We start from the raw sequence: 108,407 nt of genomic DNA, 5'->3' as shown, positions 1-108,407 counted from the left end.
GCGTTTTCACGGGAGTCTCCTTCAGCTCCGCAACAGCTTGAAGCTCGAGCGACGGCTCTAGCGGCTCCATTGAATAAAGAAGCTGGTTCATTGCGTAATAATGAGACCCTGTTAGCGGCGTCTAATGCGCCTCTGATGTCTGACTTGTCATCAGCATCACCTCATCAAGCAATAACTTGTACCGCCCCCGCTTGCCATCGGTGCAGTCGTTAGCGATAATTACAAGTCGAGCAAAGTGATAAATGTTTACGAGAGCAGCCGCGCAAATAAATTCTTGTGAAAATCACCACGTGCTTGCTTGCTTAGGAAGTCTTCACTGGAAAGTATGTGCCCAGGTGTGCCGATGACGGATGCCTCTTATGATGGGAGCCACGGCTTGCTCGCAGGTATCGATTGGCTTTGGAGAGGTGGCTTCTGTCCAACGCGAGTGCTCTTTGTTTGCAATTCTGAGGCAGCGCGCCGTTGCCCTTGAGGGCTGACGAGGGCAGGCGCGGCTTCTCCCGTCACTAATGGAGGGATGTGCGGGGAATTCTAAAAGCTAAGCTAAATGCCTTGAGCAGAGCCCCGAGCGAGTGAGTGAGCGAGCGTGGCGCGGCGCGGCGCTGGAGGACCACACTGGTTGTGATGGGAGTAAAAGACTGAAGAATGGCGTGGTGGTGACGTGGCTCAAGGCCGCCAGACGGGAGACGGGTGGCTGATCCCAGTGCCTGCCTGCCTGCCTGCCTGGCGCATTAGAGCGCTGCCACATAAATCAGGAGAAAAAGCACTGGCGAGCAAAAGAGGACTGACCTTACAACCTTGAATAAGATGCGCCTTCCTTCCGGGATGAAACTTTACATGAAGAGTAAATCAAGGCTCTAATCAAGTCAGCATTCTTCTCTGTTACAAATGAGAACTGATAGGATGCAAAGCAATCCATTTGATGGACATTTGCTGCTCCATGAAAAACAAATGGCGTCAATTCACGTCACGACACGCATTCCGTGGTGACGGAACGGCTCGTTACTAGAGCCGCAATTCATCTGTCGGTCTTGTTCATAAGAGCTGCTTCACAACAGGACTTGTTGTCTGACTTTTTTGGACAACACTGATTTGGATTTCACCAAATAGTGCCCTTCATTCATTCCTGTGGTACTCCTTCATCACAGCACAACTGTGACAAACGGTGAGCGTTTGTGGGCAAGTGCTCGTCACTCCAAATGGTTTTGCGTGGAAGCACAAGTGAAGGTCCATGAAGCTGCACTAGTGAGAAAGAGCCACAGCGGCCGCGGCAGCTGCCGTTTGCGACTCCCTCTCCCACGCTAACCTGCTAAATTGACCGTGAGATGACTATGAGTCAGTGAAAATGAGAACAACATCCTCATGTTCGGATGCCAAAGCGACGAAGGCGAGCGGGATGCTGAGCGTGCAAAGCCAGCGGCAGCTTCCTCTGTGCAGGCAGACAGGCAGGCAGGCAGGCAGGCAGGCAGGCAGGCAGGCAGCCACGCAGGCAGGCAGGCAGGCAGGCAGGCAGGCAGGCAGGCAGCCACGCAGGCAGGCAGGCAGGCAGGCAGGCAGTCAGCCAGGCAGTCAGCCAGCCAGGCAGGCAGTTAGCCAGGCAGGCAGCTACGCAGCCAGGCAGACGGCCGTGATTTGTCTCTGCACCTTCCAATTTCCAAGGAAAAGTTGTCAGAGGGATATGGCTTTGCTCTGGCTTGATCAGCAAGCACGACCCGTGCTGCTCTGACTCCAGCTGTCATTTGTTAGGGCTCCGAAACAAACGTCCGATCCTTCAGCGTGCCTCCCCGCCTTGTGATAGAAGGAATGAGATGGCTGAAAAGAATGAAAGGGGTTATTTCCCCGTCAGCCAGCCCACAATGCCTTTCTCTGGCTTTGCTGCGCTCTCTGCGCATATCGCCATGGCAACTAGATCCAGCGCCAAGTGCTTATTTCCAGGATGTAAAAATACCATTAAGCTTCCTCAAAACGGGAGCGCAAAGCAAGACGGCGGAGGCTGCCACGTGCAGGCATGAAGGAAGCATTTATGGGATTCCGCACACAAATCCAACTCGCTCTGCAAACTAAGTCCACTCATCCCGTGAAAAGACTCCTCCACCTCTCCCTGGCGCCGCCTGCCTTATCTCTCCTTTGAGGATGTTCTCGTTGGCGTTCATCTGGCATGGCCGTCACGCTGCTGGCGCAAATCCCACCGGCCGTTCTGAGGCAGGTTTGGAGAAGGCGCGCGTGACACGCACGCGTGGCCTTCGGGTGTGTGGTCGTGATCTCCCTTCATCTATGTGACTATCAATCATGAGTGTCACACTCAGCTTCCATCTTTCTTTATTTCTATTTGACTATTTCTTCCCAAATGGGCTCATTTATTCGAATTGGCGATGAACTCCTCTTGAAGTCTGGAGATGCTTGTGACCCGCTGTAATGGACAGAGCCACAATTAAAGGCACTCCAAGATCTCGGATAGCGGCCTCTGATCGTCGGTGGGTGGGTGGGTCGCACCCGCCTTGCCTCGGTTTCTGAAATAGGACGCGGCGAATGGCGTCGGAGTGGCGGAGCTCAGCTGGGAACGACCAAAGCCACGTGTCACATTGTAACCACGTGCTTTGTTTGTCCAGCTTTCAAACTTGTTTCACTTGTGCCATAACCAAAGACCAGAGGTATTTCCAAAGTCATTTATGAATGGATTCATTTTTCTTTGACTTCAATCATTTCTCACCGGTTCAATGCTTTTATTGACTTTTTGTGCACTCTTTTGTCCTTTGATTTCTCGGTGTAAAAAATGTGCCGTAATGCGTTGGTTTTTTTTTTTCTTCAGGATTTCTCAAAGATGAATGGAGAAAATAGAAATTGTTTTCATTTTGCTGATGAAAAAAATCCAAAACCTAAGAAAAGAAGCACGACGGCCCGACCGACCGACCGTCCGTCCGTCCGTCCCTTTAGGTTTTGTAGTCGTTGTACTTGATGCAACGGCGTTTGCTGTCATTCGGAACAGAAGGCAAAATAACAGCACACTTGCTTTCCTACATTATGAGCGCAGCGATGCCTACGAAATGGCATTTTTGCCAAGTGAACTGTTCCCGACCGAATGAATCTGTTTCACACTATTAGCACAGGTACAAAGTGAGGGAGGGGCGCACAGCGGCTGTCACTGACCTTTTAGCGGTGCAAAGGCTTTCCTTTTCATTCGACAAGACAGCCCAGTGGCCTACATTCAAACCAAAGGCAGATTCCCAGCTCATTTTGAATGTAACAAATGTTGATGTCAAGGCCCCCAAGCTTGCCATTTGCTGTCTATTTATTTCCTTTGAGGGAAGCGGCAAAGCCAAGCAAGCCCACTGACATTCAATCACATTATTTTGCCACACTGATTTGCTGCCTGCACCTGTGACATGAACCTCACATAACAAGCACACATCAGTCTGCCAGCTATAAATCAAACGGCCCCGACACACTCAATCACCTCAGTGAAGCCTAACGTAGCAGCGTACCACAGAAGATTGCCACCTTGTAGCAGTCTTAGGCTAGGTTCACGGCGCAGGTCCATCCAGGCGTCATCTGTCCGTCAGTCGGTCCGTCCATCCGTATGTCCGTCCGTCCATCCATCCATCCATCCATCCATCCATCCATCCATCCATCCATCCATCCATCCATCCATCCATCCATCCATCCATCCTCCCTCCGCTCGTCGCTCTCTGAGATCGGACCGCTTCTTTCTCTTGATCTACACGACCGCTCAAAACTGAGGCAAAGTCCTTATTTTTAAAATAAGATTGCTATTTATTTATTTATGTATTTATTTATTTATTTTCAATGAGGATAACATAGCTGTGTTGTGGATTTGGCTTTGTTTTCTTTCCCGCTACGTCTGGTCTGGTCTCTGCTCTGCTCACTCCGGCCACTCGTGTCTTGTTCAGAGAGGTATTAGCCATTTCAAAGAGCAGTAAGAGAAATTCTGACTCTGTCACCTTGGCAACAGACTCTGTGAACATAACCTGCTCGCGAGCACTTCAAATCTTGACTTTCTACCTGAAGAAAACATGCCTTCTCTGTACACGTGAAATGAGACGATGGCATTCCCAGAGGAATTTTTCCAAACATTGCTGTCTTTAATCAAACTCGCTCATGTATCTTTAATAACCTGCAGCCAGACGGTATAGCTCCAATCTCACATTCGCATACCGCGTTGACATTGGTGCATTTTTCTCTCGCGCTCTCTCTCTCTCTCTCTCTCTCTTTTTTTTTTTCCTTTTGCAAATGTGACTTTTATGTCAATGCCAAGGAACATAAAAGCAACCGTGTGCGCACCGCTGAGAAGTCACCGTCGCAGTTAAAAGCCTGCTCCATCAGCGGTCTCCGGGCCAGTGCCGCTCCGTGGATCATTTGGAACAAATAACGTGCACGATTTCCGTTCAATCCCCCTTAGAAGTGCTGTGATTTGCATGATTAGCGTTATCAAGATTCAAGAGTCAAGGCCCATCCGAACCAGACAGAGAGATTGGATGGATGGATGGATGGATGGATGGATGGATGGATGGATGGATCTCTATTGTGTACATCAATGAACTTGAAGTGAGTGAATTTGATTTTCAAGAATGAACCAATCACAATTCATTCGATATTTCTCCCGCATTCCCCGGTGAGCGCATTTGTTCACACGCAGTTATGAACTTCTATTCACAGCCAAGGAAGGGGCACTTTGGTTGCTCATCAAGTAGCAAGTATCGGGCGCCGATACCACCCAAGCTCACTCTCCTGGGCCCGCCTCGCCATTACAGTGGTAAAGATGCTCTCTCGATCCATTGTCAGCAGCCAGCCCGCAGACATCCAAAGGATCCCGAGCGAGGCCGGGCCCCCCTGGGACCCCACCAGGCGGGGACCTCGGCCCTCGCGCTTCACACCGCAGAGACGCGCTCGTTTTCTTCTGCCGCATAAACCGTCGAGACAGAGGAAGAGACGTATCACTCGGCGAGGCAGCCCGAATATGTAAGGTGAACGTGATGAACATCGAGCTGTCCTCCTCGCAAACGTGGGCCCAAATCATAGGACATTACAGCCAGTTGGAAAATGAACCATAAATCAGTCAAAGGAAATAGCTCATAAACAAAGCCCGTAAAGCGCCGCTGCGCTTTATACCAATTGCTGGGATAAATCTCCAGCAATTCGATTGGACGTAATATTTAGCAATATTTTACCTGTCCAATTTGTCCGAATACCTGGGCATTTCGACTAAACCGACGAGGCCGCAAACCCCGATAGACTTCGGCACGGCACGGCACGTCACGTCTTGTCGTCAAGTTGAGTCGATGACCGACTGAATGTTCATCCTGCAAAATGACTCACCACGTGTACGGACAGACGCAAGCTCCGCCACAGCACACCGATGGCCCCGCCAGATATACTTTGGAAACATCATCAAAATGTACCTGTACCTATTTAGGAGGGAACATCTTCAACTAGAATGAAAACGCTCGCTCACTCAGTCAGTCAGTCAGTCAGTCAGTCAGTCAGTCAGTCAGTCAGTCAGTCAGTCAGTCGCACACTCACGCCTTTCATGACTTACAGGTGCCCTCATAAAGTGGCCCAACTGACTTCACACTAATAAATCTTGCTAATAGCGCGCCAGGAGATATTGATTTCTTTGGAGGTGCTTTCATGTGCCATTATTATTGGAGAAATATTCAAAGTGAAGCCATGCACGACATCATTGATTGAAAACTTGACTGATATTGAGTGCAGGTCTTCACGGTGCAGCTGCTGACCTCGCATATCCTCTCGGCGACAGACAGACAGACACGGACAGACAGACAGACAGACAATCTCTGTGTGCTCAAATGACTGCAAAGCATGTGCTCGTGTTATCTAATCAAGTCGTTGGCGACACACCAAAGAATGCCTCTTGAATAAAATGCTCCTCAACTCGATGGCAGAAGGAAGGTGCAATGGACCTGCAAATGAAGACAAGACTGCATCTTGGATTTGATGTCATTCTTTTAATAGAGGCCTAATGTGTGTGCTACTTCTTTGGCTCAAAAATGGTCAACACTCTGGAGGGGTTCTCATGCCGCTCGCTTCCGTTCCAACAATGGTCATAGGGACTCTAGATGGCAGAAGAGGCCCACTACAGCCCGCTCGCTCGCTCGTTCGCTCGGGTTTTGATGTCACCCTACCTTTGAAATGCAAATGTCCCAAACATAGCACCCCCACAATCACGACTCTACAGTGCAAAAGAAAAAAACAAATGGAAAAATCACCCCCCCCCCTTCCAACTACGTCTGTCTGTCTGTCTGTCTGTCTGTCTGTCTGTCTGTCTGCCTGCCTCTGCCCCCCCCCCCCCCCCCCTCCCCCGCCTCTCGCTTGCTTGAGGCAAGCACCACCAGTGCAAATCGATAAAAGCACCATTCAAATAGTCAACGCCGCACTGTGTTGTGTGCGTCCAGCACCTTCAACGTCACCCACGTGCAAAACTGCGGGCGGGCGGGCGGGCGCATCGCGAGCCCAGGGACGCGCTCACTGGATGCCCCACTCATCAGAAATGCTCGAGCCCTCGTCCAGGTTGCTTCGGTTCTCTCCTCCTAAATTGGCGGCGTCTCTCTCACTTCATCGTGCGTATCGCAGCGGCGGCGGCGGTGGTGGCGGCGGCAGCAGCGGCAGCAGCAGCACGGCGGCGGCGGCGGCGGCCTTTCCTTGTGAGAAGAGGCAATCTCCCGGGAAGAAGGAACATTTGGGCTAGGCATTCGAACGTTCGAGGTGTGACAATGACGCGGATTTGCACCGAGGGATTTATGGAATTGCACGACATGTCCAGCCGGAGATGCCTTCAATGTGGCCGAAGCACCGCGATGTGGATGGGAGTTGTTTTCTGGAATATCTTGTTTTGTCTTTTGTTCACCTGTGTCAAAGGTAAGGCACTCGCCCGCTGCGTTGCAAAAACGCTCACCTCACCTCACCGAGGTCCATGCATACATGCATGGATGCATGCATGCGTGCGCGTCCTCGCGCGCGCGTCTCCATCCAAACGGCACTCAATGGCGCATCAAATTGCCCATCTTTTTTTTTTGCTCTCGGATGCATTTTAGTGCTTTGGCGCTCAATGCAGTCTTTGAGCGTGCCTCTGAATAAATATTCTTCGAGCAGCGTCTCATAATGGCCTACGTGCACGAGCTACTTTAATTAGAGGGCGAAGCACTTATTTCAGGCGCAATGACCTGCATTTTCCCCTGCTTTTAACCTGTGCGCTCAAGTCGTGTACGCTTTTCTTTTGCCATTTTAAGCCTTTCATTTTTTGCAAGGGTTCTCGCCACTGGCTCCGTAAGCAGGTGTCCTTTTATTCACAAAAAAAAACAAAAAAAAAACCAGTTCTGTGGAACCAGTTTGAGTAGGACCTGTAACAGCAAGTAGGTGTTAGTATTCACTGATTATGTCTCTTGGTGTGCCCATTTGAAGAGTGATTGGCAGGCCAAGAGGTAACTAGTCCCTAAAATTGAGGACTATATATATATATATATATATATATATATATATATATATATATATATATATATATATATATATATATATATATATATATATATATATATATATATATATATATATATATATACATATATACATATATACATATATACAAGTAGGCCTATCAGCGAAGCTGTTTGGATGTGCACCACGATCATTTTCAATTGAAAGAAAGTATCTGTAAAAGGGTCAGCTCCTGCAAAGCCGTTTCAATGATTTTGCCTCTCCAAAAGATGTTTTAGCAGTGTGTGGTGACTATGAGTGCACAATGTTTATCTGTTGAGTGTGCGTGCGTGAGGATCGGTGCACAGATTTGAATTTCCATACAGATTGTTCGCCCTCTGAGTAATTCTCACGTCTGACTGTTGGGGGTGGATAGAATGCGCTGCATGCAGAGTAGAAGTGCCCAGCGAGTAGAAGGCAAGGCAACCACAGTGCCTTTTTTATTACCAGCCAACAATGTGGCAATGTCAAACCTCGGGGCCACTGCCAATCCTCCTTGTTCTCTTACTTATTAGGCAGGAGCGAGGGAGGGAGGGAGGGAGGGAGGCAGCTAGGTAAAGGATGATGAGGACGCCTGTGATGGAGCAAGGCAAGGCAAGAGAGAGGAAAGTTGTAGCTCGCTGGCGGCTAGCCATCAGACTGCTGACACAGTTGAAAGTACACAAGGTATGGCCAGATGTCCTTAGCAAGTGTTTTTCAATCAAATGGTTCCCCCCTTTTTTTTGGGGTCTATCCATTTACCGTGACGGATGGATGACTTCTCTCTTCCTTCTTTATCACGCCATCATTTTTGAATACTGAGTCAAAATGAATCACTTGGAATCAAAGATATTGACACTTGGTTGTTTTGCCACATTTCCCACCTGTCTCCAGTGGCTATTTGCTTTTTAACACGATATTGATTCAGCGGGACTAGTCTTGCGCAAAAACAACAACAAAAAAAACCCAAATGATTTGAAACGGACAGAGAGGTTTTGGATTTGATCATTTGTTTATGACAATTGAATTGACAGCACGGATCTAGACAATTTTGTACTCCACTGCACAGAGCAGCGCAGCGCAGCGGTTGTCATGGCGACAACGCACCAACCTGCAATTGCTGGAGTTCTCTTTCAGGACGGGATCGACCGGTCCGTCGTTAAGTCGCTCCGAAAAGAAAAGCTGACGAGAAGTTGACCTATCCGGCTACGAGAGCGCCGCTTTGAACTCGCCGTGTGTTTTGTGACGGATTTTGCATGTCGGTCCTCTTTGACAGCAAGACGCGGGGCGGGTTGCTGCATCTTCATTTGGGCTCCCTCTAGCCACAAAGAGCAAAGGGCCATTCGGAACTGCACCCAGCCATGAAATGAGCAAAAGTCCACGCCCGCCCGTCAATACAGGCAGGGATAGTTTCCCTTTTTCAGACAATCTGCTTATGTCGACAGATTGCAAAGGTCAGCCGATCAGGACGACGTTTTGCTCGTGGAATCCTCTGCAGAGGTTAGGCTTAGATGCGTACGAGAAGAAGTCAAGGATGACAAAGGTGTAGGCCCTGTCTCGAAGTATCTATCCTTTAAGTTCCTGTCGACACAGACGGCATCATTGTATGGTGTGATATCTAAGATGTTATCCAGTTATGGATTTGATTGGAGCATTTTTCATCTCTTGCACCCAAAATGAAGTGAATCTTACAAAGGCACTTTCTACATTTTCAGTCGCTAATTGTTTCAAGCGTATCCTTTCAGGTTCACTTGTTTGTAGTTTCATCAAACAGGCAGGCAGGCAGGCAGGCAGGCAGGCAGGCAGGCAGGCAGGCAGGCAGGCAGGCAGGCAGGCAGGCAGGCAGGCAGGCAGGCAGGCAGGCAGGCAGGCAGGCAGGCAGGCAGGCAGGCAGGCAGGCAGGCAGGCAGGCAGGCAGGCAGGCAGGCAGGCAGGCAGGCAGGCAGGCAGGCAGGCAGGCAGGCAGGCAGGCAGGCAGGCAGGCAGGCAGGCAGGCAGGCAGGCAGGCAGGCAGGCAGGCAGGCAGGCAGGCAGGCAGGCAGGCAGGCAGGCAGGCAGGCAGGCAGGCAGGCAGGCAGGCAGGCAGGCAGGCAGGCAGGCAGGCAGGCAGGCAGGCAGGCAGGCAGGCAGGCAGGCAGGCAGGCAGGCAGGCAGGCAGGCAGGCAGGCAGGCAGGCAGGCAGGCAGGCAGGCAGGCAGGCAGGCAGGCAGGCAGGCAGGCAGGCAGGCAGGCAGGCAGGCAGGCAGGCAGGCAGGCAGGCAGGCAGGCAGGCAGGCAGGCAGGCAGGCAGGCAGGCAGGCAGGCAGGCAGGCAGGCAGGCAGGCAGGCAGGCAGGCAGGCAGGCAGGCAGGCAGGCAGGCAGGCAGGCAGGCAGGCAGGCAGGCAGGCAGGCAGGCAGGCAGGCAGGCAGGCAGGCAGGCAGGCAGGCAGGCAGGCAGGCAGGCAGGCAGGCAGGCAGGCAGGCAGGCAGGCAGGCAGGCAGGCAGGCAGGCAGGCAGGCAGGCAGGCAGGCAGGCAGGCAGGCAGGCAGGCAGGCAGGCAGGCAGGCAGGCAGGCAGGCAGGCAGGCAGGCAGGCAGGCAGGCAGGCAGGCAGCCACGCGTAACGCTCGACTGCGGTTGTGCACATTTTATTTGTAGCAATAGTGAAGGTGCAGCCGAGCTCCACTCGGCAGATAAACTTCACTCTGGGGCATCAATTTAAGGTCTCTGTCTCAGTTGGCGGGCGCTCGCTCGCTCGCTCGCTCGCGTGCAAAGCTGGACGTGCAGATGAAAGAATGATTTCTCGTCACTCCACATTTGATCTGAGGCACAAAGCGCAGCTTGCCATTGATCTGGAAGATGTCTTTTGATCCAACAAAATCACGTCGAAATCAAATGACATGATTTCTATTTCGGGTCTTCAAAGGGAAACGTGAGCTTTGCGCTAGGAGTCTTTCACACCTGATCATCGCCACAAAGCATCGATGATACAAACAATAAACATTCAAACATAATTCATGCCAAGATGCTGTCTGTCCATCATGTCGACTTCAAGTCTCACGGCACGGGGGAGAAATGATCCCCTCAGATGGTGACGGTGCTGTGCTGCGCTGCACACTGGCTGCACGGGCTCGGTCTTGACGGACAGCAGCTTGGCCAACACAGACGTCAGATCGGGCAGCGTCACGACCTCCGGCACTTTACGATGTCCGCTGCTTTTGGCGTCTGGGAGGGCTCCGCCTTGGATGGATGGATGGAGGGACGGACGCGTCCCTCCCTCCATCCATCCATCCGGACGGAGGTATTTCAAAAGCAACTCAATGCATTCAGTCATCTTCTGTCCTCTGTAACTATTTGTCGGCAGGTTTGGTCCACACATGCGGAGGCACTTTCAAGGGGAAGAACGGGACAATCGAAAGCCCCGGCTTTCCGTACGGTTATCCCAACGGAGCCAACTGTACCTGGGTGATTGTCGCGGGAGACGGCAACAGGATTCATATCGTTTTTCAATCTTTTGCCGTGGAAGAAGAATATGACTTTTTGTCTTTGTATGACGGCCACCCGCACCCGGCAAACTTCAGAACAAGGTAAGACCTTGGCAACCTGCTTCGAGCTACCTTCACTTTGACCGCCTGCCGCTAGTGGGCCTTGTTGTGTAGTTATGTTCCTTTTCATGGAAAGCCCTGAATTGTCTGGGCCCAAACTTTTGCATCGGAGCAAAGTGCAATGAGAATCTTTTCAACATTGTCTTTGAATAGTGCTCTGGGATATAGTATGCTCTTCCATTTCAAACTTCTCAGGATTTGAAAAGGCCAAGGGCATGTCCAGCCCTTTTTACATGAAAACCTTTGAGAAGCAACTGTGTGGCAAAAAAGCAACCAATGACTTTCGTAGCACTTAAATCAAATGCTGAATTTGATTTGGCCTGGAAAAAAGAAAAAAGATTTGTTGTTTGCCTCACTCCATGTATTTACTACTTGTATCAACCCTAAGAACAGCGCTGTAATTGGAAACTATTGAAGCTGTAAATATTCTACAGTTTCCACACGCACACACACACGCACACGTACACGCACACACACCCACCACACATGCACGCACACATGCACGCACCCCCACCCCCCACACACACACACACACACACACACACACACACACACACACACACACACACACACACACACACTGCATTCATCCCTCAAATTGGCAACAAATTTGGATGGCAACGGCAAAGGAGACATTTTGTTTCATGTTCAACTTGTGTTCACGCGACACACAAGCTGACTTAGAGCAGCCGAGCGGAGGGTCGATAGAAGGAACACAAGCAAGCGGCGCTGACAAACGCTCGGCCGCATCAGGTTTACGACGTTGTGAAACTAAATGGATTTGTTTGGACCTGCCTGCACCTCATTTGAAATGCAGTAATGAAGCAGTCTATTACAATACCAAGGGCTTTTTCACAGCCAAGCACGGACGGATGCTTGAAATGCGAAACGGCCGTTATATTGCAGGTGGACAAATTGCGTGCATATTCAACCATTCTGTCTTTCATTAGACGCCTAATGGACACAAGGTATTCATGATTTAGACCAGGGGTGGGCAATTCCGGTCTTGGATCCACCGGGCACCGCGGTGTCCTGCATCTTTTCTATGTCACCCACCCACTCACCCTGTTGCAACACACCTGGTTGAAATGGTCAGATAGATCATTAGCAAGGTCTGCAGAAGCTGGATAACAATCCTGATCATTTGAATCAGGTGTGTTGCAGCAGCAGGGACACCTAGAAAACATGCAGGACACCGACGGCCCGGTGGCCCGGTGGCCCGGTGGCCCTTCCTCCCCCCGAGGACCGGAATTGCCTACCCCTGATTTCGACCGACTGCTAAGGTGTGCGGACGCTTGAGCCAAATTCGCACGGATGGGGGCGGCGTTTGCATGGATGGGGGGCCTCGTCCGTCCGTCCGTCCGTCCGTCCGTCCGTCCTTCCGTTTATGTCAACCGCAAATTGTTGTCCTTCCGAATGTTTTGCTCACGGTGTGTCTTTTTTCTATCCCTAGGTTAACAGGATTTAGCGTTCCTCCTCCTGTTACCAGTTCTGGCACCATTTTTTCTCTGAGGCTTACCAGTGACTTTGCAGTAAGTGCTCATGGATTTAAAGCATTCTACGAAGGTAAGAACACCAAAACAGCAGGCGTTCCGAGAGGCTGGATTGTTTGTTGAAATTGCCGAGGGTTCGTTTGACAGACGCTCGCTTTAAACCAGCACACTGACGGACGGGTCCGAAAGGTTGGCCTCCTCGCTGCTGCCGATCTTTTCAACAAGTTGTGACGAGAGACTCGCTCAACCCGATATTGCGCAAGTCGGGTCTCGAACTTTTTTCTGCCATTCCACAAGTGCATCTGGAAACGGAATGGGATGAGTTATGTGTTGGTTGACAGCTCGAAGTTGAATTCTACTTGCTTGCCCTTTCTCCTGCACACATTTTCAGCGAGTTTCCCATCTCTGAAGAGTGGTATCTTTGTTTTGGTGCTAATAGGGCCTTAGCTTGGTTTCGACTGCTCAATCTGACATATTGTTTTCAGCTTATCCTTTTCCATGTCTGACAAGCGGATCCACCACTTTCACCGCTCCTGATTGTGAAAAGAACCATTTTCCTTGCTCTTTTGCCCTCTGCTCATCCTCCATCATGCCCCGGCCCCGGCCCCGGCCCCGGCCGTTCTCTTCACTACTACTAACAGCATTGTAATGGTGACCTGATGATGTGCAAGGACAATATCGTGATGCTTAATAAGAAGAACGATGATCCTTCCATTTGATTGTGGTCTAGTTTCCTGATGATCAAATCCAATTTCCAGAAAGAAATAAGTGCACTATTTATCCAGCTCCATTGAAAGGCATTACAAACAGCTGGGATACCCGAACCCGCTTGTCCCTATTTGAATTTTGCGCTGAGCCTTTTTCACCCTTTTCTTTTCCTTCTTTCTTTGTTAGAGCTGTGGAGCAGCTCGTGTGGAAATCCGGGCATTCCGCCCAAAGGCCTACTGAACGGGACCCAGTTCGGTTTAGGCGCCAAGATCGGTTACAGGTGTATTTCTGGCTATGTCCTGGATGGCCATTCCTTGCTCACCTGTGTCACCAATGCAGCCGGCGTGTCAGTGTGGGACTTCCCCGTGCCGATCTGCAGAGGTAAGACACTTTAGCCCTTGTCAAAGTGTCATCTCATGTCATCATTGGAAAATGACATTCAGACAATGCGACGGAAAAAAAAAAAAAAGATTTTGATACAACAGTGTCAAAATCCCCCCCTCCCCCCCAATGTTAACAAACACAAGAGTCAGTGAATGGTTGGTGAGTGCTGAGGTCATGTATTTTTTTTTTTCTCCTTTCTTCCCATCCTTGGATGCTGTTGTTTCAATGTGGTGAAATGACTCATTGTTCTGGTGCTTCCAAAAGTGTCCATGAGTTGGTGTACACAAATGACATTTCCTCAAAACACCCCATTTCATTGATTTATAGGCTTTACGGTCAAGCATCATATCGTTTGATAGTTTTTTGTTTTATCTTGAGAAATCGATCATGACTCATTCCGCTGGAAGAAAAACAATGAAGCGATCCTAAATGAATGTTTGGAGTGATGGGGTGGGAGAGGGAATGTCCTCTCTTTGTTATTAATTGAAATAAACCTGTTTGGAAAGTTGCCCCTGTACACAAATGCTCTCAGTCTGCCTTTTAAAGAGTGAACAGAAGCACAACTCCATCTCATCTCATCTCAGCTCAGCTCAGCTCATCGTCTTTTGTGGCAGATGGTGAAAAGAAACCGTGCGCAATTTCTCTATTACACTTCCAGTGTTTCTTACATCCTTGAGATGAATGGAATCTTGAACTTATCTGCACAGTAGGAAAAGGGCCTTGTGAAGATTTGACACATTATTCATTTGGCTCTGGAAGATGTACAGCTGAAATATTAACCATCAGCTGCTTTTTCATCTCGCCGGAGCTGCCACTGCTATGCCACAACTCGACCCAACAGCTGTTGGGAACATTTCAAGCATTCTATTTTTGCTCTGCTGCAATAACGACCACATGCTCTGCTGTTTACCTAGACTCGACTTAGTTGATAAGCATCTTATTGTTGACATCTGGACATTTTAGGCCAATGCTGATACTATATGTATAGCATAGCAGAAAAACATATCACCAATGAATGGGCTAAAAATCAAATTGCATGTGGTCGTACTCACTTCCACATGCACTGACCCCCAGCCCAGCCCAGCCCAGCCCAGGCCAGCCCAACCCAACCCAACCCAACCCTATACATTCGTATGCTGAAATCTTTCCATCAAGTTTTCACTTGTCTTTGGCAGCGGAGGACACGTGCGGCGGAACGCTGAGGGGTTCCAGTGGCTTCATATCCAGCTTTGATTCCCCCAGCGGACTGGGCAGCAATGGAGAGTGTAAATGGACCATCCTAGCTGAGCCAGGGGATACAATCTCATTGGTGTTTACAGAATTCCAAATGGAAGAGAAGTCCGATTATCTTGAAGTGGAGGGATCCCAATCGCCAACAATCTGGTAAATTTGCTTTTGCTCGGGGCTCATCATTTGACACTTGTGCTCTGGAGACACCTAATCAGTGACGATATTGTAAACGACAATGTTGTTTGAGCACTAAATGTTTCTCGTAAATAGAAAACCTTTCCGTGCCCGTGTATACACGTAGTATGTGTACACAGGTACTATTAGATTTCTCGATACTAAAGTGACGTGACGAACGTGTTCCTGGGACGAAACGCTCTCGTCGTTGATGTTGCGCACTTGGTCTTTAGGCTGACTGGGATGAATATGCCCGCACCCATCATCAGCAACAAAAACTGGCTGCGGCTGCATTTTGTGACAGAGAGCAACCGTCGCCACAAAGGCTTCAGGGCTCAGTATCAAGGTAGGACACACTTATTAATCATCTTATTCATTTATTAATCATCACACAACTTTGTGTGTGTGTGTGTGTGTGTGTGTGTTACTTTCAACTAGTGAAAAATTCTGGAGAGCTTAAATCCAGAGGGGTCAAATTACTACCAGGGAAGGACACCGCTAAGAAACTGTCTTTAAGTAAGTTGTCTGTTTTTTGTACTGTTTTCATTGGCTTGTGTTGTGGCGGTTTCTTTCTTTCTTTCTTGTAATGGAAGTGGATCTCACAGTGATCCAAAGAACAGACTGGCGCTTATTCACAACTAGTATTCATTTCATGATATTGGAAGTAGGGTGGTTGTTTTCAAACTTTGGCCTTGACAAAAAAGTCAAGTTAGTCCTTTGTCTGTTGAAGTTTATGGAGAATTTTTCAGCCACATGCGTATTCTATGATTGGTATCTTTGAGGGTAGAAGAGTTGCGTTTACCCTCGGGGCTTTCATATCAAGCGCATGCATTCACAAGCTTGCTGCCAAACGAGCCACCTTTGCAAATGGGACTCTGAAAGACGGAGGCAATTTTTCGAACCTGCCGTGTTACCTTTGCAAAGTTTGTCCATTTGAATGTGTCCCTTTTCCCCCCCCCAGTGAATGAAGGAGTCAAGCAGCTGCCCAATTACTGTCCCGATCCAGGAGAGCCAGAAAATGGCAAACAGATTGGCTCAGACTTCAGGTACGGCAGCAGACCGACAGACTTGCTTTTCAAATGACAATTCAAGGTCAACACAGTCGCTTTTATTCCGTTGAGTCAACATTCTGAAATTGTGTGAAGAGGAAAAGGAAAGAATTTCCAGGCTGGAAAAAAAACAACCTGAAGGTTTTTCCGTGCGTCTGTGACATTCAACCCCCGTCGTGGCTATACTATCGCATCGATCTGAACTCGTATGTGCTCCATTTATTCCCAAAGATACATTGGGGATCAAGAGCCTGCTCTTTCTTGCCACTTTGAGCTGTGAAGTTAGCCGCCTCCCCTGACAACTTATTATATGGCCTCGATGATTTAAATATTACAGTTCTGTGAGACTTTTGAAAGATATCATCTTATGGCGCATCTATTTCAAACGAGAAGAAGCTATTGAGCTTGACCCTCTCCGGGGTCGAGGTCCCAGTCGATTATAAGAATTATAATGAATTATAAGAAATACGATCAAGGGAATTTTTTTTTCAAGGGAATGACGGGAAAAAAAACAACGCAGTGGCGTTAGATCAATTACCGACGCACAAAGCTATAATGGCTGATGTTGACTCCTAATCATCGGCATGAAATAAATGATTGATTTGACATTTCATCAGGAGTCACTTTTTGAGGGAATTGATTGCTTTTTTAGGTGTTAATGATGTTTTTCTTTTCCTCCCTCAGCATCGGAGCAACTGTTCAATATATCTGCGACGAAGACCACGTGCTGCAGGGTTCCAAAACGATTACCTGCCAGCGCATGGCGGAGGTCTTTGCCGCTTGGACCGACCACAGGCCTGTCTGCAAGGGTGAGCAGGGGGGAGGGCAGGGTAGGGGAGGGGGAGGAGAGGAGAGGAGAGGAGAGGAGAGGAGAGGAGAGGAGAGGAGAGAGTGGTAGGCGTCACTACACAGCACACACAGGAAAGTGAAATAGTGCACGTTATTTTTCACATTTCAAATGTCCTGACAATACCTGCAGCAACCAACCTCCAGAATGAGATGAATGCTGCTGAATGATGTTGCTAATAGGCCCACCGTGTGCCCAAACTAAATGACTGCACAAGAATGATGACCTTAGCGTATGCACATGACTTTTGTCTTTTTGAAGGGAAAGGTCATATTTCTAGGCTGCCGTCCTTTCATCTTACTTCTGCCTCTGTTGCAGTGAAAACGTGTGGCTCTAATCTCCTGGGCCCTTCGGGAACATTCACATCGCCCAACTTCCCTATCCAATACGAGAGTAACTCCCAATGCGTGTGGATCATCACTGCCAGTGATCCAAACAAGGTAGTGTACCAAGACAGGATCTCCATTCCCTTTTTTTTTTTACTTTCATCTCCTAATATGCATTGCATCGAATGAAAACACAGCCATGTGTTCTTCTCAACTCTGCAGCTCTCAATAAAGTGAGAGATTGCAAGCGTGCAATGCAATGACATTGAGTTTCTTACCTTTCAATACATATGCATCAAAACGTGAACAATAGCAGTTTGAGTGGAGCCATGCATTTTCACAGGCAATAGAGATCCTAACTTGAAAGTTCCTTCCATGATCACGTCGCAAATGGCTTGCCTTCTTTGACAATGAACGGTTGAAGAAAATTGTTGCCTTTGGGGTGGCCTGTAAAGTCATGGATGATTTCCGCTACAAACGTCTCTTCTTCATTTGTATGCATCTTGACAAATTTGCATTTGACCTTCATTTGTGACAGAATCTTTTCTCACCACGCTTCCTCTGCAAACACGGCTACACTGACCGGAGACCATTTGATGCATTCCAAGGGCGTTTCTATTTTGCCTTTCGTCACAAGCCTCAATCAATGTACGTCGAAGTCCAGCTATTGGCACTTGAGCAATTCTGCCCAGTCGTCAGAGATGGAGAGAAATAACGATGGAATGAGAGCCGCTCGTACCCAAAGTGGCGTTTTGCCGACGGCCGTTCCCGCGGCTCACAATTGCCACGTCCGGTCGGCCACGCGTACGACGACCACGATGACGGCGTGGCTGGGCTGGGCTGGGCTGGGCTGGGCTGGGCTGGGCTGGGCTGGGCTGGGCTGGGCTGGGCTGGGCTCGCTTTGTTATTGCTTATTAGCGGAAGAGGTGCGACCGGCTGGGACCGGCTGTGCGTTCCTTGAGGGACAAAAGCCAGAAGACAATTGAACCATTCAGTGTTGCTCATTATGCTGTTATAAATGAAAAGTTTTGGGCTTGGAGAATGGACCGATAAGAATGATGAAGTGCTCATCCTGGATGTGACCTTTATTGTATTACAGCATCCGTTCATCACAAATTCAATGCGTGGCCATCGAACTGAGCTAATGATGGTATTGTAGTGGGATGATGAAGCCTTTAACATTCCAAATCTTCTGCGGTGGAGCACATTTGGTTCATGACAATGATGTCACAGTGACAGACAGACAGCTGAGGAAAACAAAGTCAATTGGGAATTTTGATAAGCAGATCGCCTGCCTAGATGTATTTCATTTGCGCTTGAAAATAATGTGAAGGGATGTGCCTCTCATCTTCTGATGTACTCTGAAGGCTGTTTGTCATTATGTGAGTGCGTGAGTGCATGTGTGCGTGCAGCAGGAAGCCTGTCTGCCTGTCTGGCTGCCTGCGTGGCTGCCTGTCTGCCTGCCTGCCTGCCTGGCTGCCTGCCTGTCTGCCTGTCTGCCTGTCTGGCTGCCTGGCTGCCTGCGTGGCTGCCTGTCTGTCTGCCTGTCTGGCTGCCTGCGTGGCTGCCTGCCTGCAACATTGGCAGGCACTGTCTGTTAAAGGCTTATGCGATTAGCACTTCAAGATTTGATGTGATTTGACATATGCGGTATTGCTGTTGGTGATGCAAGATTAAAGAGGCGAGGCGAGGCGAGGCGAGGCTTAGCGCATGTGCTAGCCAGCTGAAGTTTTTGTTTCAGAGCATTGTGAGATTAAACACGGTATTACCGTCATTAGTTTTTCTCGTCAAGGCAGAGTAAAGCTCTGTCTGTTTCTCTCCCCCGCCGCCCCGTACCCTGATTCTCAAGGCGATATACGGAAAGGAATGGCTCGGGAATGAATCGGTATCACTGGTAGTCAATAAAAGATGTAAATCTTTTGGAGTGCGCCGCTTGTATGCCTTTAACGGGCTATTGTGTTGACCTAATTCCTGGGCTGGGCCCAATGTGTGTGTTTCACGCCCCATTGTCTTTCACGAGACTCGCGCTCGCTCGGCGGTTATGTTTGCTCACTTTAAATTGACCACTTTATTGCATCTTACTCTCCTTGGCCTTCTTGAATCCGGTCACAGATTAGAAAAGGGCTCGTTGGACAAATGCGAGTTTGATGATGCTTTTTCAAGTCGCACGAGCTCAGAGCGACGGGGTGTCGTCGTGGCTCGGAGCCACACCGTCACGCCGAGACCCGGCGTGCGGGCCACAAAATGCGGAGCTCACAAGTCATTGCTTTATCATGACTCGAAACAAATGTAAGGTCTGGAAGCGATCGGTGCGGCGTTTTTAGCCCCGTAGATTGTGCATCATGATCAGTCTCTTTCCTAATATTCCAGTCCTAATAATGAGTCAAGTTGTCTTTCCTCTAGGTTATTCAGATCAACTTTGAAGAATTTGACTTGGAGATTGGCTATGATTCGCTAACCATTGGCGACGGAGGGGAAGTCGGGGATTCCAAAGCAATCATCCAAGTGTAAGCGGTGAAGTCAATCCATTCGGTTCATTGCGATACCGTTTGTTTTGTATGGCAAGTGCCTCCGTTCTTAAGTCGGGGATTGGAAAGCAATCATCCGAGAGTAAGCGGTGAAGTCAATTCATTTGTCGTTTCTTTTGTATGGCAAACGCCTTGATTCTTAATGATATTTATTTGGATGGGTTGCGGATTTATGAAAGATTGACTGGTACAGGTTGGATGGATTCCACCACAGCCTTTGATGTGACACAATGCGTACAGTACAGTATGTACTCCCATTTGCTTGTTTTCTTTCTCTGTAGACTAACTGGGAGCTTTGTCCCAGACCTGATTGTGAGCATGTCTCATCAGATGTGGCTTCATCTGCAATCTGATGAAAGCGTGGGCTCGATTGGCTTCAAGATCAACTACAAAGGTAGTTCAGGGTTTCTTTCTGCCGCCCTCTGTACGCTTGGCCGTAAAGTCTGTCACTCTGTTTGGCTGCCAGTCTCCGACTTGGCCGTAACACGCCTCCAGCTTCTTCATTTGTCATCTCTCCCATTTGCTGCAGAAATTGACAAAGAGAGCTGCGGCGATCCGGGCACACCGCTCTACGGCTACCAAGAGGGAAGCGGCTTCTTAAATGGAGACGTTTTGCGATTTGAGTGTCGCTTTGGATTTGAGCTCATTGGGGAGAGGATGATCACCTGTCAAAACAACAATCAGTGGTCTGCAAATATTCCCATTTGCATATGTGAGTGCATTTCGCTCCACGCGGACGACAAATGAAGCAATTACTCGGGCGCTGGCAAAGTTCACGACCACACCGAGGCGATCCGTGGCATTGCGATACAGTCTAAATGCCAACGCGGTGCTTTGTAGGATGTCGACAGCAATAGATGGAGCGCCACGGTAAACGGCCGCCCCCTTCAAAAACACTACGCCTGCCGAAGGTCACGCACGTCGCGTGCGTTGTATTTCTGAAGGACGACCCGAATCTCCCCGATTGGCTGGCTCTTGTCCAAATTCTAGTTAGCCCTGCTTTTCGGGGACGCCGCGTAACTCCTTTGCCCACAATGCTTTCAGATGACACACGCGCATTTTCTCCCCCAACGTTCCGGAAGTGGCGTCGCTGTTAAAACACGTGTTCATCTTTTGCTGGCCTTTCTCATTCAGTTCCCTGTTTTTCCAACTTCACGGCTCCCGCGGGGACCGTGCTGTCCCCCGACTATCCGGAAGGCTACGGGAACAACCTGAACTGCGTATGGTTGATTATCTCCGAGCCCGGCTCCAGAATCCACCTGGCGTTTAACGACTTTGACCTGGAACCGCCCTATGACTTCCTGAGCGTCAAAGACGGCGACCAATCGGGAGCCACTATTTTGGGACGCTTCTCAGGGGCAGAAGTTCCCTCGCACCTGACGTCCAACAGTAACGTCCTGCAACTGGAGTTTCAAGCTGATCACTCCATGTCAGGGCGAGGCTTCAACATCACATATAGCAGTGAGTATATCACGCGCTGCTTTGCGCCTTTGAATCTCCGAGCGCCTTTATGGGGCGGAAAATACGCCACTGTAGCCTTAAGTCAAATGCTTTTTCGCTAGTATCAGAGGTTATGACATTCAATGGCGTGTGTATTTATTTTTTCAAGCTGTCTGTTTTTATGGCGTGCAAATCCAGAGTTGGCGTCAGTGGCAAAAAGCTGCGCTCAGCTTTTATGCCTCATTAATGGGTAGCGTCAAAGATTTTTGAGACTAGCAGCTATTGTCGAGAACAAGCACTTTTCGGTTCCTTGCTGTTTTACAGACAGAGCCATTGAGCTTATCTCGACACAAAGCAAGCCTTTTGTCACAAACGCCCGTCACCACAGCGTCCTGTCTTGCCCTGCCCTGCCCTGCCCTGTCCTGTCCTGTCCTGTCTTTGTCCCTATCACAAGCTTTCGGCCATAACGAGTGCCCTGACCCCGGCATACCCCTGAACGCCAGGCGCTTCGGAGACATTTTTCAACTGGGCAGCTCCGTTTCTGTTGCCTGCGAAGAGGGCTTCATCAAGACGCAAGGCACCGACACCATAACGTGCCACCTGGAGGAAGGCCGGGTGATGTGGAGCGGCCTCATTCCCAAATGCGAAGGTAGACGATTCAAAACGCTTCCGCCTTGTTCACCCCCAGAAAGCACAAGGTTGTCTTTTTCTGTTTGTTTTTCCTCCCTCCAACCAGCTCCCTGCGGAGGTCACTACTCGGGCACGTCTGGGGTCATCCTCTCTCCGGGATGGCCCAGCTACTACAAAGACTCCCTTAGCTGTGAATGGGTCATAGAAGCCGAGGCGGGACATTCCATCAAGATCATCTTTGACAGGTCGCTACGGCGCCGAGCGCACTCATGAGTTTACATCCATTCCATGATTTGACTCCAGTAAAATATATAAAATAATATATAAAATATATAAAGCTCCGTAGAAAAGTGGTCCCAGAAAAATGTGATTCCTTGCCATTCATGAGGGGAAAATGGGGGACAATGTGTGGTGATTTGTTTCTTTTTCAGGTTTCAAACAGAACTTAGCTATGACTTTCTGGAGGTGCACGATGGGCCAAACCTGCTTTCACCTCTGATTGGATCATTCAATGGAACCCAGGTTCCTCAGTTTCTCTTCAGTACCAGCAACTTCCTGTATTTGCTCTTCACTACGGACAACAGTAGATCCAACAGTGGCTTCAAAATCTTCTATGAAGGTAAGAGCATTTGCGTGCAAAATGAATGCAAGTGTGTGTGACATGTGCGTCCATCTTTGCTCTTCATCAGCTTGGCAGCGGAAACGAGCTAGAGTCAAGTTTGTCACAATTCTTTTGCGCCAAAGACTGTCTTGTCTGGCTGTTGAAAGTGAACATGAATGGAATGTAATCAAGTTTCTTCCATTGCAATTGAGGTGAATTTCTTTTGAGGGGGATCCTTGACTCATTCATGTGGAAAATGACATGTACAAACTTGCTCTGGAAACTAAGAACAGACACATTACAAGACCATTTCTCAATTGGAGCCGTAGCATAGTGTGATATTACACACCACTTATCTTGATTTGCAATGACGCGATTACAGAACTTATCGGTGATTTCAAAGCCCTCCGAGCTGTAATGACATTCCATTCCGTGTCCTTTTCATCTCAGCAGCTCGGAGATATTGGGGTCAGATAGGTGGGATGTAAGGCTATGATTTTCTTCTTAAATTTGATCTCGTGATGACCGAAACAAAGTTTCAGTTCACTTCAGTTGAGAGTAGCCACCCAAGAGACGCTCTGTCGGCACGGGCACGAGAGTGAACGTTCCGACGTGCCTGTTTTACGATCTGCGTGCATTTTCTTAGAAAGTGGAGATACTTTAAAGGTCACGTGCCATCAAAACCCCTTTTTTTATGCGTAACATATAGTAGGTCAAAAGGAGTCTGCGACATGCTTTAAGTTTGACATCTATGATGTCTATGGTTTGTCGCTCGCTTGCCCTAACCTTTAAAAAGCAAAGACTTACAAAATAAGTGGATCTGAATCGGCGGCTGTCCAGTGGCCCACCCGCTCAACTCTCGTTGGGCAGTGAGGACGTGCGAGCGGCAATAACGGCTTCCCAATAACCCGCCGGTCGCGGCCGACCCCCGCTACCGATACCGGGACGGTGTGAAAACAACAAGCACGGCCGGGGGAATAGCGAGCCAGACAGTCGGACTATCTGGCCTACTTCACAGTGAACCGAATTAGTAATAGCATTAGCCGCACACGATGGAGGACGTGTTGAGGGGAGCCACTGCGGTCCATTTGATTATTTGCCGTTTGAAATCTTTCGGTACAGTATTCAATACGAATGTGTCAACGGCTCGTCATTTTTCGACTTCAAGCAGAAAAAAGGGCGCCCGGTCATGTTTTTCGAAAGGATGGATTTAAAAAAACGGCAAGTCCGTTTGCCCAGCGTTCCGATGTTGAGAAGACCGAAACATTCCATCACGTGTCACGATGTGCCTGACCTTTCTCGCAGTTGTTACAGTGGACACGTCCTCGTGCATGGATCCTGGAATTCCAGTCAGCGGTGTGCGGCTTAGCAATGACCTGTCCATTGGCTCCACGATATCCTTCCAATGTGATCCAGGATACAGGCTAAGCCTGGAAGAACCACTTGTTTGTGAAAAGAACCACTTCTGGAACCACCCTCTGCCCACTTGTGATGGTATGTATGCCAAATCCAACTACAATAAGAGCACCTACCGCCATCTAAATTCTACCATATGTGACTTTTTTTGAACAGTCTCCGTGCCAGACCGATGATCTGCCCGTACTGACTCCAGTTAAATGGCGCGTTGAGCTAATCTCATTTGTATGGAAAGACTTGAAAATCCATTGAAAGTAATGAGCGCAATGAAAGCGATTGAATCCCCTAAGTATGCTTGTGTCAGTTAATTGCCAATGCAATATGCTGTTTTCTGACCACTTTTCTGTGACGTTTATGAAATATATAGATGTAGGATTGATTGTCTGGGTCGAGAGAGGTTGCTTTGAAACAAGCCGGAGAGAGACAAAAAAACAAAAAAAACCCAGAAACGGTGTGTTGGCAGAATTACAGGTAGTCATAAAATCCAAAGTAGGATGTGATGTGACTGAAATGCATTATTCATCCAAATTGCTCCTTTCACTTCAGGTGGGGGATTTATTGCTTCATTTACACTTTTCCTCTCCCCCAAGCAGCATTTATCATTCATTATCTTCTCTTCAGCATCTTGCGGCGGGGATATCAAAGGGCCGAGCGGCGTCATCCTCTCGCCCGGCTACCCTGAGCTCTATCCAAACTCCCTCAACTGTACGTGGAGCGTGGAGGTCGGCCACGGGAAAGGTCAGCCACGCGGCCAGAGATAGATTCTTCGGCTGCCGACGGCAGAATGCATTTGTCGATCGTTCTCTTCCTTATTTATTTTTCTTATTTATGCCTCAAAGGTGTCCAATTCGCCTTCCACTCCTTCCACCTGGAGGATCACCACGACTATCTTCTAATAACAGAAAACGGCAGCTTCGCTCAGCCGCTGGCTCGACTCACCGGGTCGGAGAGGCCGGCTCTGGTTAACGCGGGCCTGTACGGCAACTTCAAAGCACAGCTGCGCTTCATTTCAGACTTCTCCATATCTCTTCAGGGATTCAACATTTCCTTCTCAGGTACGACGAGAGCGAGCGCAAAGGGTGCTTCGTTGCTACGGGCGCGCCGGCCAAATGTTGTGAATATTCATGAAATGAGCGGGTGTTCTTTTGTCTGTGCGCGTGTACAATGATTTGTCCTTCCGTGCTCTGGAATTAGCGTCTCAAGATCGAACCTCTGGTGATCTTTGAAATGTGGTCCACGTGGTTCTGACCCGATATCAAATGACAGCGGAAGGCGACCAAATGGCAAAGCGACGACATTTGCCATCAAATTGACAGCAGCAAAGGATGACAATTGACGAGTTTGCAATGCGCTGATTCGTAGAGTACGACCTGGAGCCCTGTCATGACCCCGGGGCGCCTCGCTTCGGCCGCCACGAGGGCTCCTCCGCCTTCGGCATCGGCGACGCCCTTTTGTTCCATTGCGACGCCGGCTATCGGCTGCAGGGGGCAAAGGAGATTGCCTGCCTGGGAGGTGGCCGCCGGATGTGGAGTGCCCCTCTGCCAAGGTGTGTGGGTACGTTGCAGTCATTCTTTCCCTTCCTTGTTTGACTCTGATAGCTTTGCCTTTGGCCAAGCGCAATTCAGCAAAAGCCGTCGGGCCGCAAAGACGCGCTCGCGTCCGGCCCTTTGTAGGCAGCGTGTAATGGCTGACTCTTGAGCTAGTGTGCTGACATGTCATAGCAAAGGCATTTTTGTCATTTGCCGTCTCATCGCACCCTGAATTATTTTGCGTGAAATGCGATTGCAAAATCGGAATTCTTGGCTCACCGGTCGGTCAAGTGAACTTGTCAATAAATGTTGCACGGCCGTGTGCTTCTTCTGAACGCTCCTTGTTGAATCGGCTTCCTACTTTGAAATAGTCACGTTGGATTGAAGGACACAAATGCTGGAAAATCCCCATGCAAATATGGCTTCTCTTCCCACTCAAAGTCTTACATCAGAATATTGAAGTTAGCAAAGTCATCGTTCACAATCGAGCGATTCCAGCCTCGTGCGAGACGTTTTTAGAGCACAGAGCAAATCACAGTGATTCCTCCTATGCTACTGAAGCAAACAAGGATCTTCAAAAGGGGGTCTTTTTTTGCCAATTGGAAAAAGAGGACCCAAAGCTGTTTTGCTCCAAACCGAGGGAAGCACAGATCTGATCTTTCAATCGTTCATCAAACCAGAGTTCTAGTCTTATCTCTGTCGCTACAAAGATAATCGTCATCATTTCGATTGAGAGGTATTTATTCATTTATTCATTTATTGCATTGAGTTACGAGTGCAGCGCATCATACGGAGATGTTTTTTTTGCTTCGGCCATTTCTCAAGAGATATCGCAACCACTTTCACGCTGGAAAAGTTAGCGAGCCGAAGGACGCTTAGCACAAAGAATACTCTTGTTACCGTACTCTCCGTTTTTCTCTCTTTGTGTCTTAATTATGCTTTTGTTTGTTTTCAGCTGAATGTGGATCAAGCGTCCGGAAAAACGAGGGTGTTCTTCTGTCGCCAAACTATCCGTCGCCATACGACAACAACCACGAATGCGTGTACAGTATTCATGTTGAAAAAGGCAAAGGCATCAACGTCACAGCCGTCGCCTTTCAACTTGCACAAGGTGACGTCCTCAAGGTAAAGAAGGTGCTGCTCTCTTTTCCAAAAAAGCGCCAGATCAGCTTTTCAAAATGAATACGTACACTTTTTATTCCAAGGAATCGGCTCAAGACTATTTGTGCAAAGCGGAAGCCACTTTGCAGCCTCGGAAGCCTGAGCGTGACTAGATGAATCAAATGAGTGATGCAGATTTGCCTCTATCTCCGCAGGAGCTCTGTCTTTGTAGTGCAGATGTCGAATAGTGTATGTCTGTGTGTGTGTGTGTGTGTGTGTGTGATCAGCAGCGCCTGTCATCCACGTGTCAATGATATGTTTTCTGAGCTTATGTAACGCAACGCCGCTTGACAAAATGCATCCCGGCGGCCCGATATCAAGTCCGAGGCCTTCCGGTCTCCCGGGTTGAATTTGGGACATTGGATTTGCTGCGCCGTGGCCACCGACCAGAGTGAATGGCACAAACGCCGGTTGTGTTTCCTCTGCCCGCGGTGGCAGGTGTACGATGGTAAAGACGGCGCCGCCGCACTCCTCAGCACACACACGGGCACGTCCATGCAAGGTCTCTCGCTGAGCAGCACTTCCAATGACGTGTGGTTGGAATTCTACTCGGACCGGGAAGGAACAGCCGCGGGTTTTCGCCTCAAATACCATAGTAAGTTGCGCTTCATTTCCTTGCTTTAAGGCATGCCAAAAAGCAACAACCCTCTTCTTTTCACTCTCGCCCTTCCTTGCAGTCTTGAAGCATTTTGGCACAGCGTGGTTGGTGGATTCCAAAAGCCAATGCAATGCTCGCCGTTTCTATCCTTTTCTTTTAGCGCGTTAGGGTGGCGGCTCGCTGGCTAGTTAAAGGGGGAAAAGTCTCGTTGTTTCTCAACGCCATCATGCTGGAGCCTGAACCAACGGCGAGGGGCTGATATATGAAAAGGGGGAGGGAGGGAGGGAGGGAGGGAGGCAATAGTATGAGCACTTTGATTGTTCCTTTGAACATGAAATCTGCCTTCATGTTTTTTCATAAATGTGAGCCGCTTCTGATTTACTCGACTGGGCATGACACTTGTAATGCTACCATAACATCTGGCATGGGCAAAAAGCTCACGTTAAGGCCAGACTGTAAATCTGCTGCCGCTGCCGCTGCGGCCTTGCACCTCCCATTTGTGCGCTAAAGGCTTGAAAAGTCCACTCTAGCCATCATTCAATTTGAAGAAGCTATCCTTTACTACAGCATCATAAAATGGCTCATTACTTGGCAATCAATGGCCATTAACAACACAGAAGAGAAACTGTGCTCCAAATTAGCGACAAATTCAAATGTGTCACTGCCGTTGTTTTTTTCTTGTCCCCCCCCCCCTCACGCACCTGAATATGACTCCTTCAGGTATTGAGCTATCCCATTGCGACGAACCCGGCGTGCCCCAATTTGGCTTTAAAGTCAGTGACCCGGGTCACTTTGCCGGAAGCGCCGTCTCCTACGGCTGCGACCAAGGTTACACCCTTCACGGCAGTCAAACGCTCAAGTGCATGACCGGAGAGAGAAGGGCGTGGGACAACGCTCTACCATCATGTATAGGTAAGCCCGTCGACCGTCCCGTGCGGTCGTACAGCGGAGAGACACCCCGACGTGATGTATGAGTGAAGAAAAAAATCTCCAATCTATTTTTCTGTGTGTTCACATTCCAGCCGAGTGTGGTGGCAATTTTAAGGGCAAATCTTCAGGGCGCATCCTTTCACCCGGTTACCCCTTTCCCTACGACAACAACCTGAGGTGCACGTGGACCATTGAGGTCATCTCTGGAAATATTGTCAGGTAACTCCAGTTGATGAAGTGACGAGGAGCGAGCGGAAAGCGGCATTTAGGTTGACAGACGAGCGGGTAATGGGGAACGGGTGGCGGGCGATGACATTGGCGTGAGTGACACTTTGAGTGGCCACCAAGTTGAAGCAAAAGCTTCAGCCGTGCACATTTGCATATTCTGCCAATTTGTTCTATTTTGGTTTTGACTGGAGCCTGGCTCATTTGGCCACTGGCCACAACTAAAGTTGTTGCAACAAGGGTGAATCGAGCCAGCCCAACTGACCCAAACCTGGCGGTTCTTTCTCCTCTGGCAGCCTCCAGTTTCTGTCTTTCGACACGGAGGCGTCCCACGATATTCTGAAGGTGTGGGACGGGCCTCCGGAAAATGAAATGTCTCTAAAGGAAGTGAGCGGCTCGCTGCTGCCCGAGGGAATTCACTCCACTCTCAACGTGGTCACCATTCAGTTTGAAACGGATTTTTACATCACCAAGTCTGGCTTTGCCATCGACTTCTCCAGTGAGTCTCTTCTCGGATCCACGACGGTCGTTACGCACGACCGTGCTAACGAGGCCTTTCTTTCCTTAGGTTCTCTGGCCACCGCCTGCAGAGATCCGGGCGTTCCCATGAACGGCAGCCGTGTCGGGGAAGGGCGGGAGCCCGGCGACTCTGTGGCCTTCTCGTGTGATTCGGGCTATGAATTGCAGGGGGAGAGCAAAATCACCTGCATCCAAGTGGAAAATAGATACTACTGGCAACCCAGCCCGCCAAGCTGCATTGGTGAGAGAGAAATGCGCGATGACAGATGAGTCAAAGCGATAGAGGGCTGATGATGGCAGCATCTCCTTTTTGCTGTCATTAGGTGGACAAATCCACTCCACTCGACACGACACCGCTGTGCGCGTTTACGTACGTCTCGGGCTAATTTGCGCTAGATGTCGTCCCGGCTAGTCTCACTCGAGCAAGCGTGCGTGTGCTAAAGTGCAAAGGCTCAATCGATTGCCTCCGCTCTTTCTGATTTCTTTTTTTTCTGTCTGCAGCTCCATGTGGGGGGAATGTGACTGGCTCTTCTGGATTCCTCCTGTCACCCAACTACCCACACCCCTACCCACACAGTAAAGACTGTGATTGGCTGATCGCTGTCCACTCTGACTATGTCATCTCCTTGGCTTTTATCAGGTACTCTATTCATCTCAGCCACAAGAGAGAATTTTAACCAGCCATAGTTTGTCTTTTGGCAGAAGAAACACACACACACACGTGCGTGCATCCGAGGCGTGCGAGAGATGCGGCAAAAGCAGATCGTACCGTATACGCTGAAAATCACCTCATTTGAGTGTGTCTTGCAGGAAGAGATGGCAGTCATTTACTATGCTGCGTGATACTCAGAAGCTTTCCATTATTAATAAAAAATTAGGCGCGTCGCAGCAAGTCTGGCAGGCTCTCAGATGAGCTAGTCCTTCACTTCACTTCACTTCACTCTGGTGTATTTTTTTTCATGAGAATTGGTCCAATGTTTCATTTCTATTCCTTTTGCCTTTCAAAATAAACATGAACATTTTCCCGCTTTGTGACCCGGGATTGCCAAATGAAAGGATCGAGGCATCCATTTTAAATTGTACTCGCCTCCGTCGGACCCAAATGCAATGACTATAGCTCGAAGCCATTGCCATTCATTTCTTCCTTTTCTGCTGTGACGTGCAGTATATTAAGCCACGATAGGAAACGATCTTTTGGCACTGGGAAGATTTTGCGCCACCTTGTCGCAACAATTGGGACTTTTTCAACAAGTCGCATTGGATAGAGAGAGCCCGAATTTGATCCCATCGGGTCCGATTGTCTTGCAGCTTCAGTATCGAGCCCAACTACGATTTCTTGTACATCTACGACGGGCCGGAGAGCAGCGCTCGTCTGATTGGCACTTTTCAGGATAGCAAACTGCCCGAGAAGATCGAGAGCGCCTCCAACTTCATGTTCCTGGCATTTCGTAGCGACGGCTCTGTGAGCTACACCGGCTTTCATTTGGAGTACAAAGGTACTGTGGAGATGCTCTGCACGTGCGCTATTTAGTGACTATATACTGCATGTATGTTCTTTTCCCCCCCCCCCCCCCAAGACTGCACTTCTTGTTCACAACTCTTGATGTTTCTTGAGTTGACCCAAAGGGTCCCTGGCGATACGTAGCAGTAATGCGTGCGTGCGGGCGCGCGCTGGAAACGTCTCGTGTTGACTGGAAACGTCAGCCGTCCTCTTGTGATTGGCAGCCAAACTGCGGGAGGCCTGTTTTGATCCGGGAAACGTGATGAACGGCACCAAAATGGGCACCGATTACAAGCTGGGATCCATGGTTACCTTTCATTGTGAGCCCGGATACCTCTTGGAAGGCTATTCCACGTTGACCTGCGTCATGGGCGACAGCAAGAGACCGGAGTGGGACCGCAGCAAGCCCACTTGTCAAGGTGAGAGCCAGGCGAAGCTGACGAACCAGAGGCGTAAAGAGCGCGGAAGCCGTGGGAGAGGGTCAAACGCAAACGAAATCGTCTCTCGTCGAAAGGCAACCTGTGGGAGCGGGAAAGCCACGCAGAAATGTAGGAATGCATTGTTTGCGTTGACTCGGACAAAAGTGGGAGTATTTTATGAATTGCTCTTGATTTGCAATGAATTTTCATAACTTGCCAATCAATTGTCATGGAAAGTTTGCACGGGACTTGAAAGACATCTATCTCAGTGGCTCTTGCATGTGGAAGTGCACTTGAGATGGAGGGGAAATGCTCAAAAGGGACACGTCAATGTCAATGTGGCGCAAACACTGGCCTGGACTAATCAGCAGAGGAAATGCGGCCACTGCAAATGTCCCCCTCCCTCCCTCCCTCGCTCGACTGCCCTTCCTTGCAGACAATATACATATCATGCATGACTCGTCATGAGTCTGGATTTGACTTTGAAATTGCACTTGTGGCCCAATCAGAAATCTTTTTGGAAAAGTAATGACTGTTTGGTCTAAGCAGCCACGCTGAATGCATTTTGAAATACTACAGTATTTGCCACTTGCCGGCAGAGCTGCTCACCTGTCTATTCAGAGCTCACAGCGGCCCCAAAGAGTCTCTCAAATGAAAAGTGATTTGGGCATCTCACTACTATACTGTGTTGTCATTTTGTGATCAAAATGCTAATGTGCGTGCGTGCGTGCGTGCGTGCGTGGGTTTGCCGACTAGGTGTTGAAAATGGTCCATTTGTTAAGCCTGCGAGTCTCTGTTGCTTGTTTTGCTGTCACTTCAGCTCCCTGCGGCGGCCACTTCACCGGTTCAGAGGGCACGGTGCTGTCCCCAAATTATCCGCATAATTACACCAGAGGACAGAGCTGCGTCTATGACATCTTTGTCCCAGGCGACTTTGGTAAGCACTTGTATTTCTCTCAATGTTATTTGTCAGAAAAATCACTTGACTTCATGTGAGTCTCCTTGTTGAAGGGATGTAGAGTCAATAATCCCCCCAAATTTAGTTCATGTATGATCTAAGCTCACTTGGTATGGAATTCTTCTTTTGCTTGCAGTATTGTTTGGGCAGTTTGTGGTGTTTCATACACTAGCCAGTGATGTTGTGGAGATCTATGACGGATCCTCAACGGATTCATCGCTTCTCTCATCCATTTCTGGATCCCATTCAGGTAAAAAAAAAACCAATAGATTTTGTAAGTATTGTGCTCGTGTGTGTGTGTGTGTGTGTGTGTATCCGTGTGGGTTTTTTTTCTGAACGGCCGGGATCCAAAATCCCGTTATCCGGTTAAAAAGAATCATATCACCTTAGCGGCTTCACCTTTAATAAACCAGCTCCAGTTATAATATCTTTATGTAAACAAGTGGAATTGAGCAACGACATTGTGTGGAAATAAATGTTTGCCGTGTGACTCCGGCTTTTCCGTTTCAGGGGAGACGCTCCCTTTGAGCTCGGGGAACAAGATAACCCTGAAGTTTAGCTCCAGCGGAATTGACACGGCAAAAGGCTTTCATTTTGTTTACCAAGGTAAGCTTTTATATGAGCTGCCATGATTGAGCCTGAAGGTTCAATGAGGCTAATTGCTATGGCAGATGATTGCGTGCGAGTGTGTACAAGGCAGGCAGCCAGGCATGCAGGCAGCCAGGCATGCAGGCAGCCAGGCATGCAGGCAGCCAGGCATGCAGGCAGCCAGGCATGCAGGCAGCCATGCAGGCAGCCAGGCAGGCAGGCACGCAGGCAGCCACGCAGGCAGCCACGCAGGCAGCCACGCAGGCAGCCACGCAGGCAGCCAGGCAGTCATTCCACGATTGTATGCGGCACATAGCAGGCTGATTTGCAGTCGGGCTGCTTATCCAGGCAGAGCAGAAAACAATGGTGCATGCATGGCACGAGAAGCCATGTTCTAACCCCTTCCCCTCTGCCATTGTCCCTCTTTCGCTCATGCTCCCACCCACCCGCCACTATTTTGCTCTGCTCCCTCATTCCCTCCCTCTTTCTAGCCGTCCCCAGGACAAGTTCCTCCCAGTGTAGCTCAGTTCCCGAACCCCGTTTCGGGAAGCGCGTCGGCAACGATTTCGGCAGCGGTATGGCGGTGCTGTTTGAATGCAATCCGGGCTATACGCTGCACGGCGCCACCGCCATCAAGTGTGAGGCTGTGCCCAACGCGCTGGCCCAGTGGAACGGCTCCGTGCCCGCCTGTGTCGGTAAGCAGCGCTCGCCGCATCAAATAATGTCCGTCACGGTTGTTAGCGGGCGGATTATCGTTCGCCATTCTGGCTCCGGCGTTCTCCCCGTGCTTGCGCCGCGGCTTTTCTTGGGCTACACGATGGAGCCAATTTGGAGGAGGTGGGTGGCTGTGAATTATTTGCATCGCAGTGACCTTTCAACATTGCATATTGCTCACTTCCACGTGCACACATTTTCAAGTCCCTAGCCCACTGACACTTGTGTTTTCCAAAGTGGCAAATGTGGCCGTCACGTCAGGGTTCGTTCAATGCCGCAAATGTTTGCGGGCGGGGGTGCCCGAGTCAGGTGGTGGCCCGCATCGTTAAACTTGTCCCAGGGTCGTGTTCATTTGTTTCCGCAAATGTCCAAGTTTCAATTTGAACTTTCACGGCGTGTTCACGTTTCGGAAAGAGATGTTATTTGTAACTAAGAACCAGGTGTTCAATTCCTGTTTTTTTTTTTTTGTTCCTCTTTCAATTTGTGGCACTGGAGAAACACTGGAGGCGCACCGGGAAGACGAATAGCAGTCACAATAAAATATCCAGCAGGGGATAGATAACATTTAACTTTAAGGCTGAAGTGTTTATGCACAGTGCAACTGACAATTTTGAATCTGATGTGGGCTAGGGTGTGAACTTGTGCTCCAAAACAGTTTCGAGTACAAGAGCCAGCCTTCTTCCACAGCAACAGCTACTACTTTCTTTTTTCTGTTCAGGCATAAAGTGGAGTGATTTCTTATTTTTTTCTTTTATTTATTCATTTATCCCCCCCCCAGCGGCTCATGAATCGCACGATATCAGCTTCAATTGAGTTTTGAAAAGCAAAGCCACGCTTCCTTCCCACAATTGTCTCTTCTTCTGTCCAGTTCCCTGTGGAGGGGTTCTGACGGGCCGCAGAGGCACTATTCTCTCTCCTGGATACCCAGAGCCATATGCCAACTATCTTAACTGTGCTTGGAAAATAACGGTTCCAGAGGGAGCTGGCATCCAAGTGAGATATAGCCTTGCCCCGTTTGAGCTTCATTGCTGCCTGCCAATTTGTTTTGTCCAATTTGATGGCAATTTGCTTCTTCTGTTGACCATCTCTTCTAGATTCAAGTGGTGACCTTTGCAACGGAGCACAATTGGGATTCTCTGGATTTTTTCGACGGTATCGATGCCAATGCTCCGAGGCTGGGTAGCTACTCAGGTAAAACAAATTCAAGCGGATGTCATACTGGAAGCAGCACAAATGTGGCCATTGAGCACATGACATTTGACGTGCACTTTGAGGAACCATGGATAAATGCCAAAGAACCCGGTCCTCCCTTACCGACCAAATTCTCCTTCTAAAGAGTCTCTGCAGCAGGCAGCCTTGTTTCCTTTGCTCTGCCATTCCCCGTGTGTGTTGGCATGCTTGGCCAAAATGGGCTTTTGAAATCTGGACATTTTTGTGAGCGGCGTGCTCTTCTCTCTCTCCCTCTCTCTCTCTCTCGCTCGCTCGCTCTGTCTCTCTCTCTCTCTCTCTCTCCTCTGGCTTTCTCCTCCACCATACAGGCACGACCATTCCTCAACTACTGAACAGCACATCAAACAATCTCTACCTGACCTTTCAGTCTGACATCAGTGTCTCGGCCGCTGGCTTCCATTTGGAGTACACAGGTACGGCGAGACAGAGCGGGCGGGGCACCGATAGACAGTCTTTTCATATTTCGAGGCTAAAAACAAGTCTGGCGAAATTTGGCCAGAACCAGGGACGGAGATCCCTTCGGAGAGTAGCATCTCTCCTGGCGAGTTGTTGCGTCATCAATCTACCGGAGCTCGATACTCACGCCGAGCCTGTGGGGATTTTCGCTCCGCACGACACTTTGAAGATTAGAGCCGCCAAATGACAGGCTAACTTTTTTCCACAAGCATCGATTAAACCCCATTATGATGTGATGAAAAGAACATTTCGGCCAGGCAAGTGTGTCTTGAAACATTTGCTTTGGTTTCCATCCAATGTTCAACAGCTGTGGGACTATGAAATGTTGTGTAAAAAGCACCCGGTTGTTGGCTCCTCCGTTGTGCAGAAGAATAATTGCGTGCCGTGCCTCTTTCCTAAGCAATAGGTTTGGATTCGTGCCCCGAACCGCAGTTCCCCACGAACGGCCACAAAGTGGGAGATCGCTACAATGTAGGGGACATGGTTTCCTTCCAGTGTGATGAAGGCTTCTCGCTACAGGTAGGGCAAAGCATTCACCAAGCAACCGCTGTGATTCCATATTCTTAAATAGTAGCTGAAGCCAGTGAATATCTACACTGAGCGTTTGCACTGAAACTCTTCCTAGTGTGTTGCATTTCTGTGTGTTTTCCCAAACAGGGTCATGCATATATCACATGCATGCCTGGTCCTGTCAGAAGGTGGAATTACCCCGTTCCATTGTGTCTAGGTAAGGTATTTCATTCGGAAGCCATCTTTGTCATTTCTTGTGGATATTTGACAACCCGAATGATGACTCGTATGGACACGGTAATGCGCAGCTACCGATTCTCAATGTCAACGTATGCTTTGACCGCTGGGGCCGCTATTTACGGCGCCTCACCGACATAAGTGCTGGCTTTTGCGTCATCTCAAACTATGCTTTGACCCACGGTGGGGTTGGGCTGCTATCTATCGCTCCTCGCCTGGCCATGGATGGATGACGTAAGAAGAAGCGCGGTGCATAAAAAAATGACCGATTGCCTCTCCTCGGTTGCTCTTCCTCAGCTCAGTGCGGCGGCTCCATGTCCGATTTCAGCGGCGTCATACTCAGCCCGGGCTTTCCGGGGAATTACCAGAGCAGCCTGGACTGCAGCTGGAGAGTTCGGCTTCCTATCGGCTTTGGTGTGTGACGCTGAGCGTGCCCCTACTTCTTGACTTTGCTCCTTCTTACCCGTACTTTTGATTGATAAGACGTTTTGTGTCTAAAAGCCCCAAACAGATTGATTGTGGATCTTGCCTTGCAGTGGCAATTTGCGACTGTATGTTTTTTTGTTTTGAGTATCCTCCTCTTCCCTTCTGCAGGCATCCATCTGCAGTTTTTGAACTTCTCCACAGAGCCAGTTCATGACTATGTCGAAGTGCGCAGCGGGAGCTTGGAGAGCGGAAGCGTAATTGATAGGTTCAGCGGCTCACTGGTACCCAACTCTCTGTTCAGCACCACCCACGAGACTACGCTCTTCTTCCACAGTGATTACTCGCAAAACAAGCCTGGCTTCCACATTGTCTATCAAGGTAAGGTCAAGGGGATTTCCCCGTGGCAAATACGTCGACATAAAATGTACGTACGTACGTACGTACGTAGCGCTAGAATTGGACAGTGTTGCAACTCGGCCGGCCCAGTATTGTTTCATTTCACCCACAGCGTACGAGCTCCAAAGATGCCCGGATCCGCGGCCGTTCCGTAACGGCGTGGTGATCGGCCAAGACCACGGCGTGGGGATGACTATTACTTTTGAGTGCCTCCCGGGTTATACGTTGCTCGGGGAGCCATCGCTCACTTGCCTGCACGGAGTCAGCAGAAAGTGGAATCACCCCGTACCTCGCTGTGAAGGTGATTGGCAAGCGTCTTCTTTTTGTCCTCACTACCAATCGAGCGCGACGTAGGGCGACAAGCATGCCGCGAAATGCACCTCGCGGTGCATTTGTGACAAGTTCTTACTACGCTCAGTTCCCCCTTGATGGCTCAATGCTCTTATTGTCCCCGCATGATGGTCAAATTGCATGTTTTCTCGTACTTGCAGCTCTCTGTGGTGGAAATGTCACCTCAATGAATGGCACAATTTACTCTCCCGGACACCCATCTGAATACCCGCACTTCCAGGATTGCTTGTGGACTGTCAGAGTAGCTCCCGGTTACGGCATCTCCATCCATTTCTCTGTTCTCAATACCGAGCCAATCTACGACTACATCACTGTGTGGTAAGTACCTACTCTGGCTTTATGACTCTCTTCTCTTTCATTGGCTGATTAGTGCCAATGAAATGGATATGACGTTTGCATCGGTGAATCGACGCTTTCTCGGTCACAATTAGCGTACCTGAATGAAAAGGTGCTGACCTTTGACCTACCGGTTTCTCGCAAACACGATTGGTTGAAAATTCCTATGTACGGCTTATTTATTCACGGATTTATATTGACGGATTGAATTTTTACATTGACTCGTTTCACCCATTACTTTCAGGGACGGACCCGACCAGACCTCACCTCAGATGGGTCAATTCAGCGGCAGCTCGGTGCAGGAAGGCGTATCCACCACTGCCAATCAGATTCTCATCAAGTTCCACAGTGACTTCAGTACCAGCGGCTTTTTTGTGCTCAATTACTTCGGTACCTTTCCCTTTCGTACCAGCGAGTTGATCAATCTTAAAAGTCCCTTACTCATAAGATCTTCAGCAGAGTAAGGTGGTCATTTCTGATCTAATGGGGATTCTCTGCTAATGAGTGTCCCGTCCCCTCCGCTCTGCAGCGTACCAGCTGAGAACATGTCAGCCGCCCCCTCCTGTTGCCAACGCTACTCTTCTGACTGAGGACAACCACTTTGCAATAGGTTGGTTTTTTCATTCTTGAAATGTCGTGCCAGGTTTGATTTCCTTTTTCCGGCGTCATCTACGTATATTCATTGGAGGGAGGCCTGCGTCGGTCGGTGTGGCCGGGATCAAATCCAAGTGCGGTTTGCTTTGTTTGTGGAATATTGATGACTGCCTTTGCTAGCTAGTCTGTTGTGAGAAAGGGATTGTTTGTTAAACGGCCTTCCAGGGGACATTATTCGGTACTCGTGCCTGCCGGGCTTCACGTTGGTAGGCAGTGAGATTCTAACCTGTCGGCTTGGAGAGCGACTCCAGATGGATAGACCCCCACCAGTGTGTCAAGGTTGGTTCTTTAAGACTAGTATTTCTTACTTCCATGTCCTTCTCTTTCACTTTCTGGCTTGTCATTTCTTTTTTTTTTTCTTTCTTTTCTTAGTCCAATGCCCCGCTCACGAAGTCCGTTTTGACTCGTCGGGAGTCATCCTGAGCCCGGGCTACCCTGAAAACTACCCCAACCTCCAGATGTGCTCCTGGCTGATCAATGTGGAGAAGGGCTACAACGTTTCGCTGCACTTCCAACTCTTCCAGACAGAAAAGGAGTTTGATATTTTGGAAATATTTGATGGTCGGTTTGCCGAGCTCCGCTCGTATGTTCCTCCTCGTGGCATCAAACAGATACTAATTGCCGTGGCTGTGCTTGTACGTACGTGTCTCATCTCGACTGACCCAAAAGTAGTTGAACAATTGATTGTCATCCAAGTTAGCTTTGTACTTGGGAAAAAGAAAAAAAAGAAAATGCTGGCTATTCGGGGCATTCTGAAATTGAGCAAAGGCTAAACGCAAAACACGTTCCTCTCGCAGGTCCAAACATCTACAGCCAGAGCCTGGCGTCACTCAGCGGTGACGTGGAGACGCCGTTCAGTCTGACCACCAGCGGCCACCAGCTCCTGCTGCGCTGGTCATCCGACCACGGCACCAACCGACGCGGTTTCCACATCCGATATGTGGGTGAGTATCAAAGTATGTATCCATTTGATGATTCTTCTCTCTTCTCAAAGTTTCTGTCATATGTGCTCTTGTCATCGGTGTGTATGTATGAAAGTAAGGCGGGCGGCGGCGGCGGCGGCGGCGCACGCTCGCTCGCCGCTCTTTTTACAATGTGAAAAGCAAGCCGAGGGGAAAAGAAAAAAAAGCACATGCTTGCCTTGCTTGCATGTTTTGCGCTCCGCTTCCAAATGCTTTCAATTCTTTATTGTCTGTTTAATAACGCAGGTGGCGCTAGGCAATTGGGACTCCTCTTCCATTTGAGATGCATCAATAATAATGGAAAGGCACAAAAGAGATGAATTTTTCACGCTAGGTCTCCATTGTATTTTCCACACGACTAGTCAACGTGATGCATTTTGTAAAGAAGGCTCACCTTTGACGACATTTGAACATCTGGGCTTTTTCTCGTTGCTTATTATTGTCGGCTTGTTTCGGCGCTCTCCCTTCCGTGTCATTCTCATCCAATCTGATTGGCCTTTTTGATTGTTTCCAGCCATGTACTGCAGTACGCCTGACTCTCCGCAACATGGTTTTGTGGTCAGTCAAAGTGGGGGTCACGTTAACAGCACAGTGCGCTGGGCCTGCGACAGGGGCTACAAGCTGATAGGAAAGGCCACGGCCGTATGCCAGAAAAGCACCGACGGCTTCTACGCGTGGGATGTGCCAGTTCCCGCCTGCCAAGGTGAGCTCGTTTAACACCATGAAAAATGGATGCAAGTCTTCTGATAGGTAGTATCTGTAAGCTACTGCTGTCGTGTGGAAATAGCTCAAATTTCGGAGACTGACCGCGCATCTTTTGAGCGTGTACGTTGCCCTTTTGAAATACTGATTTGATTGAATAAGGAAGGAACAAAAAGAAACCAAAGAAACCTCGCGTGGAAAAAGTGCTTGGCCGGGCTAAACCTAATACTAGCTGGTTGGGCTGCACTCGCCCAACTCACACCAGCACAAGTGAAGTGGAGTGGAGTGTTACGTCCAGCTGTCTTTCACATCTACAACACTGGAACCTTTCTGAAGCACAAATAGATCTTTTAAGATCATTTGATGATTCGGGTTTGCCAAACTTTCCTTTGAGATGACAAAACCTGGAAAGGAAAGTTGACGTCAACAAATGTCCTTTCATTTTCTACAGCCGTGTCATGCGGCGTGCCCGCCGCGCCAGCCAACGGAGGTGTTCTCGCTGTCGATTATTCCGTCGGGACACGGGTGACCTATTTTTGCGACAGCGGTTACCGGCTTTCCTCAAAAGAGTTAACGACGACAGTGTGCCAAGCAGACGGTAGCTGGAGCAACCACAACAAAATACCCAGATGCATCCGTGAGTATCATAAACACAGCTGGAGCGGCAGGTAGCGAGAAAGCTTTCTGCAAAAGCAATGATTTGTATGCTTTCAATATGGTCCACTTGTTTCCACCGCACAATGTTTGGCTGCCGGTCTTGTGCGCGGGGCTAACGACACTGGCTCTGGTTTGAGCGGACGGACGCCCTCCATCTCCGACAAGAGTAGTAAACCTGATAGTTGTTAATGGCTGTCTCGCTCGACAGTTCAACGGTTGTAAACCATTCAGGACGGTTGTCCCGCTTTTTTTTTTTTCTTCTTCTTATTGTCGGAGGAGGGAAAGTTCTAAAAGAAGCGGGACGGCGGCTCTCGAGGACTGGGGTTGGACTCGACAACCCGAATGCCTGGATCGCACCTGGAAATTCTGTCCATATGTAGAGCGACGGCACATTTGACCGAATCCAATGTCTTTCTTTGCTTTGCTTCAGTTACAATGTGCCCTAGTCTCAGTTCCTTTTCGCTGGACCATGGCACATGGAGTGTGGTCAACGGCTCTTCCTATGAATATGGCACCAAAATAATCTTCACCTGCAACCCGGGATACTTCCGGATGGGTCCCGCTCACATCCAGTGCCTGGCCAATGGGGTTTGGAGTTGGAGAAATGAAAGGCCCAGATGCAGAAGTGAGTTTTTTTTCTTTATTTAAAGGCGGGGGGGGGGGTAGCAATGTAATGCTAGGAGGTGACAAATCAGAAATGTTATTGAGATGTATCCAAGCGCACTGTATGCTGATCTTTGTAGAATAGAATGGCCTCAAGAGTGACTCACTTTTGTGCTAAAGCCTGACCTACGTATTTTATTCAAAGAAAGTTCCTTACAGATTTTGAAATGGCAAAAAATGCTACATATTGCTAAACACCCTCATTGTGCTGCCTGTGAAGACTACCGGTGCATTTTGTCTGGGCGACAGATGGCTGTAAGCCAACTTGTGCAGTCAACGTTTCATTTCGCACTGACTCACTCACAAGCGGCTGCACGTGTTTAGTATCTCCAATGCAAAACCATGACCAGTGTGTCCATCGGATCGTTCCAAAGGCAACGCATAAACTTCGTAATCCGATTGTTTCGATTGGAACGGTGGCCGGCTGTCGCCGCGCGTCCTCGACGCTCTCCTTCATCTTCGACGTCTTTATCTCTTGCAGTCGTTTCATGCGGCGACCTGCCCGTTCCCCCGAATGGCAAGAAAATTGGGACCCAGATGACGTTTGGAGCCTCAGCCATTTTCAGCTGCAACCTTGGCTACGTTTTAACAGGATCCACTGTTCGAGAGTGTCTCCTGTCTGGACTTTGGAGCGGAACAGAGACTCGCTGCCTCGGTAAGTGCCGTCACATTTTGGGGCATGAGCGGGCGGCTGGGACTTTTTACGGCCTTGGGAAATGCGCACGTATTGGTCGTGCTAATGTTACGTTTCTCACGGTCCTGCCTGAAGTCTATAAATGCTTCTTCTTCTTCCCTCAAGCCGGTCATTGCGGCATTCCCGAGCAGATCGTGAACGGGCAGGTGATCGGCGAGAACTTTGGCTACAGAGACACAGTGGTTTACCAGTGCAACGGCGGCTTTCGGCTCATCGGCTCCTCGGTCCGGATATGCCAGCAAGACCACGACTGGTCTGGACAACGTCCGGTGTGTATCTGTAAGTACTCCAGCAATTTTATGCTCATGATATTTCTGGCAAGATGTCAGTGGACAGCACCCTATCGCGCCTCTCGATAACTCGCTGGCTTGCTTTTTTCCTCGTCCATCCCAGCCGTCACGTGCGGCCACCCCGGCAGCCCCATCTACGGACGCACCGTGGGCGATGGCTTCAACTACAACGACGTGGTGCGCTTCTCCTGTAACAAAGGTTATACACTGGAGGGGCCTTCTTCAGCCCAGTGCCAGGCCAACCGCCAGTGGAGCCAGCAGCCCGCAACATGTCAAGGTACCGGAACACGGGCACGCCGTCAGCGGTAGGGGATCAGTGTGGCCGCGAATGACGCCACTCATCGCAGCAGGGGAGCGGACCCGGCCGAGGTGCCGGAGTCGCCCACGTGTGACCGTTTGGGCATTTCGACCTTTACGTCGCTGTCCCAAATTCTGAGACCCGTTGTCAATTTTGCACACGTGAAGCCTCGTCGTCTGTGATTCGGGGCTTCAACTTGACTTGTTCCGTACAGTGGTGAACTGCACAGACCCCGGCATCCCTGCCAATTCAATTCGCGAAAGCAAGATTGAGCACGGAAACTTCACGTTTGGCAGCGTGGTGTTCTACGATTGCAACCCCGGATATGATCTCTTTGGCTCCTCCGTGCTCACCTGCCTGCCGCTCGGCCACTGGGACAAACCTCTGCCAGAATGCATAGGTAAGAAGCTTCGACGGGTTCACGTGAAACGCCCAAAGTTGGAGGATGATTGGATAAAGGAGGAGTTTGTTCCAATACGAAAGGCCCCAAAAAATGCTGAATTGCAAAGGAAATTCAAAATGGCAGACTTCCTCTTAGGTTTAGCAGACCTCGTGGGCTGTGACATAGTATGCCTCCCGACGTCATTTTGTAGATCTCTCTGAAATGTTTACGGAGAAAATAATAATAATAGTAACAACTCGTGTAAAAACAATAGGGTCCTAGTAAGAACAGCCGTTGGTTAAATAGGTGCACCCTGGCGGGATCAAATAAAGGAGCGAGCGGCATGTGTATTTTTTGTTCTCAGCAATCCGGTGGGGGTTTTAAGATGCATGAAATGGTGAAGCGGCTGTATAAATGCTTATTTTATGAAAGGGAACTGAGCCGTGAAATTTCTCCAACCATTTGTTCTTTCATTGAGATTCTTATTTGTGTGCTGCAGAGGTGGACTGCGGACACCCGGGTATTCCTCCACACGGAGTGATGATTGGAAAAAAGTTCACCTTTGGCTCTACCGTGCAATATTCCTGCTACGGAGAGCGTCAGCTCATAGGAGACTCGTCACTCACTTGTCAGCTTAATGGCCATTGGAGTGGCCCGCTGCCCCACTGCTCAGGTATATATATACACACACACACACACACACACACAGACCCTGGCATTGGCACTGGCACACACGCTTGAGATGTCCCCAAAATACACGTAGAATTCCTTTCCACCGCCCCCCCCCCATTTGGCCAGCAGCTTGTCCTGCCAAAGAGTGCTGCAGCAAAACCATGTCGAAGAAGGTCGTTGGAGCTGGTCTGTGGGTTGAGTTGGAATGTTTTGACCTTCCTTCATCTCTGCCTACTTTGGGGTGACCTCCTCCAGTGAGACACTCTGGGACAGGCATCAAAAACTTTCCACAGCTTCAGGCATAGGCCAATGCAAGACAAAGGACTCATTTAGAAATCTCTGGAATCCACCGGGGCTGTCAAACGTTCAACTCAAATATCTTTTGACTTCATCGAAATAAAACAAAAGGAATGTAGAATAGCACAGCCTATTCAGCAACCTCGGGCCAATCGAGCACTCTGAATTATCCTTAGGTACGATCTCTGTGCGATCGGTTGGCGACCACTTTGGGGTGTACCTAACCCGCCTACCGCTCCAGTATTACAGACCAAAAGGGTTCATCTGTACACTGACGTACGTCAGCTTGCGCTTTTTGGCCTTCATTTCTCTCTCACCGCAGGCAACGCGGCGGGAACCTGCGGGGATCCCGGCACGCCTGCTCACGCCAGCAGGGAGGCGGGCAACTTCAAAGTGCGAAGCAAGGTGCGATTCACCTGCGCCGCGGGACACACCTTGTACGGCTCGGCCGAGAGGATCTGCTTCCCCAATGGGACGTGGTCAGGCAGACAACCGTTCTGCAAATGTAAGGGAACTCCCGTCATCGCTCCCAGGTGTAGTAGTTACAGAGTTACAGAGAAGGCTTAAGAAGAATAAAAAATAAAAAAAACAACATTTGCTGCAACTAGCCAAAACTGCCCGGAGAAACAAACCCCAAGCATCCCTTCAAATTTGAGAGAGCAAAAAAAAAAAGTGAAAGTTTGTCATTTTTTTGGGATCATTTTTGTGTTGTCTCAACTAAACAGAGTCTAAAGTCAAGCCACTTTCTGCTCTGCTTGCTCTAACCACGGTACCATTGCAGTGTCACTGTAGCAAAACAAGGCATTTAAAAAAAAAAAACACCAAATACTTGGCTCCTTTGAGTGACAATGTGAACTTATTCTGGAAGGGCGCTTCTTTTTATCCACAATGAATGCCCAATTTGGCGTTTGACCTTTTCTCGCAGCCGTGCAGTGCGGGAACCCGGGAACACCTGCTCATGGCCGTCTTTCCCGCGTGGATGGTACAACCTTCTCCCACTCCATTGCTTATTCTTGTATGGAAGGCTATTTCCTCTCAGGCCAGCCGTCACGCCAATGTCTTGCTAATGGCACCTGGTCTGGTATAGCGCCAAACTGCACGAGTGAGTATCGTCTGCTCAAAATCGTGTTGAATTCTCAGCTGCACGATATTTAAAAAAAAACAAAAACCCCCAGTAAGCACATTCTGCTTTTTATCTTGAAGTGAAATAAATGATCTCTGATAAGATGCGATGTGCTCCGTTTGAACGAATTCCATGAGTACATCTATCAAGAACTCAGATTGTTATACCTCTAACACGTGTGCAAAGGCACTCGCAGACGAATTGACGTGGCACTGACGGTTGCACACTAAATTGAGTCACTGCCATAGTGGCATTGTTCCGGGACGACGTCATTTTCTGATTTCTTCCAGTGATCACGTGCGGCGAGCCAGGAGTCCCGGCAAACGGGCTTAGATTTGGTGATGACACCACCGTGGGCCACAATGTCATTTTTATGTGCCAGCCGGGTTTTGTGATGATTGGAGGGCACCGCAATGTCACCAGGACTTGTACCCATAATGGCACGTGGGCCGGTCCCATCCCCACATGCAAGGGTAAGTTGGACTCCCGGCCAACGGCATCGCATTGTGCGCAATAAGGGTTACTGCCGTGCTAGTTTGTTGTTGTTGTTTCCAGCCCATCCTCGGTTCTGCTTTATTTCTGACCTAGCGTTGGGTTTTTCTTTCCACAGTGGTGACGTGCGCCAGGCCACCCTCCATCCCTCACAGTGTTTTGGAGGGCTCAGTGTGGGAATGGGGAACCAGCGTGAGTTACAGCTGTGTGTCAGGCTACGAGCTGTCCTTCCCCGCTGTTGTCACCTGCGTGGGCAATGGGACGTGGAGTGGAGACCTTCCTCAGTGCTTGCGTGAGTAACAACCTCCTCGATGCGCGTTGAGATCCCCAGAGAGGGTTCGGGACGCAAATGCGTTGCTGTCTGAATGGCCTTTGGAGAAAGCGAGCCCGACGTTGGCGCTCGGCATGAAAGACGGGCGCATACGCACAGGCAGGGTTGTGGACATGGCCAGGACACAAGTGACCGACCGAGGACAAAAAGAACAGAGATGAACGAACCAACAAAGGAACAAACAAATTCTTTTCATCTCCAATTGGCAGCCAAGTTCTGCGGAGATCCCGGCACGCCTGCCAAAGGCCGGCGAGAAGGGCCCAGCTTCATCTTTAAGTCCCAGGTGACATTTAACTGCATCGCTCCCTACGTGCTGGTGGGATCAACGAGACGCATGTGCCGGGAGGATGGCACCTGGAGTGGATCTCAGCCTCGCTGCATTGGTACCAAACATTCATGTCTATCCTCGTGAAACCCCGAGAAAAGTATCGACGACATGATTGATTTTTGTTTGTTTGTTTTTGGTGCATTTGCTTTAGCAGCCTTTTTATATCTAAAGAACCTGCCAGTATACCTGACAATTAGAACGCTTATTTGTTTATCATCCATTGCTTTACTGGTTTTGTCTCACTATTCAGCTTATGCTCCTCGTCCTGGACACAAATGGTGTGTGGAAAAAAATGGACAAAAAAAAGTGACAATCTAGTAACTCCACAAAGTGACAGGAACATTGAGAGAGGTGCTTGGAACGGTCAACCAAACAAATGTGTTTGTTTCAGAACCCACAAGAACCACATGTGAAAATCCAGGAGTACCTGAACATGGCTTCATGAATTACACAACTGGTTTTAAGGTAAGGTTCCTTTCAGCAGTTATACAAATAGTAGGGCAATTTGTATTGCTTTTCGGAGAAATACGTATTCCCCACCCCGAGGAAAAATCAGGACGCCAAGTCGTTGGCATATGAATGGGCAATCGTTTGAAAGATGAATTTTGCATCACCAATTGAGTTTTTTTTTGTGTTCAGGTGGGCAGCAGAGTGGACTTTCAGTGCCAACAGGGACACATCCTGCAGGGCTCCATCACCCGCCTCTGTTTAGCAGATCTCACGTGGACAGGCACCCAGCCCGCCTGTATCCGTAAGTTACCTGTGTGTGCAAATGCTGATGAGGAGGGACCTTTTACGTTGGAGTGTGCTACAAAAGAGTGTTGTTTTTTTTTTGTTTTTTTTTTTCTTTCCCTCCCCCTACTATCTATCCAGCTCATTCATGCAAGCAGCCGCGGAATCCGGCCAACTCGGATGTGGTGGGCCTGGAGCTGGCCTCCTACGGCTACACCCTGGTATACACCTGTCAGCCCGGATACTTCCTTTCCGGGGGTTCGGAGCACCGCTTCTGCCGCTCTGATGGCAGCTGGACTGGAAAGGTGCCCGTGTGCAGAGGTAGGTGTGCTAGGCCAGATGAGGGGGGAAAAAAAGGAACGTTACCTTTACCAGCAATTAGCGGAGCCCTATTTTGCTCCATGTTTGCGTGCTCTATTTGTATTCTCTCTATGGTGCAGTGAAGTCCCGCCATCTTTCTGATATATTGGTTGTCTTCTACAGCTGGGTCCAAATCACAGGAAAAAAATGTCCAACCAATAGCTGGCACACCAAGCCCTAAAATCAATGGTGAGTTCGTGATTCGGCTTTTTTTCAAACTGGCTCATCTGCGACTGTATGTTTAGCTCTCGCTACATTGTTGGGGAAATCTTGTCTCCAGGAGACCAAATCAGGAGTCCTATAAGTGCAAGGTGCTTTGTTGTGAAATGCGTAGTATAGAGCTGTAAATGTATTGTACACCTTCACGATTGAAATGATTCCGTGAAAACGAACGCATCTCTTTTCCACAAGTTCCTGAGGACGTATTTGCTCCTAATTTCGTGTGGAAAGGCTCCTACCATTACAAGGAACACAAGCAGCCCGTGACCATGACAGTCACAAGCTTGAATACAACAACAGGAAAAGTCAACGTCACTTTAAACGACAGTTGCGTGGAGTTTCTTCTCTCTGGTGAGTAAATCACTTTCCGCCCATCGCTACGTTCATCCATCCGTCCGGCCGTGTGTGGCTTGCGCAGTGTCCATCAGTCAATGGCAAAATTAGCTCCCACGCGAGATGTATCCGCGGCTGACAAGCTGCTCAGTGGAGCGTTTGCCTCGACCGTTGTCTCATTTTTCCTTGCCTCCTCTTGTCATGCCTTGTTGACAAAGGCACGCAAATGTCTGCCTGGCCCGCAGCATTAAGGCTGCCCGTCCTGTGGCCTCAGGAGAAAATGTTGGCAAATTCACCTCATTTTAATCCATGAAATTCCCATTTGAAACGTTTCTTTCTTCTTCCAAAGGGATGTACAAGCACCAGGAGGCGCGGCTGACGCTTGCGCCGCACCGCACGAGAGCGCTGACCCACAGCTCCTTGAGTCGGATCACGGCGGCGACCTGGTCCATGGAAGGATTTGTAAGTTCACACGTGGATTGGGAGAAGGTGACGGGACCCAAAAAGAACAAACAAAGGATGACCATGATGAAAATAAAGGTTCTCTCTCGCCGTGGGCTACGGCAGGCAACAAGGCAGGGCTTGGGCTGGACAAAATTCCCAATCGAATTTCACCGTGCAAACATACACTGTTGGACCGGACCGGAGCGGGAGGGAGGGAGGGGAAGGAAGTAGTTCAGAGGATGTGCGTGTGTTCTACTATGGGCTATTGCTTGGGTGTAGGTTTCCATGTTTGCCGGCTCCAACAGGAGCAAGCGTAAAGAGTGTACGTCTTTGTTTGTGCCTCTCATTTGACAGGTTTCAGCTGAGCCCGAGGGCAGCAGCTTTGTGTACCAAGGCTTCATACAGGGTAAAGACTATGGACAGTTTGGCCTACAGAGACTCGGTACGTCTTTGCAAATATGCGGGGGAAAAAAAACCCACCGGCTGACCCCAAAGCTTTGAACGGTTCCTTTGCGCTATTGCAACCTCATGCTTCTCTTGCCCTTTTCCCAGGTTTGAACGTGAGAGAGAATTTTACGTTCAGCAGCCCTGAAGTCAACGCATCCACCAAGAGCAGCTCTGTTGCCGTGGCCATCCTCGTGCCTTTCTTTGCCCTCATCTTAGCTGGACTGGCTTTTTACGGCTACAAGCAAAGGTAGTATGTGTACCATCCATTTTTCTTGCAAGATTTAAAGCAATCATAAGGCTAATGGAGGCTCTTTTTCTCAACTCTTTACCGCAGGAAAACGGACAAAGCGCAGTACACGGGATGCTCTGTGCACGAGAACAACAACGGACAGGCCACGTTTGAGAATCCCATGTACAACAGCGGCGCAAAAGGCGCTGCCGCCGCCGCCGCCGAGGGGAAAGTGGTCCGCTTCGACCCCAGTCTCAACACCATCTGCACCATGGTTTGAAAAAGACTTGATAGTATCTTGCTTTTATTTTTCTGGTTGAGCTGCTCAGACATACAAAGCACACGCACACGCACACACACTTTCACCAATACTGAGCTCGCTCCCTTGCCATTTGCAGTGGCAGGTAAGAGACGGAAATGCCTCATGGCCTTCTTATACTAAGTCGGTGACAAAGAGGGGCTATTGTTTCCATTCGATTCATAATGTCTTCTGCTAGCTACACTCTGTGAGTGTTGAGACAAACGCTTCCGGTCCCACGGTTTTGTGTCATTTTGTCGCTGTGGTGCCAAATGTTCCATTCCGTTTTCATGTCCACATCAGGTCATGTTTTGTGGGAGTGCCCACATTTTCACTTTGGTTTGAAACCTTTTTTTTTTCCTTCCCTTCCACGTTGTGGGGAGATTCCCCTCTCCAAATACAATGCACTCATCTTTCTCCAGTTGTCGGTAGGTACCTCCTCCTGTCAAAATAGATGGGCCTCAAGTGCAGTGGGAAAGCTTGTGCTTTGACTGTGCAGTATTTTCAGACAATTTTTCTGACGTTCCATTCATGAAATGTCTCGAGTGCCAATGACTCATCCTCATAGCGTAGGGCTGATCTTTTGAGCGCGTCGTCGCTCATCTTAGGATGTACAGCGATATTGAAATGATCCAAAGTCGTTTATTTCCACCATTTGTAACACTGTGGGCCAAAGCCCACCTGAACAGGCGGCGGCGGCGGCGGCGGCACACGTCAACCGTCTCAAACAGGAAGGGTTTTTCTCTCATTTTTTACAGGGTCTATACAGTGGCAGGCCTGTTAAGCATGTGTGCTGACCAACCTTTAGCATCAAATCGTTCATCAAAAGCCAATTCTAGGTTGAGTTAAGATGAGCGCTTTCTCTTTCCTTACTTCTTTTTGGACAACTTATCAGTACTGGGTGAGCAGTGTTTTGCGGGAAGTTGTGCCTTATGGCGGCGCACGCACGCACGCACGCACGCACGCACGCACGCACACTCTGTGGGCTTATGTTATTTCTCTCTTTGCAACTTCCTAGCTTAAAGGGGTCAGGGGCCAGCTCCAGCCCCCTATGGCATTTTGTGTGTCAACTTCCACGAGCCTTGCCAAAACGTGCCATCAAAATTCCATTTTTTTTTGCTTTCTTTCTGCCATGCAAGCTGTTCTAGTCGCAAAGGCGGCATTGCCGCAGCTTTTAATTTCTTCACATTTCCTGCCCCTCTCAGCACCTTTACCGAGCAAGCGTCTTTGCATCTTTCAAAATGCTCAACGAGTCCAAGGCTTTGATCTGGTTCATTGATCAGCCGCTGCCAACAATTGTACTATAAACACGAACAAAGATGTGGAGCGCCAGCCGTGGGTGCGCTATCCATCGGTTTTGTTTGACCCTTTCGACATCCTCGCAGTGCCTTTAATACTGTATACCCACACGTACGTTTTCATTTGACGCATTCGTCGACATACTCTGTGCTGTGTAATAAAACGCTGAGCTTCTGCTCTGCGCGACATTCGTGTTTCAACCGCATGTTTGTTCAGAGGTGATCAATACTTTGTACCTCTGTTATATTTTGTACATTGATACAGTTTCGATACTCGATGGAAATCTTCGGTCTTGTATTATCAATATGTAATGTATTTTGCAACGCGCATATTTCTAATGGTTGAGGACTTGCATCTGATGAAAGCAGAGGACAAATAGGTTCAGAGCTTCAAACATGACCATACTCGAATGACATGTTTGAGAGTATAGGAATACTGTTGTGTGTACATATACAGATGTTTTGTAAAGATATATATTTTTTATTCAGACAAAGCATTTGTAACTTATTGAAAATGTGTCAAATTCACATGTAAATGTCATGCAATATTACAAAATGTTTTGTATATTTTTTTCCTCCCGCAGCAATGCATAAAGCCCTAATTTATATATAAAATCTAAACTCAAGTTCATTGTTGCCGTTTTCTTGTCATTCCAGACGTCAGATGATGTCTGTTACGACACTTATTGCAATCGAAGTGCTGAGAGACAACGAAATATATATATATATATATATATATATATTTTTTTTTTTTAACTCCAGTTGTCCATCTGTGTGAGTTTGACATTGTGTTCTAGTACTTCAAGAATAGAAAGCATTCTGCACTTTATCATATAAAGGGAATGTCATCAAGTAGCCAGCAGAGGGAGCCATTGGATGTTTTTGTATATTCCAACGACAGCCTCCCTGTAACGCGAACTACACTGTATGTCCCCCGCCAATAAGCGACACATTTCTCCAAAAAGCCTACTGACCATCAGCTGTCTCTCTGGACAGCTTGGCAGATGAGATCAGACAGGAGTCTGATATTTGAGAATCCTTTTAGGACAAAGGCTTTTTAATATCGAATACTTCAACAGTGCCTGGCGTCAAGGTTTACACTGCTCAGCATGTTTGTCAGTCACATTTGACACCGCACACGATATTAGTCGAGAATCAACAGAAAAGCACAATGCAGATGTCAATTATGTCATAAATTGACTTACAAAACATTGTTAAATACTTCAAATGCTTAAACACAACCTATTGCGCAAGCAAAGTCATGTTTGGAAATCACTGCATGGGCTATTTAAATAATGCACGTGACTGTGTTGTTTCTTCCTTTTGATGGGGACGGGCTTATATTTCATTTGTCATCGGCAAACACGCATCACAGCAGACAAATTAGGGGTAAGGAAAAACAACAAACACACACACACACACACACACACACACACACACACACACACACACACACACACAACATACACCACGCCACAATACGCTTAACCTGTGTAAAACGAATAGTAAGCTGCTGCTTTGGACGAGTGAGCGTCCTTGCTAAAGGAGCCGGCGGAAACACACACCGCGTCCTCACATTTCATGTCGACGGCCGAATCCTTGGTGCTCAAATGCCCTTGCTTGCAAGCTGGCGCATAAGAATCGCTCTTGTCGAGCAGAAGACAAGTCGGCCGTGTGTCTGCCCAGCAGGAGCCTGCACCGGTCGGCTCATTCTCCAAGTGTGGCTTCGCCTTCTCAGAGTGTGCGTCAGTGAGAGCGGGCCTCGGCGACCAAGGCAGACTCGGAGTCATCGCTCCCCGGGGCCTCCCCCACACGTTTGCCATGTCATTGCTGAACGGAGAGTCTGGGAAGTAGCTCAGCCCGTGGTGGGACGCCGCCGCCGCCGCTGCCGCCGCAGCAGCCGCCGGCGGCACGGACAGCGATTTCATAGCGTAAGGGAGAAGGGAACTGGAGTAGTCGCCCTCGTACTTGTGGCCGCTCGTCCCGTGTTGCACGGGGGTAACAAACCATCGCTGAGAGGCTCCGTCTTCGGACGAGAGGAGGCCGTTGCTTTGAGGCACGGCTCGCTCGCCGCCGCCGCCGCTGTCGTACAATCGGCTCGGTGGAAAGTTGTTGACAAAGTGGTGGTCCCCGAAGAGGGGTTGCACGTTGTAACGGGCACCGGGGACAATCTGGTGAGCGCGAGGCGAGTCCGTCGGGGAAGGGGTGAGGCGCTCGTTGTCTGAGGCTGTATACATCCTGATAAAAGAAAGTCCTCGTCAATATGCGCCAGAGGACAGACAGACAGACAGACAGACAGACAGACAGACAGGCGGGCGGGCGACTGCAAAAAAAAACAACCTGTGGAAATCAAAAGATGCCAAACAATACGGTGGGAAAATATGCTTGTCTTTTTGGAGCATATTTGGCAACAGAAAATCCAAATCAATACTCACGAATCATAATTATCTCTGAATCCTTTGGCAAAAGGGTTGTGGTCAATTTTCAGCTGTGTAATCTACAGAATGACAGTAGGCGGGAAACGATACATTATGCCCAATCATTTATCAAGATAAACATTTGAAACACCCGGCAAGCGGCTGGCTTTGTCTGTCTCCCTTTTCTTGCTCACGTCAGTGTTCTGGTAAGCGGTGACGGCTATGAATTGGGTCTCTGGAAATACGAAGGTCTGAGTCTTTGCATCGACGTCGATACCCTCCACATCGTTCTCGGTCACCTCCACGATGTGAAGCCTGGGCTGATACTTGTGTAAGGACAGCAGGACGATCATCTGCAGACGACAACAATCAGTCTTTCTCTTACTCCAGTTAACAAAATTCCCGAATTGCTCGTGTCTTTATGGTACCAAAAAAAAAACAACAACAACCCCAGCTGCTTTTGCATTCAAATTTGAATGAGATCTTATTTCAAAGAAACATTGTAATCATTTTAAAAGGCAACATTTTTCGAGCTGTGTAAGAGCTCAGTTATTTAAATCTATTGTTTTATGTGTGTAAAAGCCATGAGTTATTCAATTTCAATGTGACTGGAATGAATCGTGTATCATGCTAGGAGGTCATAGACTGCATTTGACATGTTGCAGGCATAATGATGCGTTTTCAAAGAGCAAAACGGACACATATAGCTAGCTACATTTATATATGTGGCTATTCATACACATAAATACTGTCCAAGGTCATTTATTAGGAAGTGAATTTGATTCTTTTTTTTTTTTTTTTGTAGTTGTTGTTCTGGACTAGGTTACTATGGTTACGGGTGATTTAGTATTCAAGACGCCCCGGAAAGGTAGGCAGGGGGCGGGATACTTTGGACCGTGTCCGACCGTGCACATGGCGACGCTGCGTTCATTGCTTCGATACTCGGAGGCTTCCTTTTTGGAACATTGTCCGATACTAGTGATCTGCCTTCTCGGCACAACCTTCGACCGAGTGAACCGAAACGACAACGAGGCGTCAAACTACGACACGCAAGGAGCAGCGCGAGGGAGGCGGTCGTGGACAGGACTGACTCCTCAACGAGCCAAGGCGCTCCAAAGTGAAAGAAAACAAAAGGAGAAAAGGCTGGCCCGTGAGTACACCGAAACCATAACGGGAATGCATCAAGTAAAAAAAAAAACAAACTCAAGTTGCCCGCACCAATAAGTGGTTTCGTTGAAAGAACTCTTGCCACTAGAAATAGAAACGGCTCATTGCTGCGACGTGGGTATCGAAAAAAGTTGCAACAAATATTCTCTCGATTTCCTTGATTTAATGACACAAGTGAATATGGTTCCCAAACTCTCTGACTCGTCATCGAGATAATATCTCTCTATTTGCATAGTGACTTACCTGCGATACGCTTTGAGTTGATCCTTTGTTGTTGGTGAGTTTCAATTTGCTGAAGGAGGTTTCCTGTCTCATCCAGTGGGCCCCAGTGTTGGGAGATTCTGGGTGCATGTACAATTTGTTCCCTGTGAAATCATGGCATCCGACGTTACGTCTCCAATGATGCTATTTGTGGCGTGGGAGCGAGCTGTACCTTGGCTGCTGCTGTCCGCTTTGCCACAGGTGACCCACTTGCCGCCTTGAAATCTCCAGTGGTTTGGATCGGCCAGCGCCACCTCCACAAATACGTTGTAGTGCGCCGTCAGGCTTAGACCCGCCATGTTGAAGCTCAGAAAGGGGAACATTCGCCTGCCAAAAAAAAAAAACTCTTTTCAAGCGGCAGGCAAGCCGTTGATGCACCACAATCTGTTTCAATACATTTGTCGCGTCCTCTGACCTGCCCTGCTTGGTGATGATCATTTCGGTCTGGTGTCGGTGAAACTTGAGCCACAGAGGCTGCTTGCACAGATAGACGTGGGCCCTGGCGCCCGCCCCCTCCGGAGCCCGGCCCGAACCGCTATACGGCGGGTAGAGGCTCTGGCCGGGGCTCTGGCCCATCTGGTAGGTCGGGCCGAAGTGACTGCGCAGAGCCGCGCTCGGGGGGTATCCCACCGAACCCAAGTGGAGAGACGGCGGATATCTGGCTGCGCCGGACGGGGCGGCGTAGATGCTCCCGCCGGGGCTGTACGTAATGAAGGAGCGAGCCGTGCTGGAATCTGTGCTGGCTTTGGGTGGAGCGCAGTAGCGTTGCGGGCCAAAGCCGGCCTCCGCGTAGCCGCTGCCAGAGGCCGCCGTCTCTTTGCCTCCTGAAAGCGGAGACTTGCGCCTCTCTTCCCCCGAGGCCGTCTTGAGCATGTTGAATCGCCTCCCTGATTACCAGACGGAACTATCGGGGTGGGGTGGGGTGGGGGGGCTTCTTCCCCAGCAGTTCCACCTAAAAGAGAAAAACAAAAGCTGTGTGTGTGTGTGTGTGTGTGTGTGTGTGTGTGTGTGTGTGTGTGTGTGTGTGATACAGCAAAATGAAAAAATGGAATCTATCCATTTGAATATGAGCTACAATATATGGTATCAAATGATGCGAGTGACTCAATCCATTGGATGCATTTTTGTTCCAGGTTGTATGAAGTCACCAGCGCAACGCCTTCTTTTTCCCCAGACACATCATGAAAGCCTGTTTGGGTGAATAACTGTGCTAAGGATTTGTGCAAATTCCATCCAACAATTACTCTCACAACTTGTGCGACTCCACACTATAAAAGAATGTGTTTATAAAGCCAACAATTTCTTCTGGATCTTTTCTCGTTTCCTCCCTCTTAACCTTGTTTTTTTTCCACCACGTACCCCCCTGAGAAACATTTTTTTTCCAGCCAGGTACCTCCTAACCAGCACAAAGCTTTTTACAATGAAAAAAAAAAGACTACATAGAGTGTTGTGCCATCCGAGTGTGTTTTTTTTGGGACTCCGTTTGTAGTGAGTGGGATCTGTGGAACTATTTGAAAATGAAAAATGTTCAAAAAGAAGAAGATAATAATGATATCATTATTCTAAAAATGTATTATTATGATCAAAGATTGGTGCACATGTAACATTAAAGTGCCCTTTGTGGTTCTATTTTCAAATATAAATAAATAAATTCATTTGAAATCAGAAATTTGTAAAAAAAAAATCTGTTCAGTAATTAAAAAGAAGACTTGACAACAATATCTTGCAAGTGACAACAATTACAATATGGTTCTGCTGCACTAAATTAAAAGTGAGCGTTTTCATTTCTGAAGACACCGACTGGGCTTGTGATTCACTGAAGCTCTTTTTGTTGTTGTTTGTTTGGGTGCTACTTTTGAAATATATTTTCAAATCTCACGTAGCCCTTGAAGTACCTTCACGTACCCCTATTGGAGAGCCCCTGCTGGAATTGTGTGCCGCCGCAAATCCCCAAATTATTCATTCAATTAATGATTTTTGATTCGTTCATTTTCTGATGCCATTCTGGGTGGATCCCAAGGGGATGCCTGATGTGAAAAAGGAAAATAGGCAATTATTTTTCCGTTTGAAGAAACCTGTGATGTTCCATCGTTCAGACAGCCGTACCGTACCGTACGTGGAAGAAAACCTACATCGATCGGTCTGTCTTGTCAAATATTTTTAAACAAACAGACAAACAAACATCAAGTTTTGCAAAGAGAAAACTAAAAATGAAAGTTATATTCCACATGTTTTGAAATGATGAAATTGATGAGCAATGTGTGAAATAATATCAATTGATACAAAAGTAATATAAGGAAACTTACCTAGAGATGTGTTCCACCTGTCTTGCTAGCACATCAGCAAATGAGAATAAATGCTATTAAATACAATGGTTAAATAGAGTTCACCGTCCTGGACATTAAATTGTGTTGGACGGGATCAGCGGCTCTGTCATTGTGGTCCCGGCTCCCATGGAAGCAGCCCATTATCAGCGCTTCTGTGGGAAGGGGAGGCGAGGCGGGGGGGGGGGGGGAGAGAGGAGAATCAGCATCACATTAATGCTCGCTCGGTCGCTACTACTACTTCTCATCCATTCTTATCAGAGACATTGAGACTTTCACTATGTTTTAAGATGTCATTTAATAGGGAATTTTGTTCTTTTACAATACTTTTTCAATTAAATGTATTCAATTGGTGTCATGTATCAATTAATAAAAACCCAACATTTTCTTTTAGTGATACACGTACCGTCAACAAAAGTAATTGAATGCAAAAACGGGGTCATTTTTTTATTTTAGAAAATGTCATAACCAACTCCTGCAAAAGTACAACTAAATCCTAATACAATTTGCCTGGCAAAATGATGCTTTACTCTTCATGGTAGAATGTTGATGGTACGGCTAAATAAAATACATCTGGGACATCGAGTAAATAAGTAAGTAGACCGAGAGAAAATCACTTGTGTTGACATTATACTGTAGTATTAATAGTGTGGGTCATGTTTGGGCAGCTTTAAAGTCAAAGCTACACCGAATTCGAAAGGCAAATCAAAATGGCCGCCCTCCCAACCAGGGCTGCTTTTTTTGAAAATGTGTTTAGAGGGCACTAAAAAAAAAAAAAAAATCCCACAATTAAGTAATATAATATTGATGATTTTTGCCAAGCCTGATGTGGATGCAAAATTTGAAGCGTTTTTTTTTCTTGGTTTAAATCCTCAAATATAGCGGTTTCCTTCATCACTGGGCAAAAACGACTGGTATGTGATCAGTTTGGTGTCTTTTCTCATCAGCAGGCAAGTCCATGAGCGTACTGTAATATAGGAAAATCTGCTGACTGTGGTATCACATTGTGATTAACATTTGAACAATGAACCCCTGACATTCCACAGACAGCAAAGAGAAGCAAACTCCAGTGACATGGCCTAAGCTTCATTAGATTCATTGATAGATTTATTGTTTTCCACAGTTGTAATCACTTCCCCTGAGGTAATTTGTGAGATGTTTACGGTTCAGATGTATTGTATTAGCCTTGAAGTTAATTAATCTGCTTTGCGTAGAAGTTCTGGAATTGCCGTCTGAATTGATAAGTGCTTGAAAGTCTCGTTGAACTTGAATCCGTTCTTGTTTCGACAAGAGAGTAAACCTATTGAGATAGGTCAATTCCATGATTTTTTTTACCTTATCCAACGCTCAATTTTCACATTTGAATTGTGTTCCTTATGAAAGCTATTGTATTCCTTTGTTCAGACAAGGGTCGTGGGTCTTACCTTAGCAAACCTTTCCCACAGTTTCGGCAGCAACTTCCGCCTTGGTCCCACGACCCTTGTCTGAACAAAGGACTACAATGGCGCTCAATTTTCATTTCTTGTCATTAGAATGCAAATACATCCAATGTGTTTTCAAATATGTAACAGCTGTTGTTGACAGGGTGAAAGTCTACTATCTGAGGATTCTTTTTTTGGTTACCTTGCTGCGCTACTAAAACGGTCCCAATATAATGATGTGTAACATGCATACTGCAACTGCAGTTCTGTGCTGTACAATGCCCAGGCAGGTCCGGTCCTGGTATTTTTCTGTGAGCGAGTTGAGGATGGTTGTCTCCATCATGTTGAGTTTCAGCAGGTGCAGGTGTGCCTTAACAGAGGAGATGCTGGCATATTCCTCCCTCGAGATACTGGCATAGTCCTTCCTCTTACGCTGCCCACAATGCGGCAGACGAGTCCAATTGTCGACTTCCATCATTTTAGCCCTACCGCGGTCATGCGGGTCATATTGTCAGAGGACAGACGTGGCGTGGAATGGCACAACCGGCGTCGGCTGGTAATGCTCGTCTTCAAAAGGCCTCGTTTGCCACTGTTGATGGAAAGAATTGCTTTAGCCAGGTAATAAGTCACTTCCTTCTTTCTACCCGTGTTAAATGACTGTGACCGTGGGCTGTGTTAGCTTGGAGGTAGCCATGAAACAAATTTGTCACGTTGCCATAGTATAACAACGGCATCCAAGGAAAGGCCAAACCAAATCCACATTGTAGATGTGGACTTTCTTTTTGGAACTGTCTTTGGCGGGCGGTGGCCTTCCGCCGTGGCTTACCGCGGGAGTCGGAGTGTCACGTGCGGCGTACTGCCATACGTGGCAAGCAGCTCCAAGCCGCCATCGAGCTAAAGCGGAGAGAATGGGAACCAGCTTTCGGCTTTATCAAACCGTCAACAAATTCAATGATTTAATAGTCAGATTCATTCAATTAGGCCCTGAAATGATTGAGAGTTAAGTCAGAGACTTAAGTCGTCATCCAAAAATAGTATTCAAGTGAAGCACGCATGCACAAATGGCTCTCTTGAACAGTGCTTTTGTACATTTGAAACCCACAAATGTCATTGTACACAAGTATGGCCACACACAAATGCCTTATTACTGCCATGATGTTGTAAAAAAAAAAAAAATCTCTTTATCCAGTAAAAGGAAATAACGATCTCGTGCTTTTCCTTCACTAGTCTTTTTTTTTTTTTCTTCGTCATGATGGAAAGTCTTTATGTCCATTTCTTCGGCCTTTTATTCATTTGTAGTAATTATAGAAGGGAAGGTAAAAACTGTCTTCATCCCCTTCTTTTCTTTCCTCCCTCATACGGAGCTTTTTCTCGCTCGTGCGCCTTTAGAAGAGCTTTCAGCCCGCCGCATTCTTATTAGAGCCATATCTGAAAGGCTCCCACAGCATGTGGTGTCCGCTATACGGATGCTTTTTTGTCGGCATTAACGAGCCAAGGATAGCTTTTCAACAGGTACAAACTTTTCCTTTTGGATAATTAACTGCACTCAGAGAATCATGCGAGCAGACGCCGAGAGAGGATGAGATTTGGGAGAAAAAGCTGGGGGAAGGGAAACTTGAAAAGACAAGATGTTCTCTTTGGCTTCTATACGCAACTCCTTCCTATTCAAAATGCCCTCTTCATCAGGACGGAGCATCAAATGAGGGGCGAAAGCTGTGTCATTGTCGCATGGTCAAAGGTCTGCTGGCTTAATGAATGGGAGAAACAAGAAGAGTGCGACGCCGTGCTTTTTCACGACCGCCACAAAAGTCTTCGGATGCCTGCCTCCCTGCCTGCCTGCCTGCCTGGTGAAGAAGACCTCCTTCACTGATGCTGCCTCATCTTGCTGAAGGGGGCAGAGGGGAAAAGTAATTTTCTTTCCTCGTCGAGCAATTCTTTAGGTGGGCTGCTGCCACTTTTTCTGCTATACTTTTATAAAGCTTCTAATTATGTGGGCGAGAGCCCTCAAGTGACAACCAATGGGGTCTTTATACCCTTCTCCTGTATTCTCCGCTTTCTAATATTTGCTTTTTCACATATGCAATGCGAGCACGTCACGAGAAATTCGTCGTCAATCGGACCGTATGTTCTCTGTCGCTATAAACTAGCGCTGTCCGGCAATTTGAAATGAAATCCTCCAATGAATCACATTTTAATGACGAGTAGGGAACGATTGTTCTCCTCTTTGATTGACAGTGAACTATGATTGGTCTGCTATGCTCCACTTGCAAGCTTTTCATTCCGTTGTTCTGAACTGTCGCTCATCATCGCGGCATTCTTCTTCTCGGTTCTTCTTGTCGTCGTCTTCTCCCTTCGACCGCGAACATGCGCTGCCGCCCCGAGTAGTCAACTTACTTTCAACTTACTTTCACTTTGAACAATAATACGAGAATAAATCTGAACATTTTGAGAAATTTAATGTCAAGACAATCAAATCTCAGTAGTTGTTTTTTTTTCTATGTAAGTTGGAAACACGGTGGTGGTGGTGGTGGTGGTGGGGGCACAAACGTGTCGTCACGGTTACATGCTTGTTGGGAGCTTTTGCCGTCTGTTCTTTGCTGGGATCCCCGTCCGCTCAAACTCCATTTTCTCCTGGATGTATTCCTGCTTACACGTCTGAAAAAAGTCAGCGTCTTTGTAGCTGGTGAGAGACAAAAGTTGCAACACATCATATATTTATGACAATGTCATGGTTCTCATGAGCAAGTAAAAGAAAGTCCTTTGCATTGAAAGTGTAGGATAAGCACAGGTGCAAAATGACACCATCCAACATAAGCACAGTTTGAACTGTTAAGTACTCACTGGCGTGTCAGACAGTCTTTCAGGGCGGCGTTCTCCTCTCGACACTTGAACACCATGAAGAAGCCGGAATCTTTGCAACAGTGGTTGAAAGCTGGACAGAAGAAAAGATGTCTGCGTGGGGCATTAGAGGGGAAACAGCGCTTTAACCCCATGGCTGTTTTTCTTTTTTGAAATAGATTTGTGTTAATTTGGGCCAGAAAATGTCACAGATATATAGATGGGCCTTTATTTTTTATACTTGTGCAGTGGATCTTTTCTAGCTGCATTTGGAAAGTAACATATGAAGATATGAAGACAGTTTGGTGCGATTTCATCTTAACATATGGTAAGAAAGCACGTGGTCCTCACAATAGCGCTGACGGCACACTCCATTCTCATCATGAGCACACACACACACACACACACACACACACACACACACACACACACACACACACACACACACACACACACACACTAAAAGACATCATATCTGCAGACTGCAATTCAAAGCATACTTGCTTTCAATTGGAATGAAAGGATGACTCTTATTTGATTTGGTATGCAGCATACCACATGAAGGAAAATGCAGCTTTTGACCAGAGTGAAAAAACAAAAATCTATATCCTCTCTAAACAAGCAACATTATAATTACATTCATCAGTGACATCAGTCTGGTTATTACAGTGGCACTTTCATCAGGACGCATATAGGAAACCAAAGTAATTTAGAAGAGCAGGAGAGTGCGACTAATCTCATCAATCTAATCAACCAGTGCCTCTCCCGCATCCCATGATACAATGATTGCCTATGCTCAGCGACTTTACGCCAGTTAAAATGTACAAGGTAGTCTGCTTCTGAAAGAATACTTGGCGCGCGCACACATACACACACTTCACTTTACACAAGGATTGAGACGTCAACACGTATACCCACGCATGCACGCGTAAGTGTAGGACAACACACACCCACCCACCCACCTTCAACTCTGTCAGCGCAGCGCTCCTTGGCTTTCTCCCTCATCATTTTGGGAATGAGCACATCTGTCTCCACATGTCTTAAGTGGATCTCCTCTGAAACAGGCCCAAAAAATACATTGGCTTCTACTACAAAGGAGATTTCGTTGTAGTTCGTATTGATTAAACATGATATCGTTAGCACTTTGCACGAACTGCATTCCACACACCGCTCCGTTAAGTTGAAATATGAAATCGCATTTTAATACGGGTTAGTTATCCTGCTTTGAGTAAGCAACTACACGGACGCTACAATTTGCTGGTACTAAATAGCGGCATAAACGTGCGAATAATGGAACGTTTAAGACAGCAAAATAAACGACTACCTGTTTTTGTTGCTTCCATGAATGAACGCTCATATGATTACAAAACTCACTCTACCAATGTGACCTGTCCTCACGACACTTGCTGTGTCCAAATTCACAGGCTGCGTCCTCCGAAGATCCTTTTCGCGACCGGAGTTTAGGCTACTCGACGTCATTTCCGAAGCGACCCGACGGCCCTCACGTGATACACGAATGCAGCCTTCAAACTCGCCTTTGTTTTCCATGGCGACTGTATCGTTTCTTGATCATTATTATTATTATTTTTTTTATATATTTATGTAGGAACTCAGAACTTGTCCAGTAGGTGTCAAATATAGAGCTGAAGAAATGAAACGTAAGTAGATGCACCACTGTACATGAATCGATCTGTATTAGTTATGGGATTTGGCACCACCTGGTGGCTTCAACATGAGATGAGGTAATCCTGATAGAAAGCATTCGCTTTCTATTTTTTAAATGTAATCATTTGGAGATAAAACCTTCATAGTGCAAGTCACCACCATCGTTATAACCGTTCTTTAACAAAAATCGTGTCTTTATTAACCCAGGACTGAGAGCAGTGATCGATTTTCTTAAAAAGTGCTTTTGTTTTGAAATATTTCTTGTGTGACGTCACTCCCGGAAGTTTTTGTTTTCTCGTCTGTCTGCGCTGTCAACATTCCAGTGTCCAGCGTCACCTTCCAGTTTTTCCTGGCGAAAACCGCGGGTCTATTCCGTTATAAATCGTGGACACCAGACCTCTTACCGAGGACAGCGTTTTAACACGGTTAGTAAGTCGTGTGCTTAAAACTAATGGTTGCCTTTGCTGAATACTGATGCCTAAAGACGTTAGCATAACGCTAGCGCAGCTGGTACCATCTCAAACGCTTTACATGATCTATCGAGTCCTGGTTATTGGGTAATAGTTTCAATCTTAAGCGGGCAACGTACTTCGCGAATGTAAAGTCCGTGGACTTATCTAATTTGTCCCAGTAGCATGTTCCCAAGTTCTCGCTTCTCTGTTTCCAATGCTTATGCTGCAATCGCGGAAGGTGGGAAGTCGAATTTTTGACTGCGGTCAGGCCAGCCTACCCTCGGGAAAATGAAAACAAACCAAAAGCGGTGATGGTCCAATTTTCAGTAATTGGTCGCGTGTATGTGTTTTGTGATTTAGGAAATTGTAAAAGAATAGCATTTTCTATTTCATCCATTCATTTTGGAGAAATCGTGAAAAAAACCGAATGCCTTCAGAAACGCCCACTTTTAATGAATACGGCGCCCCCCTCCCTTCCTTTCTGGCTTGTTGATGACGTCACTAAGGGACCCGATCACAATTTCCCCATTGGAAATCATTGTACATACATTGTCAAAATAACAGGGCTCAACCACCCTCAAAATGCATGTGGACATCTTTACTTATGCCCGTTTCAACCTGTGGTGCCAAAATGTGAGAGGGTTGAACCGGATAGAGATGATTACTCTTCCGTCCGTCCTCAGTCCATCCTTTTATTTTTTTTTATTTTTTTTAACTTTGTCGTCCGTCCTCAAAATGGTGGTCGCTCCCGTCCTTCGGTAAATAGTATATTGGTATTGCGGTGTTTTCTGTGCATGAGACGCAGGCACAATTTCTTCCTCGGAATTTGTTTTTTTTTTGTTTTTTTTTTTTTGAAAGAGTCTCTGTATTCTAATCCCACAGGTCTTCAATCTGCTTCACAGCCATGGAACATCAGGCTGTGGACGATGACATCTGCATCCTCAAACACGAGACGGCCGACACGGCCGCGGGAGAGAGCCCTGTATCGGTGTGTGCCGGCGATGAATCTGTAGCTTCTCATTTCGCCCTGGTCACAGCCTATGAGGACATCAAAAAGCGCCTGAGAGAGACTGAGCAAGATAACACTTTCCTTAGGAAACGAGTTAAGCAGCTGGAGGATAAGGTATGATATAAGGCAAGGTTGAAGTTAGGCTTGCAAAAAGGTGGATGGTTTCACGTCAAATCATTGAGAGTTAAGCTGAATTTTGTCGCAAAAAACTTCCATTACGTTATCATATTTTAAAAGCAAAGCTATTTAAAGTTGATCTCTATCAAGTTTGAATTAACTCTCAGCACCAAGCCATTAACAGAAATAGTGACAAAACAAAAACCCTTCCCCATCAAAGACCACTGTAAACCTTCAGTCAAAGTGCCAAATCTCCCTTCAACAGTCCCATTCATTACTGTAGATGGCATAGGATGTGGTGGGAGGTGGTTGACCCATTAATATGTGAACTCATCAGCTTTTTTTTTTTAACATCCTTGCATCACTGTTCTAGCTCTTCCGGCCAGAGGTTTCAGAGGGTCCCCAATATGTCAACAAGGCCTTCAGCGCATATCGAGGTATATATATTGAAAAGGAGGACCTGCAGATGGAGCTAAACAAGCTGGTGCGTTTTCCTGGTTCAAGAAATATTGCATTTCTTAATCCTAGTACAAAGATCTTGCAAACATGATTATTTTCAATCACTTTTTGGTTCTTTTATCACAAACAGGGTATTTTGGTTACATTACCTGAATGTTCATCTGTTCATTACAGAATGAACTTAGTACAACTATGATTATTTTCATTCTTCATGGCGCTGGTATGGGGAACATTCCCTCCTCCATACTCTTGTGCAACATATCATCGCTCTCATTATTTTGTTGGAGAAGTACCTCCAAAGCACTTTGTGCCATTCATTGGACAAGTAATGGCAGGTTCAAACAAAGGGACAAAACCTTGGCAGTATATTCAATCGATTTGTTTCAATTCTTGAACCATTAGCTGGCTCTTCAAAAAAGAATCACAGAAGCTATAGGAAGGTCAGTGCCGAAGTGGCTCTCGGTGCTCAAGTAGCAGCGAATGTAAGACCCGGAGGAGCCTGTACCATCTGTTATGACTAGGCTTAGTTTGGGTTGACAGTCTACTTGTTATTTTTCTTTTTTGATGATCATTTTCCGTTCATTAACATGGGTCACCCTAGAACTTACCCATGTGTGTATTGGACGGGGGCCAAGGGCAGTGATACATTTATGTCGTAGGTTGCGTATTGTGCGACAGCACACTGCAGACATGTAGTACTTTCTTTTCTTTTTCTTTTCAATCCCGAACGAAGCAACATCTCGAAAAGCAAAGCCGTAACACGTGGCCAACTTGAGAATCAGATGGTGTCGGCTGCACCCTTTTCTATTCTCTTCAATTCTGTTCTGCCTGTGTCTCCTCAGAAAAAGGAGAAGAGTGAGAGCGAGAGGCTCCTGACAGAGCAGCTTCAAAGCAAAGAGCTGGAGCTGCTCCAGCTGAGGACCGAAATGGAGACCAGCCAAGGTTTGTTGGCCAAAGGCAGAAATGCCGTCCGTCATTTCCATAAGGTGTGAAGTCCGTCTTTGAACAAGTCTTTGGGTCCAACCTTTCGGGCTCTCCCCCGAATAGTTATTCGGACTAGATTGTCCACTTCCGATACGATACAGATATTAGGGCTAAAATACGTTGTGGCCCCATACCAAATCAACAGGAATGATACCTGCTGAAATGGACTTTCAAGCGATACAAAGATTCTAACAAAAATGTACTGTATCGTTATCGTGTTCATTGATCTATCCTAGTTACACAAACTCTGATCTTCTGCTTTATCAAAGGTCAATTCATGGTCCTCCAAAACAGATCCCCTCTATTCCTAATGAGACATGCAAACCTGAAGTGATTTGATTGAACTTGAGCGCTTCCATCTAGTTATGTATCCACCTAATATTTCTGTAGAACAATGAATGTGGATATTTCTGTACAGTCATGAAGAGCTTGAACAGTCCTCAGGACTCCTGGCAGATGGACTGTGTCAGCGCTCAGCGAAAAATCCTTCAACTTCAGGAGGAGCTGGACCGTTTGTCCCTGAAACACAGCGAGCAACTGGAAATGAGAGGGGTAAGAGTTGAGCGGGATGGGATAACAGAATCCTTTTCCCTCAATGAGTCCAAAGCAGCTTCTGCTGAAATGTTGAAAGAATCTCTACTTTGCTCCATTATAGGACGAATTGTGTGACCTGAACGGACCAAACTTGGAACACAATCCCAGGTACAATATTTCACCATGACCTTACCGTTGGCACGTGCTCTAATGAGCAAACATTTAGCAATGTCTTTCAAAGAAACGAGTTCCACTTTGTTTTTCCATTTTAATACAGTATGTGGTATTTAACCACATCGCAATGGACAGTTTCTGCAAAGAATATGCGTCAAGCGAGTAAGCAGAGGCGGGCTTTCCGTTCCACTTAACCAAATGGTCCCGTCCCTCACCGATTGACACCGTTTTGCCGACCGCAAAGTTCAAAAAACATTGAGGTTAGACGGAAGTGGTTTTCCGTCCGTCCGTCCTTCTGTCCGTGTAAACTGTAAACCATTCCTAGAGAGGTCAAAAGTGATAAAGCGCACAAATGATGCCATCTCCCCAGTGTCCTGCTGTGTACTCACTTCATAATAAATACTGCATCAGCGTTTCTCTCACTTGCGAATGTAATCCTTCTCAACGCCTGAAGCTTTTCATCTATGACAAACAAAGACCATTGACTCTGACGACTAGATGCTTTGGGCTACACAGACATTTTGTTCTAAATTCACCCAATAAACAAATAATAATCATACTTTCCCAGGCTTGATCTGTGCCAAGTTTCAAGAGTTTCCCCGCATGTTTGGAGCGGTCTCAATAAAGCATTGTTTTCAACAGCGTTTCGTGAAAAATCACAAAGGGACAGACGGGACGGTCAACCGAGTACATTTTCTTGTTTGCCACGGAACCGTAAAAATCCAACTCAAAACCTGGGATAATCTTTTCACTCCCATAGCACTATCATGATTATTATTGTGAGCGTTACTGCAAGAGTGTTGAAAACAAATGTTCTGTGCGTGTCTGTAGGGAGAGGAGCATGCAGCAGGCGTACGAGACTTTGCATTCTGAGATCGCCCGTGTCCATTCAGAGCTCAGGCACCAAAGAGGCCTGATTCGGAGGCTCAGACCATTGATCAGTGACACAAGACGAGGTGAGGTGTGTGTGCGCGCACGTGTGTTTGCATCCCCCCCAATAATAATTTGATGATGGCCTGCAACCAAATGCTGTAACGAGGACATTTATGGATATAGTCAGCGTTTCAGGATGACAACGCTTGCTTGTTGTGGATGGTTTAGGCTTCCCTCGCACATTATTCTACACCGTCAATTCATTCCCTGCCAGCGAGGCATGTCATGATATTGACTAGATCAGCTGAACATTTAATGAGAAAAGTTGAGCACCATCATTTTCTGGGGACTCTGTTCATGGTAATTGCATCAGTTTATCCATGCCGTCATCATTTACTCACACTACTCATTCCTTTTGGTGACTCAACACACAAAAACTGGTTCAAGGGTGGGCAAAATCCATGATTTTCCACAAATGTCTCACTAAGCTCTCTCTACAAAATTGGAACAAAGCATCCGCGCTAAAATTGTGGTGTATAGATAGTGTTAGAGCCAAAATGCTCCAAAAACGTCTCTCTAAACCTAAAAGGGAAGTCCAGCGTTAAGAATTTCTTTTTTTCGAATTGGCCCCCAAATGACGTAACTTGACGACGGTGGCTTTTTCACGCACTGGTAACGTGACCGTTATTTGACAATAACGTGGAGCGTTCTGAAGTGCGCACAGCCTCCTTCCTATTTGAACACCTGTTTGATTAGGTCATCAAAGGCACGCAATAAAAGCCACCCGGTCCACTGGGTAAACATGCAGCGGGGTGAAGCAGCTAGCTCGGCACCCTTGGTTCGGGCCTCATCGAATGACAACTCTCCCTTTCTCCGTTTCCGTCTTCCCCCACACCACAGCAGGTCCAATTCAGTGTCTGCAAGAGACGGAGAGCAATCGGCACGCAGTCGTTCAGGCTCCGCTACCTCAAACCCCCCCCGCGTTGCCCTCGTGTTCGGGCCGCCCCTGCCCCCCCCCCGCGGGTGGCCAGACGAGCGCCTTGCTGCCGGACATTCTGCGAGAGGACTGCTGGTGTAACGGTCCGTGGCCAACGCAGCAGTGCTCCGGAGAGGCTTCGGCCAGGAACGAGGCCTCTTCGGTTGTTTTGCCGCCGCCGCCCCTGAACCAGGCCTCCATAGATGACAGCTCCAGGTCCTTCCCCAGTCCCCCCAAACCGAGTGACGCCCTTTTCTGGGAGCTACACTCGGCCGCATCCAATTCATCTTCCTTGAATGGAAACTGTAGTCCTAGGAGCCCTCCCAATACAGAGTATATCAAGCGCTTTTGACTTTGCGAGCACGTAGTCTGCCTTAAACGAATAATACCGCTCCCCCGTGGGATGTGTGCCAATCAGACGAAGGCCAGAAGAGCAGCCAGGGGAAAACATTAGCCAAGGGAGCAGACGCTCACGGACGTCAGGTCAGGGTTCATCGGGGTCGCATCCGGATGGCGCGTCCCCTCCAGACGTTTGTACGGTGAACGTACAGGTGAATGCAACGTTCGTGACCTTGAACAAACTCTGATGAGAACACCGTATTTGGTAGCTTTGCAAATACCGGCAGCGCGGGACGCGACATCTCTTCCGCACGGCTCTGATGACCAGGGATGGCTATCGTTAAGATTTGAACCGTGCTCAACTGATCTGCCGCTTTTATCTGTACTTTTTTGTTCAGGGAAAATGCAGCGTTTTTTTTAAACCATTCAAATGGCCATGCAACATTCATGTCAAATAAAATCGAAACAATGTTTTACAGAGTTTATGGGGGGGACAAATCCCTACTTAGTAGCTTCAAGCAGACATGGCTGTTTGCAGCCACTTCCCATTGCAAGGACTTCAAGAATAAGGTGGATTCCAATACAATGGAAAAACATGCGACTTCGTGGCAGAAGTCAGGAACACGTCTTTATTCTAAGGACAACATATCAGGCCGGCCACCCTTAACTGTAGGTCTGCTGTTTTGTTTGGGTCGTTTTGTTTTTTTCCCAATTGGCATTATTCCCATAATGCCACAGGGAGGAACAGCTCCGGGATTTTTTTTTCCCTCGGGTGTCAAAGGTATTCATGTTCATTACTTCAGCAGAAGTAAAGATATCCTATTTACCTAAAGTAATGGCTGTAAAACTGTTCTAAGTAGGGAAAAATGCATTGGAATTTTCAAAGAGATCTCACTTTGCTATAAACGATTCCTACTTATGCCTCGTTGTTTGAAAAGGACACATTGACAGCATTAGTAGAAACTAGTCAATGCCGTTTCTAAGCCCCAAAAATTGTCGATTTGGGGCTAAGTAGTCCTTTAAGTTTGGAGATCGATTTGGCGATCTGTGATTTTCCTTCCTTCCCTCCTTCCCTCCCTCCCTCCCAAATATAATGACAGCTCTCCCAGTCAGTTTGGTTCAATCTTGCTTTATGGATAAAGTGTTTCTGCAGACTTGTCTGAAATCAATTTTGCTGCTGTCATTCACGACGATGTCACAATTATCAGTGAAGACCAGTGAAACCAGAATAAACCATGCAAGCCCGAGACGTGACGGTACCTCAGATGATGTGTAATCTACTTGGGCCCCTGAGAAGTTTCTTTCAAAGATTAAGTCTACCTTTCCCTCACCCAGTTCAAAGGTACTGAAAGATTGCCCTTTACCTTTTGAATGAGTCAATAAAGGCCTACTAACAAGTCAAACCTTACATAATGATTTCCATAGACAACATTAAGAATGACGTGATCATCACGTTGTCTTATTGATCAGGTTTTTAATATGTTTGCTAAGTAAGCATGGTTGAATGCTAACGCACGTTAGGTAAATGTCAACTATGACGACTGCTCCAAGATCAGATCTGCTTGTGATCTGTTTTTTTTTTTTTTTTTTTTTTTTTTCTTCCCCCTACCATTAGAGCCCACCTGCTATTGGCTAGCTCACTGCGGGTGGGAGTGGATAGTGGCGAGATAAAAAAAGAGAATCTATCTTGCTCTCTCCACTACACAGCCACCTGCCCACTCCTAACCATCCTCACTAAAAACTGTACATTTGTCATTTTTAGAAGAACAAAAGGCGAGGAAGAGAGCCACAATCTAGCACTTTTGGAGCTTTTGGTGCTGGAAATGTGAGTACACGCGCGCACACGTACGTCACAAACCCACGTACATAGGCGCCCGCGCACGTCATGCAAAAACATAAGAACGCGCGGGCGCACGCATTTGTAATCCTATTTCAGATTAGTGTAAGGATAATAATGGGCTCTCAAATGGAGAAAGGCTGAAGTACACTTGTTGCACCACAACGCAAAAGTCGAAAGCAAGGTTTACTCATTTGCTATTGCACGCTTTTGTGACATTGTTTTTCAATTATGCTTGTAAAGTTGTCAGCGGTGTGATCGAAAAAACAAAAACAAATCAACCTATTTGTTTGCGTTCCTTATGATGGTGAAATAAACACAACAGGTAGGTTCTGGACACATAATAATTACTGTAAGTATAGTTGAGCAAAAATGATATTTTTCATCCATATTTTCAAACCATTTATCACTCCGATAATGGCGCTATGGTTTTTATTCTTCGAGTATTACTTTGTGATTTAGTTTAGCATTATGCAGCAAGTAAGATGATTGGAAAAAAAATCTTCTCAATACGAGTTCCATTTGTACACGACTGCAAAGACAACCACAATATGATATCCATTTTTGAAAGTGACCACTATTATCAATACACACACCTTGCTAAGAATGTGACCAATTTGTGCTTCTTAACAAATGTACTGATTTAAAAATGAATTCAATGTAGTAAGTGAAAAACGGAAAAGATTAAGACAGATCCTCTTAAGATGGATGATACCTCACCGAGTGGCGAACGCTTGCAAACAGCAAATATTGGCTTTGCGTCAGCATTTGTTGCAAAGATGTTTGCTAAAATAGTCTGGCTCAGGGAGTCGTTCAGTGAAGAACAGCCACTGCCTCGAGCACTGGGCTTCTTCATCGCCTCCCCCGCCCGTGTGTTTACTTGGGCATGGAGAAAACCTGGCACTCTTGAACAAAAAGGAACTGGCGTTCTTCACAAATGCTGAAAGATCTGTAGCAGACCTGCATGGAACTTCACCATACTTCCAGAGAAGGAGCCATAAATGCCAATCCAAAATGCTTTGGGACTTGAATGTTGCTTTTGTCAAACAGACGTACCATGAACGCAGGGGAGTTCCGGCGTCGAGGAAAGGAGATGGTCGACTTTGTAGCCGACTATTTGGAGAACGTGGAGCAGCGACCGGTCTATCCGGACGTAGAGCCGGGATATCTCCGATCCCTAATCCCGACGGAGGCGCCGCTAGAACCGCAGACCTATGAGGAGATCATGAAGGATGTGGAGCGGGTCATAATGCCTGGGGTAAACCCTTTTGCACTTGTTATTTGTATCGCCCTAAATCACAATCCCAATAAATAAACTTGACTTCTTCTCCTCATTTCCTTCTGACACTTGTACGGACTGTCAAATTGAACTTAGAAAATAATACCGTGATGTGATTGGCTGACAACCACTTCAGATGGGATAGGCTCCAGGCTGTTGCGCTTTTCAGGATGTAGAAACACAGCCATGTTTTATGAAATGCCACTACCGTTGCGACACGCTGACGAGAAAACACATTTGAAGTGTCTAAAAAGGCACAAAAAGCCACGATACGCCGGCCGAGGGGGAACGTTTCCGATGTTTGTCGGGCCAAAATCCAATTCCATTGCGCCAGTACTGGCCGTCGCGGTTGAAACGACAGCCTTCTGTGTCACTGAATCTGTGATCTTCCCTTTTCTTTTCCTTCCAGATTACCCACTGGCACAGTCCATACTTCTATGCTTACTTCCCTGCAGCTTCCTCCTATCCTGCCATGTTGGCAGATATGCTGTGCGGAGCCATTGGATGCATTGGATTCTCTTGGGTAACAATAACCAAAACTCTCGGGCTCATCCTTGTCCACGTTGAACGTTTCAAATTGTTGCGTGCGCGCGTCCAGGCTGCCAGCCCGGCTTGCACCGAGCTGGAGACGGTGATGTTAGACTGGCTGGGCAAGATGCTGCAGCTGCCGGAGTCTTTCATAGCCGGGACTTGCGGTCACGGAGGAGGTGTCATCCAGGTAAATGAATTCTCCCAGTGAGCAGTAAACGCTTGAAGCAGACGGCCGTTGTCCGTGCTCCCAAAAGGTCATTTGTGGCCGGCCGCCGGGAAGGCGGGAGATGCCTACGTGGCTTTTTCAAAGGTTATGCTCCCCTCCGTCACAAACATCCACTAAGAAAGCGGGTCCAGCGAGCAAGTTGTCTGTTTTGCCGCATCAAGCAGTTGTGTAAGGCTTTGAAGGGACACGATTTTCAAATGGGAAGAGGTTGTCACATGATATTTATTTGAACGTCCAGGTTTTGACTGGCTTTTTGGAACGGCCTTCGTGATCTCATCCCTAACGGAGCGACCGAACCTTCCCGGTGAAAATTCCACGAAATCGTCGGCCGAGCGGGGCGGGGGAAGCTGTCGGAGGTCGTCTGCTGTTGCGTTCGCTTTGCCGCACTGTCAACTAAGTATTTGGGGTTGTTTTGATTGAGACGGATCATTTGAGAAGAAGGATGAGCGCTTCTATGTATAGCTGTCACACCATGCCTGACGGAAGACCTCTTGTTTAGTTACTTGTCATTTGCGCTCGAGCTTCCTGCGAGTCTATTGTCCATTGATTTAGCCTTTGTTGATGGAACTGGTACATGGCGGCTAAAAATGGGCAGGATATTACTTTTTAATGTGTGGATGATGGATCATAGGCGAGCTGAGACGTCAGTGACATTGTCCTGCGCTTCATTGGTTTTGTTTTAACCAATGCTTCAGTGAGTGACTCAACACAAAAGCAGCACTGAAGGATGCTGTGTGTGCGTGCACGTGTGTGTGTGCATTTGTGTGTGAGTGCGTCTGTGTTTGTGTGAGAGACAGAGCGAGAGAGACAGCGAGAAAGAGAAAGGTTTCACGATGAAGCACGAGATTGCACGCTGATGGATCGTTGCACGCCCCTTTTATTCTGCCCACCTGTGTGTGAGGAAGCGTGTGCGCGTGCGTGCGCTGGCTGATTTGATTCATCCTGTTATTGTTGTGTCGGTCTTGCTGCTCTTTTTTTTCCCGCTCACTATGGCAACAAATGGCCTCTTCTCACAAACAGCAGAGTTAATGAGTGTTGTGACAACCAACACATTGACATCCAATTCTTTTGAAACCTTCATTAACAGCGCGGTGACGGTGGTAGCTTGAAAAAGCTCTCTTTAAGAAACGTGTGTGCGTGAGCTGCATGCTTTGCACTTGTGCCTCACCGTTGAGTAGTTGAGCTCGTTTGACCCTAACCCTAACCCATCTGATTGCATGTTTGAGTGTGTGTTGTTTTTTTTCCCCCAGGTCCATCTGACAAATCAAAAACACGTTTTTTACACGAGCGGTCTAATTTGACTGTGGATGTTAGTATGAATGGTTGCCTAGGGATCGACAGTCCACAAAACCAAAACACTCACATTTTCGATGATTGAAGTCAGTGCACAGTTGCATCTTTTGTACAGTTTGATTATAAAAGGTTTGTGTAGTCTAGGTCCGTACTCTCCAGGAATGCCATACAACTGAAAGCGACAGAATTGCGAGTGTTTATGAAGGCAGTCAATGCTGTTCTTTGGCAAAGGTTTCCCCAGACGTTGGGCAGATCACCTGTACTTCAAAGTTGTTGTTTTTTTTTCGCATTTTAGTAGAGCTTATATTTGAAACGGCTATTGCATCATCAGGACGAAAACTTCTACTTATCTCTGACAGGGCACAGCCAGCGAGGCGACCCTCATGTCCTTGCTCGCCGCACGTTGTAAAGCTGTCCGTCGAGTCCAGTCCGTGGACCCTGAAAAGTCTGAACCTGAGATCCTCGTCAAATTGGTGGCATATACATCCGAGCAAGTAAGCGGGCAAGCAAGCAAGTCATATGATGTCATCGGATGAATTTGTTCGTTTCATTCATTCATTTTCACCTTTTGACCCTCAAAGATGAATTTATTGTTATTCCTGTCATTCATCGTTTGCACATTTCTCCCGCGCAGTCTCATTCGTCTGTGGAGCGAGCAGGTCTGATCGGAGGCGTGACCATGAAGAAAATCCCCACAGACAGCACGTACGCCGTCACGGGTGAATTGCTGAAGAAAATAGTAGAAAAGGACAAAGAAGCAGGACTCATCCCTTTCTATGTAAGACGCACGCTTGTTGTACGAGGACACTCGAGTAGCCTTCTGAACCTAACTAGTAACACCAAAATGCCCACTCGTAGTTTTGCCCGTCATCTTACTGGCTCGCTCGTAAGCCAAAATTGTCGCACCATTGAACAAAAACGGTCACGTCTTTTGACTCCTCGTCATTTACTACTGTGTCACGTGATATTTATATCTACTACTCAAGTTGGAAATCAAACGTATGCAAAAACTGCTGAAAAGCCTTTTCAGAACCAAGCACTTGCTGAGTGAGGTGTATGTTAAGCTAGTCCAAAACGCACCCAATGTCAAAATGTCATTTTGTGCCTTTCAGTTCTGTGCAACGCTTGGCACCACTGCGTCATGTGCGTTTGATCATATTTCTCAGCTGGGGCCTCTATGTAAGTTACCTCGGAAGTAATGACATTTTTTTGTTTTGTTTTGCTCACTGTCACGCCTTCACTACCTTCTCCAAAGTTAAATATGTCCCGTACAAGAGTTGTTATTTTCTGTCAAAGAGGTATTGATTTGACAAATGACGGTATCCAATAGGTAAAGTTCGATTTGGAAACATTGGCACTGTTTTTCGCTCCATCACATTTGATCGCGCGAGCGAGTGGAGCCCATACGCTTGTGTTATTGTTGCGGTGTGAGTAAACACATTGAACGCACGCGATCGATAACACTGTCGTCTGTTGGCCCCTGCAGGTAACGAGCACGACGTGTGGATGCATGTTGATGCCGCGTATGCTGGGAGCGCGTTTATCTGTCCTGAATTTCGCCCATTGTTGAATGGCATCGAGGTATGTCAAGAAAATGTGCAAAACATGCACGCAATAGTTCGGCAGCGACTTGTGTGTGGGCGGGCGGGCCGCCGCCGCCGCCGCCGCCATCACATCGGTGAAAGCAAACGCTCGATTCCCTAGTGGTAACGTGAAATAGGAGGAGCATCAGAGAGCGTACTCATCGGCAGGCAGTGTCGTCTACGGTCAAGGCTGCTGCCGAGCTGCGTAGAAGCGCAGCGATAAGGTCGGATTCATTTCCCGGGGCGCCGGTCGACCTTTATATATCGCTGTTTGTTCGACACGCGTGTTTCAACAACGGAGGGGCTTGTTTTTGAAAAAGAGCACCTGGCATAGACAAGGACCGTATACGAGCTGTTATATTTGCCCGATGTACGTACGGCGTCAGTGGGGAGAGCAAAACGCCTTTGTGGATTGATTGCCACTGGGGAGGGGTTTCTTCTTACACTGGCTCTTATTGGATTCCGTGTGGGAGGGGAAGGATATTGCGAAAGATAGGCAACAGAAAGATATGTCATTCATTGTGTGTGCGCGTCACTTTGAATAAAGCCTCTCTGCAAAGAAGCAATTTAGCAAAGGTTGCAAAGAGCTGCGAGAATGAGGCTGCGTTTACTTTGCCTGACGATACACGAAAACGAGGAAACTCTTTTAACATTTACTAGATGCTATGGATTCATTTTCGACAGCAAACGGCAGTCTGACGCTTGCTTCTTATTTGTATCTGTGTTACAGTTTGCAGACTCTTTCAACTTGAACCCACACAAATGGCTGTTGGTCAACTTTGACTGCTCTGCCATGTGGTGAGCTGCCTTTGTCATCACGAATCATCATGAGCACTGATTACGTGGGCTTCCCGATTGGCTTGGGCGTGATTGAAGAAGAAGGGCCGTGGCAGCTGGCAGTGTGTGCGCTGGCTGGAACGTGAGCTCCCTGGCTGAACGTGGCGCCACAGTATACAATGAGTGGAAAGGATCATTTTCATTGTAGTGCAATGAGGAACCGAGATTGTGAAAATGAAGGGAATAACTGCTGACAGCAGTTTTCTGGCCGAATAATGTGCCTGGCTGGCTGGCTGGCTGGCTGGCTGGCTGGCTGGCTGGCTGGCTGGCTGGCTGGCTGGCTGGCTGGCTAGCTGGCTGGCTGGCTGGCTGGCTGCCTGCCTGCCTGGCTGCCTGGCTGCCTACCTGCCTGGGTTCCTGGCTGCCTGCATGCCTTCCTGCGTGGCTGCCTGCCTGCCTGCCTGCCTGCCTGCCTGCCTGCCTGCCTGCCTGCCTGCCCGCCCGCCCGCCCGCCCGCCCGCCCGCCCGCCTGCCTGCGGTTGCAGAACACTAAATTTGAGCATTGCCTTTGTAATGGCAGAAAAAACACGTGCTTTTTGAGACTTTTTCATTCAAGATAAGGTAGAAGCACTTTTTGCTTTCAACAGGGTGAAGAAGAGGCAAGACATGATCGGAGCCTTCAAAGTGGAGCCGCTCTACCTCAGACATGAGAACCAGGAGTCAGGTAGGTTGATATCACACAAGCTTCCTATTAAAACAGTCACGTCATCAAAAACGACCTTCTATGGATGATTGCATTCAAGTTCAATTTCTATACAATCAACCCTTCCTTAAACCAAAGTAGAATGATTAGTCATGAGATTGGGATCGGGTGAGCTGTAGAAAGACATTCATTGACTGTATCCTAAGTGACTGATGTCTTTTTCATCAACAGGGCTAGTGACAGATTACAGGGTAAGAAGAAGGTGTTGTTTTGATGACAAAATGACAGTGAAAAGAACAGACCAAGGTGCTTTTCATGTGGTGCTTTTCCCTCTCTTCCAGCACTGGCAGATTCCACTGGGCAGACGCTTCCGCGCCCTCAAAATGTGGTTTGTCTTTCGCATGTACGGCCTCCACGGACTACAGGCTCACATCCGTAAGGTAATCCGACTTTTGGAGTCCATTTCAATTCTTTTTTGGAGATCAGGCAAAGAACCTGACAAGTGTCGCCTGTCTGCAGCCAGGTCATTCTCTTTCCTGGAGAAATAAAGCAAATCAAAGTCAATCAATAATTAGCACCCTTAAAACGCCCTCATTTGCCAATGGCAATGGATAAGAGAATGGATGAGAATTGGATTCACGAGCATGATCAATCATAGAATCGTAAGCACGATTTTTTTTGTTATTCTTTACCGCCACTTAGTTTGTGTATTGGCTGATGAAAGTCTACAAAGTGATGCTTGTGAGCGAGCGTGTAAACTCATTTGGACCTTTGTAGAATCATGAAAAGTGGATTTACATTCCTCCCGGATTGTTTTCTTTGCTATTAAGAGTCAGATTCCATTTGAAAATGTCAGTGAACCCATTTGCAACCATTGCAATGCACTTTCGGTCCTTCTTGCTGGAAGACACGCTTGCCTATTTATTACGGGAACTGGAATTGTCTTCATTCTCACGTCCCGTCATTCAGTGAGTGGCAGAGGCAGCAATTTTTCACCCACTGCAGGGGGCAAAGTGCATTGTTTATTTGACCAAATGCTCTTCTGAAGTTGTATGATTGAGTTTGTTAGCAATTGACATGACATCTGCTCTTCGTCTTTCTTTTTCCACTTGAATTTCCATAGCCCCGCCTCATCCCCTCATTCAGCCCATCTCCTTCCCCTTGGTAGTGTTTCAATGCCTGTCTCTCCTCTCCCTCTCCATTTGCTCTGTCAAGCAAATGGCTCTGTTTTGAGTTTACTCTCTATTTGAAATGAACAGCGACCCTGGAGCCGTAAGTCATTTCCTGTTATCCCAGATTGAATCGCACACGCTCGACTGGTAGATGACGCAAAACAGCGCAAACACCGACGCAACCGCCATCTTGCTCCTTTCATAGCGACACGAGCGAGTGGCTTTTTTGGATGTTATTCATCAAACGAGGGAGTCAGTCTGAAGCCTTTTCAGGGCCTTAACTGGTGGCAACATTCATGCACAAAGCCACTATTCATTTTAATACTCTGTAAAAAATGCAATGGTTGCACCTCACCTGACCTGTTTCTCTGCAGATTAGCCATTGCAAATGTTGAACACGTACGTACGTACGTACTGAAATTAGTTCTAAAGCCATTGGTAAAACCTCTCGTTTGTGTTTTGAGCAAGTGTGCCTGGCCAGGGAGTTTGAGAGTCTGGTACGAGCAGATCAGAGATTTGAGATCTGCGCTGCCAATGGTAAAACCTCTTGTTTGTGTGTTTAGCAAGTGTGCCTGGCCAAGGAGTTTGAGAGTCTGGTACGAGCAGATCAGAGATTTGAGATCTGTGCTGACGTCATCATGGGCCTGGTTTGCTTCAGGCTGAAGGTAACGCCGCCCGCCTCTCAAATCTGTCGTCGAGTGACACCTTTCGATCCCATTGGGCTCGACCGATATGGACTCTATGCAATTTATTTGATATGGAGATCGTGAGTGGGGTGTGAATATTCAAGTCTCGCAAGCAGATGGTTGAATGTCGGTCCTTTGTACGATATCAAGGTTTGACAATGAAGAAGCCCAAGTGATGAAGTCATACGCTGAGCATGTGATGACGGACGGGCGAAGTCAAGTCAATCCAAAGTGAGATCAGTTTGCTTTTTCATTTGTTTTGTTTTTCACCCCTCAAAGGGCTCCAATGAGCTGAACCAGAATCTGCTGAAGAGGATCACAAAGAGCAGAGAGATTCACTTGGTGCCTTGTTATCTGAGCGGACGCTTTGTCCTGCGTTTCGCCATCTGCTCGCGCACCACCGAGTCTCGTCACATCCGGGAAGCGTGGCGGCACATCACGCAGCTGACCTTTGAACTCCTGCAGGATTCGGCTCAATGACGTGGGCAGGCGAAAGATGTTTATTAACTAAATGTTGCAGGTAGAAAATGTCAAATGAAAAACACACTATTGGTAATTTCAGGTGAAACAGCCTGTTTGCACACACACACGCACGCACGCACGCACTCACACATCCCCAAAACAAGTGTTCTAGCAATGTATTACCTGTATGTAGCTCGTGTGTCCTGTGTAAAATGTGGGTGTTGTTGTGTAACCCTGATTGACTATCCAACTGAAAACGGCGTCTCTAATGAAAGTATACGTACATTGTAATGTATTTGTGTTTGTTTTGATGAACTTGTCAGTGTATGTAGTTCATGGGCCATTTCAGACACTTCTGATTGGTTATCTGACAGAGCCCAACATAGTGTTATTTCATGAATGTGTCCGATTTGTATTTTTCCCATCTCCCCAATGCCACCTAAGGAAATGGATGCTGTCATTCTTAGTGTCTCATCTGGCTTGACCATGTAAGTGCAACTAATCAGAATAATAAAGTATAGCGTTGTCAGCGAAAATCTTCATTTGTTTCGCCGGACCTGGCCCCCGAGCCTTCACTTTGGCATCTATGCCCTAGCCTAGACCGTGTCCAAAATATCATCAACTACTAGTATTTATCCAATCGTTGATTTAGTCTTGAGGAGTGGTAAACTATGTATACTCCAGCCCAAGAGATGGCGGTAATGCTCCATGTAAGTCGGTTGCCTCCCGCTATTAAGCAAAAGAAGAAGGAAAAAAGCGAAACAGACGAGATGGCCTCTTCCACCCAGTCCACCGATTTGCATTAGGTAAACATGAAATTGTAATGTTTTGCCTAATTGTCTTGACTACGAGTGATTTCCGAAACAAATGTTTTCCTCGACTGCCTAAACGTAAGCTGCAATGCCCATCGCGCGGTTTGTCAACCCTTCCTTTTCAAGCCTTGCCAATCAATGAGCCGCATGCAGCTGTTTGTGTGTTTGTTGATCGATGGTGAGACAATATTGATGAATCGTTTACCACGCGCTTGACGTTTTTCTATGCTAATTCCCTATTTGGTGAGCAAGCAGGGGAGGAGTTCTACGAGTTGAGCTTTCTTTTTTTTTTTACATTCGGGCTGGCTTGGTTGTCGGGTTACGTAGGACTGCGCTCTTCCTAAGCAAAAATAGTATTCGTGCACCCGTGTTTGTGCCTGTCTAACACTTGGAAAAAAAATGGTCACTATTTTATGAGCTCGTTAACCCTCAAACAAAAACCAAAAAGTCTTTAGTTGCGCCCTCTAAACAGCCCCCCCCCCCCAAATCTATCTAAAGTTGAAGGCGTACGTATGTCACAGTCCAAAAGCAGAAGAAGCCTCTGGGGCAGCAAGTTGGCCATTTTTATTTTCCTTTCAAATTTCCACTCATTTTTGGCCTTTTCTAGAGGTCTTCTTTTCATGAAAGCGCTTTTTATTCCAGCTGCTCGTAGCTCCCGCCTCTTCTGTTTTTCATTTAACGGTGCGTTCCTTCTCTCATCTCATCCCTGCACCCTTTCCACCCTCTCTGCCCGCCACATCTTCCCCATCCCTCGCACGCCTTCTCCTTCTGTCGGCAGATATTCCTCGGATAAGACCTCGGACGACGGCGACGATGCACGCCTCGGCGGTGGGCTGCAAAATGAGTTTGGGTTTGCTTTTTAACGGGCTGCTTGTGTCTGTGGTCGCGGCTTTACTTTGGGAGTACTCCAGGTTAAGAGAACATGCTATCGTGCTCGAGGAAGAGTTGCACATGACACAGAGCTCTGAAGAATTGACACACGCTCAAATGGACTATCATCTGGCGCTCCGGGCGCTCGGTGAAGACGGTACCCGTATGGTGTGCACCAGTAAAATGCACACGGATCGCATCTGTCGCTTTGATTACCTGTGCTATTGTACCGAGGGAGATGAATTTGTATTCTTTCATTCAAACGCCTCCATTATGTTGCCAAACTTGGGTTTCAGACGATTCCAACCCGCTCTGCTTGACATGTCCTCAGTGGAAGATCACAATACCCAGTATTTCAACTTTTTAGAGCTTCCCACTGCCGCTTTGAAGTTCTTGCCCAAGCCCGTGTTTGTGCCGGATGTTACGTTTATTTTTAACCGCTTCAATCCAGACAACCTAATGCACGTCTTTCACGACGATCTGCTGCCGGCCTTCTACACTATGAAACTTTATTCCGACCTGGACGAGAGGGCGCGCTTGATGTTCATGGAGGGTTGGGGTGAAGGGCCGCACTTTGACCTCTACAGACTTTTGAGCAACAAGCAGCCACTTCTCAAAGAAAAGCTGAAGGACTTTGGAAAGCTCATTTGTTTCACTAAGTCCTACGTGGGTTTGTCCAAGATGACAACCTGGTATCAATACGGCTTTGTTCAGCCACAAGGGCCCAAAGCTAACATCCTGGTCTCGGGAAACGAGATTCGGCAGTTTTCCAAAGCGTTCATGCTTAAAATGAACATCACGAGAATGGAAGCGGGCCATTCCGCTCATCCTGGAGATGAGAGCGATACGGATGAATACATAGTGGTCTTTAGCCGCTTAGCGACGAGGCTAATGCTGAACGAAGCCGAGTTGATCGTGGCGCTAGCGCGGGAATTCCGGATGAAAGTCTTTAAAGTTTCTCTGGAGGAGCAGTCTTTTGCCAGCATCGTCCGTGTCGTCAGTGGCGCTTCGGTGCTGGTGAGCATGCACGGAGCCCAGCTCATCACCTCACTTTTTCTCCCGAGAGGAGCCGTTGTGCTGGAACTCTTCCCCTTTGCTGTAAATCCAGAGCAGTATGCTCCGTACAAAACCCTGGCCACGCTTCCGGGCATGGATCTCCATTATTTTTCATGGAGGAACAGCAAACAGGAGAACACCGTTACCCATCCGGACAGACCTCGGGAACACGGAGGCATAGCTCATTTAGAGAAGGAAGAGCAGGAGCGAATTTTGGCCAGCAAAGAAGTCCAAAGGCACTTGTGTTGCGACAACCCAGAGTGGCTCTTTCGAATCTACCAAGATACTCTGATAGATATCCCTTCGCTCCTCGACGTTGTCAGGAAGGCGGTGAAGACGATGCGAAGCTTCAACAAGTCCAAACCTGCCAGTAAGATTCATCCGGGCAGGGTCAGGGAAGCCCGCTGTCAAACCTCAGTCCAAGCCACTGACAAGGCGCAACTTGCCATCTCTTGGAAGAGCCCGTGGAATCTGAAATACCTCAAAGTGAAAGACGTTAAGTATGAGGTGTGGATTCAAGAGCAAGGAGAAAATACCTACATGCCTTATATCGTCCAACGGCAAAACTATACATTTTCCGAAAATATTAAGCCCTTTATCACCTACCTGGTATGGGTCAGGTGTATCTTCAACAACAACCTCCTGGGTCCCTTTCAAGATGTTCTCGTGTGTAGAACTTAAGGCGAGATGCCGGCCGACACTTGTGATATCATGATCGTGTTAAATTATGACATATTGTGTTCAATTTTGATGTCGTTTTTAATATTAAAAATGTGACAACAAGCGTGTGTTTGAATGTCCCGTGGCACGACATGGAGTTCGATTTTTGCTTCGACTAGAACTATTGAACATAACGTCAATCGCATTTTTGACATGACTTCCTATTTCAAGGGATTTTCACCTCTAAACCTTTACCCTTTAGCGGGAGATGCGCTCCAGCCAGAACCACCCACGAAAAACCAAGAAAAGGTATACATTGAGAAACGTCAACGACCAGTGTTAAATTCCAACGTGTAGTATTTCTTGTTGGCCGCTAGAGGGCATGGGTGTCCAACAAGCCACTCACAATATGAATGAATGAAGACTTTGTCAAGCCTCCCCAATACTTTGACGCGGCGACACAAACCTTTCCCATTCCCACACTGCTCTGTGCATGTATAGTAAATAAAAGAACGGGATATTGTCCCGCAGACTCCGGCAGCGGTTGTTGGTGGCCCGCCGCCGCCGGCCCGGCTGGCTGGCTGGCTGGCTGGCTGGCTGGCTGGCTGGCTGGCTGGCTGGCTGGCTGCCGTCCCCTGCGCTCGAACTCAGCGACGCACATTGCTCAGAGGTACCCGCCTTCTCCCGTCACTTGCAAAGCCACGAAGTAGCGCATTCGCAAAATATAAAGTTCGAACCGTACCGCCTGCGTGCGTGCGTGCGCGCGCGCGCGCTGTCACTCAGTTCCTATGCCTCTTGTGTGTTTGTACAGCTGCCTTTCGTTGAATTGCGTCCGTCACCATAGCCATCATTTCTTCAGTCAGGCTCAAGTTGGTTAATCTATTCCGTCAGGTAGAACGTCATTTAAGTGTGCAGCAAGTGAGACTTTTTGATCGAGAGACGTCTCTAAAGATGACGTCACACCTGTTACGCATGATAAATGAACATTCTTTTGTCGCTTTTTTATTGATTTCAATTGCTACTATTACCACAAATGTGCACTTAAGGCTTCATGTTTCAAGAGAGAATAAATTAAAGTGAAACGTAATGTTAATTGTGCGACTCCCAAGTAGTCTGTCTGCCCGCCTGCGGAGCGCATGATGACGTCCAGAAGGTTCAGGCCGTAGTCGAATCGCCAAAATATCAATACATATCTGATCTAGAATCATATGTGAAAGCGGCCCAGGTCGGACTCCTTGAAACAAAATTGATACGGGTCGCATATGGGCAAAATAAAAATCCCAATTGAGCTGCTGTGTGAAGAGAAAACTGCAATAATATCACTACATAGCTGACCTAGGATCATATGTGAAAGCGGCGCACACAGACCCCATCAACACACAACACAATTAATCATCCATAAATGAATCAAGTTAATGGTGTAGAATAGTGTGTGGTGGCCTCAGCCTTCACACAATAACTTTGGGAACATTTCACATGTATTAAATGTAGCAATGATCTGCCGTATAAAATCAATAAAGTCTGAAAAAAAAAAAAAAGGACGCGTAACCACCAGCCATGGTCTGACCTCCCCCATTAGCAATTAGGAGTGATTTGGACAGCTTCCCAGAGTCATTTTTGCTAATCGTGCATGGAGGCTCCACATTGAGGCTTTCAAAATGCACTAAACGCTCTGATGAGACTCTGACCAGAGAGGAAATGTTATGGCCATGTTGTGGCCAGATCAATTAGCACACAGAGGCACTTCAAGTCCACAGAAAGACTGAGAGCCTCACGTTTCAAGCGTCTCAACTTGATCCTAATGGCTTTTGGCCTGGCTCTCTGTCTTCTGTCTGTGCAGTTTTCTTCAGCCTTTGTTTTGAGGACATTTGGCCAACGTTATGGACTACTACCAAAATAACTAGCATTGCACCAATGAAAATGGAAGGTTATGTCCTTGATGAGGTCACACTTTACAGCTCTCAGCTGTCTGCGCAAAATGAGGTCCACTCACCCAAATGATTTGTGAGGTCACAGCGTTCCGCCCTCACCCGTGAACGAGAACCGTACGTAGCCATTTATTTTGAGAGGCCAGTTTTGAGGTCGGGCTGGTCAAAACGGTCAATTGGCAGCAACACGGCAGTTCGAGGTAGCGACCGGTGAGATCGGAGCAGCGACCGTGATGCAGACCGTACCCATCTGCCATAGTGAAGAATGAGCTGAGCGGTGGCTCGGGTATCTGATTAGGATGGCTACCTGGTGGGGGCGCTCAATTAATCCAATTGTAGTCACAATTTTGGCTCCAGACGATCTCCGTGAATGCGCGCATTTTGTTTCTTGTGCCATATCGTGTTGAAATGCGCATTGGTATGACAATGAGATGAATTGAATCCTTGAATAAAAAGACATCATAAAATCGCCCAAAAAGATCTCTCACACACACTGGTCAAATAGCTGACACCACCATGTTGTTTTTTGTTGTTGTCCCACAGCTCCCTTTGCACTTGGTTTGTACGGATTGCTGTCTGCATGCGTAAACTTCAGAACCAGCATCTATTTTTCATCACAAATACACACAACTGTTGTTGGCTATGGTGCAGTTATAGTGCTGGGAGGGGTGAAAAACATGCTCCCTCCCTCCCTCCCTCGCTCCCTCGCTTCCTCCTTCGCTCCCTCCCCTGCTCCCTCCCTCCCTCCCTCCCTCGCTCCTTGCCTCCTTCTCTATCACCACCGTCTTTTGTTGGGGTACACCACTCCCGTTGCGAGTGGGCTAGAAAATCTGCAGAGCTCTCCCACTCACGGCGGCGGCCACTTTTTCTCACTCTACTCCTCGCCCGTACTCTTTTTCTCAGGGTCCTTGTCTGTTACAAGTCCACGGAGCAGGTCTTCAAGGTAAGAAACCCTCTCGTGCTCTTCACACATCAGCAGAGACACTTGGGATATTGGGATTATTTGACAAATGTTGTCATAGGGTACACATCACACGCCCGAGGACCGGTTCCTACAAGCAGAGGGAGCAGCACGTGAAAGAAAATATGTCCTATTTGCCTGGAGACACCTTGCACTAGGGATAAGGAGTGCTCGGTGTTCAAACACAAAGTGCAAGGTTTTCTGTAAGCCGTTGGCATGAACTGAACATACACAGCAAGTATATATCAGCTTTGCGACTACTCCTAAAGATCGCTTTTACTTGTTGGACTCCAGTAAAATGAGCCAGAGAGGCATTTATGTTCCTCAAGTATTGGCGGGTTCTCCAAACAATGACGTCAAAGATAGGAACACTAAAGGACTGGAGGCCGGTAAAGCCATGAATCAATAAGATCGTGTTACTACATGCTTTAAGGGAACTCTTTTTTTTTCTTTTCCCTCCTTCTTTCTTTCGCTCTCTCCCCAGAGCAACACATCTCACGGTTATCTTATTAAGCATAACCGCACTTAACATTTTCACACAATGGAATTATCTCACACTTCCAATATGTGTTCAAAGTAACACCCATCAGATGAAATGTACGACAAAGAAATCAGCATTAACAAAGATGGAATTTTCTTTCAATGTATTCAATCCTGAAATATTTCCGACGGTACTATATCACGATAAAGGATTAGATAAACCAGTGATTAATTTTCTGAAATTATAAGGAATGTGTAGTAGGCCTATACAATTTTGAGTTATATCTTTTCAAAATACGCAAGAGCCAAAATATTGTAGAAGGAAACAAACGCAGTGTGTAGAAAATCTATCTATACGATGACAAGAACCGCAATCATAATAACAACCACCGCCACCCAATGTCAATTTACTCTGTGATTGTGTCAAACCAACCTGAGCCTTATTGTAAAGGTAGATTTTTTTGGGTCCATGTAGTGTATTGGATATCATTCTCATGGCCCGTGAAGCCACGAGTCAATGAGTTCATGTTACTACATGCTTTTAAAGTGAACTCCTTTGTTCTGTTCCAAGCACCACGGCTAACTGTTTTCCTCTTAAGAGGAACAATTTCGACATAGAAATGAGCTCACACTTACAATACCTGTTCAAACGCAACTCAATCCCAATCATCATGACTTTGGAAGTGAGAACCACGCAATCTTCTTTTGTGCCAACAGGAAATGGCTTCAAAGCGAAAAGTGGGCTACAAGTGTCGCATAGCCACAGTTCTCTTCCTCCTCCTGGCGAGCATCGCCGGGCTCATAACTGTTGCCGTCATCCAGAGCAATTGGAGGTCCAAAGAGTATGGCACAGAGGTGGGTGTTAGCAAACAAGCGCACACTACATTCTTGTGATATTATTACTTTGAGAACATTAAAAGTGGGCGGCTCTGAAGGCATTATGAATGATGAATGGCTCAAACATAATATACCGACACACACACACACACACACACATACATTTTCTGTTACTGCAGTACGGCATAGTGATTGACTCGGGATCGTCTCGCTCCAACATCTATTTGTACGAGTGGCCGGGGGAGAAGGAGAATGAAACGGGAGTGGTGACGGAGAAACTGAACTGTAAAGTACATGGTGAGTCCAAAGTCGTGTAGAGATGAATCACGGACAAAGTTTTGTTTAAGTTTGCCTTTGAAGTTGCTGTGTGCATGTGCGTGTGTGTTTTGAAAGACTTTGGAACTTATATGTAAACTTGTACTTGTAGGTGTTCCAATCTCTGATTTGAAAATTGACCCGAAGAAAGATGCAGAAACATGGGAAGGCTTCAAAGCTTGCATGAAAAATGTCTCTGCAGCCATTCCTGATAAAAAGCACAAAACAACCCCTCTGTTCTTGGGAGCTACTGCTGGAATGAGATTGTTACTGTAAGTAAGCAAGGGAGCATTTTACGGGACCCATTTAGCATTCTCTCAGCAGATACATACATGCACCACCTGATTAGAGGGCCACAGCACTACTATTACATGTGCAGTAAGTAAGCAGTAAGGGGGGATTTTTCACGACCAAGCACCAAAGCGCCCCCCAGTCGCTCAAACTGGGTGGACAGGAGGCAGACAGAGCAGAGACGATGAGAAGACGAGACGGACAGGATTAGGAACAAACGGGTCAGAGGGACAGCTCAAGTGACACGGATTGGAGACAAAGTCAGAGAGGCGAGATTGAGATGCTTTGGACGTGTATATTGGAAGAAGCAAGGAGCCAGGAGGCCAAGAGGAAGTTTATGGATGTGGGGAGGAAGGACATGCAGGTGCTTGGTGTGACAAAGGAAGATACAGAGGACAGACTGAGATTGAAACAATTGATCTGCTGCGGCGACCCCCAACGGGAACAGCCCAAAGAAGAAAACATTTGTGAGTGTGCCAGGCGTGTGTGCCTTTTGCAGTTTTGTCTCACACCACAACGTCCCGATTTCACTTATGAGCCTCTTCCCATTCCGTGTGTGGAGCAGAAGTTTGTCATTTCCCAAAAATGTTTCACCCCCCGCCCGCCCCCCCCCCCCACAAAAAAAAAAAAGGAACAAGAGATTTCGCGGTCGCACTAGTGAATGCGAATTTTATTCCCGTTGTCTATTATTTTAGGGCAAAATGTGACCATTGAGGGGCATTCTGGAGCCTTGTCAATAGATTTTGATCTTTGGCAACCCTCATAAAAAGCCAGCAAACGACACCAAAGCGTTAACCTTAAATATCTTTCCTTAAATATCTCCTAATCAGTATATCTTAGATTTCATCTGAAAATCCAAATTGAGCATTATGACCTTTCTGTATGAACGCATGTATCCAGTAGGGAGCTAGAAATGTGTATCGAACGTCCACAAAGCAGCATTTAGCGCACTTTGTGCTCCCGTTCCGGAGTAATGAAATGTAATTAAATGCAAATCCGTGTGCCACTTCTCAACTCCAAAAGTACAACCAGTATCGACACATTTGGACTGCAGATTGTGTGTGCGGTAATCAGCAAATTTGTCCAATTGCCTTTGGTCCCCATTTACGTGAGTAATGCGTTTACATCAAGTAAAGAGCTCCTAATTGTGTTTGTGGACCTGATTCAAATACAAATCCATTTCATGATCCGTTACATATCGCTGGCGTCGGGCGGAAATTTCCCGTCATCATTTAGTCGATTTTTCTCCCATAATATTCACAAAGCATCGGTCTGTTCACGCGTGGGTAGTATTGGTACAAAGTATCGTGCAATCTTGTCTTCTTTGACGACGAACAAACGCGACATTATAGGGGTCTTGTAAAAAGTGACGATTTCGGTGCTACAAGGATTCCTTCCACCTGATGCCAGCATTCATCCATTCCTGGTAGACTCTTTGTTTTGAATAACGTCGCGAGTTACTACCACATTTTCCGTGCATATCATTTTGTCACGTTTGCCACCTTTTGATGACTTTTTCTGTGCTCTGTTGCAAGGAAGAAGGATGTGAAGCGGGCTAGTGAAGTCCTGGATAGTCTGAAAGTATATCTCCAATCTCTGCCCTTTGACTTCCAAAATGCGTCGGTCATTACTGGTCAACAGGAAGGACTGTATGGGTGGATTACTGTCAACTATTTGATGGGAAACTTTCTTGAGGTAAAACAAATCAAGCCTGACCAATGTGGCCAGCGTAAGATCTGCAACGTGCCAGTGACATTGACTGAAATTGTTGGACGGTGCCACCGCGCGCGCCTATACCGACGTGCTTTATTTTGTGTTTGCAGAAAAACATATGGAACACCTATGTTCGTCCACAGACGTCAAAGACTGTGGGCTCAATGGATCTGGGCGGTGCGTCGACACAAATCGCCTTTGCGGTTAACGAAGCGCTGATCGGCCCGGACTACATGCACGTCAAGCTGTACGGTTACCCTTACAATGTCTATAGTCACAGTTTCCTCTGCTATGGCAAGAACGAAGCCGAGAAGATGGTTTTGGACAAAGTCATTCAGGTACAGCGGCAGAGTGCAAGAGGCTGCTGTTTATCACTCAAAGAATACACACACACACACACACACACACACACATCATGTCCACAACTTCTCATCAGCCCGGTTACCCAGAATTGCTTTCGAACCCTTTCGTTGACCTTTTTTTCTTTCCCTTCACACCGCAGGAATCGTCGGACCCTGTCCACATTAACAATCCCTGCTACCCCACTGGCGTGAATGTAACCTCGCGGGCCTCGGTCATTTATGACTCCGAGTGCACAAAGAAACAAAAGAATTACAATTCAGATCAAGAATACGTGATGGTGGGAACCGGCGACTCGGAGCAATGTGAGAGGGTAATAAAATCCATATTTGATTTCATCAATTGTTCCTCGGCTCACTGTTCCTTCAATGACGTGGAGCAGCCGCCTGTCACTGGGGAATTTATGGTAAGACACAGAGTCAACGCACACACACACACACACGCGCGCACAAGCAGGAGGACATAACACAAAATAACTATGTCGGTGTTGTTTATTTCCTCTGGGCCTTCAAGGCATATGCGGGCTATTTCTATGTCGCTAGAGCCTTGTTGATGAACACAACAACGGACGCCATCAGACCATCAGAGTATGATGAATTCAACAACGCAATTATCCAGTTATGTGGCACACCTTGGAGTGAGGTAAGCAACGGCTTTACTGTCACAGACGAACCAAAGGGGGCCGAATGAGACCCGCTTCTGTCTGTCTGTCTGTCTGTCTGTCTGGTACCAAGCTGAAATGGTTCTGCTCATCTTCTCGTTTGTATTTTCACAGTTTGAAGTGAACAGTAGTAGGAATGTGCATATCAATTTGGTGGCAATGAGACTAACACATTGGGTATAATGTGAGAGAAACGTCAACATAGCGCCATCCATCCGATGCATCTTAAGGCCACAACAGAGGTTTTTATCGGCACATTATTTCTCGGTGGGAATACAAATTGTGCGAACTCAGGGCGGGTCCACGCGACGGATAAGTTCAAATGTTAAAGAACCCGATTGAAAGAAAAACATTTGTCAACTCAGATATGCTGCATTTTTCATCCAAAAAGAACCAATTCAAATGTCTTCTATTTCCCATTTTAGCTGAAGATGCAAAAGAAATGGGTCAATGCCAATTACCTTCGCACCTATTGCTTTGCAAGTCAATACATCTTCACTCTGCTGACCAACGGCTACAAATTTGACTCCAACACGTGGAAAGACATTCACTTTCAAAACGAGGTGAGTTCAACAAAGAAAAAAAAACGTCCCAATGGGTATATCTTACTCAACGTTCGCTACGTGCGCCTCGCCGTACACAGAAGGAAGGATGGATGTCAAGCAAGTCGATGAGACGTTAGGGGTTCCAGGCGCATTGCACGACTCATTAGAAAGATGACATGCGAACGATCTGCGATGAAAATGTTGAAAGGCAGACGTTGTTCGGCATCCGGATGCCCGAAGGATCTGGCGCTTTTTTGAGGCTGCCTCAAACATGGGGATTCCTCATGTGCGATACAAAGTACTAGACACGGCCCTTTTTATGGGGCACGGCAGCTCGCACACAAGCAATGTTCCTCAACAGCCGGCTGGCAGTGTTCTCGACTAACAAGAGGCGCTGTGTGCTGTTCATTGCCTTTGGCTGTCTGGGAGGCTTTCTGGCAATACTGCCAAACATTTCAAATCGTGACAGCAATTTGAAGGGAGATGTGGCTATTCTGACTCATCTATGGGCTACAACACTGCAACTTCTTTCAGGATGACTTCTATGACATGATTAACAAGCAGTACATAGTATTGATATATTTTTGGAAATCTTCCTTTCAGGTGAAGAAAACCAATGTAGGTTGGAGTTTGGGCTACATGCTCAGTAGTTCCAATATGATCCCGTCTGAGCTGAATGAAGTCCTACCATTGACTGATCCTGTCTTTGCCGCTCTTATCTTTTTATTTTCAGCTCTGACCATTATTACTGTCATCTTGATTTTCATCATTCTTATTCGCACATGCTACTAAGTAGGCCCAGGCACGTCTTAAAATGTGGCAACTGTTTGTTATCCTAAAATGAATTTCAATACAGATTATTGTTAACATGGACTTTTAAAGGACAGACTATAAAAGTACGAGTACTATAAGAAAAAATTCACAATATTTCCACTTTATTCTATTATTTATGTATGTGTGTGTCTGCGTGTGTGCGTGTGTGTGTGTTTGTGTGTGTGCGCGTGCGCGCGTGTGTGCGTCCTTAATTTTGTTTTTCTTACAAAGACTACATGAAGTTTGTTTTAACTCTGCAAAATTACATCTGCATTGAAATTTTATTTAGGTTGAGTCAATCAAAGAGGTATCTGAATATTTGGTTGGGCGTGTCAGTGCAGTGCAAATGAGTCTCTTGTATTCAGCAATGGGATATTAGTGTACATTTCACCTTTGCATGTTCAGATATTACAATACTATCTTTTCAAATGAACGTGATATTACAAACATGTTTGAAAATGTTCAAAATCTTGTCTGAGGCGAAGCATAAACGAAACATTTATCATTAAACATATAATAAAAGACCAATTTTCCATTCTACTTATGACTGCATCAGACAAAATTATGCATGCTTCTAATGTGATGCATTGCGTTTGACATTTGTCATAAGCTTTGTTTGAAAAACTATATAATAAATATATCTTGCAATTGTGCGCACTGTGGCTGTGAAATCGCCAACGCTAGGAACTTTTCTATTCCTCAAACCATTCAAAAATTGCTCAACATGCATACTCTAGTGGTTGTAAAAGATGCAGCACTCTCTCTGGACACCACACCGCTGTTTCCAGGAAGATTGTAAAGGAGAACATCCGCCCATCCTTCTGTGCCCTCAAACTCAAGCATCCCTGGATCGTGGAGTGGGACAACAATATGACACACACCAAATTCATCTCAGGACCGCTAATAAAAACACACAAAAAAAACCCCCCAAAGATTTTGCAGTGTCCATGTCAAAGTCCAAATTCAAATCCAAATGAGAACATGCTACAAAACCATCCAGAGCAGAGCAGAGCAGGAACGCAGCGCGTAGGACTCGCAAGTTTTCCTCCACTTTCGGGTCCGTGCTCTGTGTGCCGCCCTGGTCGTTGCTGTCCAATGGGAACACAGAACGTCACAAGCGTGGTTGTTTATACTTTACTTGCAAAATGTACAGTCTGAGAAGGAACCGCACTAAACAAAAACAATCAACTCCGCTTTTGGTCCGGACCAAATAAGCGGACTAAAAGACTTTTCTGGTCTGAATAAACTCCAAGATAAGATATCTTTAATCAGATAACAATAAAAGTCATTTAAAGGTATATGCATACAACCAAGGGAGAAAAAAAAAGTGGTAATAGCGAAACCGAACCAGCGTCTTCATGTCACCGAGGCGGACGTTTTAACTACTGCGCCACTATGTCAACTCCGATTCGCAAGTTTCCAAAATAAAACAGCGGTTCATATATGACGTCATTTACTAGTCGCAGTCATGTGACGCGAAAATCAGGTCAATGGGCGGAACTTCCGCCGAGATTCAAATCCATAGGCGTGGCTCGCAACACGGAAGTAGCAAGTGGATTCGCTGTTCGAATATTAATATATATATATATATATACATACATACAGACAAGGGAGAAAAGAAAAAGTGCTGATACGGGCGTCTTACCAGCAACATCATGCTTCAGCCATTGGGCGGAACTTCCGCCAAAATTCAAATCCGTGGGCGTGGCTCCCAAGACAAGTAGGAATTTGATACGCTGTTCGAATAAGGTATACTTACACAAACAGACAAGGGGGAAAAGTGCTTTGACGAGCCTTGAACCTGCAACATCATGCTTTAGGGGTGGACGTGCTTACTAGTGGCCATTATTTCAACGTATGATAACTGTAAGTCTACTAAACAAACCAGCGGTTGCTATAGGACGTTGCCACGTCACAGTCATGTGACGCGGACATGGCCGCAAGTGTTGTCACAGACGCCGAATTTCGACGATTTTTCCTGTCTAACCGTTGTAAATGATTGCGTTGATCAAAAAAAAAAAACTTTATTCAACTCTAATTTACCGTTTAAGATAATATTACGTGGCAGTCACGTGCCGCGGAAATGACGTCACTAGGCGGAACTTCCGCTGAGATTCAAATCTGTGGGCGTGGCTTTCAACGGGGAGTAGTCTGTAGCGCTAAGCGACACAGAGCGGGTAGTAACACGACGATTAACAAGAGAAATGTTTTATTTTCTGCTTGCAACTGGACCGTCTTGAGCGTACACGGTAAATACAACTCATTGTGTTTTAAAACAAGTACTTTTGTAGCCCTAAAAGCGAGTGAGTGAGTGTGCGTGTGTTGGACGTCGAATTCGTCGTCTGCTGACTGCCACGGACGCCGAATTTCGACGATTCTTCCTGGTCATAGGTTGTAAATCATTACATTGATTTAAAAAAAACTTCATTTAACTGTAATTTACAGTTTTAGATCATATTACGTCGCAGTCATGTGCCGCGAAATCACGTGAATAGGCGTAACTCCCGCCAAGATTCAAATCCGCGGATACAAACATGAGGATTATCAACAGAAATATCTTTATTTTCTGCTTGCAACTGGACCGTCTTGCGCGTACACGGTAAATACAACTCTTTTTTTTTTTTTTTTTATAAATAAAATAAGTACTTTTGTAGCCCTGAAAAGCGAGTGAATGTGCGTGTGTGGGGGGGACGTCGAATTTGTCGTCTGCTGCCTGCCACATACGCCGAATTTCGACGATTCTTTCTGGTCAAAGGTTGTAAATGATTGCGTTGATTAAAAAATAACTTAAACTCTAATTTACAGTTTTAGATAATATTACATCGCAGTCATGTGCCGCGAAATGACGTGAATAGGTGGAACTCCCGCCAAGATTCAAATCCGCGGATACAAACATGACGATTATCAATAGAAATATCTTTATTTTCTGCTTGCAACTGGACCGTCTTGAGCGTACACGGTAAATACAATTCTTTTTTATTTTTATTTTTTATTTTTTATAAATAAGTACTTTTGTAGCCCTGAAAAGCGAGTGAGTGTGCATGTGTGGGGGGGACGTCAAATTTGTCGTCAGCTGCCTGCCACATACACTATGACTGTTGGTTGATGTTAAATGTTAATGTTTTATTTCCTTTCTGTAGGTTCCACGGTGTCTGTTGGCTGTATGTTTTCCACTGCAAGAAGAATAAAAATACAAATCAGTCGCATCATTGACCAGGAGCTACAGTGGTTGGATGTCGGCGAAGACGTCTCAAGTGAGTAAGCCTCTCTTCCTCCATTTATGTTAAACATCACCTATTAAAGCTTCATCTGGCTGTAGACGGCCGTGTTTGGTCCCACGCAATCCACCGACAGTATTGCAATTAACTCCTAGTGTCCCTTCTCAAACGCATTACATTGATATCACACTTTTCCATCTTCATTACACACAAAATATGGATAACATTACTGTTTCATCCTCTTATAAATACCCCAAAGTAATTGATTTAACACATAACCCTAATTAAATTGAGTGTGGGCACTCTTAAATTAACATGTGATTATACTGCCTAATCTGTCACTGAGTACATTGTTGCAAAGTAATATAAGAAAAGATCCAAAGTTGTAATTCAGAAGTTTTCAAAAGAAGGCCATTAGAATTATAAACAAATCTGATTACCTTGAACATAATAAGGTATTTCTTAAATCACAAATTCTTAAATTCAAAGATTTGGTAGATTATCAGACTGCTCAAATGATGCTCAAAGTAAAGCAGAACTGTTTACCTAAAAATAATCAAAAGCATATTCAAACTGTGTAATTACTCCATTTGGTCTAATTACCAACTTCTATCAATTCAACTAAGTGTTGAATATGTCCTATCAGGTCTCAAGTTAAGATTTGGCACCATCGTGTGGTGAAATTTCGAATTGCAACTCATCCAATTTTGCCTGGGAACAAACAGATAAAATAAATAAGTCTTACTAGTTCCCATTAAATAAATTAAACGAGTCTTACTTCTTCCCATTCCTTTTCAAACAAGTAAAGCCTGCCCATTTTGTGCTTTAGATTTTGTTCATACCTAGTATTTATCCAAAATCATTATTTAAATGACTTAATTAACAAACAAATTAAGTAATTCATTCAAAAGTGTTTACTATGTCCTATTAGCTTTCATGTTAAGATTCGTCACCATCCTTTGGAGAAATTTGGAATTGCAGCCAATTTATTAGACAAATGCATTGGCCAAGTTATTTTAAAAGAGCACGTGGGGTGGTGTAATGTCCTCAGTGAGATGTTTGTCATTTGTGATGTCATGCTGTTTTTTTCTGATGTGATACTCTGTATTTTTGTTGGGCTCGGGTTAGGCTGAGGTCTAGATGCTAAGGTTATTGTAAGGTCTAGGTGCTCAGGTTGTTGTAAGGTCTTGGTGCTAGAATTGTTGTATGGTCTCAGTACTAGGGTTGTTGTAAGGTCTTGGAGCAAGGGTTGTTGTAAGGTTCTAAGGTTGTTGTCAGTGTTAGGGTTGTTGTAAGGTTTGTTGCTAAGGTCTCTGTGTCAAGGTTGTTGTAAGGGCTAGGTGCTAAGGTTTTTGTAAGGTTTTGGAGCTAAGGTGGTTGTCAGGGTTAGGGTTGTCGTAAGGTCTCGGTGCTAGGATTGTTGTAAGGTCTCGGTGCTAGGATTGTTGTAAGGTCTCGATGCTAGGATTGTTGTAAGGTCTCGGGGCTAGGGTTTTTGTTAGGGTTAGGGTTTTTGTTAGGGTTTTTGTTAGGGTTTTTGTTAGGGGTTAGGGGTTAGGGGTTAGGGGTTAGGGTTAGGGTTAGGGTTAGGGTTAGGGTTAGGGTTAGGGTTAGGGTTAGGTTTATGAGATAGAGACCCCCCCCACCTAGCGGAGGGGAGGGGAGATGCACGGGCACATCCCCCGAGACCCCATCCTGCCCCCAGCACCCGGTGCTGGCGCGCCTGCTTGCGTCGCCGTCCATACCACACTGTCGTCCAGTCGCTGTCCATTCTGGAAGTGTCCTTGGCAATAAAAAGTAAAAGGTTGTTTGTGAATCCTGTTTTTATTGGAACTTTTTTCAAAAAAATGCAGTAAAAATCCAGAACTGTATAACACCGGTTTTCAAAAATATTTGTGTGCCCTGACAACGTTTCGGCCGCTAGGGCCTTCCTCAGGGTTAGGGTTAGGGTTAGGTTTATGAGATAGAGACCCCCCCCACCTAGCGGAGGGGAGGGGAGATGCACGGGCACATCCCCCGAGACCCCATCCTGCCCCCAGCACCCGGTGCTGGCGCGCCTGCTTGCGTCGCCGTCCATACCACACTGTCGTCCAGTCGCTGTCCATTCTGGAAGTGTCCTTGGCAATAAAAAGTAAAAGGTTGTTTGTGAATCCTGTTTTTATTGGAACTTTTTTCAAAAAAATGCAGTAAAAATCCAGAACTGTATAACACCGGTTTTCAAAAATATTTGTGTGCCCTGACAACGTTTCGGCCGCTAGGGCCTTCCTCAGGTCTGGCACACAAACAAACAAATCCACGGGTCAGGTAAATCCACTTTTGGTAACTGCTGCTGAGTTGTTTCCTCGTCGCTCCCGCTCCACGCACTGAGCTTTGCGCGTCCGTTTATACACCCTGCCCGGTTGGAATTTCTAATTTTGAATTTTTGTTTTCGTTTTTGAGTTTATTTGGTTTCTTAAAAATAAAACTGGTTCTAGCCCAAAAAACGCTGCTAAATTGCGGTTGAAATTGCAAATTATGAACTTGAATATTGTTTCAGTAAGGGTTAGGGTTAGGGTTAGGGTTAGGGTTAGGGTTAGGGTTAGGGTTAGGGTTAGGGTTAGGGTTAGGGTTAGGGTTATGAGATAGAGACCCCCCCCACCTAGCGGAGGGGAGGGGAGATGCACGGGCACATCCCCCGAGACCCCATCCTGCCCCCAGCACCCGGTGCTGGCGCGCCTGCTTGCGTCGCCGTCCATACCACACTGTCGTCCAGTCGCTGTCCATTCTGGAAGTGTCCTTGGCAATAAAAAGTAAAAGGTTGTTTGTGAATCCTGTTTTTATTGGAATTTTTTTCATAAAAATGCAGTAAAAATCCAGAACTGTATAACACCGGTTTTCAAAAATATTTGTGTGCCCTGACAACGTTTCGGCCGCTAGGGCCTTCCTCAGGTCTGGCACACAAACAAACAAATCCACGGGTCAGGTAAATCCACTTTTGGTAACTGCTGCTGAGTTGTTTCCTCGTCGCTCCCGCTCCACGCACTGAGCTTTGCGCGTCCTTTTATACACCCTGCCCGGTTGGAATTTCTAATTTTGAATTTTTGTTTTCGTTTTTGAGTTTATTTGGTTTCTTAAAAATAAAACTGGTTCTAGCCCAAAAAACGCTGCTAAATTGCGGTTGAAATTGTAAATTATGAACTTGAATATTGTTTCAGTAAGGTTTATTTGTTTTGTTTTACTAGATGTCAGTGTTACTATAATAATTATTATTATTATTACAATTATTATTATTATCATTAATAATACTTTTTGTAAGAAAATTTTTTTGTAAAAAATTTTTTTGTTATTTTTATTTTTCATTTTTTCTATAATTGTTCCTCCTGTGTTCCTAAATTTATCAATTTTTTTGTAAAAAAAGTTTTGTTTTAATTTTCTTAGGTTTTTATCTGACTTACTATAGGTAACTGAAAAATCCAGGTAGGGTTAGGGTTAGGGTATTGCGGGCCCCTGTAAACTATGCAAAGAGACAATTGGTAGACCTTTGTTGGTTTTGACTGCTTGTACAGGTAGGCGCGGTCCGAGGATCAGTCGCTCGGTCCCAACTGGAGGTAAGTGTCCCAGGCAAGTAGGGAGGTCCCGCGGTTCAAAACGTCCACCGACATGGCTCGCTGAGGTTGTCCATTTCAAAGTTCTTTAGGTAGGCGTGGTCCAGAGACCAGAGGCGTGGCTCCAATTTGAGGTAAGTATCCAAGGTAGGAAAACGGGTCCGAATAAAATCCGGTGGATTGAGCCTCCCGTTTGGAAGTTACGTTCCCAGTGGAACACAAACTGGAAATGGAATCGGGGTCCGTGACGGCCGTTGTTGTGAGGTAGGTCTTTGTTGGCAAGTGCGTCTATTGCGGATCCCCTGGCGCCCGCTCGGGTGCACACCATTCCAAGAAAGTGGCCAGGGCCCGGTCGTAAGCAGGCGACAGCTGTGGTGATTGACCCCGAGTGAGCGTAGGCCGGCACGTCTTTTGAGTTTTGTCGGAGGCCTTACGGAAAGCTGGAGGATGTTTGTCCTGCCCCTCGAATAAATTGCGCTCAGTATGGGCTGGGTGGGGATTTGGGTTAGGGTTAGGGTTAGGGTTAGGGTTGGGGTTGGGGTTAGGGTTAGGGTTAGGGTTAGGGTTGGGATTAGGGTTAGGGTTAGGGTTGGGGTTAGGGTTGGGGTTAGGGTTGGGGCTAGGGACAGTCACAGCCACGGGGACCAAGGACCGGCCTCCCGGTGCCAGGCCTGGCACAGTGACTCGAACACTCGCAGCGGAGTCCCGTGTTAGGGATACCCCGGTCAGCTGCCCACGGCCAGGTCCGACGGTCCCAACCTTTGTCTTCCGCGGTCGGAGGGAATATGTCCTAGCGCCATCAGTTGGGGTTGGCTGCTGTTCCCGTCCTGGAGCAGGAGTAGGGTAATCCTCTTCCCGTGACCGTCCGGGTGCCTGAAGTGAAGCAGGGTCAGACCCTTCTTGTCCACCGTTGACGTCCATCTCCACACCTTCTCCACTTGAATCACCGTCGTCCTCCCCCGGCTCTTCAGTTTCCCGCCCCGAACAAAGCTGGTCTTCCCAGCAACCTTCGAACCAGTACTTGGCCTCGTCAATCGTCTCCACCGAGATTCGTGGATAATTCCGTTTTGCCCATTTAGTCGCCACCCCAAAGGCGGCCTCAAAATCCGGGGTGATAATGTCCTCCAATTCGCACAGAAGTATGTGCTTACGAGCCCGGTAGTGTTCCCCCAAGATTTGGCAGGTAGTGTGTCCCCAGTTCTTTGCGTTGCCCATGATCAGTTCCAGAACCTCCGCCGTGGGGCAAGCTGGCTTAATCATGGTGGACAGCACCTCCACCATCCTGGCGATGGACTTTGGTTGTTGGGCCCCCAGATAGGGGTCTATGCAGCTCTGATGGTGAATCAGTCTGATGAGGTCGTGCGCCTTCCGAACCAAGCGACCGAATTCGGCCGTCGCCGGTCGCCAACCATTAGCCGGAACTGCATCGCTGGTGAAATGTTGGCGATCTGGTGGTCGCGGTCCCTGGCCCTGGCGCACCACCCTCGCATACGAGCTACCCTGGGAGCATGTAGGGCAGGGGGGGCCCGAAGGAGGCACAGGCCGGTTAGGTTTATGAGATAGAGACCCCCCCCACCTAGCGGAGGGGAGGGGAGATGCACGGGCACATCCCCCGAGACCCCATCCTGCCCCCAGCACCCGGTGCTGGCGCGCCTGCTTGCGTCGCCGTCCATAACACACTGTCGTCCAGTCGCTGTCCATTCTGGAAGTGTCCTTGGCAATAAAAAGTAAAAGGTTGTTTGTGAATCCTGTTTTTATTGGAATTTTTTTCATAAAAATGCAGTAAAAATCCAGAACTGTATAACACCGGTTTTCAAAAATATTTGTGTGCCCTGACAACGTTTCGGCCGCTAGGGCCTTCCTCAGGTCTGGCACACAAACAAACAAATCCACGGGTCAGGTAAATCCACTTTTGGTAACTGCTGCTGAGTTGTTTCCTCGTCGCTCCCGCTCCACGCACTGAGCTTTGCGCGTCCTTTTATACACCCTGCCCGGTTGGAATTTCTAATTTTGAATTTTTGTTTTCGTTAGGGTTAGGGTTAGGGTTAGGGTTAGGGTTAGGGTTAGGGTTAGGGTTAGGGTTAGGGTTAGGGTTAGGGTTAGGGTTAGGGTTAGGGTTAGGGTTAGGGTTAGGGTTAGGGTTAGGGTTAGGGTTAGGGTTATGAGATAGAGACCCCCCCCACCTAGCGGAGGGGAGGGGAGATGCACGGGCACATCCCCCGAGACCCCATCCCGCCCCCAGCACCCGGTGCTGGCGCGCCTGCTTGCGTCGCCGTCCATACCACACTGTCGTCCAGTCGCTGTCCATTCTGGAAGTGTCCTTGGCAATAAAAAGTAAAAGGTTGTTTGTGAATCCTGTTTTTATTGGAATTTTTTTTCAAAAAAATGCAGTAAAATCCAGAACTGTATAACACCGGTTTTCAAAAATATTTGTGTGCCCTGACAACGTTTCGGCCGCTAGGGCCTTCCTCAGGTCTGGCACACAAACAAACAAATCCACGGGTCAGGTAAATCCACTTTTGGTAACTGCTGCTGAGTTGTTTCCTCGTCGCTCCCGCTCCACGCACTGAGCTTTGCGCGTCCTTTTATACACCCTGCCCGGTTGGAATTTCTAATTTTGAATTTTTGTTTTCGTTTTTGAGTTTATTTGGTTTCTTAAAAATAAAACTGGTTCTAGCCCAAAAAACGCTGCTAAATTGCGGTAGAAATTGTAAATTATGAACTTGAATATTGTTTCAGTAAGGTTTATTTGTTTTGTTTTACTAGATGTCAGTGTTACTATAATAATTATTATTATTATTACAATTATTATTATTATCATTAATAATACTTTTTGTAAGAAAATTTTTTTGTAAAAAAATTTTTTTGTTATTTTTATTTTTCATTTTTTCTATAATTGTTCCTCCTGTGTTCCGAAATTTATCAATTTTTTTTTTTTTTTTTTTTTTTTTTTTTTTTTTTTTTTTTTTTTTTTTTTTTTTTTTTTTTTTTTTTGTAAAAAAAGTTTTGTTTTAATTTTCTTGGGTTTTTATCTGACTTACTATAGGTAACTGAAAAATCCAGGTAGGGTTAGGGTTAGGGTATTGCGGGCCCCTGTAAACTATGCAAAGAGACAATTGGTAGACCTTTGTTGGTTTTGACTGCTTGTACAGGTAGGCGCGGTCCGAGGATCAGTCGCTCGGTCCCAACTGGAGGTAAGTGTCCCAGGCAAGTAGGGAGGTCCCGCGGTTCAAAACGTCCACCGACATGGCTTGCTGAGGTTGTCCATTTCAAAGTTCTTTAGGTAGGCGTGGTCCAGAGACCAGAGGCGTGGCTCCAATTTGAGGTAAGTATCCAAGGTAGGAAAACGGGTCCGAATAAAATCCGGTGGATTGAGCCTCCCGTTTGGAAGTTACGTTCCCAGTGGAACACAAACTGGAAATGGAATCGGGGTCCGTGACGGCCGTTGTTGTGGGGTAGGTCTTTGTTGGCAAGTGCGTCTATTGCGGATCCCCTGGCGCCCGCTCGGGTGCACACCATTCCATGAAAGTGGCCAGGGCCCGGTCGTAAGCAGGCGACAGCTGTGGTGATTGACCCCGAGTGAGCGTAGGCCGGCACGTCTTTTGAGTTTTGTCGGAGGCCTTACGGAAAGCTGGAGGATGTTTGTCCTGCCCCTCGAATAAATTGCGCTCAGTATGGGCTGGGTGGGGATTTGGGTTAGGGTTAGGGTTAGGGTTAGGGTTAGGGTTAGGGTTAGGGTTAGGGTTGGGATTAGGGTTAGGGTTAGGGTTGGGGTTAGGGTTGGGGTTAGGGTTGGGGCTAGGGACAGTCACAGCCACGGGGACCAAGGACCGGCCTCCCGGTGCCAGGCCTGGCACAGTGACTCGAACACTCGCAGCGGAGTCCCGTGTTAGGGATACCCCGGTCAGCTGCCCACGGCCAGGTCCGACGGTCCCAACCTTTGTCTTCCGCGGTCGGAGGGAATATGTCCTAGCGCCATCAGTTGGGGTTGGCTGCTGTTCCCGTCCTGGAGCAGGAGTAGGGCAATCCTCTTCCCGTGACCGTCCGGGTGTCTGAAGTGAAGCAGGGTCAGACCCTTCTTGTCCACCGTTGACGTCCATCTCCACACCTTCTCCACTTGAATCACCGTCGTCCTCCCCCGGCTCTTCAGTTTCCCGCCCCGAAAGCTGGTCTTCCCAGCAACCTTCGAACCAGTACTTGGCCTCGTCAATCGTCTCCACCGAGATTCGTGGATAATTCCGTTTTGCCCATTTAGTCGCCACCCCAAAGGCGGCCTCAAAATCCGGGGTGATAATGTCCTCCAATTCGCTCAGAAGTATGTGGGTTAGGGTTAGGGTTAGGGTTAGGGTTAGGGTTAGGGTTAGGGTTAGGGTTAGGGTTAGGGTTAGGGTTAGGGTTAGGGTTAGGGTTAGGGTTAGGGTTAGGGTTAGGGTTAGGGTTAGGGTTAGGGTTAGGGTTAGGGTTAGGGTTAGGGTTAGGGTTAGGGTTAGGGTTAGGGTTAGGGTTAGGGTTAGGGTTAGGGTTAGGGTTAGGGTTAGGGTTAGGGTTAGGGTTAGGGTTAGGGTTAGGGTTAGGGTTAGGGTTAGGGTTAGGGTTAGGGTTAGGGTTAGGGTTAGGGTTAGGGTTAGGGTTAGGGTTAGGGTTAGGGTTAGGGTTATGAGATAGAGACCCCCCCCACCTAGCGGAGGGGAGGGGAGATGCACGGGCACATCCCCCGAGACCCCATCCTGCCCCCAGCACCCGGTGCTGGCGCGCCTGCTTGCGTCGCCGTCCATACCACACTGTCGTCCAGTCGCTGTCCATTCTGGAAGTGTCCTTGGCAATAAAAAGTAAAAGGTTGTTTGTGAATCCTGTTTTTATTGGAATTTTTTTCAAAAAAATGCAGTAAAAATCCAGAACTGTATAACACCGGTTTTCAAAAATATTTGTGTGCCCTGACAACGTTTCGGCCGCTAGGGCCTTCCTCAGGTCTGGCACACAAACAAACAAATCCACGGGTCAGGTAAATCCACTTTTGGTAACTGCTGCTGAGTTGTTTCCTCGTCGCTCCCGCTCCACGCACTGAGCTTTGCGCGTCCTTTTATACACCCTGCCCGGTTGGAATTTCTAATTTTGAATTTTTGTTTTCGTTTTTGAGTTTATTTGGTTTCTTAAAAATAAAACTGGTTCTAGCCCAAAAAACGCTGCTAAATTGCGGTTGAAATTATGAACTTGAATATTGTTTCAGTAAGGTTAATTTGTTTTGTTTTACTAGATGTCAGTGTTGCTATAATAATTATTATTATTATTACAATTATTATTATTATCATTAATAATACTTTTTGTAAGAAAAATTTTTTTGTATAAAAATTTTTTTGTTATTTTTATTTTTCATTTTTTCTATAATTGTTCCTCCTGTGTTCCTAAATTTATCAATTTTTTTGTAAAAAAAGTTTTGTTTTAACTTTCTTAGGTTTTTATCTGACTTACTATAGGTAACTGAAAAATCCAGGTAGGGTTAGGGTTAGGGTATTGCGGGCCCCTGTAAACTATGCAAAGAGACAATAGGTAGACCTTTGTTGGTTTTGACTGCTTGTACAGGTAGGCGCGGTCCGAGGATCAGTCGCTCGGTCCCAACTGGAGGTAAGTGTCCCAGGCAAGTAGGGAGGTCCCGCGGTTCAAAACGTCCACCGACATGGCTTGCTGAGGTTGTCCATTTCAAAGTTCTTTAGGTAGGCGTGGTCCAGAGACCAGAGGCGTGGCTCCAATTTGAGGTAAGTATCCAAGGTAGGAAAACGGGTCCGAATAAAATCCGGTGGATTGAGCCTCCCGTTTGGAAGTTACGTTCCCAGTGGAACACAAACTGGAAATGGAATCGGGGTCCGTGACGGCCGTTGTTGTGAGGTAGGTCTTTGTTGGCAAGTGCGTCTATTGCGGATCCCCTGGCGCCCGCTCGGGTGCACACCATTCCAAGAAAGTGGCCAGGGCCCGGTCGTAAGCAGGCGACAGCTGTGGTGATTGACCCCGAGTGAGCGTAGGCCGGCACGTCTTTTGAGTTTTGTCGGAGGCCTTACGGAAAGCTGGAGGATGTTTGTCCTGCCCCTCGAATAAATTGCGCTCAGTATGGGCTGGGTGGGGATTTGGGTTAGGGTTAGGGTTAGGGTTAGGGTTGGGGTTGGGGTTAGGGTTAGGGTTAGGGTTAGGGTTGGGATTAGGGTTAGGGTTAGGGTTGGGGTTAGGGTTGGGGTTAGGGTTGGGGCTAGGGACAGTCACAGCCACGGGGTTAGGGTTAGGGTTAGGGTTAGGGTTAGGGTTAGGGTTAGGGTTAGGGTTAGGGTTAGGGTTAGGGTTAGGGTTAGGGTTAGGGTTAGGGTTAGGGTTAGGGTTAGGGTTAGGGTTAGGGTTAGGGTTAGGGTTAGGGTTAGGGTTAGGGTTAGGGTTAGGGTTAGGGTTAGGGTTAGGGTTAGGGTTAGGGTTAGGGTTAGGGTTAGGGTTAGGGTTAGGGTTAGGGTTAGGGTTAGGGTTAGGGTTAGGGTTAGGGTTAGGGTTAGGGTTAGGGTTAGGGTTAGGGTTAGGGTTAGGGTTAGGGTTAGGGTTAGGGTTAGGGTTAGGGTTAGGGTTAGGGTTAGGGTTAGGGTTAGGGTTAGGGTTAGGGTTAGGGTTAGGGTTAGGGTTAGGGTTAGGGTTAGGGTTAGGGTTAGGGTTAGGGTTAGGGTTAGGGTTAGGGTTAGGGTTAGGGTTAGGGTTAGGGTTAGGGTTAGGGTTAGGGTTAGGGTTAGGGTTAGGGTTAGGGTTAGGGTTAGGGTTAGGGTTAGGGTTAGGGTTAGGGTTAGGGTTAGGGTTAGGGTTAGGGTTAGGGTTAGGGTTAGGGTTAGGGTTAGGGTTAGGGTTAGGGTTAGGGTTAGGGTTAGGGTTAGGGTTAGGGTTAGGGTTAGGGTTAGGGTTAGGGTTAGGGTTAGGGTTAGGGTTAGGGTTAGGGTTAGGGTTAGGGTTAGGGTTAGGGTTAGGGTTAGGGTTAGGGTTAGGGTTAGGGTTAGGGTTAGGGTTAGGGTTAGGGTTAGGGTTAGGGTTAGGGTTAGGGTTAGGGTTAGGGTTAGGGTTAGGGTTAGGGTTAGGGTTAGGGTTAGGGTTAGGGTTAGGGTTAGGGTTAGGGTTAGGGTTAGGGTTAGGGTTAGGGTTAGGGTTAGGGTTAGGGTTAGGGTTAGGGTTAGGGTTAGGGTTAGGGTTAGGGTTAGGGTTAGGGTTAGGGTTAGGGTTAGGGTTAGGGTTAGGGTTAGGGTTAGGGTTAGGGTTAGGGTTAGGGTTAGGGTTAGGGTTAGGGTTAGGGTTAGGGTTAGGGTTAGGGTTAGGGTTAGGGTTAGGGTTAGGGTTAGGGTTAGGGTTAGGGTTAGGGTTAGGGTTAGGGTTAGGGTTAGGGTTAGGGTTAGGGTTAGGGTTAGGGTTAGGGTTAGGGTTAGGGTTAGGGTTAGGGTTAGGGTTAGGGTTAGGGTTAGGGTTAGGGTTAGGGTTAGGGTTAGGGTTAGGGTTAGGGTTAGGGTTAGGGTTAGGGTTAGGGTTAGGGTTAGGGTTAGGGTTAGGGTTAGGGTTAGGGTTAGGGTTAGGGTTAGGGTTAGGGTTAGGGTTAGGGTTAGGGTTAGGGTTAGGGTTAGGGTTAGGGTTAGGGTTAGGGTTAGGGTTAGGGTTAGGGTTAGGGTTAGGGTTAGGGTTAGGGTTAGGGTTAGGGTTAGGGTTAGGGTTAGGGTTAGGGTTAGGGTTAGGGTTAGGGTTAGGGTTAGGGTTAGGGTTAGGGTTAGGGTTAGGGTTAGGGTTAGGGTTAGGGTTAGGGTTAGGGTTAGGGTTAGGGTTAGGGTTAGGGTTAGGGTTAGGGTTAGGGTTAGGGTTAGGGTTAGGGTTAGGGTTAGGGTTAGGGTTAGGGTTAGGGTTAGGGTTAGGGTTAGGGTTAGGGTTAGGGTTAGGGTTAGGGTTAGGGTTAGGGTTAGGGTTAGGGTTAGGGTTAGGGTTAGGGTTAGGGTTAGGGTTAGGGTTAGGGTTAGGGTTAGGGTTAGGGTTAGGGTTAGGGTTAGGGTTAGGGTTAGGGTTAGGGTTAGGGTTAGGGTTAGGGTTAGGGTTAGGGTTAGGGTTAGGGTTAGGGTTAGGGTTAGGGTTAGGGTTAGGGTTAGGGTTAGGGTTAGGGTTAGGGTTAGGGTTAGGGTTAGGGTTAGGGTTAGGGTTAGGGTTAGGGTTAGGGTTAGGGTTAGGGTTAGGGTTAGGGTTAGGGTTAGGGTTAGGGTTAGGGTTAGGGTTAGGGTTAGGGTTAGGGTTAGGGTTAGGGTTAGGGTTAGGGTTAGGGTTAGGGTTAGGGTTAGGGTTAGGGTTAGGGTTAGGGTTAGGGTTAGGGTTAGGGTTAGGGTTAGGGTTAGGGTTAGGGTTAGGGTTAGGGTTAGGGTTAGGGTTAGGGTTAGGGTTAGGGTTAGGGTTAGGGTTAGGGTTAGGGTTAGGGTTAGGGTTAGGGTTAGGGTTAGGGTTAGGGTTAGGGTTAGGGTTAGGGTTAGGGTTAGGGTTAGGGTTAGGGTTAGGGTTAGGGTTAGGGTTAGGGTTAGGGTTAGGGTTAGGGTTAGGGTTAGGGTTAGGGTTAGGGTTAGGGTTAGGGTTAGGGTTAGGGTTAGGGTTAGGGTTAGGGTTAGGGTTAGGGTTAGGGTTAGGGTTAGGGTTAGGGTTAGGGTTAGGGTTAGGGTTAGGGTTAGGGTTAGGGTTAGGGTTAGGGTTAGGGTTAGGGTTAGGGTTAGGGTTAGGGTTAGGGTTAGGGTTAGGGTTAGGGTTAGGGTTAGGGTTAGGGTTAGGGTTAGGGTTAGGGTTAGGGTTAGGGTTAGGGTTAGGGTTAGGGTTAGGGTTAGGGTTAGGGTTAGGGTTAGGGTTAGGGTTAGGGTTAGGGTTAGGGTTAGGGTTAGGGTTAGGGTTAGGGTTAGGGTTAGGGTTAGGGTTAGGGTTAGGGTTAGGGTTAGGGTTAGGGTTAGGGTTAGGGTTAGGGTTAGGGTTAGGGTTAGGGTTAGGGTTAGGGTTAGGGTTAGGGTTAGGGTTAGGGTTAGGGTTAGGGTTAGGGTTAGGGTTAGGGTTAGGGTTAGGGTTAGGGTTAGGGTTAGGGTTAGGGTTAGGGTTAGGGTTAGGGTTAGGGTTAGGGTTAGGGTTAGGGTTAGGGTTAGGGTTAGGGTTAGGGTTAGGGTTAGGGTTAGGGTTAGGGTTAGGGTTAGGGTTAGGGTTAGGGTTAGGGTTAGGGTTAGGGTTAGGGTTAGGGTTAGGGTTAGGGTTAGGGTTAGGGTTAGGGTTAGGGTTAGGGTTAGGGTTAGGGTTAGGGTTAGGGTTAGGGTTAGGGTTAGGGTTAGGGTTAGGGTTAGGGTTAGGGTTAGGGTTAGGGTTAGGGTTAGGGTTAGGGTTAGGGTTAGGGTTAGGGTTAGGGTTAGGGTTAGGGTTAGGGTTAGGGTTAGGGTTAGGGTTAGGGTTAGGGTTAGGGTTAGGGTTAGGGTTAGGGTTAGGGTTAGGGTTAGGGTTAGGGTTAGGGTTAGGGTTAGGGTTAGGGTTAGGGTTAGGGTTAGGGTTAGGGTTAGGGTTAGGGTTAGGGTTAGGGTTAGGGTTAGGGTTAGGGTTAGGGTTAGGGTTAGGGTTAGGGTTAGGGTTAGGGTTAGGGTTAGGGTTAGGGTTAGGGTTAGGGTTAGGGTTAGGGTTAGGGTTAGGGTTAGGGTTAGGGTTAGGGTTAGGGTTAGGGTTAGGGTTAGGGTTAGGGTTAGGGTTAGGGTTAGGGTTAGGGTTAGGGTTAGGGTTAGGGTTAGGGTTAGGGTTAGGGTTAGGGTTAGGGTTAGGGTTAGGGTTAGGGTTAGGGTTAGGGTTAGGGTTAGGGTTAGGGTTAGGGTTAGGGTTAGGGTTAGGGTTAGGGTTAGGGTTAGGGTTAGGGTTAGGGTTAGGGTTAGGGTTAGGGTTAGGGTTAGGGTTAGGGTTAGGGTTAGGGTTAGGGTTAGGGTTAGGGTTAGGGTTAGGGTTAGGGTTAGGGTTAGGGTTAGGGTTAGGGTTAGGGTTAGGGTTAGGGTTAGGGTTAGGGTTAGGGTTAGGGTTAGGGTTAGGGTTAGGGTTAGGGTTAGGGTTAGGGTTAGGGTTAGGGTTAGGGTTAGGGTTAGGGTTAGGGTTAGGGTTAGGGTTAGGGTTAGGGTTAGGGTTAGGGTTAGGGTTAGGGTTAGGGTTAGGGTTAGGGTTAGGGTTAGGGTTAGGGTTAGGGTTAGGGTTAGGGTTAGGGTTAGGGTTAGGGTTAGGGTTAGGGTTAGGGTTAGGGTTAGGGTTAGGGTTAGGGTTAGGGTTAGGGTTAGGGTTAGGGTTAGGGTTAGGGTTAGGGTTAGGGTTAGGGTTAGGGTTAGGGTTAGGGTTAGGGGTTAGGGTTAGGGTTAGGGTTAGGGTTAGGGTTAGGGTTAGGGTTAGGGTTAGGGTTAGGGTTAGGGTTAGGGTTAGGGTTAGGGTTAGGGTTAGGGTTAGGGTTAGGGTTAGGGTTAGGGTTAGGGTTAGGGTTAGGGTTAGGGTTAGGGTTAGGGTTAGGGTTAGGGTTAGGGTTAGGGTTAGGGTTAGGGTTAGGGTTAGGGTTAGGGTTAGGGTTAGGGTTAGGGTTAGGGTTAGGGTTAGGGTTAGGGTTAGGGTTAGGGTTAGGGTTAGGGTTAGGGTTAGGGTTAGGGTTAGGGTTAGGGTTAGGGGTTAGGGTTAGGGTTAGGGTTAGGGTTAGGGTTAGGGTTAGGGTTAGGGGTTAGGGTTAGGGTTAGGGTTAGGGTTAGGGTTAGGGTTAGGGTTAGGGTTAGGGTTAGGGTTAGGGTTAGGGTTAGGGTTAGGGTTAGGGTTAGGGTTAGGGTTAGGGTTAGGGTTAGGGT

The 108,407-nt window shown here is 47.3% G+C and overlaps 7 protein-coding genes across 22 annotated transcripts; 5 read left to right on the top strand and 2 right to left on the bottom strand.

The window, feature by feature from the left end:
* The first annotated feature begins 6,749 nt into the window (after positions 1-6,749).
* Positions 6,750-50,514, top strand: LOC147051484 (CUB and sushi domain-containing protein 3-like). 3 transcript variants are annotated; one of them, XM_085917777.1, is made up of 70 exons: positions 6,750-6,894; positions 10,833-11,055; positions 12,527-12,639; positions 13,461-13,655; positions 14,834-15,041; positions 15,296-15,408; positions 15,501-15,578; positions 16,024-16,108; positions 16,796-16,920; positions 17,277-17,398; positions 19,688-19,791; positions 20,094-20,206; positions 20,342-20,524; positions 20,947-21,273; positions 21,707-21,901; positions 21,989-22,127; positions 22,314-22,501; positions 23,789-23,977; positions 24,521-24,637; positions 24,739-24,954; positions 25,262-25,453; positions 26,384-26,553; positions 27,028-27,184; positions 27,908-28,099; positions 28,210-28,336; positions 28,639-28,841; positions 28,911-29,102; positions 29,363-29,501; positions 30,170-30,357; positions 30,587-30,781; positions 31,602-31,718; positions 31,876-31,989; positions 32,250-32,345; positions 32,819-33,022; positions 33,910-34,034; positions 34,136-34,232; positions 34,580-34,684; positions 35,128-35,246; positions 35,385-35,454; positions 35,772-35,888; positions 36,069-36,278; positions 36,409-36,597; positions 36,788-36,965; positions 37,228-37,373; positions 37,513-37,593; positions 37,803-37,916; positions 38,010-38,198; positions 38,435-38,593; positions 39,114-39,302; positions 39,753-39,938; positions 40,389-40,583; positions 41,103-41,276; positions 41,421-41,594; positions 41,709-41,882; positions 42,118-42,303; positions 42,785-42,958; positions 43,577-43,759; positions 44,180-44,356; positions 44,668-44,850; positions 44,988-45,161; positions 45,410-45,583; positions 45,920-45,993; positions 46,168-46,279; positions 46,402-46,581; positions 46,744-46,809; positions 47,032-47,190; positions 47,522-47,634; positions 47,971-48,058; positions 48,169-48,310; positions 48,398-50,514. In XM_085917777.1, the coding sequence occupies exons 1-70, from the start codon at positions 6,750-6,752 to the stop codon at positions 48,570-48,572; spliced, it is 10,815 nt and encodes a 3,604-aa protein (XP_085773903.1). In that variant the 3' UTR covers positions 48,573-50,514. The 3 variants fall into 3 exon arrangements, with proteins under 3 accessions (XP_085773903.1, XP_085773904.1, XP_085773905.1); XM_085917778.1 differs by lacking the exons at positions 6,750-6,894; positions 10,833-11,055 and adding an exon at positions 12,218-12,356 and having other exon boundaries at positions 38,010-38,276; XM_085917779.1 differs by lacking the exons at positions 6,750-6,894; positions 10,833-11,055; positions 12,527-12,639; ... (5 more) ...; positions 16,796-16,920; positions 17,277-17,398 and having other exon boundaries at positions 19,686-19,791; positions 20,143-20,206; positions 38,010-38,276.
* A 170-nt stretch (positions 50,515-50,684) lies between these two features.
* eomesb (eomesodermin homolog b) lies at positions 50,685-54,606 on the bottom strand. Its single transcript, XM_085917507.1, has 6 exons — positions 54,149-54,606; positions 53,906-54,060; positions 53,716-53,837; positions 52,500-52,658; positions 52,324-52,385; positions 50,685-52,126 (listed from the first exon to the last, which is right to left on the bottom strand). Exons 1-6 carry the CDS (start codon positions 54,604-54,606, stop codon positions 51,373-51,375), a joined length of 1,710 nt encoding a protein of 569 aa, XP_085773633.1. The 3' UTR covers positions 50,685-51,372.
* azi2 (5-azacytidine induced 2) lies at positions 51,109-68,343 on the top strand. Of its 9 annotated transcripts, none has more exons than XM_085917917.1 (9): positions 51,109-51,277; positions 53,111-53,455; positions 63,316-63,556; positions 63,933-64,043; positions 64,861-64,960; positions 65,421-65,554; positions 65,658-65,704; positions 66,542-66,666; positions 67,484-68,343. In XM_085917917.1, the coding sequence occupies exons 3-9, from the start codon at positions 63,338-63,340 to the stop codon at positions 67,909-67,911; spliced, it is 1,164 nt and encodes a 387-aa protein (XP_085774043.1). In that variant the 5' UTR covers positions 51,109-51,277; positions 53,111-53,455; positions 63,316-63,337; the 3' UTR covers positions 67,912-68,343. The 9 variants fall into 9 exon arrangements, with proteins under 9 accessions (XP_085774043.1, XP_085774041.1, XP_085774040.1 ...); XM_085917915.1 differs by lacking the exon at positions 51,109-51,277 and adding an exon at positions 51,398-52,636; XM_085917914.1 differs by lacking the exon at positions 51,109-51,277 and having other exon boundaries at positions 51,398-53,455.
* cmc1 (C-x(9)-C motif containing 1) lies at positions 59,914-61,807 on the bottom strand. The gene is made up of 4 exons (XM_085917922.1): positions 61,641-61,807; positions 61,279-61,371; positions 60,320-60,410; positions 59,914-60,158 (listed from the first exon to the last, which is right to left on the bottom strand). Exons 1-4 carry the CDS (start codon positions 61,657-61,659, stop codon positions 60,038-60,040), a joined length of 324 nt encoding a protein of 107 aa, XP_085774048.1. The 5' UTR covers positions 61,660-61,807; the 3' UTR covers positions 59,914-60,037.
* Positions 68,344-69,505: 1,162 nt separating the features above from the next.
* On the top strand, positions 69,506-78,738 carry ddc (dopa decarboxylase). 4 transcript variants are annotated; one of them, XM_085917910.1, is made up of 14 exons: positions 69,822-70,060; positions 70,786-70,993; positions 71,424-71,537; positions 71,613-71,732; positions 73,424-73,558; positions 73,699-73,842; positions 74,177-74,243; positions 74,551-74,645; positions 75,378-75,445; positions 76,072-76,148; positions 76,359-76,378; positions 76,469-76,567; positions 77,863-77,964; positions 78,265-78,738. In XM_085917910.1, the coding sequence occupies exons 2-14, from the start codon at positions 70,793-70,795 to the stop codon at positions 78,463-78,465; spliced, it is 1,443 nt and encodes a 480-aa protein (XP_085774036.1). In that variant the 5' UTR covers positions 69,822-70,060; positions 70,786-70,792; the 3' UTR covers positions 78,466-78,738. The 4 variants fall into 4 exon arrangements, with proteins under 4 accessions (XP_085774037.1, XP_085774035.1, XP_085774036.1 ...); XM_085917911.1 differs by lacking the exon at positions 69,822-70,060 and adding an exon at positions 69,506-69,723 and having other exon boundaries at positions 76,359-76,567; XM_085917909.1 differs by having other exon boundaries at positions 69,816-69,919; positions 76,359-76,567.
* Positions 78,739-79,156: 418 nt separating this feature from the next.
* Positions 79,157-82,323, top strand: pomgnt2 (protein O-linked mannose N-acetylglucosaminyltransferase 2 (beta 1,4-)). Its single transcript, XM_085919177.1, has 2 exons — positions 79,157-79,253; positions 80,038-82,323. Exon 2 carries the CDS (start codon positions 80,073-80,075, stop codon positions 81,864-81,866), a length of 1,794 nt encoding a protein of 597 aa, XP_085775303.1. The 5' UTR covers positions 79,157-79,253; positions 80,038-80,072; the 3' UTR covers positions 81,867-82,323.
* On the top strand, positions 79,157-91,419 carry entpd3 (ectonucleoside triphosphate diphosphohydrolase 3). Of its 3 annotated transcripts, XM_085919174.1 has the most exons (11): positions 79,164-79,253; positions 84,317-84,716; positions 85,932-86,069; positions 86,231-86,348; positions 86,479-86,638; positions 88,193-88,352; positions 88,481-88,708; positions 88,873-89,136; positions 89,244-89,372; positions 89,817-89,954; positions 90,540-91,419. In XM_085919174.1, exons 2-11 carry the CDS (start codon positions 84,354-84,356, stop codon positions 90,726-90,728), a joined length of 1,887 nt encoding a protein of 628 aa, XP_085775300.1. In that variant the 5' UTR covers positions 79,164-79,253; positions 84,317-84,353; the 3' UTR covers positions 90,729-91,419. The 3 variants fall into 3 exon arrangements, with proteins under 3 accessions (XP_085775301.1, XP_085775300.1, XP_085775302.1); XM_085919175.1 differs by lacking the exon at positions 84,317-84,716 and having other exon boundaries at positions 79,157-79,253; XM_085919176.1 differs by lacking the exons at positions 79,164-79,253; positions 84,317-84,716 and adding an exon at positions 84,807-84,937.
* The last annotated feature ends 16,988 nt before the right edge of the window (positions 91,420-108,407 follow it).

Source organism: Syngnathus leptorhynchus, chromosome 8 (assembly GCF_054491065.1).
Source record: "Syngnathus leptorhynchus isolate UIUO chromosome 8, UIUO_Slep, whole genome shotgun sequence".
NCBI lineage: Eukaryota > Metazoa > Chordata > Actinopteri > Syngnathiformes > Syngnathidae > Syngnathus > Syngnathus leptorhynchus.
The sequence above is the reverse complement of the archived record's forward strand: the minus strand, read 5'-3'. Positions and strand labels throughout refer to the sequence as shown.

Bases quoted from the DNA above. Each gene is read 5' to 3' on its own strand.
- LOC147051484 (XM_085917777.1), top strand. From the start codon at position 6,750: ATGACGCGGATTTGCACCGAGGGATTTATGGAATTGCACGACATGTCC. The intron at 41,277-41,420 runs GTAAGTGCCGTC...TCTTCCCTCAAG, and splicing joins AACAGAGACTCGCTGCCTCG to CCGGTCATTGCGGCATTCCC. The intron at 46,582-46,743 runs GTAGGTGTGCTA...TGTCTTCTACAG, and splicing joins AAAGGTGCCCGTGTGCAGAG to CTGGGTCCAAATCACAGGAA.
- eomesb (XM_085917507.1), bottom strand. From the start codon at position 54,606: ATGCTCAAGACGGCCTCGGGGGAAGAGAGGCGCAAGTCTCCGCTTTCA. The intron at 54,061-54,148 runs GTCAGAGGACGC...TTTTTTTGGCAG, and splicing joins ATCATCACCAAGCAGGGCAG to GCGAATGTTCCCCTTTCTGA. The intron at 52,659-53,715 runs GTAAGTCACTAT...TGTCGTCTGCAG, and splicing joins CAACTCAAAGCGTATCGCAG to ATGATCGTCCTGCTGTCCTT.
- cmc1 (XM_085917922.1), bottom strand. The intron at 60,411-61,278 runs GTGGGTGGGTGG...TCTTCTGTCCAG, and splicing joins CTGCGCTGACAGAGTTGAAG to CTTTCAACCACTGTTGCAAA. The intron at 60,159-60,319 runs GTGAGTACTTAA...GTCTCTCACCAG, and splicing joins AAAGACTGTCTGACACGCCA to CTACAAAGACGCTGACTTTT.
- azi2 (XM_085917912.1), top strand. The intron at 63,557-63,932 runs GTATGATATAAG...TCACTGTTCTAG, and splicing joins TTAAGCAGCTGGAGGATAAG to CTCTTCCGGCCAGAGGTTTC. The intron at 65,555-65,657 runs GTAAGAGTTGAG...GCTCCATTATAG, and splicing joins AGCAACTGGAAATGAGAGGG to GACGAATTGTGTGACCTGAA.
- ddc (XM_085917911.1), top strand. From the start codon at position 70,793: ATGAACGCAGGGGAGTTCCGGCGTCGAGGAAAGGAGATGGTCGACTTT. The intron at 74,244-74,550 runs GTAAGTTACCTC...TGGCCCCTGCAG, and splicing joins TTCTCAGCTGGGGCCTCTAT to GTAACGAGCACGACGTGTGG. The intron at 76,149-76,358 runs GTAGGTTGATAT...TTTCATCAACAG, and splicing joins ACATGAGAACCAGGAGTCAG to GGCTAGTGACAGATTACAGG.
- pomgnt2 (XM_085919177.1), top strand. From the start codon at position 80,073: ATGCACGCCTCGGCGGTGGGCTGCAAAATGAGTTTGGGTTTGCTTTTT.
- entpd3 (XM_085919174.1), top strand. From the start codon at position 84,354: ATGCGTAAACTTCAGAACCAGCATCTATTTTTCATCACAAATACACAC. The intron at 86,639-88,192 runs GTAAGTAAGCAA...CTCTGTTGCAAG, and splicing joins GCTGGAATGAGATTGTTACT to GAAGAAGGATGTGAAGCGGG. The intron at 89,137-89,243 runs GTAAGACACAGA...TGGGCCTTCAAG, and splicing joins CTGTCACTGGGGAATTTATG to GCATATGCGGGCTATTTCTA.